The sequence below is a fragment of the Crotalus tigris genome, unplaced genomic scaffold, assembly GCF_016545835.1.
Source record: "Crotalus tigris isolate CLP2741 ecotype Arizona unplaced genomic scaffold, ASM1654583v1 scf7180000017793.814357, whole genome shotgun sequence".
Taxonomy (NCBI): domain Eukaryota; kingdom Metazoa; phylum Chordata; class Lepidosauria; order Squamata; family Viperidae; genus Crotalus; species Crotalus tigris.
In genome coordinates, this window is record NW_024096640.1 from 4,271 (window position 1) to 134,972 (window position 130,702).

The 130,702-nt window shown below is 44.2% G+C and overlaps 5 protein-coding genes across 13 annotated transcripts; 1 reads left to right on the forward strand and 4 right to left on the reverse strand.

Moving 5' to 3' along the window:
• The first annotated feature begins 18,012 nt into the window (after nt 1–18,012).
• On the forward strand, nt 18,013–26,908 carry LOC120307598 (hepatic lectin-like). 2 transcript variants are annotated; one of them, XM_039342483.1, is made up of 8 exons: nt 18,013–18,150; nt 19,209–19,298; nt 19,406–19,564; nt 21,672–21,782; nt 22,889–22,975; nt 24,546–24,712; nt 25,524–25,627; nt 26,726–26,908. In XM_039342483.1, the coding sequence occupies exons 3-8, from the start codon at nt 19,408–19,410 to the stop codon at nt 26,889–26,891; spliced, it is 792 nt and encodes a 263-aa protein (XP_039198417.1). In that variant the 5' UTR covers nt 18,013–18,150; nt 19,209–19,298; nt 19,406–19,407; the 3' UTR covers nt 26,892–26,908. The 2 variants fall into 2 exon arrangements, with proteins under 2 accessions (XP_039198417.1, XP_039198418.1); XM_039342484.1 differs by lacking the exon at nt 19,209–19,298.
• A 515-nt stretch (nt 26,909–27,423) lies between these two features.
• LOC120307599 (C-type lectin domain family 4 member F-like) lies at nt 27,424–37,974 on the reverse strand. Of its 2 annotated transcripts, none has more exons than XM_039342487.1 (7): nt 37,901–37,974; nt 35,967–36,065; nt 35,007–35,105; nt 34,155–34,241; nt 31,132–31,280; nt 29,955–30,064; nt 27,424–27,622 (listed from the first exon to the last, which is right to left on the reverse strand). In XM_039342487.1, exons 1-7 carry the CDS (start codon nt 37,944–37,946, stop codon nt 27,457–27,459), a joined length of 756 nt encoding a protein of 251 aa, XP_039198421.1. In that variant the 5' UTR covers nt 37,947–37,974; the 3' UTR covers nt 27,424–27,456. The 2 variants fall into 2 exon arrangements, with proteins under 2 accessions (XP_039198421.1, XP_039198420.1); XM_039342486.1 differs by having other exon boundaries at nt 31,132–31,283.
• Nucleotides 37,975–43,348: 5,374 nt separating this feature from the next.
• Nucleotides 43,349–57,534, reverse strand: LOC120307600 (C-type lectin domain family 17, member A-like). 5 transcript variants are annotated; one of them, XM_039342488.1, is made up of 8 exons: nt 57,448–57,534; nt 52,791–52,943; nt 51,406–51,510; nt 51,159–51,257; nt 48,113–48,199; nt 45,848–45,999; nt 45,145–45,248; nt 43,349–43,978 (listed from the first exon to the last, which is right to left on the reverse strand). In XM_039342488.1, the coding sequence occupies exons 2-8, from the start codon at nt 52,903–52,905 to the stop codon at nt 43,819–43,821; spliced, it is 822 nt and encodes a 273-aa protein (XP_039198422.1). In that variant the 5' UTR covers nt 52,906–52,943; nt 57,448–57,534; the 3' UTR covers nt 43,349–43,818. The 5 variants fall into 5 exon arrangements, with proteins under 5 accessions (XP_039198422.1, XP_039198424.1, XP_039198425.1 ...); XM_039342490.1 differs by lacking the exon at nt 57,448–57,534 and adding an exon at nt 54,975–55,136; XM_039342491.1 differs by lacking the exon at nt 57,448–57,534 and adding an exon at nt 54,283–54,420.
• Nucleotides 57,535–61,272: 3,738 nt separating this feature from the next.
• Nucleotides 61,273–98,266, reverse strand: LOC120307602. 3 transcript variants are annotated; one of them, XM_039342494.1, is made up of 14 exons: nt 98,230–98,266; nt 95,510–95,569; nt 91,086–91,118; nt 90,333–90,368; nt 88,421–88,462; nt 87,469–87,531; nt 86,775–86,819; nt 77,541–77,603; nt 75,397–75,504; nt 72,808–72,906; nt 71,374–71,460; nt 69,611–69,762; nt 62,579–62,694; nt 61,273–61,650 (listed from the first exon to the last, which is right to left on the reverse strand). In XM_039342494.1, the coding sequence occupies exons 2-14, from the start codon at nt 95,535–95,537 to the stop codon at nt 61,497–61,499; spliced, it is 1,026 nt and encodes a 341-aa protein (XP_039198428.1). In that variant the 5' UTR covers nt 95,538–95,569; nt 98,230–98,266; the 3' UTR covers nt 61,273–61,496. The 3 variants fall into 3 exon arrangements, with proteins under 3 accessions (XP_039198428.1, XP_039198429.1, XP_039198430.1); XM_039342495.1 differs by lacking the exon at nt 98,230–98,266 and adding an exon at nt 96,407–96,503; XM_039342496.1 differs by lacking the exons at nt 61,273–61,650; nt 62,579–62,694 and having other exon boundaries at nt 69,642–69,762; nt 71,340–71,460.
• Nucleotides 98,267–106,317: 8,051 nt separating this feature from the next.
• On the reverse strand, nt 106,318–118,385 carry LOC120307592 (C-type lectin domain family 4 member K-like). Its single transcript, XM_039342478.1, has 8 exons — nt 118,286–118,385; nt 117,666–117,727; nt 115,951–116,067; nt 112,863–112,961; nt 111,749–111,835; nt 110,168–110,319; nt 108,428–108,543; nt 106,318–106,554 (listed from the first exon to the last, which is right to left on the reverse strand). Exons 2-8 carry the CDS (start codon nt 117,694–117,696, stop codon nt 106,398–106,400), a joined length of 759 nt encoding a protein of 252 aa, XP_039198412.1. The 5' UTR covers nt 117,697–117,727; nt 118,286–118,385; the 3' UTR covers nt 106,318–106,397.
• Nucleotides 118,386–130,702: the final 12,317 nt, after the last annotated feature.

A 130,702-nucleotide genomic window follows, 5' to 3' on the forward strand; every position in this document is an offset into this window, starting at 1 on the left:
CTCCACAGCATACCTGCCTAGGCACAGAAAGGCACAAATCTTTAGGTATGTCAAGCTGCCTTTGACTTAGGACTTTGAGGTCCAAGTGATGGTTGATGTCCCAGCAGGTCTAGCAACAGAAACCCGTGACTTGATCTTCTTTAACTGGAAATGCCATAGCTAGATTTGGACCTTTGAAAGAGGTATACTCAGTTCCTCCTTCTTATCAGAAAGACTTCTAAGCCACCAATAACCATCCCTTCCTGATAATTCACGTGGGACATATGACATTGCCAGAAGAGCTCTTAAATGGATTTCCAAATGCAAATTACAGACCTATCAGCCTGACCTCAATACCTGGAAAGATTCTGGAAAAGATAATCAAACAATGAATCAGCGAACACCTAGAGGCAAACAAAATCATTACTAAAAGCCAACATGGGTTTGTCAAAAACAGATCATGCCAGACAAATTTTATTGCATTCTTTGACCAAGTGACAAAATTAGTGGATCAGAGGAATGCTGTGGATATAATTTACTTGGACATCAGTAAGGCATTTGATAAAGTAGATCACAACCTACTACTCGATAAGATAGAAAAATGTGGGTTGGACAGCATCACTGCCAGATGGATTCGTAGCTGGCTGACCGGCCGTACTCAGCGTGTGGTCCTCAATGGAACTGCATCTACATGGAGGGAAGTGTGTAGTGGGGTGCCCCAGGGCTCTGTTCTAGGCCCAGTGCTCTTCAACATCTTCATCAATGATTTGGATGAGGGGATAGATGGGGAACTCATCAAATTTGCGGATGACACCAAGCTGGCTGGAATAGCCAACACTCCAGAAGACAGGCTTAAGATACAGGAGGACCTGGACACTATCTAACAAAATGAAATTCAATGGTGAAAAAAGTAAGGTTCTACATTTAGGCAAGAAAAACCTAATGTACAGGTATAGTTTAGGGGGTACCTTGCTCAATAGTAGTAACTGTGAGAAGGATCTCAGAGTCCTAGTAGACAATCTCTAAAATATGAGCCAGCCGTGTGCTGCAGCTGCCAAAAAAGCCAACACAGTGCTGGGCTGCATTAACAGGGATAGAATCAAAATCACATGAAGTGTTAATACTACTTTACAATGCCTTGGTAAGGCCACACTTGGAATACTGCATCCAGTTTTGGTCACCATGATGTAAAAAAGATGCTGAGTCTCTAGAAAGAGTACAGAGAAGAGCAACAAAGATGATTAGGGACTGGAGGCTAAAACATATAAGGAACAGTTGCTGGAATTGGGTATGTCTAGTTTAATGAAGAGAAGGATGAGGGGAGACATGATAGCAGTGTTCCAATATCTCAGGGGCTGCCACAAAGAAGAGGGAGTCAAGCTATTCCCCAAGGCGCCTGAAGGCAGGACGAGAAGCAACGGATGGAAACTGATCAAGGAGAGAAGCAACTTAGAACTAAGGAGAAACTTTCTGACAGTGGAACAACCTGCCTCCAGAAGCGGTGAATGCTCCAACACTGGAAGAGACTGGACAGCCATTTGTCTGAAATGGTGTAGGGTTCCTGCCTGAGCAGGTGGTTGGACTAGATGACCTCCAAGGTCCCTTCCAACTTTATTATTATTATTGATCATCGCACAGTCAGCCAGATGTTCAGACTGGATTTGGCATTTTGTCTACCTATCGAGTCCTTACCCAGGACCTGGGATAGGCAGATGTGGATGTTTGATGGTATTACAGATATCGTCGCAGGATGGAAGCAGTTCCTAATAAGGCCGCCTTTTGCAATTGACTAATAGCGAATTTGTCAATGCCAATTGTGTTCAAGTGGTGCTCCAGTTGTTTTGGGATTGCACCCAAGGAGCCTATGACTATTGGTACTACCCTTGCTTGCTTTTGCCACAGTCTTTCTATTTCTATTTGTAGGTCTTTGTATTTTGTTATCTTCTCCAGTTCTTTCTCTTCTATTCTGCTGTCTCCAGGCACTGCCACGTCCACTATCCAGACTTTTTTGTCTTTCTTATCGACAATTGTTAAGTCTGGGGTGTTATGTTGCAGGTGCTTGTCTGTTTGAATTCTGAAGTCCCAGAGCAGTTTAATTTTATCATTTTCTATGACTTTCTCTATTTTATGATCCCACCAGTTTTTGCTTACAGGCAAATGATATTTTTTGCAGATCTTCCAATGCACCATTGTTGCTACTTTGTCATGCCGCTGCTTGTAGTCAGTCTGTGCAATCTTCTTGCAACAGCTTACCAAGTGGTCCACTGTTTCTTCAGCTTCTTTGCATAGGCGGCACTTATTGTCTGTTGCTGTCTTCTCAATTTTGACTTTATATGCATTTGTCCTTAAGGCTTGGTCTTGTGCAGCCAGAATTAGTCCCTCGGTCTCTTTCTTCAATTTTCCTGCTCTTAGCCATTGTTATTAGCAGCAGATTATTATTATTATGGATCATCGCACAGTCAGCCAGATGTTCAGACTGGATTTGGCATTTTGTCTACCTATCGAGTCCTTACCCAGGACCTGGGATAGGCAGATCTGGCTGTTTGATGGTATTACAGGTATCGTCGCAGGATGGAAGCAGTTCCTAATAAGGCCGCCTTTTGCAATTGACTAATAGCGAATTTGTCAATGCCAATGGTGTTCAAGTGGTGCTCCAGTTGTTTTGGGATTGCACCTAAGGAGCCTATTACTACTACTATTATTATTATTATTATTATTATTATTATTATTATTATGTAGGAAAGAGTCAGAGTTTGGCCATTAGGAGGCTTTGACACTTGAAAAGATGGAAGTAAAGAAGACAGCCCCACAGCAAAGTGGACAATTCAGTTATGGTGGCAATCAACAGACCTGAAGGACCAGTTTAGTGATAGATGGAGAAAATCTACCTATACAGTCACTATAAGTCGATGACTTGATGGCAGTATGATCAATCAAAATCTGTAGTTTGTCATTAAGGCTGCTATATTGTTTATCTGTATCTGTGGTTCAATTTGCATTTCTTTTATTCCAAAGGTTCTTTTTCAAAAAGGCAACTGGACTTTGTTTTTCCTTGAAGAGGTTTCGCTTCTGATCCAAAACGTTTCTTCAGTTTTCTTCTTCAGAACTGAAGAAGCTTCTTGGATGAGGAGTGAAATGTCTTCAAGGAAAAGCAAAGTCCTTTTGAAAATTCTCATTGAAAACCCGCTTTAGTAAAATAAAAGTGAGGAGTTGGAGCTGAACTTACAGAGGTAGCCAACTGCCACCAAGGCAGTAAAAGAGATGGCTGCAAGCATCAGTAGAAATGGCCAGGACATCTTTGAAGCAATAGGACAATAATCACGACAACCTTTGGTGGAAGCAGCAGGAGAAGGTGGTGGAGATGGTAGCGATGATGATGATGGACGAGGTCCTTCTATCTTTGAGACAGTCTTTTTCTTGGGTGCCATAGCTTCAAGAAGAGAGGAACGTGCTCAGAATACCATACCCAAAAAAAGAAATTCAATCTACTGTCTTTTACTTGTTGGAATATCTGGACTCTTTTAAGTAAGATCCAAGATGTAGCAGGAAGCATATATTTTTATGAGTGGCTGAGCAATAACCAAGAGTCTTTCTTTAGGAGATTTTGGGCTAACATCTTCAGAGAGACGTCTGTCTGTAAAGCTCAGAAGCATCTTAACACTTGGAACTGTTGCGTCAGACTACTTCCTAAAAATTACTTTCTTTCTTTAGCTAACAATAAAATTGTTGAGGGACCACTGGGCAAGAAGGAACTAGCTTAAGCCCTGGAAACAGGAAATTGAAATATTCTGGGTACACCTGAGTGAAGTTTAGGAAGGGACAACCTGCTGGAGACGTAATGGCCATCTATTGTTCTTCCTTCTTGTGGTACCTGGTAAGAGATGCAGACGGCCATCCAAGCACATTCGTTTTGCATCTTTATAGGTGAATCTGGCCCATCAATTCCCCTCGGCGTCCCATCAGGGCCTCCTGCTACCTCCAGGTGCCTGGATCACTTTCCTTGAATTCCCAGCTTGCTGCTTCCAGATGACCTTGCTGATTGGCTGCACTGTGGCTTTAGTTGGAGGTTCACAATCACAAGGACACCTGCTGGGCGATTCTGACATCATGGGAAGGGAGGACATACTTGAGGTCAACTTTGGCTGACACAGAGAATGGACCTCTGCTAATTTTTCAACTCTCATCTCTTGAATGTGGAGATGGAAAGAGACCTGTGTCTGGGCAACGCTGTTGGGTTGCCATTCCAATGGAACTAGGACTTCACCTCTCCAAATCTCTGTCCCTCCCCCTTCGAAAGGACTATGATCATCTAGGATCCAGTTGTCTAGGGATCCATTCCATGTAGTTCCTGTCCACTTAAAAGTATCTCTTATCATCTAGGTCATCCATCCATCCATCCATCCATCCATCATTCATCTATCTATCTATCTATCTATCTATCTATCTATCTATCTATCTATCTATCTATCTATCTATCTATCTAATCATCCATCCATCTATCCACCCATTCATCCATCCATCCACCCACCCACCCACCCACCCACCCACCCACCCATCTATCTATCTATCTATCTATCTATCTATCTAATCATCCATCCATCTATCCACCCATTCATCCATCCACCCATCCATCCATCCATCCATCCATCCATCCATCCATCCATCTATCTATCTATCTATCTATCTAATCATCCATCCATCCATCCATCCATCCATCCATCCATCCATCCATCTATCTATCTATCTATCTATCTATCTAATCATCCATCCATCTATCCACCCATCCATCCACCCACCCACCCACCCACCCACCTATCTATCTATCTATCTAATCATCCATCCATCTATCCACCCATCCACCCACCCACCCACCCACCCACCCACCCATCTATCTATCTATCTATCTATCTATCTATCTATCTATCTATCTATCTATCTATCTATCTATCTATCTATCTATCTATCTAATCATCCATCCATCTATCCACCCATCCATCCACCCACCCACCCACCCACCCACCCACCCACCTACCTATCTATCTATCTATCTATCTATCTATCTATCTATCTATCTATCTAATCATCCATCCATCTATCCACCCATTCATTCATCCATCCACCCAACCAACCAACCACCCACCCACCCATCCATCCATCCATCCATCCATCCATCCATCCATCCATCCATCCATCCATCCTAATCATCTATCATTTTCTTGGACTGAGGAAGTATGGCCACCTGAACTAGGAAAACCAGCAATTGTTTAGAGTGAAGGAGGGAGGGAATCTCACCCTGGGAACTCCTGGATGAGAGTCGCCCCAGGAGCATGGGTGGGGGAACCTGGGGAAGCAGCAGTGCAACCCATAAAGCACAATTGGAAGAGAGCAGGGTGTGCCCGGTTCCTGATGCAATAAGGCAACCAGGAATAGCTCCTCCTCTGGGTGCATGGCTGGGAGCAGGGGGGGAACTATCAAATCTGACATATGGGTCACCCCACATTCGCATCTAACATGGTAAGGAGACTGCACAACTTACGGCAGGACAAGAATTACACTAATATGAAAGAAACGTTGGGATGGAATCATTAAAGAAAGGACGCAAAAGGAGGGACAGAGTGAAATGTGAATGACAAAAGTTAAAATTTATTTTTATTTATTTGAAAGAGTTGAATTGTTAAATTGCCCCATGGCGGGTTGTCCCATGGCAAGCTGGCCGTGGTGAGTTGGCCATGGTGAGCGGTCCCATTCCGCCTTTCATTCTACCGTATCCCCAAGTCCTTTCAAGTGCATCACTGGGACTTTGGAAAAAAACTCAACAACCTGGGCCGGTTTTGTTCACCGTGAGATAAAAAAGACTCTGAGACCCTGGAAAGAGTGCCGAGAAGAGCAACAAAGATGATTGGGAGAGTGAAGGCTGAAACATATGAAGAACGGCTGCAGGAATTGGCGATGTCTAGTTTAATGACAAGAGGGAGTAGGGGGACCTGATAGCAGCCTGCCAATATCTCAGGTGTTGCCCCAAAGAAGAGAAAGTAGCTATTCTCCAAAGCCCCTGAAGGCAGGACAAGAAGCAACGGATGGAAACTCATCAGGGAGAGAAGCAACAGAGAACTAAGGAGAAATTTCCTGACAGTGAAAACAATTAATCAGTGGAACGACCTGCCTCCAGAAGTTGTGAGTCCCTCCATCACTGGAGGTGTTTAAAAAGAGACTGGACAGCCACTTGACCATTGATATAGGGTTTCCTGCTTGAGCAGGGAGTTAGACTAGAAGACCTCCAAGGTCCCTTCCAGCTCTATTCTGATTGATTGATTGATTGATTGATTGATTGATTGATTGAACGGCAAACAAAGGGAGAAGAGGAACCAGATTTTGATGATAGCCACCTCTAATTTGAGATGTTGGTTGCTTCACTTTTGAAAACATCAGATGCTGAATGACTGGGACAGAATTTTGGCATGGATGTCAAGTAAATGAACAGGTTCCTTTCTAAACAAGTCTGATTTGGAAAAAAAAAAGCCCAGTCTGTATAAACCACTAGTTCCAGTTGTCCAGCGCAAATGTCTTATTTGGTGAATCTGATTAGGCAAGAACATGCTTTGTGGGTTAGACTCTGTCCCTGTTTTGCACACCGGGCTCCTGGGGGAGGGAGGCTCGGCCCACTAGCCTCAACCTGCATGTTGGAGAATGCTGTAAAATGCACGCATCCACACAGCACCAGATTTGGGGCGGTGACCCTGGCCATTGGCCTGAGAAAGGCCCCCCTCCCTGCCAGAGCTAATTTGGTTGCCCACCAGCACAGACAGCTTCTTGGGGCAAAGGAGACCACCACACCAAAGAGGGGCTCTGTTGACCTTCTGTTGAGAAACGCCCAGCCAGGCAAAGAAGGGGGGGGTTAAGTGAGGAGCTAGCTTAGAGTCCTCACGCAGTCACAAAAGACTTCAGACTGGTCATCCTGAGGTGTCTGTTTGTTCCCAAGGGAAGGCAGATACTCTGGAGAAATTCCTGTACTATAAGTGGAACACAATGAAGCAGTCAATTGGATCATGCCACGTGTAGATCTGGTTACTTGTGCCTGACCAGTTCTCTTTTGATGGGATGCCTTCACCGTGCCAGCGGAGCCACGAGCAAAGCAGTGGCTTCTTCTCAGAAGAGGTCCAGGGGCCGTTTCTCAGGGCAAGGCCCCCGTGATGTCACAATGCCCCTTCCCCTTCCGGCTGCAGGTGTGCTGGTGGCTGTGGATCTGGCGAGGGGCCCCAGCAGCCAACTAGCAGGCGGTTTGAGCTGTGGAGGATGAGGAAAAGGAGAGCGGCGCTAAAAGTGGCATCAGAGGGCAAGGGGAAAACAGGAGGAGGAACCTTGTAGGAGTTGAAAACAGGCTCAGAAGATGAGCAAGGGAACGCCTTGAGTGGGATCCAGAGTCTCCTAAAGGGGATCCCAAACAAAAGGTTTGTTACGGACGGCCCTCTGTCAGAGATATGGAGGAGTGGACTCCTGGGCTGGGCAGGGGGTTGGACTACATGATCTCCATGGCCCCTCTCCCCACCGCCTTGCCATTCTGAGTCAACCCAGATTCATCTCTGATGTTGACCCCTGGGTGTTGAGGGATTCCCCCTTTTCAGAAAAGTCTGAAGGCGTTTCTTAAACATTCCCAAAGCGTTATCAAGACCCTGAAGACCTCCTTCTTGCAAAGGTTGTGTTTGTGTTTTCTTGGAGGTGTTGCCGCACCAAAATTCACCCCCATCACCCCCCCCCAAGTCCTCCGGCCTGCAGAGGACCAAATGCAGGAGGAGCCTGACTATCCATCCATTACTTCATTTATTTATTAAACAAATGTATACGGCCGTCCAACTCACACATGGGTGATTTCGGGTGAAATGTTCCTCAGACTGGCGGCTGCTTTAGCTCCGGGCGATGATGGCCGCCAGATCTCTTCACCGCCTTCCTCTCCTCTCTGCTTCCTGCCCTGAAGCCATGGGACCCCGGCCGGCCAAAAGCCAAGTTTCGATCATTGCTCCTGGCGGCGAGAAGAAAACCCAGATGAATCCCTTCGGCAACATTTCTTCCACCGTCCTGTGGATTCTGCTCGCCTCCTTGACCACCGTCTGCCTTGTGGTCCTGATGGTGGTCAGCTACCTGTGTAAGTCCTGCTTGACCCGCTGACCTGTCCTTCCGCCTTTTGTTGGCCACAGGCTGGTGGAAGGGGGGCGGGGGCCCCACCCGCCCCCGTCTTGTGCACAATTCATGGGACGTGTGGCCAGAAAATTGGGGGAGGGTGAACAGGGGGCTTTGTTCAATAGGGGGTGGCTTCTCTCAGCCCCATCAGCCCAAGTCTTCAGAGATGTGGAAGACGAGCGTTGACCTGTGACTGACCACTGAGACACCAGCCTCCTTCCAGGTTTGGTCGCTGGGTGAGACCACCTTGGCCTAAATCCCACCCACCCCCAAGACAGAGAGGAAAAGGGGGAAAAATGGCCCGGAGTTCACTCTTCACCCACCGGACGTGCAAAAGGGATCCGATTTAAGCTCCGATCTTGTAGTCGGCTTGATTTCAGTTCCCCTTGTAGCCAGATCCGTCTGCGTATTCCCACGGACTCTGCTGGCCTCCCAGGAAAGGCCCAGAGCGAGTCCCAGATCTCAGGAAAAAGGTATGCGAGAAGCCACTGAAGGCAAGACGCTGTTGGGCACGAGCCAAATCTTTCTTTGGTGGAAGAGAAATGGACAGAGCTGGAATGTCCCCCGAAACAAAGAAAACAGCGGGTGTGTTTTTGTCATTGCACTGACCGAACAGTGTTGACGTACTTGGTGATTCTCCAGGCTTGCCCTGAATAACCTTCCCTTTGTATCCCATTCGACATTTCAACTTCCTTGGAGGCATTTGGGGGCCTCTACGGCTCTCCACAGAGCTATGGGACCCCCCAGAAGTGCATTTTTGCTCATACTCCCCCCTTTTCAGAGAGATTTGTTTTCTCCTGGATGACGAGTGTCCCACAGCTAGAATAACGCCTGCCTTGGCGCGGCCATCAGCTGCTCCCCCATTTCTCTCCCAAACCCTTCCTTTTTCCACCCAAAGCTCTCACCAAAGTCCAAAACTTGGGTCTCTGCACAACCTTCCCTCTAAAACTCCCCCGGCTCTTTCTCGGGGGGGGGGAGAGGATTTCAGGTGTGCCACAGATAGGGCTGTCATGTCGGTGTTTAAACGTAGGGTTACTAGCTAAGAGGTTGAACTGGGGTAGCTGGAACCCTCCTGTCCCTGCTTTGCCCACCCCACAGATGCGGCATTGGTCAGCAAACCCCCCCATCCGCTCGAGGAGTCGATGAAGAGGCTGGGGACCACCATGGCGGTGGGCCTGAGGAGTCCGAAGCTCAAGCACGAAAACCGTAAGTGGTTTATTTCCGATTGGTTGAGCATCAACTCCCCCCCTGAGAACATCAGAGGAGGCTCTTGGAGACCCAAGGAATGACATTTCTGCTGTTCTCTCTCTCTCTCTTTCTCTCTCACTCACTCTTTCTTTCTCTCTCTTCCATGTTCTCTGCCTGTAATTCTTTCTTTCTTTCTTTCTTTCTTTCTTTCTTTCTTTCTTTCTTTCTTTCTTTCTTTTTATCATCTAGCCATCTATTCATCCATCATCTCTCTCTTTCTCTCTCTTCCATATTCTCTGCCTGTTGTCCTTTCTCTTTCTTTCTTTCTTTCTTTCTTTCTTTCTTTCTTTCTTTCTTTCTTCTTTCTTTCTTCTTTCTCTCTCTCTTTCTTCCATGTTCTCTCCCTGTCATCCATCTTTCTTTCTTTCTTTCTTTCTTTCTTTCTTTCTTTCTTTCTTTCTTTTCCTTCCTTCTTTCTTTTTCTTTCTATCATCTAGCTATTTCTACTATCTATCTATCCATCCATCTCTCTCTCTCTTTCTCTCTCTTCCATATTCTCTGCCTGTCATCTTTCTTTCTTTCTTTCTTTCTTTCTTTCTTTCTTTCTTTCTTTCTTTCTTTCTTTCTTTTTCTTCCTTCCTTCCCTCCCTCCCTCCTCTTTCTCTCTCTTTCTTCTTTCTTTCTTTCTTTCTTTCTTTCTTTCTTTCTTTCTTTCTTTCTTTCTTTCTTTCTTTCTTTCTTTCTTTTCTTTTCTTTTCTTTCCTTTCTCCAAATTCCCAGTCTGAGTGGGGAATGGGACACCCTCTAGGCAGTGGGCATCCACTTCTGAGCATTGCCGAGTGTCCATTCAGGCCAAAGGAGGGAGGGGAAGGCCTGGGATGCAAATCTGGGGGCTGCAGGTCTGGAGGGCCCAATTCCTGGGCTCTGTAAGAGGCGGAGGGGCTGTAGAAGCTCCCCTCACCCTGCTTTCCTGAAGTCTGACAGCCCTGGGAAGTTTAGGTCTTCTCTGTAAATGTGCTGGGACCTTTTTGTCAGGGTGTCCGTGTTGTGCACCGTTGTCCTCCAAGAAAAACGTTTCACTGCTACCCTGTTGGTTTTGTCAAAAATGACCTGTTTTTAGAATAGAATAGAGCTGGAAGGGACCTTGGAGGCCTTCTAGTCCAGCCCCCTGCTCGAGCAGGAGAACCTATACCATTTCAGACAAGTGACTATATAGTCTCTTCTTAAAAAACTGATGGAGTGCCCACAATTTCTGGTGGCAAGCTGTTCCACTGGCTGATTGTCCTCCCTGTTAGGGAGTTTTTCCTTGATTCCAGGTTGCTTCTCTCCTCGATGAGTTTCCATCCGTTGCTTCTTCTCCTGCCCTCTGGTGCTTTGGAGAATAGTTTGACCCCCCACTTCTTTGTAGCAGCCCCCCAAATACTGGAACACTGCTATCATGTCTCCCCTTTTTCTTCTTTTCTTTAGACTCGCCAAACCCAAGTCCTGCAGTCGGTTCAAAACAAAAACAATCTCTTAGCTCTACAGGGGTGGTTTGTGACAATTGGGCAGGAGGTTAACGATATTATTCTTGTAAAAAGCCTTCCCTACTTTGGAGATCGCACATTGGGGCTGGAAAGGCGGGATGGAAAGAGCCACGGAAGGCTGTGTGGACAAGGAACAAACTTCTCTTATGGTCCTTTAGCCCAGAAGGTCGCAGAGGAAGCGGTGAGGCTGCCAGACCACATAAAAGACTGCGGGAAGACCTTCAACGAGCAGAAAAGGAAGTACCGTGAGTAGCAATATTTCCCACTTCATAGTGCTTTACATCCTGAGTGGCCCCTCGTGGTGCGTCTTGCCCAGAGAAGCGGTTCCCAGCCAGGCACCCAGCGCAACTCCTAAACGGAGACTCTACATATTCTATGTGACCGTTTGTCCTCCTTTCCTTGCTCTGGTGCCTTAGAATCGGAACCACTCGCTCCGGATCGTCCCCTTTGTCCTCACAAGGACCCTTTCAGAGAGGCTAGCGGTGAAACCATCTGATATACCCGGGTGGTGGGCTTTTGTTCCTCCCCCCCAGTTACTCATTGCCTTGTATTTTTTTTCTCCCCCCCCCCATTTTATGCAGATTCCCTCTTCAGGAAGAGTCGAAAGTCTGCAACGGAGTGGCAGCCTTTTGGGAGTGGCCTCTACTACGTATCCAGGGGGAAAAAGTCCTGGTACGATGCGGAGAACTTCTGCCTGTCCAGAGAGGCCCATCTGACCTCCATCCTAAGCTCTGAAGAGCAGGTGTTACGTTTCTCTTCTGCTGCTTCCGTTCCCTCCGGGGTCCTTCACTCTTCTGCTCTCCTTCCACTCAGATATTGCACGGCACGAAGGTTGCTGTGGGTGCTTCCCTGTTACAGGTGGCAAAGTCATTCCCGATTTTCAGAGAGGTTTTAGCGAGAAGATCCGTCAGGGCAAAAAATTCTGTCCTTTACCGTTTTCTGTGGAGATTCTCCATCCTCCAGGTCCTGGTTGCCCCAAAGATGTGCTTTCCCCCCCAAAAAAGGCAACTGGACTTTCTTGGTTTTTCCTCTGGGGGGAAAAAATCCCCAAGGAAGTCCAGACAAAGCACCTTCTCCATTGTTGTTCTCCCCCCAACAGCAGACTTGGGGATGCCCAAAGCCTGCTTCCGGGGGGGGGGTGCCCTCCAGTCAGGGAGGGCCAAAGATCACCAGGCATCTTCCAGGTTCCCCTGCAATTCCTGCCGGTTCCGTGGGGCATAGTCGAGGGGAACCCTCCTTGGGAAAGTGGGGTGGAGAAGCGCGAAGGAAGGGGGCACTTTTGGGGAGATGCCCTGAAGGAGGAAAGCAAGTTCCCCAAGGCGCTCTTTCACGAGACAACTGGACTTTCTTGTTTTTCTTTCAAGACGTTTCATTTCTCACCAAAGAAGCTTCTTCAGCTCCGAAACGTCTTCAGAGAGAAACATGAGGACCCCTCCCCAAATTTTTCAGACCTTTTTAAAGGTCCCCCAGAACCGTCCTCTTAAAAGGGAGGACCTGGACACTGCATTGCTCCCACAGCTGAGGGCTTCCTTGGACTGGTGGGTTCCCCACTTGCATTTTGTACCTAGACCAAGACTGCTTCTCCATCTCTTCCTTTTGCCTTGTAGAACCATGTGACCTCGCAGCTCACCCAGCCTGCCTGGATTGGCCTGACCGATGGGGGTCAAGGAAAGTGGGAATGGACCGACGGCTCCAGATTAATAGCCCAGTGAGTCTGCCAAGGTTGGGCCCAGAGGGGCTGTGGTCACCTGCCATCAGGAGCCGCAGGACCCTCTTTCTTTGCTCGTAACACCAACGCAGCAGGGATCTTTCCTGCCCTGTGATGGGGCAAGCTAGAAACCCCTCTTTCTGAGCCTCACATAGGCTTCGTGCATAGGTTTCCCTGACCACAGCAACGTCCACGCTTGCTGGCCTTGCTCTATGCTGCTCAGGTAAGGTTTTGACACACGAACAAGGATGTGTAAATATATGAAAGTAAATATGCGTGTCCCAGGATAATGTTGCAGCATCCAATATGAGTCAGTCACATTGCAATGAACAAGGACGTGCATTCAATTTCACAGCTATTACTATTGTTGGCTGAGCAGGGACAAAAATAGTCAGGGAAATGATTGAAACCTGCAAACTGGGCCCCTTATCAGTCAATAGCTGATTTACCACCAGACTCTCAGGTACTTAGGTGCTGAGAGTGCAGTGGCACAAGGAGACAGCAATTAATGACTTAATAGCCAGCCATCAATACCCCGATTAACAATTAAAAGCTACACACAACCAGGAACTATATCAATGAAACGTGTCGAGCGGCCCAGTGCACATATTCTGGAGAGAGAGAAGTTCCCTGAGGATGGGCTCCAGCATGATCCCAAAGCTTGGAAAAATAAACCTTTGGTCCCAGTGACTGACTCAGATTGGATCCTGCAAGGATTGTTCTTCTTCCATTTTCATAATCCCATGTGAAAGTCCTGTAGAATGTTCTAGAAAGTTTTGCCCTGCCCCTCCTCTAACAAACTGTCTTGTCCACACAGGAAGTTGTGGAGAATTTCAAGGACTTGGGAAACCTACCCATTTTGCATTAAAAAAAAATTCAAGGATAATGAAAACCTGAGAGGGAGTCAGCGTGAGGCCACTGTGTCTCCAGAAATGGGATTGCAGAGTGACACTGTCCCTTTCCCAGAGAGGCTATGCTGGGACATACAAGATCCATTCTGTCCGATGACCGTTTCTGGGGACACCTGCAAAGGAGTGTGTGTCAAAGAAATCATGTCGACGAGATAGAGCTTTGCTCTTTTGGGCATGCGTCCATGTGGACATCCTGGAACTCAACTTCCTGAGTCGGGAAAGGGGGAAGAGAGAGAGAAACGTATTGGGAAAGACTGGGGTTTCAGCAGCAGGAGAAAGGGGAGATGTTTCTGAGTGATGGGCACTACCTGCCCGTCATTTACAGTGGCATGGCCACCAGGGATGGCTGTCTCTCCATGTCCTCCTCAGTCTTCTTTGGGTGTAAAATGGGCCTCTTCCCTCCTCTCTCTCTCCAAGGTTCTGGTCTCAGGGCCATCCCGGCCACTCGGAGCGCCCTGGAGACGGAGAGCAAGGCTGCACACTTATTGTCCCATTGTCCAAAGGGCTGAACTGGAACGAGGTTGACTGCAATCAGCTGAATAGATGGGTCTGCAAAGGAACTCTGGGTGCGGAAGAGCCCCAAATTCACCAAACACATTGACCGGAGCCGATGAGATGGACTCAGAAAATCTTCACTGGGGGGGGGGGGTCAAACCCCACCAACTATGCCCGATCAGGAAGAGGCTGTGGATGGACTCTTTCGTCCGAGCATAGTTCCTCCAGCTGAGAGACAGGAGAGAGGCTGGTTTTATGTGGCCTTTCCGTGTCCAGGTGTGGCCTTTTTTCAGAGCAGAGTCAGCCAGACGGCGTTCAGAGGGTCATCATAATTCTGGCCTTGAGGCTAATTCAGGCCCCGAAAAAGCCACAGAGGGAGTGGACGGGGACTCTCCTGGCTCAGCAATCAGCTGTTATCTCTACCGAGAAGATTTCCCGAAGGAACGAGTGGTGATCTGACTCATCTGTCACCCCATTGGTCGCCAGGGTGGATTCCACTGATCAGACTGGCTGGCCGGCTGGACCCTTCCTCCCTCACTGCCCCATGTGTGCCTCTCTCAAAGCTCTGCGTTTGGGGGAAAAAAGGATGACCACCCCAGATTGAAGGGGTGCACCGATCTTTGGTCGGGGGGAGACGATAGCTGCGCTCCCCTTCTTGCTGGGAGCTCCAAAGAAGCAGAAAGCCCAGGGCATCCTGGCAACTTGAGGTGCACCAGTGGCACACTTCGAAAGGCAGAGCCTGCCAAGGTGTTAACATAGACTTCTTACTAGAAGCTGCTAGGAGAGTCCAAAGATTTTGTGTTGCAGAAATTTAACAACAACCACAATAAAAATAAAATAGAAGACAGTGCCAGGAAATACCCGGCTGCAGGTCCTGGAACAAGAAGTTGGAAAAGCAGGCTGGGGGAAGGAAGGGTCCAACCACATCCGTCTCTTTCCCAAGAAAACTTCCTGGATGTGTCCATAAGTCCTCCAGACGTCAAACTCAGCTCTAAGAAAATGACCTCAGTTTTCCCAGCTCTCAGCCCACCCAGAGACCCCATAATGCAGAATAAAGACTGTGCACCTCTAGAGAAGACTGCAAGAGGAATGGTTTCCTTCCTTCCTTCCTTCCTTCCTTCCTTCCTTCCTTCCTTCCTTCCTTCCTTCCTTCCTTCCTTCCTTCCTTCCTTCCTCCTCCCTCCCTTCCTCACTGTAACTCAGCATGAGTTCATGCCCTCCCTCCTTCCCCTCTCTCCCTCTCTCTTTACCTTCCTTCCTTTCCCTCCCTCCCTCCCTCCCTCCCTCCCTCCCTTTCTTCCTTTCTGGCCACCTTTCTCATCAAAGCAATTCTGGGTGGCAAATAAAGTTCAAAACTAAGAATCACTGTATAAAGAAAATATTAAAATGTATCACAAAGAATTTTTAAAAATGGTGTCTGAGAATTTCAAAAACCTCACAAAATAACGTCAGGTCTCCTGGCCTTTCCCAACTCCCTGACCCCAATCCGTGGGGCAACTGCCAGATCTCGGCATTTCCCCGAAGGCTGGCAAGGTGGAGCCTATCCTGATCTTGGTGGCAAGATGGTCCAGAGGGCAGGTGCCCTGGCTGAAAAGGCGTGTTTCCTGGGTCCCACAGAGACCTTCTTTAAATGCCCCTCCTATGGGGTCCAGCCGAGCGGGCAGAGACCACCAGAGGGAGACAAGGCTGTGGGTGTTTGGGCCCCGTACCATAGAGAGCTCTGCAGGTGACACCCAGCACTTTGAATTCTCAGTTGGGCGCAGGAAGTCCCGCCCTCGCCCCCTGCTGGGTGGGGTCTGGTACTTTCTCCTCTTCGGTTGAACCTCCACGTGAAGCCGGATGGGATCATCTCTCATGAAAGGCTGAGATATCGTCAGTGTGCCGATGACACCCAGCTGCCTGTCTCGGTCCCTGGTGGCTTAAGCGAACAGACCCTTGGCCAGGCGGAATGGATCTACAGCTGGAGTCTTCAGATTGTGGAGAATTGCTGGGTTTGCTTCGGGGTTCAGTTCCAGCCTGTCCCTTTCAAGCCCCTTCATGGCTTGGGGCCAGATTATGGGTAGGACCGTCTTTCCCCAGTTACCTCTCCTTGACCCAGCAGAGGTTGTCGTGGGTCGGCTCCGTCGAGAGGTCTACTCCGTAGCACAAGGAAGGAGAAGGGCCTTCTCCGTGGTGGCTCCCTCCCTATCTTCCCAATGGAGATTAGACTAGCCCCCTCCTCGATAGGCTTCCGAATGGCCTAAAACATAAATAAATAAATCGCATTCCCCCAAGATTTTGGGGGGTCTCAGCTGGAGGACGGAGGGGCAGGAGAGGGTCCTGGAGAGGGTCCGTGGGGACCAGGCCGTGTAGGGCTTTCAGGGTCAAGCCCAGTTTTATAAATTGATCCCGGAAGCCAATGGGAAGGCAGTGCACTGGACAATTGTGTTTTGTGTTCACAATTTGTGCCATTGTGCATTGTGCTGAAGTAGTGCAAGGTCGGAAGAGGTGGAGAGGCCCGGCCTAGAGAATTGGCAAAAGTCGGATACGACTGAATGGATAACATCACCACCATCATCATCATCATCACCATCATCCTGTTGAATTCTGAACCAAATGAAGCCCCTGAATGGTCTTCAAGGACAGCCCCACATATAGTGATGACTGCAGAAGTCCAGTGGATAGAAAGAATCTCTCTCTCTCTCTTTGTGTGTGTGTGTGTGTGTGTGTGTGTGTGTGTGTGCGTGCACCTTTGAGTCAGTCTTGACTCCTGGCAACCATGGGGAAGTCCACATGCTTTTCTTGGCCTTTGCCTTGCTTCCTGCTTCCTGGGGTTGAGAGACAGAAAGTGGCCCAAAGTCACCAGCTGCCCTCGTGTCTAAGGCAGAACTAGAACTCTCTGTCTCCCGGTTTCTGGCCTGGTGCCTTGAACCCCTACAGCAAACAGGCTCTTCAGAGTCACCACTTTGTGCTATGTAGCAACTCAGGAGGAAGGTGGGGTAGAGCTGAGCCCCCAGAGCTACTGAGAAGTGACTCGGCCTTCCCTTTGAAGAGAGGCTCTACTCTCACACAACCCAGCGCCAGGCCAGAGGTGTGTGAGCTATGGCAGGGCTTTCCAACCAGTGATATGGGTACTACCTGTGATACATTGGCACCTGGCAGGTGGTACGTGACCATCTAGAAATGTGGTAGTGGGGGGAGGGGAATGAGCTGAACCAGTGGCAACACCGCACAAGCCTGAGCGAGAGACGGCTGGAGCTGCAGGGCTGTCAGGGCTCAGTGGAAGCGCCAGGATCGGCGCTTCTTTGGGACTGTCAGGGCTTAGTGGAAGCATCAGGATCAGCGCCAGGCTCCAGCTGGAGCTCGGCGCTGATCCTGGTGCTTCTGCTGAGCCCTGAAGAAGCACTAATCAGCTGGAAAGCAGCACTGATCCTGGGGCTTCTGCTGAGCCCAGAAGAAGTGCCGATCAGCTGGAACGTTGCAGCCTCTCCAGGGTCACAGTGTCCCAGGGTCATGTGAAGGGACCAAAACCTGCTGCAACCACCCAGCAGACGGGGGGAATAAAAGCCAAACACCCCCCGCCCCACCCCCACTGCCAATCCTCAACAGAAATGCTCACAACAATGAAAACCTCGGACAGAAGGAAGAGCACGGCCGGGTGGGCAGGCAGGTGTCTTGCTCGGCTGTGCCTTAGGGGGCACTTTTTTCAGTGCCATTGTAACTTCGAACAGTCACTAAGTGAACTGTTGTAAGGTGAGGACTACCTGTACTTTATCACTGTTTTCTTGTTTTTGGTCATCAAGTTTTTAACACCCTGGCTAGGTGACTGGTGGTATTCGGATATTGCCGTATCCTAAAAGTGGTACAATGGGTGAAAAGGTTGAAAAGCCCTGAGCTATGGGATGCCAATGGCTGCTTCTCCAGGGCTGCCCCCTCTGCACTGCCATCACAATCCATCCACAGCTGTGCTTGGCTGAGGACCCACAGCAGCCAATCAGCAGGCTGCTTGAGTCACAGGGCAGGGGAGGCCTTCAGCTGGGGACAGAAAGCAAGCAAGCCAGGCCAGAGGAAAGAGGGACCACTCCATCCAGATGACAACGTGTGCAGAAGTAACACAAGAGCCAACGACATCTCTAACTAAGGAGATTCCCAGCAAGGACGTGCAGCTTACTCAAAAGATTCCCTACGGGTAACCAACTTCCCCCATCAGCGGGAGAGCTGACCAGGAAATGTTCTCACTTTGTCAGGAGGCTGATGCATCTGGCTTCCTTCTTCTTTCTCGTTGGGTAAAAAGGTTATTTTGCTCGAAAAGCATGGATGGCTGTATCCATGCTCCTGACACGTTGTCAATTGTTCATAAATCCTTGCTATTCTCTGCAACAATGGAAAACCCTCGTTCCCCAGAGGGCAACTGAAGCACACCCCTGTACTTGAACCTATCCGGTGATTTAGATGGCTTGAGGTGCAGGAAACTATGTCCCATAATCCTCCTATTTATAAATGACTTCACAGACAATCAGCATCTTGAATTGCATCCAGAGGTCCCAAAGTAACTAGCGCAGCTCATGAAGTAGAAATGGACAAACAGAGTATCGATGCCTCTGCCTTTCCCTTAGCACAGTGGTTCTCAACCTGTGGGTCGGGACCCCATTTGGGGTCGAACGACCATTTCACGGGGGTCGCCAAACAACGCAGTCCGCCATTTTTTCCCCCCTTTTCCTTAGCTGTGCTACTCCCTTTTATTCTATTGGCTTTTGAAAGCCAATAGAATAGACTCTCTTGAATAGAGTCTAATTCTATTGGCTTTCAAAAGCCAATAGGAATTGTTCAGGCTGTCTCTGCCCTGCTGAGCCCGCCAAAAGTCCCAGTCTGCAAACGGTGCTGCGCCAGTTGAGTAGTCCTCGACTTACGACCGGTTGAGTAGTCCTCGACTTACAACCGGTTGGGGGTCGCGGCATTAAAAAGGTTGAGAACCACTGCCTTAGCAAGACCCCTCGGATATTATCCGAAGGGCTCAAGAGCAGAATCTAGGGTTGGTAGGCTTCATCAAGCCATCTACCCTTGGGTAGATTTATTCAGATGTTCTCCAGCTCTTGAACTCCGATACCCAACTTTGGTTGTTACATCCTTTCTTTCTTTCCCTCACATGTGACCTTCTGGTAATATTTAGTGGTCCTTGGCCATTGCCAGAATCCACATTCTGGGTTTAGGTGTGTGACCTTCTTGATGTTTTTTGTCATTGTGCAGGCTCTGAGGTCCTCTGCTGTGTAGTGGGTTAGTCTGTATCTGCTGATAGTTGCAGAGCTGGAAGGGCAGGCAGTTGGCTGCTGAACATTGGTGAGTCTTGGTTTTAATGCCCAAATCCCAGAAAAGGGGATCATGGGTGTGGCCTTTGTCCCTTGCTGCCTGATGTGACTGGCATTTCTTTCCCCTTTATCTCCAAGCCATGGCTCCTGAGGAATTCCCAGCCAAACCACCTCCTGATGATGTTATTTACTTGAACCAAAGTCTTCTTACAAAAGTCCCTGCCAAGTACTGGTGGATAATGATTTGTGTCACTGCAGGAGTCCTTACGGTCATCTTGACAACATCAGTCCAAACATGTAAGTTTAGTTCTTCTTGCTAAAGGATCATTTCCTTTCCTGGGAGCTGAAGAAGCTGGGTGACCTTGCTTTCTTTCGTGGACGTGACCTTTGCATGGAATCCAGACCGATGGAGTTGGAAGGAAGATCCTATGCCCTTCCCGTTAAATGGAATGGAATTGATCTTTTCTTAAAAACCTCCAGTGATGGAGAAGCCAAAACTTCTGGAGGCAACTTTCGTTCCACGGATTAATTGTTCTCACTGTCAGGAAATTTCTCCTTAGTTCCAGGTTGGTTCTCTTCTTGATTTATTTCCATCTGTTACTTCTTGCCCTGCGTTCAGGTGCTTTGGAGAGTAGCTTGACTCCCTCTTCTTTGGGGCAGCCCCTCAAATATTGGAGCACTGCTATCATGTCCCCCCTAGTCCTTCTTTTCATTAAACTAGACATTTTGGCAAAGATGGATATCACCGACGGCTAGTTCTTTCCCTTCAGAATATGCTTCGATATCAGGCAGTTGTAGGAGAACTGTGTTAGTCCATGGGAGCAAAACAACAGAATGCATAAGTTTCCTCACCAACACAATTTATGAAAAGGCACAAACCTTCCGAAGGTCATCCTCATTCGATCCGATGACGAAACTCATCTGAGGAAGCAAACTATAGCTCAATACCACTTAGGCCAGTGATGGTGAACCTTTTAGAGACCAAGTGCCCAAAAACCAACCCCCGTCCCCCGCTCTGCCTGCCACCCTGCCTACTCTGCCCCCACCTGCACTGCCTCCATGGCCTGCCACAGATCAGCCAGGCAGCCCTGCAGTGCCATGGCAGCCACGCCCTCCGCTCACACCCCGTAGCATCATCCGCACGCTATGGGGCGCGACGGTGGAGTCTTGTCTCTGCTGCCCAGCTATGTCCTTGGCTGCGCTGCTCCATGCAGGCCGCGCCCAGGGGTGAGTCTCCTCCAGGATCGCTGCTGGTGAGGGGGCTGCAGGGGGAGGCAAGGCTGGGGCGATGGCGCACGTGCCCACAGAGAGGGCTCTGAGTGCCGCCTCTGACACACATGCCATAGGTTTGCCTAAGGCCTGACTTAGGCCTTAGATACCTGAAAATCTCTTAAATATATGAAATGCATTGAGGAAATGTGATGGACACATGAGCTATAGCACAGCTAAATAATATTGTAAGTTGCCTAGTGGCCATATAAATCTTATAAAATGTAAATAAACACACTTTGCATAACAAAATGCACAGAATAGAAATAAATTCTTCAAATACAAGAGGGTCTATTGATGGACTATCTACTGTTATTGGCAAGGTATTAAGCAATAAGTGAATCAAGCAAGCCCAGTTCTGTCACTGCCTGTTTCCAGGATGTGCAGTGCTGTCCACAGGTATCATAAAAGTCAAGACTGTTAGTAGGACAATATTGGAAGAAGGAATCTTTGCCTACTTTGCAGGAATGGTTTCTTAAAGTGTCTTATTTGGCGGAAATGGCAAAGATTTCGGCTTTCTTAAAAGAACAATCACAAGAGAAATTTCTTGCTGTTTGGGATAAATGGATAAAGTTTATACAATTTAAATTGGATATAAAAAATATCACTTAGCTTTTTTATAACTTTTATTTTTATATATATACATATATCTTAGTGTTATATTCTCTTTTTTATATAATTTTTTTAATTTTTTTTTTAACTAAGCCTATATTCTGCTCTGGGAAGCTCCAGGGGGGGGAGGGAGTGGGTGTTTTGGGGGGGGGGTGGGGAAGGGTTGTTTTGTTTTGTTATGGTTAGTTTTTTGTTTATGTTGTTCTTGTATTGTTATTTTTTTGTTTTTCTGTAAAAATTTATAAAAATTTTCAATAAAAAAAAAAAGTCAAGACGGTGACCACAGTGATACAATTAATACTTCACCTGTTTTTCAGGTGTTGTGTTGCAGCTGCCATCTTGAATTTTTGACACCTCTTAGCATGACAGTCATCAAGGGGAATAAATAACTTTCTTAGGCCCTGGGGAACCAGTACTCATTGGATTAACTTTCTTCCAAGAGGTTGGATTGGTGAACGCTGACAGTCCAAGCATCAAGAGGGCATCTTCAAACCTTAACCTCTATATGTCTCCATTACTCTAGACAATGCACTGCTTGCTGAAGACTGGAGTCCTTACGATGGGCCTATGAAAAAACTGAGGACTACTTTGTCAATTGGGGTTAGGGATGAAAAGATCAAGCATATTGAGAATGGTAAGTGAAGAAGGTGATCCTGACTTGTGTCTGACTAGTTTGGGGCCACAATCCTATTTGGAGACCAGGGAAGAAGAAACGAAAGGCCCAGACTGCCAAGTAACATCATGGTTGGAAGAGGTTGGAAGAATGGTGTGGAGTCTGTCTGGCACACAAGGCTACGGGTGCTCCTTCGTTCAAGGGGGTCTTGCCCAACACCAGTTCCAGGCTTAGTAGGTCCTCCATAGTGAGGGTTATGAACCACCTCCTGGCAGTTTCTCCTTGTGGAGTGTTTGCCTCTGCTTCACGGATCCCAGGCCCTGAAGAGTTTGCTGTTCCAACTATTGACCGTGGAAGTGACTCTCCCCTTTCCCCCAAAGTCTCCTTCCGTAAGGCAGGTGGGTTTTTTGACCCCAGCAAGGAGGTCAAGGGATACCCAGTCAGCAACCTGGAATTAGGAGGAGTCCAAGGACCTGTCTAAGGTGGCTTGCGGTTCATGAGGGTTTGTGCTGATTGCCAGAGACAAGAGCAAAGCCAGGTAAGGCTAACAGTTCAAAAGGAAGCAGAATATGATGCTGAGGACAAGGGATGGGCAAGGGGACAACAAGCCCATTCATCGGGACGGTGTGGACTCTGAGGGCTTCGGCAACCTTGGTTGAGCTCTGCAGCCTTGAGCAGCCCCTGTGTGGGGATCCATCTGAGGATTAGGGGCTGTGGAGTCCTCGGTGTTCTCTGAGCCTGGTTGGGTTTTGGGGAGAAATTTCATTACCCAACTAGCTAACATCTCTAGCACTGGAGACAATAGCGAGTTGGGGAATGGAATATCTCCAAAAAACAATAACCAAGCTCAGAGGCCACCCAGGACGCCACTGTTCAGCCTTGAGCTCCAAATATTCTCTTCTCTAGATAATTCTAGGTCTGTTTGGCCAGACCGGGAAGTTTTTTAAAAAAAAATCTCGAAAGGCTGGAAAATAATCCCACCCTCCCGATCATCACTGCCCTTTCCTAGACCTTCGGGGGGGGGGGAAAGGCATTTCCAAAGCTTTTAATCCACCAGGGTTTCTCCACGCAGGTGTCTGTTCTGTGTGTGGGACAGGAAATCAGCTTCTAATTACATCTGGTTTTAGCCCTAAAGGTCTCAAGGTTAGTAGAGAGACTGCCGCAACTGTACAAGGAGTCTGAAGGTGGCTTTGCTGCAGACAAAAAGAAATATCGTAAGTCTTTTTGTTTTGAAAGAGAATGCTATGTTGTGGTTTATCATTCTACCCCAGTGTTTCCCAAACTTGACAATTTTAAGGCATGAGGACTTCAACTCCCAGAATTCCACAGCCAGCGTTGCTGGCTGTGGAATTCTGGGAGTTGAAGTCCACATGCCTTAAAATTGTCAAGTTTGGGAAACACTGTTCTACCCCAATGTAGCACAGAAGGAGACTATAAACACCTGTATGCACATCAATATCTGTGAATTCACCTTTTTAACCTCCCAAATTTAAGGCACTAAAGTTCTGATGCTGAATGTCGTCTCCTCTCCACCTCCTCTCCTCCTCCTCTTCCTTTTTCTCCTCTTTCTCCTCCCTCCTCCTCCTTTATCTCCTTCTCCTCCTCCTCCTCCTCCTCCTCCTCCTCCTCCTCCTCCTCCTCCTCCTCCTCCTCCTCCTCCTCCTTCTCCCGGTGCACAAGACTGCTTTAAAGCAGTATCTCTGAAAACATTTTCCCCTAAATGTTCATCCAGTTTTGGTCACCGCGATGTAAAAAAGATGTTGAGACTCTAGAAAGAGTATAGAGAAGAGCAACAAAGATGATTAGGGGACTGGAGGCTAAAACATATAAGGAACGGCTGCTGGAATTGGGTATATCTAGTTTAATGAAGAGAAGGATGAGGGGGGACAGGATAGCAGTCTTCCAGTATCTCAGGGGCTGCCCCAAAGAAAAGGGAGTCAAGCTCTTCTCCAAAGCGCCTGAAGGCAGGACAAGAAGCAACGGATGGAAACGAACCAAGGAGAGAAGCAACTTAGAACTAAGGAGAAACTTCCTGACAGTGAGAACAATTAACCAGTGGAACCAGCTGCCTCCAGAAGCGGTGAATGCTCCAATACTGGAAGTTTTTAAGAAGAGACTGGACAGCCTTTTGTCCAAAATGAAATAGGGTTTCCTTCTTGAGCAGGGGGTTGGACTAGATCAGGGCTTTTCAACCAGTGATACGAAATGTTGAAAATGTGGTAGCCGGAGAGGGGAATGAGCTGAACTGGTGGCAGCATCGCACAAGCCTGAGCGAGAGACGGCTGGAGCTGCAGGGCTGTCAGGGCTGCGCGGAAGCGCCAGGATCGGCGTTTCTTCAGGACTGTCAGGGCTTAGTGGAAGCATCAGGATCAGCGCTAGGCTCCAGCTGGAGCTTGGTGCTGATCCTGGCGCTTCTACTGAGCCCTGAAGAAGCACCAATCAGCTGGAAAGCAGCACTGATCCTGGCACTTCTGCCGAGCCCAGAAGAAGCGCCGATCAGCTGGAATGTTGCAGCATCTCCAGGGTCGTGTGATTTACATTCAGATGCTTGGCCACTGATTCATATTTATGACGGTCCCAGTATCCCAGGGTCATGTGAAGGGACCAAAACCTGCTGCAACCACCCAGCGGACGGGGGGGAATAAAAACCAAGGGATTGAGCCCCAACTGAATTCTGTTTTTAATGCGTTGAGGCTCTACAGACACAGTTAGATGCAAAAACTGAACTCACTCAATGCAGGTTCTGCTAACATATATTTTCCTCTTTGTGTTAATTCCTCTCAGAAGCTCTGTTTAAAAGAGGATCAAAAACTAATGATAACTGGAGGCTTTTTGGCTGGAATCTCTACTATATTTCAAAAGCAAATGAAAGGAAAACCTGGCATGATGCTGAGTACTTCTGCAAGTCCAGAGACTCCCACCTGACCTCCATCCTGAATGAGGAAGAACAGGTTGGGTGTATTTTTTTTTCTTCATTTCCTCCTCGTATTTGGGTTTTTTTTGACATAGAACTTCATCTTGGCTAAATGTCTGCATCTTTCTGTCCTCCTCTGTCTGTTGTTGTTTTCAATTTCCACACACAAATGTTTGACAACTTTTTTTGCAAATGTGGTTGCATCTGCTCCTTTCTCATGTAATTCGAAGCAGTGGTCTGCAAACTGATCAAGGAGAGATGCAACCTAGAACTAAGGAGAAATTTCCTGACAGCGAGAACAATTGACCATTGGAACAGCTCACCACCAGAAGTTCTGGGTGCTCCAACACTGGAAATTTTTAAGAAGAGACTGGACGGCCATTTGCCTGACATGGAATAGGGGCACCTGCCTAGGCAGGGGGTTGGACTAGAAGACCTCCAAGGTCCCTTCCTGCTCTGTTACTTGTTATCTGAACTGGCCAGGACAGTCTATGCAATGGGGCCACAATTAGAAGATATGGCTCCCTTTCAGAATAAACTCTTTGACTCCCATTCCCCACTCAGAAGCCTGCTACCCATGTTCTTGACGTGCTTTCATTGAACAAGGGTGGGGCATAAAGGTGGAAGCCCCCATGTCCCATCTTCAAAATCGTGATGTGACTTACCTCACCACAGCATGGAGCTGATTTTTCGTCGGGCAGAGTGGAGTCCTTTGGCGAACAACAGTGACCTGTTCATGGTTAATTTTAGGCACTGGGGCTACACAAACCCAACCCTGAATCTCTTGAGTGTGGAATCCCGTCTTGTGAAGCTGCTCCATCTTCCTTTTCATTTTTGTGTCTTTGCAGAAGTACCTCTCTTCCAAGCTGAATGAGTCTGCCTGGATTGGCCTAACAGACGAAAATGTGGAAGGTCATTGGGAGTGGACGGATGGCTCCAGATTAATAAGAAAGTGAGACTCCAGGATACAATCATTTGAAAAGTTGTACTTAAAAGCGGTAGCTTTTCAGAAACTGTGGTTAAATTTAGGCTCCAGGCAGCTCGGATTGGCCTGGGTGCTACAGAGCACGCTTAATGCTTGAAGGGTTGATGCTAAACACGGAGTTTATGCATGCTTCCTGTCGTCCTACGATACACTGGACCCGGACAAGACAACAATATTACGGCTTTGTACAATGGCCTGCTTTCACATAACCTGCTGAGAAAATGGGCTGAACCAAGAACAACCCAACCTTGCCTAATGTTGTGTGAATGCAGTTCATTTGTGCCAATTTTTGGTCCAAGACAGGCTATGCTTCGGAATGGAGTAAAGGTTTTGGCCTCTGCCTTATGGATGTCTCATGCAATCGGTCCTCTTCTCTTTTGCATGCCGGTCCTGCAAATTCTGGCTGAAGAAGCCCACATTGGCCTGATCTAGCATCTCCAGGGATTCTGGCAACCTTTGTGGACTATTTTGCCTGGGAAAGTGAATGACGGTGGCAGCAGTGAGGAGAAGAGGGGCAAGTCCCCCAGACATCCTCCACGCCTCCTTATCCCCACCTCCGCTCAACGTTGTCTTTCCTTTAAACAACTTTGTACTCCTTTGGCTGCATGTAGAAATCCAACTGTCAGTCCTGCCCCAACTTGGTCCCTTGAGTAAGAAAGACCCTCGACTCCATTCGGTGTGAAAGGTTTACTTTACTAAAGACCAAGTGGATTACAGTACAACAAAGTCAGAGCTGAAGTTTGCATGCCAAACTTTCCTGGTTGACTTTCCCCATCCAGATCTTCCATCCTTGCTGGTCTCTTATTGTCCAATTATATTAGAATAAATTGTTTTGGTTACTGTTTCTGCAACGGTGGGCAGGTTGGTGAGCCATTGTGTTCCGTTCTCAGCGCTTTGACCTTGAGATGGTGTCTCTGGAAGGGAGGACGAGTTGTGAGTTTCCTGCTCCCCTCCAGATCAGCTCCCTCCCCCCCCATACTTCATGGCAGGCTGGCAGCTGGTGAATGCGAAGCTCAAGCGTATGAGGCCAGTTCTGACACCAACCTTCCCTGTCTCTCTTCTTAGATACTGGGCCGAGGGCAATCCCAACAGATCTGTCAGAGATGGAGAAGCAGATGAAGACTGTGCTGCCATAAAACCCTCAGGAAGTGATTTGAACTGGATCGATGACGATTGCCAAGAATTTAGAAGATGGGTTTGTAAGGAGAGATTAGTTGCAGGATCCAATTAGCTGGAGAGATTAGTGTCTGGTGACACGTAAAATTCATCAAATTCATGTTGACTGACGCATTAAAGATGGAGGGGAAAATGAGGAGGAAGATGACTTTTTAGAACCAAACCTTATTGGATTTCTAGTCACAAAATAAACATGCACTCCCAACTATAAGGGTCTCCAGTATGGTAACGATAGAGGCAAACCACACAGCTTTCTGCCATTTAAGAAGATACGACAATCAGCAACAGGAAAGGATTTTTTTTTTCCCAAAATGTTTTAAATGTGCACGGTATTCACAAGCAGAAAGAGAAGCTAGTTGTTGAAGAAACATTTTTGGGGGACGAATGACAGCAACTGCAGTCTATTGATCTTTTGCTACCAGAAGTGAGCTATGACCGAAGAATTTGGCAGACGTTATTTTCTTCATCCGCAACTCTCAAAGCTTTTTGAAACAACACTGTTCTGCAGGTAAACGTGGCAGAATTTTCTTTACAGAGCTAAACTATTGATTTTTGCTAGGGTTTTTTTCTCTCTCTCTTTTTTTTTTGTATATTTGCCTAGCGATTGGAAAACACCAATCCTATCCCATTCCCTTTGGACTGGGGTCCAGTTTACAAGCTGGGATCCTTTTTGCATGGCAGTTAAGATTGCTCCAGCAATTCCCAGGTGTAAGACAATCTTTTTTAATTTCAACACACTTGTCCCTTGTGAAGGAGGCGGGGTCTGGCTTATGGGCCATCCAGAAACTGAAAAAAGGAGAAGGAATCCTCATTAAAACCATCATTTCCTTGTCACCTGAAGGGCTTCCAAACTATGCAGTAGCCCAGATCTCTAAAATGACATATAATTTCATTGGAGTCCAATGAACAAAATGAATCAAGAGCCAGCTGGCCTAGTGGCTAAGGCACCAGGCTAGAAAGTAGGAGACTGGGAATTCTAGTCCCACCTTAGGCAAGAAAGCCAACAGGGTGAATTTGGTCCAATCACCAGGCGATCCTGAGTTGTAGCCCAGCCTTAGGTATGGAAGCCAAAAGGGTGAATTTGGGCCAATTGCCAGGCAACAGCAAGTTCTAGTCTTGTCTTAGGCATGAAAGCCAATGGGGTGAATTTGGGCCAATCGCCAGGCGACCGTGAGTTGTGGTCCTGCCTTAGGCATGAAAGCCAACAGGGTGAATTTGGGCCAATCGCCAGGCGACTGTGAGTTGTGGTCCTGCCTTAGGCATGAAAGCCAACAGGGTGAATTTGGTCCAATTGCCAGGCAACCGTGAGTTGTAGTCCTGCCTTAGGCATGAAAGCCAATGGGGTGAATTTGGGCCAATCACCAGGCGACTGTGAGTTGTGGTCCTGCCTTAGGCATGAAAGCCAACAGGGTGAATTTGGGCCAATCGCCAGGCGACTGTGAGTTGTGGTCCTGCCTTAGGCTTGAAAGCCAACAGGGTGAATTTGGGCCAATCGCCAGGCGACCGTGAATTGTAGTCCTGCCTTAGGCATTAAAGCCGACAGGGTGAATTTGGGCCAATCGCCAGGCGACTGTGAGTTGTGGTCCTGCCTTAGGCATGAAAGCCGACAGAGTGAATTTATATTCTCCACCTTGAGCTATTTGTAAAAATAATAAAGGGGGGGGACAAATTGTTTCATTAGGTTAGCTCAGCCAAGAAAAAATATATCTACTTCTAATAATTTAATACATACCTTTTAATATTCCAAGGATTCTCAAACTTTGTGGAATTGCCAGCGCCCACTGAGGTTTATGCAGGAGCAAGGCTCCAATCAAGCCGAGCGAAGATGCTCAAGTTGTTTTTAAAAAGGTGAATCTCAGCTCCTCCGAGATGCTCGTGATCCATCTACCCTTCCAGGGGCATGCCTACCCCTCAACCCACAGCTTGAAAACCTCTGTTCTAAGGAGACTTACACTTCCTGTTCTTTGCCCTGTTCTAGGAACAACTTTGGGAGAGGTCCATTTTGCTTCCCAACAAGCCAGACTTAGGAGGAACTAATCCTTGAGCTTGAGACCCAGCCAGCTTTTGGGCAATTGTTTTTTTCCTTGCTGCATTCAGTTTGGATGCAAGTAGGAGTTCCTCATTTTCATAGTTGAGTCTCGAGAGTGGCTAGTCGTGCCACTAGACCAGGGGTCTTCAAACCTGGCCCTTTTAGGACTTGTGGACTTCAACTCTCAGAATTCCTCAGCCGGGCATGCTGGCTGAGGAATTCTGGGGGTTGAAGTCCACAAGTCCTAAAAGGGCCAAGTTTGAAGACCCTGCACTAGACCCTCCACTCAAAGGAATCCAGTCAGCTTGCATTTGGTGCAGGTATAATCTGGGCCCTCCATGGGGATGAATACATATATGACACATACTTTGCAAATCACCACAGTGCTAGCCTCTTTTTCCATGTCTTTGTCGTTCCTCGTGGAAGTGTTCCCAATAAATCCAAAGCAAGCAGAATCTTTTAAAATAATCTTTTCAATACTGTAGTTTGGGGATGGGGGGGGGGGGCGCTTCCCTCTGTTAAAAAGCAGTCTTTGGCTCCCTCTTGTGGCTAATGTTAAAATAGTACTTAACAAACAAAGGCGAATCAGGGGTTATTTTTAACCATTGGTATCATGTTTTTTGCTGGAAAGTGTAATACTCCCTCAAAATATAATTTATCAACCCACAAAGAGGGGGGGGGGAAATCATTCGGCTTACAAAAAAAAAAAAGATTTACAGCCATAAGTTTTCAGTTAACGTAAAAAGGAATAGGAAAAAAAAGTAAACCCATCTTCTTTAGTTCTTTGTGTATTTATTTGTCACACACACACTCTCCTCCCATGTTCTTTGCTGGGCTCACAAAAATCACAATTCCTTTTCCAATGCTAAAGGCAAACAAGCAATCAAAAGGGAATAAGAAATAGCAGGAGATTTTCTATTACCTATTTCTTTAAAGGAACGCCTGTTTTTTTGTGGGCAAAAAAAAAAAGTCATTGGAAGCCTCTCATCTCAGCTGAATCCACCTGAGAAGCTTGCAGACGATATTATAATCTCTTCTTAATAATTTACACTATAAAGGCAAAAGAAAAAAAATAGTTCCTAGACTCACTGTGGATGATACGGCGTCTTCCCATCGATCCACTGCCAGTTTTTCTCAAGAAATTGCAACCCAACCCAGATTCCTTGATTTAACTTTTTGGACTGAGACTCCAGAAATAACTGCAAAGGATACAAACCGAAACCAACATCAGATGAAAAGTTGATTAAGAAACTGTATACTCTTCTATTAAATTTTAAAAATGGAAGATGAACAAGTGAAAGAGACAACGATAACATGGGCAAAAAAAATTGGGCATAATAATATAATTAGAAAAATGGCAAAATCCTTGGGAAAGAAACTATAAATTGACAATGGCAACTGCCTACAAAGAAAATTTATATAAAATGTTTTATAGATGGCATTTACCACCTGCGAGATTAGCAAAAAAGTTTAAAAACATGTCTAATAACTGTTGGAAACTGTAGGCAAAAACCAGGCATGTACTATCTATCATCTTTGGTGGACGTGCCCTAAAGCAAAAAAAGAAATTGGACAAAAATACATATTTGGTTAGAAAAGATGTTAAGAAAAAGTAGATTTTAAACCAGAACTATTTTTATTAAGTTAGTAGAGGACAGGAAGACCTGGAGAAACATTGTCCATGGGGTCGCGATGGGTCGGACACGACTTCGCAATTAACAACAACAACAATTTTTATTAAGTATAATATCAGAAAAATATGATAAAGAAAATGTATATTTAATGTTGCATGCATTAACAGCAGCAATAATTGTATTTGCTCAGCACTGGAAAAATGAAGAAACTCCATCTGGAGAAGAGATAATCAAGAAAATACTGGACTGTGCCGAAATGGATACACTTACGCTGTAGATGAAAGAAAAAGACGATACAGAATATTTTCAAATATGGGGTGTATTTTATCAGTGGCCGGAAAAACGGGGTCGAGATTAGGAATTTAATATGCATTGCCAAGTGAAACAAATGGACCCAGACAACCCGTTGTTTACCAAGCACCTATGGATTGTAAATATAGAAAACTAATACAATATTATATTAAAAAAAAGAAAATGAAACAGGAAAAGGGGCAGAGATTGTCAGTCTCCCCATTTTCACTGCAAGAATTGGGAGGTTGAAAAGCAATCCCAGCTCTCCCTGCGAGAAAAGGCCTTTAAAGAGCTGGGCTAAGTCTTCCCGATCTTGTGACCAGGTACTCTTGTCCACTTACCTCTACCTGGGGATGGATGACAATAGCCAGCGTTGTGTTTATGGATTCACAGGTCTTTTGGGCTTCATAAAACGTCACTAGGTCAGAAAAGACGTAGTACAGGCTGCCGTTGATCACCGTCCACCCATGATTTATCATTGCAAGGGTGTCTTCTTTGAACCATGCAAGGAGCAGAGAAGAGAAAAAAGACAATTTACGGGGGGATATGTTTGTCAGTAGGATTGTGCATGCATATGACAGGAGTAGATTATTAATCAGAAATTTCTAATGAATCTAAAGGTCTGCAGGAGAAGCCACCCGAAAGTCATAAACTCAGGCAAGTTAACTATGTACAAATCAGAAAAGCAGAAGTAACTGTGAGAGGGACCTCGGAGTCCTAATAGACAATCACCTAAATATGAGCCAGCCGTGTGCTGCAGCTGCCAAATAGGCCAACACAGTGCTAGGCTGCATTAACAGAGGGATAGAATCAACATCACGTGAAGTATTAATACCACTTTTCAATGCCTTGGTAAGGCCACATTTGGAATACTGCATCCAGTTTTGGTCACCACGATGTAAAAAAGATGTTGAGACTCTAGAAAGAGTACAGAGAAGAGCAACAAAGATGATTAGGGGACTGGAGGCTAAAACATATAAGGAACGGTTGCTAGAATTGGGTATGTCTAATTTAACGAAGAGAAGGACAAGGGGGGACATGATAGCAGTATTCCAATATCTCAGGGGCTGCCATAAAGAAGAGGGAATTAAGCTATTTTCCAAAGCACCTGAAGGCAGGACAAGAAGCAACGGGTGGAAACTAATCAAGGAGAGAAGCAACCTAGAACTAAGGAGAAACTTCCTGACAGTGAGAACAATTAACAGTGGAACAACCTGCCTCCAGAAGCGGTGAATGCTCCAACACTGGAAGTTTTTAAGAAGAGACTGGACAGCCATTTGTCTGAAATGGTGTAGGGTTTCCTGCCTGAGCAGGGGGTTGGACTAGATGACCTCCAAGGTCCCTTCCAACTTTACTATTATTATTATTATTATTAAGTTGCTGGCTAACCGAAACCACAAGCAGAGGAAATATAGAAATAACTATAGGAGCCAAGCTTTGTTAACAGAAAATTAGATGGTGATAGATAAGACGTGCACATAGGGGCTTCCTCAAACATAGGGGGGGGGATAGTGGTTTTAGGCAAGGGGCGTTGAGAGCGATAGGGGAGGGGGGAATCTCTTTAAGGTGTGGCTGGACTCCTATGTGTGCTTCAGCTCACCAAGCCTTTGCAAATGCTTCTTCTCAAATAAAACTTGGTGGCTGGAATTCCACGTGAGTATGTTTGTTTTGGGATCTTGAGCCTCTGTTCCAAAGCCATATATTTATTCAGAGTCTGCATCAGGATTGGAATCCAGCTGAGTATCTTAGATTGGATCTTCATGTCCCCAAGAATGAATCTGAATCTATTCCACCCCATTACTTGATGTTAGCAAAGTTGTACTTCCTGCTTGTTTATCTAGAACAGGGGTTCTCAACCTTGGCAACTTTAAGACTTGTGGACTTCAATTCCCAGAATTCCTCAGCCAGCAAAGTCTTAAAGTTGCCAAGGTTGAGAACCCCTGATCTAGAACTTTAGCTGCAGAATGTGAGTTTGGGACAGTAGCATTATTCTGTAGGGCTGTTCTCATGGATGTGTACGAAACACACTTTATCAAAACACCTCCCCACCAGCAATCCACATCCAGATGAGCATAGATTAACTCCAAGATTAACATCAGGTCAACAAATCAAGAAGTAAACAATACCCCAATCAAGGTACTGCCAAACAAGTCAACAGTGAACAGCCCAACCAAAGAACCACCAAGAGCACCGCCACCAACATTGGCAGGGCAAGCCACTGGAATATATAATAAACAGAGAGCAATCCCCACTTCTTCCACCATGATGATGTTACCTAGTTAGGTAATGAAATGTCTGCAAGAAAACAACCAAGCTCAGAGAGTTCCAAGGAGCCCACAATCTTCTTCTTCTTCTTCTTCTTCTTCTTCTTCTTCTTCTTCTTCTTCTTCTTCTTCTTCTTCTTCTTCTTCTTCTTCTTCTTCTTCTTCTTCTGCTTCTTTCTTCTTCTTTCTTCTTCTTCTTCTGCTTCTTTCTTCTTCTTTCTTCTTCTTCTTTCTTCTTCTTCTTCTTCTTCTCCTCCCTCCTCTTCTTCTCCTCTTCCTCCTCCTCCTCCTCCTCCTCGCTCCTCCTCCTCTTCTTCTTCTTCTTCTTCTTCTTCTTCTTCTTCTCTTCTTCTTCTTCTTCTTCTTCTTCTTCTCCTCTCTCCTCCTCCTCCTCCTCCTCCTCTTCTTCCTCTTCTTCTTCTTCTTCTTCTTCTTCTTCTTCTCCTCCTCCTCCTCCTCCTCCTCCCTCCTCCTCCTCCTCCTCCTCCTCCTTTTCCACAAACCACCCTCACTTCTAGCACTGACAATGATACCTAGTTGGGTATGAAATGTCTGCAAGGAAACCATCAAGCTCAGAGAGCACCAAAGAGCCCACAATCTTCTTCTTCTTCCTCCTCCTCCTCCTCCTCCTCCTCCTCCTCCTCCTCCTCCTCCTCCTCCTCCTCCCCCTCCTCCTCTCCACAAACCACCCTCTCTTCTAGCACTGACAATGATACCTAGTTGGATTTGAAATATCTGCAAGAAAACAACCAAATGCAAAGAGCACCAGAGACCCTTCATTTCCACCCTGAGCTACAAATATTCTCCTATATTGGAAACACACTATCATCTGCACAAGGTGTGCTATGTGAGATCCTGAAGTTTGACAGATTTTTTTTCAAAAGCAATTGCACCTCAGCAGTGATGTAATCAGCAGCACAGAACAATTAAGAGCATGCACCTGAGCCACACCGCTTAGTTCTGGACATTTTCAGATGGCCAATTGCCTTGTGATTGCTGTTGTGCACACCTGAGTCTAATTTTCCCATCCAGACGTTGTGACATCTTCAATGTCTACAGTTGTAGGGTGTTCCACCCTCCCCCTACTCTGGGAAACTTACCTATAAGAGTCTGTATTTCAGCCCTTTCTTGATATATCTGGGCTACTTGACATATCATCTTTTCAACTTCATTGAGGATGTCAGAATCTGGGTAGTTAGCAACAGATCAGGTCAGGAACATCACAAACATCTTCAAACGCCCATAAGCCCCCAAATAAAAGAAAAGTGGATTGGAACATTTTAGTCCTTTCTTGTGAGATCGTGTGGAGATTGCTCAGTTAGGGAAGTGGACAATGTACTACTTTCAGGTGCATCACCAGGATTTTGGGGGGAAAGAATAACAACCCTGGACCCAGTTTTGGTCACCACAATGTAAAAAAGATGTTGAGACTCTAGAAAGAGTACAGAGAAGAGCCACAAAGATGATTAGGGGACTGGAGGCTAAAACATATAAGGAATGGTGGCTAGAATTGGGTATGTCTAGTTTAACGAAGAGAAGGACGAGGGGGGACATGATAGCGGTATTCCAATATCTCAGGGGCTGCTCCAAAGAAGAGGGAGTCAAGCTCTTCTCCAAAGCACCTGAAGGCAGGACAAGAAGCAACGGGTGGAAACTAATCAAGGAGAGAAGCAACCTAGAACTAAGGAGAAACTTCCTGACTTTTAGAACAATTAATCAGTGGAACAACCTGCCTCCAGAAGTTGTGGGTGCTCAATCACTGGAGGTTTTCAAGAAAAGATTGGACAGCCACTTGTCTGGAATGGTATAAGGTTTCCTGCCTAAGCAGGGGGCTGGACTAGAAGACCTCCAAGGTCCCTTCCAACTATGTTTTTTTGTGATTCTGGGGATGAATGTTCCAGGTAGGATTGTGGGAAAAGATCAGAGCTCTCTCCCTGCACTTAACTGCGTACCTTTCAGTGTTTCCATAGATTCATTGTGCTGTAGAATAAAATTTCGAATCAACTTCATGGCATCAGTGTTTTGTCTGACATGGACTGAATAAAAATAATCTAAAATAGAAGACAGCAAAAAAACCAAGAATGTATAAATTCTGATGCCACATGTTCATGTGGGGAGAAGCTGGCTCAACATACACTTGCCTGAATGGAAAATGTTGTGTATTCCCACGTGAGGCTGGAATTAAGAATCTTGGGACACCTTCAAAGAACTTACACACTGTAGCTCTATATATATTTTTTCTTTTTTCTTTTTGCTGTTCACAAGTCAGTCTTGATTCCTGGTGATGCACTTTTGGGGGGGCAACTCTGGCATGACAATTCCTTCTTCCTAGAGCTGAGAGGGTGGGACTGATCCAAAGTCACCCAACTCGTGGCAAGTTGGCTGTGGTGAGTCGGCCATGATTAGACCCGCTGGCTGATGTGGTTCCGGCTAATAAAACATTCCAAAGAACTTCCAGGCATTTATTTTCCTAAAAGTCTTTTATTGTTACAAAATGTCGGCACAGGCACAACGGAGGGATGCTAGGATCTAAGTTCTCTTCCTCTGAGCAGTTAAATTGTCAGCATGTTCCCTCCCTAAATTAGCCCTCATATCTCACACTATCCAATTAGTGTGAAGGTCAAATGTTTTCTTCCTCTTTCTTTCCCAGGCTTTACCCCCAACACCCCTTCTGCTCTTTATTAACCCCATATTTACCAGACAATTCTGCATATTGTCAAAAGCGAGAATATACAATATTTGCAGCGTTGACACTGGCATGACCAAAGTGCCACTGATATGAACAAGTGAGCTTTCCTCACACGCGTTACAAGCAAGCACCTCACTGGGAGGTGAAAGGAGAGGGCTGGTGGTGCCTTCCCCTTTGGAGAACGTTCTAGAAAGACATTGCATTTACTAACTAGAGTACGCACGTTTTGTGTATATGGCTGCTGAACTGGAAATCATAACCAAGCACAGAAAACCCAACGTCCATTTAGGCAAGTTGGTAGACCAAACATCAGAGGTTCTTTCTAAGGCGACAAAAAAGAAAACCACCCCGTTAGACGCCGTCCTCAACTTACGACTGGCAATCGAGTCCAAAATTTCTGTTGCTATGTGAGCCATTTGCTAAGGGAGGCTTGCCGCCTTTTACGACCTTTCTTGCCACCGTTGTTAAGTGAATCGCTGCAGTTATTGTTAGGTCGTTAAGCGAATCTGGCTCCCCCGTTTTGCTCGTCAGAAGATCACGTGACCCTCCCCCGGGGGACACTGCGACCGTCATAAATGGGAGTCGGTTGCCAAGCCTCTGGATTTTGATCACGTGATCATGGGGATGCTACAAAGGATGTAACTGTGAAAAATAGTCACAAGTCATTTTTTTTCAGTGCCTTTGTAACTTCGGATGGTCACTAAATGAATTGTTGTAAGTCGAGGACTACCTGTACTATTAAGTTCGATTTCAAAGTCTCTCTTCTGCTGCCCAGTTTTAAATGTTATATTCTCTATCTTAATTTTTTTTCTTAACTGTATATATCAGGGGTAGTTAACCTTGGCTCTTTTATGACTCGTGGACTTCAACTCCCAGAATTCCTGACCAGCTAAGCTGGCTCAGGAATTCTGGGAGTTGAAGTCCACGAGTCATAAAAGAGCCAAGGTTGACTACCCCTGGTATATATGGGAACCATGGAAAATGAAATCCCTCTGCAACCGGTTTTGTCTCCTCGGGTCGTCTTAACTTTTCCATGTTCTTCTTGTAACCACTCTTGGTCAGTTAACCATTTTTTCTTATCTGTTTTTCTCTCCTGTAAAATGCTTCTTGGACTGAGACCCACAGGACCAGCAAAGCAAGAAGGGACAGCAAGGATGCCTTTCATCGTGATATTTGTGCAATGCTTATTTTATTTTAAAAATTAGATGGTCTCTTATCTTATACAAAATCACCTGAGACAGTTCACAGGACTAATGGGTGAAAGTCAAATAAATAAGCCAGATCTTGAAATGCTGCAACATCCTATAACTGTAGGTGGTGAACCTATGGCATGCGTGCCACAGGTGGCACTCAGAGCCTTCTCTGTGGGCACGCGTGCCCTCGCCCCAATCCTAGGCCTTCAGCTGGGTTTTATAAAACCTTTTCGCTTTAGGCCTTCACCGCCGTGTGCAAAAAAAAAAAAAAAAGGTTCAATCAATCAGTCAATTTCAACTTCTCGCGGGAAAAAAAAAGATCTCGCAAAGTTGGAACTGATTGATTGAACTTTTTAGTCCCATCCAGTCTGCCCTTCCCACCGCAGCCATGCCTACCCAATGGGCCATGCCCACCCAATGGGAAACACCCACCCAATGGGCCACGCCCACCCAATGGGAAATGCCCACCCAATGGGCCACGCCCAACCGTCAGCCGACGATACATAAGTGGATTTTGGGTTGCAGTTTGGGCACTCGGTCTCTCAAAGGTTGGCCATCACTGCCCTATAAATTCTGCCGACTTTTGCATTTGCTGGGCTCACTTTCTAGCCCCTAATCTGAGTGATGAGCACTTTTTAAAACACACACACACACACACACACACACACACACACACACACACATACACACACACACACATACTTCTTGCTCGTCTGCTCTCTGGTCCAGGTGTCTGTCTGTCTGTCTGTCTGTCTGTCTGTCTATCTATCTATCTATCTATCTATCTATCTATCTATCTATCTATCTATCTATCTATCTATCTATCTATCTATCTATCCTGTTCGCTCAACAGCCTTGACTATCAATTCCCAACCTTTTCCAAAGCCCTTTCCCCTCCCCCTTCTCCCCTCCCACAACCCCCCCCCCAAATCCTGCCCTACTTCAGGACATGCAGCTCATTTACCTGGTGCACAGGGTTCTGTGGTCATCTTTTCATGGACTTCTTCCATCTTGATTTTCACCACCTTCTTTTGCTTAGCATCTGCTGCAGAAACTTTGATTATTTGAAAACACTGATACTTGACATACACACACACACACACACACACCCTTTTTTGGTGCCTAGTAAATATTATGTTGCTAGGAAGGGGACAGGAAAGAAAATCAGTCTGGAGAATGTGAATAATTCATTGTTTTTGCACTGGCTTGTCCTTTCTGCAACCAGAATTCTACAGATCCAGCAGGCTGTGGCTTTCCCAGTTGCAATGTATGGCTGTGAAAGTTGGACCCTCAGAAAGGCTGAGCGCCAAAGAATGGAGGCCTTTGAACTCTGGTGCTGGAGAAGACTCCTGCGAGTCCCCTGGACTGCAAGGCGTTCAAACCGGTCAGTCCTGGAGGAGATCAACCCCGACTGCTCTTTAGAAAGCCAGATCCTGAAGTTGAAACTCAAGGACTTTGGCCACCTAATGAGAAGGAAGGACTCCCTGGAGAAGGGCCTAATGCTGGGAAAGATGGAGGGCAAGAGAAGAAGGGGACGACAGAGAATGAGGTGGCTGGATGGAGTCCCTGAAGCAGTAGGTGTGAACTTAAATGGACTCCAGAAGATGGTAGAGAACAGGAAGGCCTGGAGGAACGTAGTCCATGGGGTCCCAATGGGTCGGACACGACTTCGCAATTAACAACAACAACAATTAATAATACAGAACAACAGAGTTGGAAGGGACCTTGGGGGTCTTCTAGTCCAACCCCCTGTTCAAGCAGGAAACCCTATAGCATTCCAGACTCTTCTTGAAAACCTCCAGTGATGGAGCGCCCACAATTTCTGGAGGTTCCGCCAATTAATTGTTCTGGGAATTTCTCCTGAGTTCTAGGTTGCTTCTCTCTTTCTGAAGCTTCCGTCTGTTACTCCTTGTCCTGCTCCCAGGTGCTTTGGAGAAAAGGTCAAGCCCCTCTACTATCAGAAAGAGTGGAACGACAAAAGTTGGCCCTTTCAGCCTGGCAATGGGAGTGGTTGGCTTCCTAGAAGATACCACTAAGAGACACATCCTTTAGTTGTCTGTTTATAATTAGCGTGGTTTCGTAAAATGTGACCCCTTCCTTCAGTAACGGCCTTATTTCTCTATCGCCCATCTTAACTTCTCATATTGAATATTTTTTTTCCCCCTGTTAGGTCAGATATAGAATGGAAAATTAAAATTATGCCTTGTTGAGAAATTATTTGATCTGTATCTTGCCAGAAGGGAGTCAAGGTAGAGTAAAGCACATGACCTGTGACCCAGAAGTGCAAATCAAAGAGACCCCTATCCAGGGGTGGGATTCAGCCGGTTCGCACCACTTCGGCAGAACCGGTAGCTAATTTTTTATTGCCCAGGCCCAGAATGGACTTCGGGAAGCGACATCCACAGAGAGAACCGGCTGTTCACATATTTGAATCCCACCACTGTATCTATCTATCTATCTATCTATCTATCTATCTATCTATCTATCTATCTATCTATCTATCCATCCTTCCTTCCTTCCTTCCTTTCTTCCTTTCTTTCTTTCTTTCTTTCTTTCTCTCTCTCTCTCTCTCTCTCTCTCTCTCTCTCTCTCTCTCTCTCTCTCCCTACCTATCTACCTATCTATCTATCTATCTATCTACCTACCTACCTACTACCTACCCATCCATCCATCCATCCATCCATCCATCCATCCATCCATCCGTGGTGGGATTCAGCCGGTTCGCACCACTTCGGCAGAACCGGTAGCTAATTTTTTATTGCCCAGGCCCAGAATGGACTTCAGGAAGCGACATCCACAGAGAGAACCAGCTGTTCACATATTTGAATCCCACCACTGTATCTATCTATCTATCTATCTATCTATCTATCTATCTATCTATCTATCCATCCATCCATCCATCCTTCTTTCTTTCTTTCTTTCTTTCTTTCTTTCTTTCTTTCTTTCTTTCTTTCTTTCTTTCTTTCTTTCTTTCTCTCTCTACCTATCTATCTACCTACCTACCTACTACTTACCCATCCATCCATCCATCCATCCGTGGTGGGATTCAGCCGGTTCACACCACTTTGACAGAACCGGTAGCTAATTTTTTGTTGCCCAAGCCCAGAACGGACTTCTGGAAGTGGCATCCATGCAGACAACCGGTTGTTCACCTATTTGAATCTCACCACTGCCCCTATCAGCTCCCAAAATTCAACCAGACCCTTATAAATTGAATTTGGTTCAATGAGACAATATCTGCTTTGCATGCAGAAGAACCTGAAACAGGATTCGGAAACAACACCCTGTTTTGGGGGGTTCTGAAAAGCCCACAAAGGTAAATATTTGTAGGGTTGAAAGGAAGGGTCCTTGGTGCTGTCTGAGCTTGGTGGTTTTCTTGCAGATGTTTCACTAGGCAAACCAGCTAACATTGTCAGGGCTAGAAGGGAGTGGGGTTTGTGGAGAGGAGGAGGAGGAGGAGGAGGAGGAGGAGGAGGAGGAGGAGGAGGAGGAGGAGGAGGACGACTGTGGGCTTCTTGATGCCCTCTGAGCTTGGTTGTTTTCTTGCAGATGTTTCATTACCCAACATTACCTAACATTGTCAGTGCTAGAAGGGAGTGGGGTTTGTGGAGAGGAGGAGGAGGACTGTGGGGTCCTGGGAGCTCTCTGAACTTGGTGGTTTTCTTGCAGACTGACCCAACTAGGTAACATCATCAGTGCTAGAAGGGAGTGGGGTTTGTGGAGAGGAGGAAGAGGAGGAGGAGGAGGAGGAGGATCAGATTCTAGTCCTGCTGATGTTAGTTAATTTGGGTAATGAAACATCTGCAGGAAACCAACTAAGCTCAGACAGCACCAAGGACCCCTCGATTCTGCAAAGCAGATGCCAGAGAGGTTAGACTACAATGATGTAACTTTGCAGAGTGTAGCCTCATCAGAGCAAGCTTCTTACCTAATCGTGTCCTCTAGCTGTGCCATGGTTTTATGTCCCTGCTGTTCTTCTTGGGACCTCTCCTTCCAACGGTTTCAATTGTCCTTCCTGTTTCCTGCTGAAGGTTCCAGAACTCTTAATAGTTCAGCATCTACTGCTGACCGACTGAAGCTGGTGGGCCGCCAATCAACACAAAAGAAAATCATGAATTCCACACCTCTCTCTCCTTTCTCAGTGGTTTACACAGTGAGGGCCATCTTTATCATGCTACTCAGTCAAGGCCATGAACCCAACACGCAACTCTCCAAATCGTTGATTTCTAAGGGTCCACTGAGCTTGGTCCATCATAGAAAGAACACGTTAAGACCACTCCCAAGATGAAAGTTCCCCTCCCACCGACAAATACAGGCTACATACAGGCTAGATCTATTTTATATGACCCAAGAGACTCAGATGACAAATGACTGGCTGTCACTTAGGTGTCTGGCAACTCCATTCTTGGATACAGATGAAGTCAGGGTAAGAGAGGCACAAGTGTTAAAAGAATATTCACTAAATGCAGACTAACCTTTTAGGCCGCACTGCAACGGTTAACATGAATAAGATCTGAAAAAGCAGAGCTATTGCTATAAATACAGAAAGCAGGTTAGTCAGAGCAGTGGTCTTCCCTATAATAGTAATACTGGTTGAAGAACTGATGCCTTTGAACTGTGGTGCTGGTGTAAATTATTGCATGTACCCAGTGCTTTTTTTGTAAAAAAAAAAAAAGTGCCAGAATTCACACACGTTATACAACCCGCCTTGCCTACCCTACAAGGTTCCATCCAAAAAAGATGCCGGAACTCCATTCTGGGCGTTCTATGACAAAAAAAGCCCTGCGTGTACCATGGACACCATGCCAGAGCAACCAGACACATCATTAGAAGCCAAAATCACAAAGCTATGCCTGATTTACTTTGGCCAGGTCATGCGTGCGAATTCATTGGAGAAGGCAACGATGCTAGGGATGGTTAGTTGCACAAGAAAAAGGGCCAAGCAAAGAGCACACTGATATGATTCCATTAAAATGGATACCAAGATGAACATCCAACCAGCAAAAAAAGAAGCTATGCTTGACAGGGTAGCATTTGCCTACAACAGTGGTCCTCAGCCTGTGGGTCGGGACCCCATTTGGGGTCGAACGACCATTTCACGGGGGTCGCCAAGCAACGCAGTCCGCCATTTTTTTCCCCTTTTCCTTAGCTGTGCTACTCCCTTTTATTCTATTGGCTTTTGAAAGCCAATAGAATAGACTCTCTTGAATAGAGTCTAATTCTATTGGCTTTTAATTGTCCAGGCTGTCTCTGCCCTGCTAAGCCCGCCAAAAGTCCCATTCTGCAAACAGTGCTGCACCGGTTGAGTAGACCTCGACTTACGACCGGTGGAGTAGTCCTCGACTTACGACTGGTTGGGGGTCGCGGCATTAAAAAGGTTGAGAACCACTGGCCTACAAAGTCGCCAAGAGTCAGACATGAGTGAACAATATTAATAAACATTTTAAGTAAATAGATAGCCAGCCTTAGAAGTAAGACGGCACCTAAAAATAGTTTCTGTCTGGATTTGTGGCTGGGCTTCAAGAGGAAGTTGAAATCAGCCAGGCCAGCCAAGCTAGTGATGGCCTCCATCCTATAGTCAAACTATAGCCAAGCCAGTTTCCAGCCTTTCCTGAAGGGACCCATCATGGCTGCCCTCCCTCCCCAAAGACGTCTCAACTCTTCCCGCCAAAACCTGACAGACTCCGCTTTTCTTTTATTGGCTCTCGGGGGTCAGGTGACTCTGGGCAGGCCTCTTGATGGTTAGTTGGCCCTCAGACAGCCTCCCTAAGCAGGTGATAGGCCTTTTGCTCCTTCTTCCCTCCCTTTGTGACCGTCCTCAGGTTGATCCAACTGCCAATCAAACAGCAGTGGCCAATCAAAGGGCTGTTACTAGGCAGGAAGCGAGAAGGAGAGACGACAAAATGACTGCCTGAAACTCTGCTTTAAACAGGCCTCATGAGGAAGTGGCTGAATAAACAGAGCCAAAGCCCAAATTGAAACTAAAAGATAGACAGCTGCAGCCAATCAAAGGGCTGTTGCCGGGCAGGAGGCAAGAAGGAGGGATGACAAGATGGCTGCCTGAAGCTGTGCCACTGTAGGCCTCATGAGGAAATGGCGGAATAAAGAGAGCCAAAGCTCAGGAATTAAACTGAAGATTGAAAGTAAAAGATAGACTGCAGCAGCCAATCAAAGGGTTGTTACTAGGCAGGAGGTGAGAAGGAGGGAAGACAAGATGGCTGTCTGTAGCTCTGCCACCACAGGCCTCCAGGATGAAGCCTTTAAAATGATCCTCTGCCTCCAGCGTCTTCCCATCTCACTCTTGCCCAGTTTAGGAGCTGCCATGCTTTAGCTGGGAGGACCTCCATGCTCTGGGGGGGCCCTGCTAGGAAGGTCTTTCTTCACAGGTGCTCCCAGCATCATTCCTCTCTCACCCACCAGGAACCAGGATGAGGCCTCATGCCAACTGAGGCATTCCAGGAATTGGTCCGCCATTAAATCCGACCGGGCAGAACAAGTGGCTTTTCCCGTTGTGAGGTGGAAGTGGACACACCAATAATAATCATCATGGGCTTGCAAAGTATAACTTGCCAGAGGGTGAAAAAGAAGCAGGATGTCAGAAAGATCAAGCAAGGAAGCAGAAGGCAATATAGAAAATTAATTTATTTCTAGTGGAAAGGAGGGTACGACTGAACCCTTCCACCTCTCGTTTTGGTAGCCCCATAACGTCGATGCGTTGGACAAGAAAGTCTTTTTCTTTAGCTCAAAGGGGCCCCTTGGAGACCTGGCCTTGGACATGGAGGCAGGAAGCTGAACTCTTCCGTCAAGCATTTCAGTAATTCCGTTGGATGTCGAAAGGCTGCTGCACTAATTCGGTTCCAGCTTGCTGAATGGCGCTGTGTTTTATATGTGCCATTTTTTATCTGGCTTCCTCTCACAAATGGCGAAATAATCTATTGAGCAATCAACATTAGTCCAGCAGTTTGGTGCCGTCAAACAGTTGGATAGCACAATGACGCATTTGTCTTTATAGTAATTAGTTACAGTTGCCGCAGACCAGTAGCTGGAAGTCAAACACGGTATATGTCAGTCAGCTAGGCAATTAAGATAAATAGTCATCTGTGGGAGGGTGATGTGGAGGAGAGGGATGTCCCTAGGAAGGTCAAAAAAGTCAAGAAGGTGACCACAAGCATATCATTAAAGGCCTATTCCTTTTTACACGTGTTTGTAATGCCTGTAAAAATGAACAGGCATTGAGTCTGCAATCATGGCTTCTCTCTTGACATCTTTCACCCTCTTAGGGGTGCTTGTGGTAGAAGGGGGCCATGTAACTTTCTTAGCCTAGGTCTGACTCTTTTTTGGGCAATTTAAAGGTGAGCATGGAAAAGAGGAAGGAAATGAAAGGTATGAGAAGGGAGCAAAAGGATTAGACAAAGAACTAGCCCTATTTGGAAAAGTATTAAAGGTGTAAGGAGAGATAGACCTGGAAGCTACTTGGAATAAAATGGAAAATAATAATAACAGAATAACAGAGTTCAAAGGGAACTTGGAGGTTTTCTAATCCAACCTTCTCCTCAAGCGGGAGACCCAATACCATTTCAGACAAATGGCTGTGCAGTTGCTGTAATAAGCAGTTGCACTAATGTGATGGGATAAATAAAAATAGAAGTTTGAAGGAATGATGAAGTGAAAGAGACTGTGGATGAGGGAAACAGGCATATACAAGAATGACTGCAGCCCAAAACGGAGATGATAGAAAGCTGTGCATATACAGAAAAATATAGCTGCAAAGAAAGTAATTGGAGAGAGGAAAGAACTGTTGCAATTTTAAAAAGGCAGGAAAAAAAAGTCAAAATTGAAAGGAAACTTTGGGGAAGTGGCTGAATGGATTGAAATAAATATTAAGGGACTTGGATGGAGATCCTAAAAAAAGAGAAATTACTATTTTAAGGAACAAAACACAGTGTAATAGTGATGGGTCAGCCTGGTTATTTTATTATTTCTTTTCTGTGCTTTGCCTGTTGAATGTATTTAATAATTTCACCCTTTTGTCACATGACAGTTATAACCCAGTGTGTCCTTTCAGATCGTCACACCTGGGGCTGCCGATGGCATATTCCTGGTAAGGATGAATGTGCATAAATAGAGGTTTCAGCAAAAGACAAGCAGGAATTTCTTTCAGGGTTTCTATAGAACAAGGCATAGAGTCCATTACATGGACCAACTTACAAAACTTTTGTTACTGTGCCATCGACGCATTCCCATCTGATATTGAAATTATGCCCAATCCAAAAGTCCTTAGGATGGTTTGCAATTTGTCTTGTTATGAACACCTGCAAACATCAAGAGCACATCACAGTTAGAAATACTTCTTCAGTGATGCTTTTGACATCACTGCCTATTCCGAGATCCTTGGGAAGAACTCAATGCTATATCTGGTCTAAACACTTAGCTCAGCGGTTCTCAACCTATGGGTCGCGACCCCATTTGGGGTCGATCGACCATTTTTCGGGGGTCGCCAAAGGCAGCGATCCGCCATTTTCTCCCCTCCGGGGCGGTGCCGCACATGCGCACCGCGCATGGGCGCCCTGTGCATGGGGGTGGTGCCACGCATGGGGGCAGCGGCCCCATGCGCACGGCGCCACGCATGCGCAGGACGTTTATGTGACGGGGGTCGCCGTCACACAAACGTTGAGAACCACTGACTTAGCTGAATGTGCAACTAACAAAAATAACAACCACAACAATAATAATGGTAAACTTATTTGTCCCAAAGGTGGCTAAGGAAGGACTAGGACTCACTGTTTCCTGGTGATTGGCCCAAAGTCACCTAGCTGGCTTTCGTGGCTAAGGCAGGACTAGAATTCACTACCTCTGGCTTTCCAGCCTGGTGCCTTAACCACCAAACCAAAAATTCCTCCAAAGCACTTACTTCTTCCACAGTACTTTCAATACAAGCCAAGGTGGATTTTTTAGTCTCACAAAATGTTCTTGCTGTGGTCCAGTTTCTCGCAACGGTGCTGAAGAAATAAAGGGCCCCTTCAAAGGGCACCCAGTTTTTTTTTAGCAGAATAGTAATGACGTCTTTCAGCCAGTGAAGGACACGTTCCAGAGAGAATTGCAGGAAGAAAGCAAGAGAGAAAAACACAACATTTAGTAGAAGATAAGCTGAAGGTGCTGCATGTTGAAACTGTATACAGGTAGTTCTCGACTTACGATCCCAACGGAGCCCAACATTTATGTTGCTAAGTGAGACATTTGTTAAGTGAGTTGTGATCCCCTTTTCTTGCCCCACTTGTTGAGTGCATCAATGCAACAGTTAAATTAGTAGCACGGTTTGTTAAGTGACTCTGGTTTCCTTTTTGACTTTGCTCGTCAAAAGGTCACCAAGGGGGATCCCGTGATCCCCCGGGGACACTGCGACTTTCAGAAACACGAACCAGTTGCCAAGAATCTAAATTTTGATCATGTGACCACGGGAATGCTGCAACGGTTGTTAAGTGTGAAAAACGGTCCTAAGTCACCCCTTTCAGTGCTATTGTAACTTCGAATGGTCACTAAACAAATTGTTGTAAGTCAAGGACCGCCTGCCATTGAAATTTCACATCCTAGCTTCATTCATTTCCTTCCTTCCCCTGAAGAGGACTACAGAGATCTACGCTACCGGATCCCGACACAACCTTGACCACGACAAAAGTGGTTGAAAGTAGAGGAGGCGAGAGGACTAGGCTCGCCTCCTGCAGCTGTAGGTAGCTTGGCAGAAGCAGCAGCTCCTGGGAGTGAAATGAAACCCTGTCTGTTTGTTTAACGGAAAGAGGGGGTCTCAATTTATCTTTGGAGTTTTCGGTCAAGTCCTGAGACTCTTCAGGAAGCTTCAGTTGTAGGAAGGACCTGCAGGCAGAAGGTGACCGGTGATATGGCCCTCCTGTGCCCCAGTTTGGAGACCAGCTCCTTCCAGCCTGGAGTGGCTGGATCGGTTTTCCAGACCAGCCTCTTCCGTAGGCAGCGTTAGGTATGCCTTGCTGAATGTCTACGGAGATTCTCAGTCCTCCAGTTATGGGTGTCCCAAAGGTGCTTTTTCAGGAGGCAACTGAACTTCCTTGTTTCTCTTTGAAGACGTTTCGCTTCTCATCCAAGAAGCTTCTTCAGCTCCGACTGGATGGTGGGGAAGGGAAGGATTTATACTCCTGGCGGACAGCTGGTCATTTGCCTTCTTTTGGAGAGTCGTTGAGGCCACTTGGAGCTTTATCTGTGTCCTTGAGGTTACCTGAGTGGTGCAAACGGGTGTGGAGCTTCTTGGAACTGTTGAAAGGACCGTATTGTAGACGGGAGATAGATGATGTCATATCGCTCCCCGTCTGTTGAGAGAGGGCTGTTCAGTTTTGACACTGATGGCCTCTTCAACCTCTCTTTCAAACCAGCGGTCCTCTCTGTCCATAAAAAAGGCTCCACATCCATTTGCACCACTCAGGTGACCCTGAGGACTCAAGTAGACCTCCAAGTGGCCTCAACAACTCTCGAAAAAGAAGGCAAATGACCAGCTGTCTGCAAGGAGTATAAATCCTTCCATTCCCCACCGTCCAGTGAGGACTGAAGAAGCTTCTTGGATGAGAAGCAAAATGTCTTCAAAGAAAAACAAAGAAGTCCAGTTGCCTTCTGAAAAAAGCACCTTTGGGATAAGCCTTGCTGGTGACTCCAGGAACTGACATATCTGGATGGCCCTGCACGGAAAGTTTCTCCTTTTCTCTCTTTGATTTTGCTCCTCACCTTTCTTTTCTGTCAAGACGTTGATAGCTGTTTCGATAATAGTTTGAGATTCTTTTTTCATATTTATTTTCCCTCGTGCTGAACTTGTCTCCAGAAAACAGGAAAGAAACTGGGAAAAACTCGACTCCGGGAAGTCCTGACTTAACTTATTTAATTTTATTGCGGCTATTGAACTATTGTTCTGTTTTATGGATTGATTACCCAACTGCAGCGTCTCTGTAATGGAGAAAAACTGGATTGCAAATTTTAGCGCAAATCAGGAACTAAAAACCATTGCTGCTCAGCTGACTTGAGCTTCAGCAGGGCGATCAGGTGGGCAAGAGAAAGGAATCTCTCTACCTTCGAAAGCTGAGGCAGATTTTCAACAGGTGCAGTCTCAGACTGGCTTCCCCCAACCCCTGAGTGTTTAGCATCGCACCCTCAGACTTACCAATTGCACTTTCCACTTCAATGGTTTTTAAAGTCTCTAGTGTCAATTCTTCTGCTAACCTCTGAGCACCAGCAAATATTTCATATTCTAAAAAGGTTTGCAAAATTCAAGTCAGACAGATCTCAGCTAGCAGAACTTTTCCATAAAACCTTGTTACCCTCTGCAGGAGAGGCACAGAGTCGGGTGGAACATTTAGACATTAAGTTCTAACTTTGCTTAAGGCAGGAATCTAACAAAAATCAGCCTTAATAGCAAAGAGAAGCCCACCGTCCACTAAATCCATGGCTATTTTTTCAGAAGATTTTTTGTAACATTCCTATAAGAGCTGAGCAGGCTAATACCGAGGGTGGGGTCAAATGTGTCATCAGTGTGGAGTTGCTTCACTCAACACATTATGTGACCTGTGGATTTCAACTCTCAGAATACTTGAAGCAGCATGGCTGGCTCAGGAATTCTGGGAGTTGAAGTCCACAAGTCGTAAAGGAGCCATAGTTTGCCAACTCTGCTATAGGAGGTGGCCAGGCTGAGCCTGAGGGTGGGGTCAAATGCATCATCAGTGTGGAGTTGTTTCACTAACACAAGAGACCTAAATTCACACACCCCCCTGAATTCTGTTGACTTTTATCTAGCACCAATTTGCCTTGAGTAGTTCAGATTCTTGTGAATAGGTAGCATGTAATAAACCTGAAGTGCTCTGAACTAAACTCCTGTCCCTGGTTACTTGCATCTAGCATTTTCAGTCATATTTCTATGTTTTCTGTTATTTAGGCAAGGGATTTCTGCCTGTATTACAAAATATACAGAAAAAAATTATGAGAGAATAACAGAGTTGGAAGGGACCTTAGAGATCTTCTAGACCAACCCCCTGCTCAAACAGGGGACCCTATACCAGTGGTGGCGAACCTATGGCACGAGTGCCAGGGGCGGCACTCAGAGCCCTCTCTGTGGGCATATGCGCCGTCGCCCCAGTCCTAGGCCTTCAGCTGGGTTTTATAAAACATTTTCGCTTTAGGCCATGTACAAAAAAAAGAAGGTTCAATCAATCAGTCAATTTCAACTTCTTGCAGGAAAAAAAAAGATCTTGCAAAGTTGCAATTGATTGATTGAACTTTTTAGTCCCACCCAGTCTGCTGTTACCACCGCAGCCAGGCCCACCCAATGGACTACACCCAGCCAATGGGCCACACCCACTCGCCACCCGACAATGCATAAGTGGGTTTTGGGTTGCAGTTTGGGCACTCGGTCTCTAAAAGGTTCGCCATCACTGACCTAGACCATTTCAGACAAACAGTTGTCCAATTTCTTCCTAAAAATTTCCAGTGTTGGAGCACCCACAAGTATTTTATTTTATTATTTTATTTTATATTTTATTGTTTTGTTTTGTTTTGCCAATCTGTAAGATAACCACCAGATGGATCCGTAGCTGGCTGATCGGCTGAACTCAGCATGTGGTCCTCAATGGAACTAAATCTACATGGAAGAAGTGTGTAGTAGGGTGCCCCAGGGCTGTGTTCTGGACCCAGTGCTCTTCAACATCTTCATCAATGATCTGGATGAGGGGATAGATGAGAAACTCATAAAATTTGCAGATGACACCAAGCTGGCAAGAATAGCCAACACTCCAGAAGACAGGCTTAAGATACAGGAGGATCTGGACAGACTTGAACACTGGGCACTATTTAACAAAATGAAATTCAATGGTGAAAAAAGTAAGGTTCTACATTTAGGCAAGAAAACCAAATGTACAGGTATAGTATAGGGGGTACCTTGCTCAATAGCAGTAACTGTGAGAGGGATCTCGGAGTCCTAGTGGACAATCACTTAAAATGAGCCAGCCATGTGCTGCAACTGCTAAAAAAGCCAACACAGTGGTAGGCTGCATTAACAGAGGGATAAATTCAAGATCAGGTAAAGCCTTAATACCACTTGGAATACTGCACCCAGTTTTGGTCGCCACAATGTAAAAAAGATGTTGAGACTCTAGAAAGAGTACAGAGAAGAGCAACAAAGATGATTAGAGGACTGGAGACTAAAACATATAAGGAACAGTTGCTGGGAATGGGTATGTCTAGACCAGTGATGGCGAACATTTTACAAATCAAGTGCCCAAACTGCAACCCCAAACCCACTTATCTATGGTCAGATGCCGGGTGGGCATGGCCCATTGGGTGGGTGTGACCCATTGGGTGGGTGTGGCCAATTGGGTGGGCATGGCCCATTGGGTGGGCGTGACTATGGTGGTAATGCCAGACTGGGTGGAGCTAAAAAGTTCAATCAATCAATTCCAACTTTTTTTTACCCCGAGAAGTTGAAATTGATTGAAACTTTTTTTTTTTTTTTTTGCACACGGCGACAGAGGCGTAAAGCGAAAAGGTTTTATAAAACGCAGCTGAAGGCCTAGGACTGGGGTGACGGCGTGTGTGCCCACAGAGAGGGCTCTGCGTGCCACCTGTGGAAAGCGTGCCATAGGTTCACCACCACAGGTCTAGACTAATGAAGAGAAGGACGAAGGGTGACATCATAGCAGCGTTCCAGTATCTCAGGGGCTGCCCCAAAGAAGAGGGAGTCAAGCTATTCTCCAAAGCCCCTGAAGGCAGGACAAGAAGAAACGGATGGAAACTAACCAAGGAGAGAAACAACCTAAAACTTAGGAGAAACTTCCTGACAGTTAGAACAATTAACCAGTGGAACAACCTGCCTCCAGAAGTTTTGAATGAATAAAAAGCTATCCAATGGAGCATGGAGAGAAACACGGAAGATTTTCCTCTTTATCACAACTTAAGGCAAAAAGACCTTTGATAACATCTAGTAAAGAAAAGTTGTGGACTTATTTCAAGTTTAAATCCCAACATTTTTGGCGTTGTATTTTCCAGTGCTTTTGAGATTCTTCATACCTCCACAACATGTGCCAACACGTCCCCTCGGTTCCATGGCATCTCCATCATTTATTACTTTATCACTTGTCTATCTTGGATATTAATGATGGAGCTAGATACCATTTGCAGGGAAATTATTTGAAGGATACTGATAAGACTACCTTGCTTACCACTTTCATTTTTGAGGGATGGATCCCTGCTTATAACAAAGTCCATGACAACCTTAATTGCTTCATTCATGGATGCTGACCTGTTTAGTTCCCAAAGATCTGTTTTTTGTAAAAAAAAAAAAAAAAGAAGAAGATAAATATAATATTCTAATGCATTATGTTTAAATGTTATAAACACCCTTTTCAGAGTAATTCTGAAGGCTTATTTCTAAGTTGTAACATATTATGTTAGGAGAAATTAACTTACACAAAATGATCATCACAACTGTGACCAAAAGCAGGAGCAGGCACAACAGACTTGCAAGATATAAACCAGAGCTGGTCGGGTCGGGCCAAAATTTAGCAAATATTCCTTGAAGGACACAAGAAAGAAAGAAAGAAAGAAAGAAAGAAAGAAAGAAAGAAAGAAAGAAAGAAAGAAAGAAAGAAAGAAAGAAAGAAAGAAAGAAAGGAAAGAAAAGTCTACTTTAATCATCATCCCAAGAAGAAAGATCTTCGCTGTTTGTCTTGTTCCACTATTTGCAAATGTCCAGCTAAACTCCGCTCTCACCTCACTTTTCATCTACGAGGGGGGGGCTCATAAATAACCATCCCTCCCCATTTCATCCCAGCCCCAGACACTTTGGAGGTAGGTGGGGCTGAGAGAATGGCTGCCCCAGGATCTTGCCGTGAGGTCTCATAGCCAGAGGATGAGGAAGAACTGGGCTGCCGTTTCTCTAAGGACCGGCTAGAAATGGACCGTGAATTCTTCCCTTTGTGGCTCCAGAAATATTAGGTGGCCACTCCATTCCCTTTCCTCTCCAGGCCCCTCCTGGTCACTCTCGGCCTCTTTGCTCTTCGGGTTCGGTTCCCAAAAGGAAAGGAGAAAGACAAAGGCAGAGCGAGGGTTTTCCTTTCGTCTCTGGGGAAGACGGAGGGAGAAGGGAGGGCTCCTACGGGAATTGCCCCCTTCTTCCCACCCCTGGCTGGCATAGGAAACGGAGCACCTACGCCAGGAGGCTGTGATCTGGGCCTAACTGGGGAATTAATGGAAGAAGATGTAGGTTGAGGTTGATGAGATACGTGTGCCCATACTCCGGACGTACAGGGAGCAGAATTCGGCCTTTGTTAAGCCCATTTTAAAGCAAAAGCATAGGATCCAAGTCTCAGGAAAGCTGTGTCTCTGTCAGCACCCGAGGGAGAGGCTGAGCAGACAACCTCGGTGTTCATCAGCCAGTGCAATGACGAAGGGCAGCCAAGGAAGCCCTTTGAGGCCACTTTTGCTTGCTGAAGAGCCAATTCCCCACTGGAGGAAGCACCTCTTCGTAGCACCGTGGTGTGGAGGACACGCCTGGCGTTGTCTGTCGTCCCAGGTTCCACTTCAGTGAACGGAGAGGTGTTTTCTTAGGCATATGAAATGACCACAGCCTGATTCCAGAGCACAGACCGAGGCTGGAACGCTCTTTTAAGAGTATGAAACCAGGAACTGGTAAAGTCCAGCCTTGGCTCACTCTCCCGTTGTGGTTTTCAGAATTGTCTTCAGTGTTTTTGTCCACTCTGTCATGCTTCGTTTCAGCCTCTCCCTGATTCCTGTAATCTCCCCTTTCCTATGTCCTACTCTTTTGTGTAATCACATACATACCACACGCATACCTCTATTTTGCGGCGCTCGTCTGACATTGGATCTGGAGGCCACGTTGGATCTGGAGGCCACGTTGGATCTGGAAGCCACGTTGGATCTGGAAGCCACGTTGGATCTGGAAGCCATGATGGATCTGGAACTCTCTGCTGCTGCTTAATCCGGCCCTTAAATAACAACATTTGTTGAGCAGGAACACAAGACTCAAAGGATCGATTCAGATCAAAGGTGATCTGACTGAACTTCCATTCAGTTGAAGCTCATTCAAAGCATTGAATTAGGCGGTTTTGGAAGACCCTGGAGAAGTTTGAAGGTGACTCAAACGACTTTTATTTATTGACATAGATTTAAATAAGTGCCTGACTTTGGTTGCTCTGCACTGTAAAATGGTAGAACAATAAAGTGAAAGAATAAAGAGAGATGTTCCCAGGAAAAAGAAGAACTACTGTATTTAAAACAAAAGCAAATCCTAACAGGGGCTGACCTAACCCAAGACTTGGCAGAACATTGCCTTCCAATTGGTCATCAGGATGGGCGCCATATGGACCTCTGGGAGGATGCCAGGTGCCATGACAGAGATATGGACACTTCAGGGGTTCCACTAGGTGACACTACGTAAACGAGGGGACCTGAAGTGCACCCACTCTGCCAAATCTTACGAAATAGGCAGAGATTATTGGAGATGGGCAGCCCCCCAAATTGCCAGGCTCCCTGCCCTCAAAAGCTTGATAGGTGATTGACTTGCACCCAGAAACCAACCAGCAACCATTGCAGCCCATGGAGCAGTGGTGCCACTTGCCCTTCTCTGATGGTGCAGCTGCATTTGGGCCAGCTGTGACTTCCAAAAGGTTTTCAAGGGCAGTCCCATATAGAGAGCACTGCAATAATCCCTTCTTGAGGGGACCATGGTGTGAGGGACTGTCCAGGGGCATAGGGTGTGATCCGGGGACAGGCACAATTGGCACTCTGGATAAACCTGTACAAAGACCTTCTTGGCCACAGATGGTGCCTGCTCTTCAAGTAACAGCTGTGAGCCCAGGATGACACACACACACACCCATTGCAAAGTTGTCTTGACTGTGGAAGTGCAGCCCCATCCAAAACCAGAGATGGAGACTCCCAAAGGCCAGGGAGCCCAAAATACCCTCCGTCTTGTTGGGATTGAGCCCAATCGGTTCTTCCCCATCCACACACGCCCAGCCTCCTGATTATGAGACGTGACCTCAGGAGCATCATTTATAAAATTGGGAACCTCCACCTGCAGAGGATATTGCACTGGGAACTGGTGGATGGCTTCCCCCCAGAGATTCCAGGTCGGTGTTGAATAGGAGGGGGAGATTGTCCAGCACCCCACAAGTGAGGGGCTGTAGACCCAAACTCTTCCCTACCGACATCGACCGGAAGCACCACAGGGAAAGGAAGGGAACCACCACAATATGGTGCTCCCCACTCCGAATCCCAAAGCCTGTCCAGAGGTTGACCAGGGTTGCCAGGATCAAAACCCACTGAGCCATCCAGGAGCGCAAAGATGGAGGCAGCACCAATCCTGGCCCTGCCAAAGGTCATCGACAACGCAAACAGCGCCGTTTCGGTACGATGTCCCAGGCTGAAGCCGAATGAGATGGGTCCAGATCACCTCTTCCCTTCACCACCTTCTCAAGAACCCAGCTAGAAAGGAAAGGTGGGAGACTGGATGAAGATTGATGAAAAGGATCGGCGAGCCCAGCAATGGCTTCGTGAGGGGAAGGACTCTCCAAGAAATTAACCCCACTTTCTGGCTTTGCGGATTGTCAGGCGCTATTGCCCAAATTCAAGTGGGGTAGCAGGATCCTCTTTTATCCTTCTCTGTACCCCTGGATCCCCTTGACTGACAAGTCCTGTAATTCTTCTCAGCCTCTTCCTTGTTCTGGTCTTGTTCTGACTGAAATAGGTTTTCCTCATGCTTGCTTGTTAACAGAAAAGGGTTGAGGAAGCAGCACAAAAGACACCATCCCCCCAAGGCAGCTGAACCTGCCAGGGAGGAAAGGCCAACCAGCCATGGGTGGCTCTGTGAGGGGGGCAGACCATCTCTAAACTAGATATATAAAGAAATAAAAACAAAATGAGCAGGAGAAGCAAAGGCTCCATCCATCTCAGAAAGGGATTTTTGCTCTATGGAATTCTTGCTGAATAATTGAGAAGCTTATACTCAGATTTACACTCCATGTAAAATGTGGCTAGATCTGTGTTCAGAGATTCAAACCCTTTTTTCCATTTTTGGTGTTTGCATCTCTGAGGTTCAACATTTTTCCTACTAAGAGTGGCCTTTGAACCTCCATTTTTTTATCTTAGGATCGCTGTGGAGGGACTGCCAGCCTTATAAGCTCCTTCCTTCCGCCCTTCAGGGCCATTGTTAGGGCGACCCAGCTGTCAATCAAGCAGCAGCAGCCAATCAAAGGGCTGTTGCTAGGCTGGAGGCGAGAGGTAAGGAAGACAAGATGGCTGCCTGAAGTTCTGCCACCCAGGCCTCGTGAGGAAGAAGCTGAATAAACAGAGCTGAATAAACAGAGCCGAAACCCAGGAATTGAAGTGAAGACTGGAACTAAAAGATAGACTGCCCTTATGAGGAGAGGCTCTGGAAAGGAGGCAGCAGCTGAAAGAAATGGGGGGAGAGAGGCATCTTTGTCCTTCCCTCAGACAGATATGAGGGAAAAGTTCTCCCTGCCATTTCCCTCAGGTGGAGCAAAGATTTGGGAGAAGAGGAGGAAAAAGGAGCCAGGAAGGCCAGCCAGGAGCAAACAAGGGGGAAAACGTGGAATAAATAGCATGGCTAGATCCCAGGGAAAATAGTTACAGTTTTATTAAGGTTCATTTCCACAGCAGTCTTTCACTTCCTTTCTTTAATTTTTTAGCGTTCCTTTCTTGGCAAAATAGAAGTCTTAACACCCACCCCCCTCCCACTGAGGGAGATACAAAATCCCAAACAATTGTCCAAAGTTTCATGTCTTCGTTGTCTCCTTTGAGCAACATAAATGCAGATATAGGCATGATGAGGTCAAAAAGAGTAAACCAGTAAACAATTTTGTCATAAATAAAAAGTGGAAAAGTATCGTAGAGAAACTTCCAGAAATAGATTGCAGAGCAGACCATGCTGTCAAATGGATAGGTTAAAGCTGAACGATTAGAATAAGGACTTCAGCAATATTTTATTCGGGTGAAGTCCATTGTTTCTGAATCCTCAAGAGGAACAAATCACAGCAAAGTCTGGATATCTCCCCAAATTGACCGGTACTCAGACAATTTAGTTCTCAGTCATATCAGCCCCTCATGTCATCCTGTATTCAAAATCATGATGCAGGAGACATTTTATTTATTTATTCAGCTTGTGTGGCTACCCATTTCACCAAGTGGCTCTGGGCAGCGAACAATCTTAATATAAATTAAAAATAGATTTCCATCATAAGTACATGCATTAAAATAGCACAGCAGCCAAGGAGAATTTTACAGTCCGTGGTTGTTCACACCACCAGTACAAAAGGCCAGCAGGATCAGGGCCATCCTGATCTCTGGAGGAAGGATGCTCCGTAGGACAGATGTTACGGCAGAAAACTAACTATTGCTTGCTGTCATTCCAGAAGAAGAGATCTCTCAGAGGCAAGGGGGTCTAATCCATCCCCCACTTGAAAATACAGCGTGGGCTTTCCTCTGAGGACACTACTCTTTCCTTAAGAGGGAGAACCAACCACGTGAATCCAAGCCCAATCACAAAGCCCAGAGAAACGGGGGCATAAAAGCCCCTCTGGGTTGCAAGACCAATGGGTGCCCCCAGCTGTGAAGATGCTCAGGGAATGGGCTCCCCAAATATTCTGCAGCCACTGAAGTTGGCAAGAGAAAGGGAAGAGCCTCCTCCTCCTCCTCCTCATCCTCATCCTCCTCCTCCTCCTCCTCCATCGTGCAAAATATTCCTTCCACCGCCTCCTTGCCCCGTTCAGAATGGAGCTGCACATCTGTGGCATTCGCTGCACCTTCCCCAGGACGAAAGTCCCTCTCGGCCGCATGGAAATCGCTCTGCCTCAGGCACATCCTGTCTGCGATGCGTAAAATGGGATGAGGTAAGCCAGCAAGGATCCCTTGTAGATTTAGCAGTGTGCAAAGAGAACAAAGAAATGCACAGACACACCAAATCAGGCAGGGTCCCCAAGGTCTCTGCCTGTAGCACATGCTGGCTCTTTGCTCCCTCCTTCCTGTCCTGTTTCATTCTGCCCTTTTGTGCAGCCCTCTGCCACAGCTCCCCTTGAAGCCCCACAAGGAGATGCTCATCTCTGGGCTGCAGGAGCCTCTCAGAAGATTGAAACAGAGAGAGAGGGAGGGAGAGAGGAGGAATCCCGCTGCCCTCTGTGGCCATTTCGAGGTGTACTATTCCACTTTGTCTAAGGGAGGAGGATGTTCAGGCAGCCAAAGGGGAGGGTCCTTTGAGGGAAGGAGGGTCCCCATAAGAGCCCTGTTCCTTCCAAACTGCTTTGCTAAAGGTGAGGGACAAAGGCCCTTATGCCTCTGGGTCCCAAAGGGATTGCCTCCCACCCACCCCGGGTGGGCTCAGTCCAACCCCGACATTCCCCTTCCAGCTGTGAGGCTTTTACTGAGTTATTTCCTGCCCAGCTGGCCAGTGAGAAAAGCCGATGTTCATCTTACAAGAATAATGTCCATGCCTCTCCAAAGGAAGACGGTGGATAATGTGGTGGTGCCTCTGTCGGTTTCTTTCCTCTCAACCTCTCTTCCCTCCTGGCCTTGATCCTTCGGTCAACACCTTCAACCATCATTCTAGAATTCCCATTCAGTTGACGTGGTCCCCCGATTGGCTGACTGGCTCGCTTCATCAGCCTTCCATGTGTGGCATCAGTCCTGGAAAATCTGGGCCTCCGATCTAGGCTTTATCAGAGTTAAAGAGCTGTGGAAAAGGGGAGACATCCCCCACTCTCAGAATAGCAGAATTGGAAGGGACCTTGGAGGTCTTCTAGTCCAACACCCTGCTCAACAACACAACTCAATGACATTCGATAAATACGTCAATTTTCTTTTCAACCCTTTAATCCCTTGTTTCAGGGTGGAGTCAGGGTGGCTGAGTAGAGCTCAGTGTTTACTGGCCAGATGCCCTCCCTGACACCTAATGCACAGCAGATATTTGTGCTCTGATAGAGCATCATCAGCGACTGTCTAGGATTGGACTCTCAACATTCGGAGTGGAAGAAGAGCATCTTCACCTCTAAGTCACCACACTGCTCAAATAGAGCAATTAGTTAATTAAATTTTAACACAGCAGTCTGGACCTCTTTTCTAAGTTTAAGAAAATGGTTTTCCTTTTAGTCAAAAGCATTTTTTTTTAATGTGAAAAAACTAGCCTATCCAGCAACCAAACAATAGAGAGCGTATTCTGGAAATTCTTGAATACACTTGCAAGTCTAAAGCAACATACAAACTCGACTGGGAAAGAGGGTTGTGTAACCCATAAATTGGCCACTTTTAGAATGTTCTCTAGGATCACTGGAGGCTAAAACGTATGAGGAACGGTTGCTGGAATTGGGTATGTCTAGTTTAATGAAGGACGAGGGGGGACAGGATAGCAGTCTTCCAGTATCTCAGGGGCTGCCCCAAAGAAGAGGAGTCAAGCTATTTTCCAAAGCACCTGAAGGCAGGACAAGAAGCAATGGATGGAAACTCATCAAGGAGAGAAGCAATCTGGAACTAAGGAGAAACTTCCTGACAGTTAGAACAATTAAGCAGTGGAACAACCTGCCTCCAGAAGCGGTGAATGCTCCAACACTGGAGGTTTTTAAGAAGAGACTGGACAGCTATTTGTCCGAAACGGTATGGGGTTTCCTGCTTGAGCATGGGTTGGACTAGATGACCTCCAAGGTCCCTTCCAACTTTATTATTATTATTATCACTGTTTCCTATTGCTTAATTCTCAGGCTTGATTAATGTTTTTTTTTTACTGTTTGATTTCTTGCTTTCTCATCCATCACATACTGAATGTGTGTATTATTTCTTTCTGTACTCTATAAAAAGACTGGACCTCTTTCCCCCCCTCCCCAATCAGTATGTGCATTTGGCTCCCTTCCTCCCCATCTTTTCAACTGTAAATTATGCATATTGCAAAGTTTGTTGTTGAAAGGTACCAATGGCGTTTAAGGTGTTATGATGAGACGAGCAGCAAATATGTCAAATAAACAAATAAATAAATGCTTTTCGCTTTGCCTGAATCACTCGGAGATTCGTAGTTTGGGGTGGGCGAAAAAGCCTCCTTGCAAAGTCAAAGTGTTTTCTTTCCCGTACATAGAGAATGTGTTCCTTCAGCTTCGCACCACTGGGGCTGCCTGAGTTTATAGGCAGCAATCCAACGAAGGGGCTCCTGGTTCCACCAGAAGATTGCTAGTATTCTTTGGAAGGTTTTGTTTCGCTTGCTTTCTAGTCTGGAATCTGCTCTCCTATAGCTTAAGTCCCTTCTGCTCTGATTCTACTCTGGAAAGGTGGTGGGCAGGCCAGAAATAACCGTTCTTGTGTGTGCGATATCCTTTGGAAGCATTCCCACCTTCCCCTTGGTTATCTTTCCCCCAAAAGCTGTTTCTTCTTTCCAAGAAAAGTTTGCATTCAGATTGGGGGGGGGGGGGAATTCCCAGAACAGATTCCCTGGGGGTGAAACTCAAACCAGTTTAATTGCTGCCACTCTAGAAATCTTCCTCCATTAAGGCGTGCCTGATTTCCAGACCCAACAGCCTGTTTCCTGAAATAAAGCCAAGCGAGAATGAGAAGGAACAAAGAACGGCTCGGTCTTCCTCAAGCTCTGCAGAGTCCCCACTATGCGTCGCTAATAGGTGGGGGAGGCTCTATCGGCTGCGGATTGAGTTCCAGGGGCTGGTTTTGACTAGGGTTGGGGGCCCCACAGGACCCTCTTTGTTGGCCCTGACCAGTCAGACCAGCTAGCGGCCACGTTCAGCAGGTCTGGGACACCAAAACGAGAAAGTTTAGTGCCCCAGTTGTGACAACATTGTGGAATTGCGTCCCGGAGGAGATTAACTTAGTCTCCTCTTGGTGGACATTTCTGAAATTGTTGGAGACGGAGCTGTGTGGGAGAGACTTCCGCTGGTTTTACGATGTCTCAGTTTTTCGGCTTTCCCGTTTGTCTTTTTGTTTAGTGATGCTTTTCTTGTTCTTGTTGAGCCTCTCATGTGGTTTGGTGTATTCAAACACCATGGATGTTGCGAACCCTTCTTTTGTATTCTATGTCAGCCAAGGACCTTTTGAAGGCAGCAGAGTAGAGATGTGATAAATCAATAAATCCCTTGTGAAGATGGTTACCAGCATCAGATTCCTGGCTATGCAATTAACAAGTAGGCTCGCTTGGTCACTCAGCAGCAGGACAGTGGTGAAGCGGGCACAGCAGCGCCTGGATTTTTTGCCTCGCCTGAGAAAAGCACATCTTCCTTCCCCTGTCCTTACCACTTTCTGCAGAGGGACGATCGAGAGCATCCTGTCATACAGCATCACAATCTGGTTTAGAAGCATCACTGCTTCAGATAGGAAGGCAGTGCAGAGAGTGGTGAGGATGGCTTAAAAGATCATTGGCAGTTCCCTCCCTTCCATCCAGAACATAGCACATACGTGTTGCTTGAGCAGGGCCTTTAAGATGGTCTGGGACACTGCACATCCTCTTTATGGAGGAGGGGGCTTCGTGGTATCCAAACCAGAACGTCCAGATTCAGCCACAGTTTGTTCCAGTGTTAACTTATGAACTCTAAAGCAGTGGTTCTCAACCTGTGGTCGGGACCCCATTTGGGGTCGAACGATCATTTCACGGGGGTCGCCAAACAACGCAATCCGCCATTTTTTCCAATAGAATAGACTCTCTTGAATAGAGTCTAATTCTATTGGCTTTCCAAAGCCAATAGGAATTGTCCAGGCTGTCTCTGCCCTGCTGAGCCCGCCAAAAGTCCCATTCTGCAAACGGGGCTGCACCAGTTGAGTAGTCCTCGACTTACGACCGGTTGGGGGTTGCGGCATTAAAAAGGTTGAGAACCACTGCTCTAAAGCTTCATCTTTCCGTTATGTATTTAAGATGGACAATGATTAACATATATTTATTACTTATATGTAAGGGTGTAGATCTATACATATTTGTATATAGTACGTTTCAGTGTGTGTTATGTATGTGTACACTTTGAGAGCAAGCAATTAAATTTCATTTTTAACGTGTGCCATTGTGCCCACAGTAAAAAATGATAATAAAAGGTTATCTATTTAAATCAAACTTCTATAATGACTTGGATGGCAAATCCTGGGGTGGAGGGTGGGGTGCACATGGGTCCTGGGGGGGGGCCTTTCGATACTCCTGCATGTAGTTCTATTTATTTATTTATTTTAAAGATTTCTATGGCCGCCCACTCACTCTCAGTGACTCTGGGCAGCTTACAAACAATAAAGCTGAGCGAAATAGAACGAACACAGAAAAGACAGTTTTCATTCTTCTTTACTTGCTCTTTAATTTGCTAAATATGACAATGTCTTTAATCTCCGAAAAGGCAGGATGGCAAAGGTGTTTGGAAGCTGATGTCAAAGCCCTGAGTTCTTCCATGTCTCCACACTGGCTGACTGGGGCAACTGTTTTTAAGAGGCAGGTTCGCCGAGTGGCGTTTCTTTCTCACTGGGTTCATCAAGTACAATTTTGTGCAACGTTCAGCAAAGAGCTAGGACATCCATTTGATTATAGGGCCCTGCTTGCAAATGCCTTTGGATGGTTCGCTACAGTCCATTGTGACCCAGCAACTCAGTGGAATGTTACATCCACCTTCTGCTCCTGCACACCATTTATAATTAACCGGTTCTCCATATTTCCAGTATCTGGAAAGAAGAAACAACTGTTGTCAGTCCTCTAGACAAAATGAGTATCATTTATAGACTTTGGAGCAGGAAATAAATGTTGGATCCATTCACCTTCTTCCTTCACCTCAATGAGAGATTCTAAATAGCTCAGATAAGTAGAAATAGTTCTATTGTATATAATATTGTATATAATATTGATGTTTTAATTTGGAGAGAGGAATTGCTCGGGCATTTCCCCTGGACCGTATCCGGAGCGAGGAAGATAGGAAGAAGGGGAGAAGCAAGTAGGAAGGTTGAGGAGAAGGAGGAGAGGGGGAGAGTGAGGAAGAAGAGGGAAAGAGGGAGGGTAGATACGGTTTGGGGGGAAATGGGTGAGCAATACCGTAAGTTGTGTGTATCAATTTATTTTACTCTTTATCTGAAGTACTTTTATGAATGTAATGCATTGCAAAATTGCAAATAAAAATTTTTTTTTACAAAAAAAAATATGAGAGACTCTAACAACTCCAAATGTTGGACTGTGGTTGTTTTGGCAGAGAAATAGAGGTGGAGTTCACAAAATCTTGGCGACACATCTCTCCCTCCGTCCTCTTGGACAGACCTTGGCAAAAGATTATGGATCTCTAGGCAACCGTTTTTTAAAAATGGACCGTGGCACCCTTCTTGGTTGCTTTGGGCATTGAGGCTTGGGGAGAATTCTGGAGTGTTTCTATTCCTCCCTTTGCCGGTGGTTTCAGTTGGGGGAGGGGGTGGGGGAGGAGAAGTCGGGGAGATGGGTACTCATTCATGGGGCACCGTAGAGTTTGGTCCTTTCCCCATTATTATCGCCCTGCAAGAAAACATCGGGGAAGGTCGTCCATCAGTTCAGGGCTCAGTGCCATCCCAATGTGTGATGGAATGTGCATCTTTCAGGCTATAAAAAAACAAACTTGAATTAGACCCTTACTGGTTTGTAAGTAGAGTTCCAGAAGGAAACCACTTCCACTGTGCTCCGAAGTAACTATAACTCAATGCAATGTAGTAAGAACCGGCCTTGTTTAGAAGTGCTTTTTCTATGAATGTCTGAAAGAAAAAAATCCACACGTCAGTTACAGTGAATGAAGGAGAGATTCTCACCTTCCAAATCAGAGCCTCCCTAGAAGCATCAGGGGAGGAATATGTAGAAGCAGCAGCAATGCAATCCCTGCGGTACAATCACAAAGAATGGGACAGATCAGATTCCCGAAAGAATGGAACCTCCAGGAGGAACCAAGCAGGCCTTTGGCTGAACCAGCAGAGCCACGAAAGCCACGATCAAACCTAGTTTATGGGCCATTCCACGTTTGCACGTAACCATGGTGAGAAATGACCAGGGAGCTGCCTGGTTCCACCCTTCCCCAAGTCCTTGTCTCATCTCCTCCTCAGCCCAGAACTTTTTCCTCATCCCTCTCTCTGGCCTTAGTTTGTCCCCATAAAATCAGCAACCACCTGCAGTCCATCCACAATGAACAGAATCTGATGCCCACTCAAGTCATCCCACAGGGGAGGAGGCACTGAGGTTGGTGAGAGCCTATCTGCTCGCCTTCTTTCCTTCTTCTGATCAGCTGCTCACTGCCCCTGCTTGGGGGCTTCCAGGAGGAAGGAGCCCTGCAACACTACCAGCCAGCAGGAAAGGCCAGGTCTCTCAACACTGTCAACACCGTTCCACACCTCCACAATGGCTTTACGGAAGCCTCCTCGGTTGCAGCACAGAGTCTTCTTTCAGACTCAGCACAACTGTGGGCCCAAAAGCTCCATGGCAGCTTGCAGGGAGCAGCCATGTTGAGAGGGCAAGTGGAGCTTGGAAACAGCCTGAAACCCACACTGACAAGGAGCCCCTCTGCAGTTCTGTTCAGCACCCATGCAGAGCTGCTGAGTATTGGCACTGGTGCTTTCCTGTGTCAAGCCGTGGGTCCAAGCCTGCCACCCCCACCCCACCCAAGACCCATCTGAGCCCTCTCCTGCACCCCTGGCCTGGAAGCACGAGGACAGCATTCAAGCCAATATTTCAATTTCCTTCGACTGTTCTCTGGAAGTCCCAGGAAGCATGAGGGATAGGCTAGAAGTTCCTTCTAAGAGCCTTGTTATATTTTGCTCACCTTGATCAAAGGCAGGGCAATTAAAAGCCATGCAACACTTGGGATTCACCAGCAAATGCAAAGTATTTGCCTCTGTCCGTCTACAGAAACAAATTCTTGTTTGCGTGAGTTCTACATGACTTCTGATATAGATTGCTGACAAATGATAGTCATGGAGAGGAACATGGAAAGAAACTTTTGGACTGGCCTCGTTAATCATGGCCATCTTGGACAGATGGGTCGACTGCATGAGGCTGAAAGTGTAGGCTTTGTTCAGGTGGAACTTCTCTGACGTTCCACATTAGTTTCACCTCCATAAAAGTTAGGATAGAGATTGACCCAGTTCTTTAGCCATGCCTCCTGATGATGATGTGATGATAAAGTTATCTATTCAGTCGTGTCCAACTCGTGGTGATTCTGTGGGTCAGCTCTCTCACATCTTCCAATCTTGCCCCACTAGTTTGCTCTTTGCTCTGGCTGGTGCCAGCTTTGATGGTGTCCAGCCATCGTGTTGTTTAGCAGCCTGGGTTCCTTTTCGCGCTAACTCTTCCCAACTGAATTGCTTTCTCCAGTGAATTCCCATGCCTGACATGGCCAAAATAAGCGAGACGCAGTTTTGTTTTTAGTGACATGTCTGGTGTTATTTGCTCCGGTACTTGCTTGTTAGTTACTTTTGCTGTCCAAGCCTTCTTCGGCACTACAGTTCAAATGAATTGGTTTTCTTTCTGCTTGTTTAAGGTCCAACTTTCAAAACCATAGGTAGCCTCAGGGAACACAATGCAGCAGAATAACCTACATTTGATTAGGCTGATGTCCTTCCTTTTCCATATTTGGCTCATGTTCATTATTGTTGTGCAATCCAGGGCAATCCAATGTTTTATTTCTGGGCTGCATTGTGTGCCATTGTGTGCCTGCTTACTCTCCTAATCCCTTCCTGTCCAAGAATGTAAATACAAATATTAGTTTGCTGCTTGATCATTTTCCCAAGGCTAAGGTGAGCATTTTGAAGTGTGCAGGAGTGTGGAAAGAGAATTAAAGATTTGCCTGTGTACCCCACCTACTTGTGTTTGTGCATGTGCATCTGTCTGTCTCTCTGTTTGTATATAGTTATAGATATATATAGAGAAAATATAGATATAGGGAGGGAAGAGGGAGAGAGAGAGAGAAAGAGAGAGAGAAGGATGGATGGATGGATGGAAGGAAGGAAAACATGAAAATAAGGAAAAGTGCAGAAAGAATAAAAAGGAATAGAAAGGAGCTTCCAATATCCTTTGCAGCACACATAATCACACATTATTTCTTCCTATTATCCATCTTTTCCTATTATCCATTAGTCCAAAAGACAAAACTCAGTTGCAATTTAATCTTTAAAATCTGAATTAATATATGTATTTGTGTCTAAAATTCTTTGGCTTTCTTCACATCTGGATGGAATGGCACTTTTCCGGACTGAGCTGAGGTGAAATTTCCTACACTCGCAACTCCTGCTCAAGGACCAGGTGGCAGCCCTGATGGGGGCGGGTCCTTTGCACAGATTCATCCAGAGTACCAACTGCATCCTTTTTGTGGACCAGGATGCTTTACTCAGGGCTGTGAGAGATGGATCACAAGGAAGGCTGAGCACCGAAGAATTGATACTTTCCAGTTGAGGTGCTGGAAAAGACTTTTGGGTGCAAGGCGGTCCCGTGACTGTCCTTTAGATCCTTAAGCAGAAGCTCAAATACTTTGGCCACCTAATGAGAAGAGAAGACTCCTTGGAAAAGACCTGATGTTGGGAAAGATGCAAGGCAAAAGGAGAAGGGGATGGCGGAAGTCCAGATACTTAGACATGGTAATCAGTGCAAAGAACATGAATTTGGCAAACTCTGGTGAGGCAGTGAAGGACAGGGGCAGATCTGGCGTAACTGCTGTCCACGGAGTGGTAAAAGTCGGACACAACCTAGCGACTGGACAACAAGTTTTACTTGGGGTCATGCCTTGATCAACTCTCCTTTAGATTACTACAGTGCACTGCACCTGGGCCTGCCTGTGAAGACCACCCAGAAACTTCAGCTGATCCTGAATGCAGCAGCACACACAGCAATGGATTTGCTGACGTGTGACCTGCCCTGACCTCTATGCTCTTTCTGGGTACAATGAGAGGTTCCGCTCATCACCTCTAAAGCCTTATCTGGCCCAGATGATCTTCTGCACCTCCTTTTCCTAAGAACATCTACTCATCCTATCAGATAAGGGGGGGCATTCTCCTAGCCCCTTTCCCTAAATAATGCCATCTGATGGGAACTAGGATGTAGGGAGTCCCTACCACACAGGACACTCTGCCCACTAAGGTTCAGGAGGCCTCTGCCCATCTGGCTTTCCATAAAGCTATTAACAGAAGAGCCAAATAACAGAGCTGAAGCGGACCTTAGAGGTCTTCTAGTCCAACCCCCAACTCAGACGGGGGACCCTAGATCGTTCCAGACAAATAGCTGTCTTCTTCTTCTTCTTGTGCCCTATCCGTTATCAGATGTTGGCGATCCTGTTGGCGATCCTGCTTTTATCAGCAGCCGCATGAAAAAGGGCTGCTGAGTTTTGTCCAAGCCGGTCCCTTCGATTTTGAAGCCACGATGTTCTTCTTCTGCCTGGACCTCGTTTGCCTTCCGTCTTTCCCTGGAGGATTGAATGGAGCATGCGTGTTTTTCTGGGTGTCGCATCACAGGTCTGAAATATTCTAACTTTCGTTTTTTTAATTGTTTTGATGATTTCCCTGGGCTTTCCCAAGCGGCTTATCACCCCCTCATTTCTGATCTTGTCAGCTTATACGTAACAGCCACCTGTAAATCCACATTTCAAATGCTTCTCGTCTCTTCAGGTGGCCTTCTGTCAGAGACCTCCAAAGAGCAGGACAGAAAAAATATAGCATCTGACAAGCCTGGTTTTCAGTCTTAGGCTTCGGTCGTGACTGCAGAAGACCTTTTTCATTTTGAAGAATGCTGTTCGAGCTTTCTCTGTCCTTGTCTTTACTTCAGTGGTCATGTCCCAGCTTTCATGTAAATAATAGCTGTCTAGTCTCTTCTTAAAAACCTCCAGTGATGGAGCACCCACAACTTCCGTTCCACTGATTGATCGTTCTCACTGTCAGGAGAATCCCCCTTGGTTCCAGGTTGCTTCTCTCCCTGATTAGGTTCCATTCTTTGCTTCTTATTTATTTATTTATTTTATTTATGAGACTTATATACTGCTTTAAGTGCAAGCACTCTCTAAGCGGTGTACACCAGTAAGCAATGTAATATATATATTACATACATACATACATACATACATAATATATATATATTACGTTGCCCCAACAATCTGGGTCCTCATTTTACCTACCTCGGAAGGATGGAAGGCTGAGTCAACCTTGAGCCGGTGAGATTTGTTCTGCCTTCAGGTGCTGAGATGAAATGAAGTGACTGCACTCCAGACATTTTACAGGTTTCTGCTTTTAATGTGTTTAGTTTTTATAGTTTTAATATGGCTCTGGTGCTCTTTTAACTTCTGATTGTAAGCCACCCGCCGTTGGTGACAAGATGGACAGCTACGTAGCAACGGATGTAAATAACGAATATCCATAGAAGCTAATAGATGTTTTAATTTTCAACAATTTAACAAACTGTTCTCGTATTTCTGGTGTCTCAGAAGCTGAAAAGCTGCTGCTTCAGATAATGCTGTTAGCAAATGTTGTAAAAAGTCTGTATATCGTTCGGTTATATCGACAATCTTTATCTCTCAACAAGTCTAAAAAATATTCTTCATTATCTGTCAGTTGGTCCAAAAACAATATCCCTGTTTCCACCCAATTTTTTCCATATCAACCACCAATTCTCCCAATTTTTAAAGTTAGATTTCCTGATAAAGTCAGTTTTGTGTGTTTCCCATAGGTGCTTTTTCAAAAGGCAACTGTAGTCTCTCTGTTCTTCCTTGACTAAGCTTCGCTTCTCGTTCAAGATGCTTCTTCAGTTCCTGAAGAGGTTCCTGAACTGAAGAAGCTTCTTGGATGGGAAGCGAAACATCTTCAAGAAGAAACGAAGAAAGTCCAGTTGAGTTTTCAAAAAGCATCTTTGGGACAGCCATGACCCGGATAACTGAGAATCTCCATAGACATTCAGTTTTGGGTGGGGAAAAAAAATCCACCAAATATTATAAAATATCCCTTCATGTTGTTCACATTGCTAGTAAAGATGTGAACCATTTTCCCACGGTGTTTCTCAGCCTTCGCAACTTTAAGACAAGTGGACTTCAACTCCCCAGCCAGCCACTGTTCTAGACCATTTCTTTGGTGACAAATATCAATGATGCATCATCTTATAAAAAATAAACATACGGTTTAAGGTTAGAGCATAATGTTCATTTCAGTCCTTTCAATCGGGTATTTTCTCTTGGTTCCATTTGTACACTGTAACCAAAAATGTAGCCCATTTTATCATACATTGTTAGAGAATTTTAATTTCTCTAATTGGTGAAAAATAAATCAGAAGCTCTTACAGTTGACTGCATTTAGCTGATTCAAATAACTTTATATTTATATAAAAATATTTACAATACCATTCTTCTTTACAGCAACATAGCTTAATTGAAGACTTCTTACAGAGACAGACCAGATACAAACATGAGACTGGAAATCCAGCTCCTAACTCAATACTCTTTTGCACAGACTCAGTAGCACTTTCCTCACATTGGCTGACTGAGTTACCACATGACTCTTCCTGTTCATGAATATTCCAACATACATCCTTTCACCTTCTTCTTTCGCCTCATATTTCAGCAAAAGATTATGTGTTTTAGCAATAATGTGTTCATCTTTAGTACATAAATTCTATTTCAAACTCAGTTTTAACATATATTCAACACAATAAATTAGATGATATTATTAATCATTTAAATTCTTTACCCGATTTAATTATTGAATGTAAGTACATAAAAATAATGACATATTTTATCCACTCTAAATCTTTCTAATCATCGTACATAAAAAAATCATTGACCAGCATATCCTTCTGTCTTTCCTAGATTTTATTTTACAATCTCCTCGTCAACACTGTAAACAAACTTGGCTGAAGCCATTTTTGGGAGGGGGGGGGACGTGTATCTTTTAGCTTAGTCAAAACAATAAATTGTTCTGTGGGAATCAAGGTCATTGCCACCTACGTTTTGGCGCTGAAACGCTTGTTAGAAAGCTTGCCAAAGTAGTTTGTTGGGGAATGTGATTATGACATATTCCTGGGGTGGGAAGTTCAACTTTGTAACCTTTGAGAGGGAACTTCAGTCTTGGTTTCACTTTTGATCATGCCGATACTATGTAGCCAAATAAATATATTCTTTAAGGAAACCTTTTGCCTTAAAGTTCTGTTTCTACTGGTCTCATCTGTAGGAACCATGACACTCCTTGTGAAAATTCTAGTACATCACGTATTAGATTTATGTTTACTTATCCTATACTAGCCACTTATGTTTCTTTTTCCTTTCTCGTCTATAAAATGCTTTTTGTGCTGAAAGCCATAATGGTATTTTTCAGGCAGAACTTAAATTTGTATTTATTCTATACTGTAAGAATATCTCGCCTAAGATAATGCTTTTTAAAATCTACATTCAGCGTAGCTTTATTGTATCATAGGTATCCATGCCACCCAAACCTCAGATCATGACCTTCTAACTCCAATAGTCTTCTAGTTTTCAGCGAAACCCATTCTTTCATCCAAAGTAAACAGCAAGTAGCAAAAATATTATTTCAGATCTAGTAACCTGTATCCTTTTGGCACCATAAAGCAAAGGAAAACTGGAGTAAGATTGTAAGCACAATTGCGATCATGTAATTTTCATTTAGCAACTATCAATTTTGCGAACCATATTTTACTTACCTCCTCTTCCGCAGTTATTTCTAAAATAAGTTCAGCATTTTGATCTTTACAATAATTTACGAAATCATTCTGGGAAAATGTGTGGTCAGTGAATGAATAAATGTGTCCATCATATGCCATCCAGCCATGATTCAATTTATACTCAATTTTCGCTTTGAGCCAAATCAGGATTATGACATGGAGAGAGAAGGGGGGAAAAAGCACAATTAGCTTAATGAATGGTTAGGATCACGGTATATCCTAGATTGAGCTACATGTTTTTTATTTCTATTTAAAAACTACAGTATATTGTTAATTTCCTTGATTTGTTTTTTTATTGTTGCTTTGCATATTGCTGCTTATCCTGAAGGGGTAATGGCAATCTCTATAGAGTCCTTGGATAGAAGATACATTTCAGAATAATAAACAAACAAAGGCAATCTCTGTCTACGAGCGTATTTACTCATCCATTGGAGAAGTTACTCTGTTGCCTTCTTCCTGTGCCTGTTCATTAATCAATAGAGGATATGTTCAGGACATCCTAAATTTTTCTTCCTTAACTCTTAATTTTAGATATATTTCATCGTTTGCATGATGCATTCTCCTAGGAGAAGGTTGTTTGACCATTAAAGTTAGACAGAGAAGATCAAGAATCACATCCTCAGAGGCATGCTCTGAACCAGGGGTATGCAACCTCGGCTCTTTTATGACTCGTGGACTTCAACTCCCAGAATTCATAAGTCAGCTTGGACACTCTCCTTTTCCCCTCAGCATGGCTGGCTCAGGAATTCTGGGAGTTGAAGTCCATGAGTCATAAAAGAGCCAAGGTTGCCAACCTCTGGCCTAGGTCTAGGCTGCTTTATGACTCGTGGACTTCAACTCCCAGAATTCCTGATCCAGCACGGCTCAGCTTGGAAACTTCTCCCTTTCCCCTCAGCGTGGCTGGCTCAGGAATTCTGGGAGTTGAAGTCCACGAGTCATAAAAGAGCCGAGGTTGCCTATCCCTGCTCTAAACCGTCAGTTTTAGAATTTTTCCCATTGTGGAAAATGGAGGTGGTGATTTGGAACAGACCCATGGAAATTCTTGAGAGATTAGCCATACTAAGCCGGAAAATGGACAAAGTAGTCCTTGCTTACTGACTGCCTCATTTTGGTCATTGTTCAAGCCACAACATCATAAAAGCTGGCTTTCTAACCAATCCTCGTACCTACAATCATCTTGGCATTCGTCCGTCGCATGAGTTGCAATGGGCTTGCCACAAGCAGGATTAATAAAAAAAGCAGAAGTAAAACCCTGAACCGTGGTCCCGAGAAGTTTCCTGAATGACCACAGGAAGTTGTAAGCCCATCCCGGTCCTGTGATTTTTCTGCTCAGTGACGGCTGTGTTTGGTGGTGGGGTTGCTGCTCCCAATTTGGGTTGCTAAACGAGGACTACCTGCAGGTTTTGTTTGCCCAAATCCCCTCCCCCTTTACAGGTGCAGGTGGGGTTGAGGTCTCCACAAGATTTGGATCATAGAGCCACAATTGGAAACCTCCCCGCCTCACATATCTACATCATCAGGGAGTTGGAAGGGACCTTGGAGGTCTTCTAGTCCAACTCCCTGCTCAGGCAGGAGACCCTCTCGTAGACACCACTGCCGTGAGACTGGTGGATGCTGCCTTTGAATGGGTCTTCCACAGACACCCCAGAGACCACCCCACCTCCAACACCTCCCAGTTTTAGGGCAGGCTCTCCTTCCCTTCACATACTGTACTTATCTGTCAAAACCTGTGAGAAACATACTAATCTCAGCTTCAATTTCATTGAGCTTTGTAGCCCATGGCAACAGTTGTGTTGCAAGCTTTTCAGCTTCCAGGATTGTATCAGCATCTGAAACAAGCGAGGCGAGAAAATTTACTTAGATCTGAACAGCTTCCTGCATCTATCCAAAGAGCCCATCTTCAAGCACCACACCACCACAAAAACAGGCATCTAAAGACCTATATCGGATTATACAGCTAGGAAAAGGCCTTCAGTTAAAGGAGAGTATTTGCAGCTGAGGGTTGAAATGAGAGGGATCTTGGTGCTCTCTGAGCTGGGTGGTTTTCTTGCGGACATTTCATTATCCAAACTTGGTTAACATCCTCGGCATGCACATGCCAGCACTGATGAAGAGTTTACTACTCAAAAGATAATGGTTAATTGAACTAAAGTAAGTTGGGGGTCGCGGCATTAAAAGGTTGAGAACCACTGAGATAGAGGAAGGAAGGAAGGAAGGAAGGAAGGAAGGAAGGAAGGAAGGAAGGAAGGAAGGAAGGAAGGAAGGAAGGTGAAACTTGTATCGCAATTGCAAAACTGCAAACTATACAAACATGGTGGCATAGAAAAATAAACAGTGTTATTGTATGAAACATCCTATAAATTCCAACTATTTGATTGACATGTTTCTGCCATCAACATTACACACCCATCACTTACTTTAGTTCAATTAACCATTATCTTTTGAGTAGTAAACTCTTCATCTTTTTAGAAACCCTACTTATAAATATGCAAATATTTGTCCATGGGGCTGCTAACTCCTGAAGGTGGGAATTTCCATGCATGCAAAACCTATTTGCTATTAGGCTTCCAGAGGCTGGCTTCCTTCTTCCCTTTCTTCCAAGGGATTGCTACAGGACTACAATTCCCATAATTGCAGCCTTGATAAATCAAAGAAAGAAAGAAAGAAAGAAAGAAAGAAAGAAAGAAAGAAAGAAAGAAAGAAGGAAGGAAGGAAGGAAGGAAGGAAGGAAGGAAGGAAGGAAGGAAGGAAGGAAGGAAGGAAAAGGCAGGAAGGAAAGAAGGAAAGAAAGAAAAGGCAGGAAAGAGAAAGAAAGAGAAGGAAATAAAGAGAAAGAAGGAAGGAAGGAAATGGAAAGAAGGCAGGAAGGAAGGAAAGAAAAAGAAAGAAAGAAAGAAAGAAAGAAAGAAAGAAAGAAAGAAAGAAGGCAGGAAAGAAAAAGAAAGAAAGAAAGAGAAGGAAGAAAGGAAATAAAGAAAGAAGGCAGGAAGGAAGGAAAGAAAGAAAGAAAAAGAAAGAAAAAAAGAAGGAAGGAAGGAAAGAAAGAAAAGAAAAAAAGAAAGAAAGAAAGAAAGAAAGAAAGAAAGGAAGGAAGGAAGGAAGGAAGGAAGGAAGGAAGATGGATGCCAGGTGGCCTCAGGAACAGGACTGTATATTTAGACTGTAACATTACTTACCAGTAAGTATCTTAAGGTCAGGGTTGTGTGAAACCATGTATTTCCTAATGTTCCTTATTGCCTTTCGAAGAGGCTCATATTTTTCCCTCACTTGCCACACTGAAAGAGAAGTTTATTAATCGTGGATTTTAGTGGTGAGACAATCCTGCGACACACACGCACACCCAAGATAAATATCAGTTCCTCTTAATTTGTACTCAAGGGGCTTGAGTGATTCATTTGGGTGTCCTTGAACTGGGAACAAATATATGGCCTTTTAGTTCTTCAATCTCCTTCTGGTTACCCTGAAAACGATTTTTGAGGGAAGGGAACACTTTTTAATGTCAAACCCTGTTGTTGTTAAATTACTGTTTTATACCAAAGTTGCACTAGTTTTTTTTTTTTTTCCAATGTAGAGTCTCCACCATTATTGTCCTAAAGGTGCTTTTTCAAGAGGCAACTGGACTGTCTTTGTTTTTCCTTGAAAACATTTTGCTTCTCATCCAGGGACAATCATGACCTGGATGACTGGGAAACTCCATAGACCAGGGGTAGGCAACCTCAGCTCTTTTATGACTCGTGGACCAGCTCCCAGAATTCCTGAGCCAGCATGGAGGAACTATGGCCCCTTCAAGACTGGTGGACTTCAACTCCCAGAATTCCTGAGCCAGCCATGCTGAGGGGAAAGGGAGAGGTTTCCATGCTGAGCCATGCTGGCTCAGGAATTCTGGGAGTTGAAGTCCACGAGTCATGAAGGGGCTAAAAACCCTCATGCTGGCTCAGGAATTCCGGGAGTTGAAGTCCACCAGTCGTAAAGCGGCTTAGGCCTAGGCCAGGGGTAGGCAATCTTGGCTCTTTTATGACTTGTGGACTTCAACTCCCAGAATTCCTGAGCCAGCTAAGCTGAGGGGAAAGGGAGAGGTTTCCATGCTGAGCCATGCTGGCTCAGGAATTCTGGGAGTTAAAAGTCCACAACTCATGAAGGGGCCATAGTTCCCCCATGCTGGCTCAGGAATTCTGGGAGTTGAAGTCCACGAGTCATAAAGCGGCCTAGGCCTAGGCCAGGGGTAGGCAACCTTGGCTGTTTTATGACTCCTGGACTTCAACTCCCAGAATTCCTGAGCCAGCATAGCTCAGCTTGGAAACCTCTCCCTTTCCCCTCAGTGTGGCTGGCTCAGGAATTCTGGGAGTTTCAGTCCACGAGTCATAAAAGAGCCAAGGTTGCCTACCCCTACCATCATGGCCCTCTTACAATATCTGGAAATTTATTAGCGATCTTTTAAAAAAATCCTTCCATTGTGATTATGGCACCTGTCACCGTCTGATCAAGATCAGTTTTGATTACAGAGATTTTGTTTTCACTGCTTAATTGGACATCAGAAAATCCGCAGTGCTTCTCATGCGATAAATTTCTTCATGGAAGCATAAAGCCAGGAAAGCAAGAGGAGATCCTTCCATCTGTTTGTCCTGATAACGCACTGGGTGCTACGGGGATTATTTTGTGAGAAAGTGGCTCAGTATGGAAAGGCTAGCAATTTCAGTTTGCCCTAAACATCAAACCTTCGTTTGACAGTTTCTAAAAACTTACTGTCCACATTGGGCAGCAAAAGAAACTACACACAACTAGAGAAACTTTGGTCAAACCATGTTCTGGAAACAATGATCCTGGTTTGTGGCATGGAACAAAGGGATAATAGAATAGCAGAGCTGGAATGGATCTGGGAGGTCTTCTAGTCTGACCCCCCTGCTTGAGCAGGAGAGCCAATACCATTCGGACAAAGGGCTGTCCAGTCTCTTCTGGAAAGCCTCCAGTGTTGGAGCATTCACCACTTCTGGAGGCAGGTTGTTCCACTGGTTAATTGTCCTCACTGTCAGGAAGTTTCTCCTTAGTTCTAGGTTGCTTCTCTCCTTGCTTAGGATCCATCCAGCTCCATTTCCATCCAGGAAAAATGAAGCAGGGGAGTACATTTTTCCAGCTCCTGCCGTTTCATCTAATATTTTGAATAAATTCTTGGAGGTAACAATGCTTTTCCCTCCATAAGGGCAATCTCCCATCCTCTCCTACTCCAGAGAGGCTCCAAGGAACCAGCCTACTCACTGGTTCTTCGGTCTTTGCCTCCATCATCATCTCTGCTCACCACGGAGAAGTCTTTCGAGGCCACGCTTCCACTGGCAGCCCAAAGCACTCTTCATTCTTGTGCCAATTTCGGCCCCTTGGATGGTGAAATGGACTCAGAGCCTAACCCTTTGGCGCATGAGAAGTGGTTGACACCCGTTTTGATGGACCAGACAGATTTCAACCTGTCTGCTTTTGCCCTGGCCAGATCTAGCCCTCCATCCATGTGATTAAAAGAGGGGACAGAGGTTCCCCTGCTACACCGTCAGCTTTTGGTACCTGGGGAATTCCAGAGAGATGGTGGGAACATCACTGGTACCAATTTTGGCCGAGATTCTCTTTTGCTGTTATTTTACATTGCCCACAGGGCATAAAGAGCTCCGTGCCATAAAGACATCCCAGCCATTCTTTCCAAATTGCCAAACGCTGCCTGCTTTTGTTCTGAGTAGACATGATCCCTGTGTGAAACCCGCAGAGTATAATCAGAAACTTACACAAAATGACCATCCACACAGTGGCGATGATGAGGAAGAAGAGAATGATAAGACATATCGTGGCGCAGTCATGTCCTATGAGGAATTGTATTATCACAGTTTTGACACCTGGTTTTGGAGAAAAGAAACACGGGAAGAAAATTATATTCAGTATTACCGCCAAGGACTTCGCTGTTGACGAGGCATCTGGATTCTCTCTGTGAACTTTATCTACAAAACGAAGCCTTTTTCAACTGCTCCAGACCAAAGCACAATGCAGGTTTGTCTCTCTTATTTTCTTGACATGAAGACTTCTCTTTCCCTCCAGCCCTTCCCACCTTTTTTCTCATTTTTCCTTTCTGTTCCTTTCTCTTTCTTCAGTTCATTCCCTTATTTGATAAAGGGAATGTAACACGCAGCCACTCAGTTCCACTTATTTGACAAAGGGAATGTAACATTCCACTTATTTGATAAAGGGAATGTAACATGCAGCCACTTCCAGGTTACTACAAGTCAGTTACGGTGCCTTCCCATCAGCATCCAAGGAAGGGATATTTTATTAATTTATTAAACAAATTTATACAGCTGCCCAGTTCACGCATAGATGGCTCCAGGCAGCTTACAAAATTTAAAATTCATCGTATAATAAAGCCCGTAACCACAACTTCCCCAACCTCCATTACAGCAACAACACAGTCGTCCCATCCGGGGTCCCCAGGCCCATGGGACTTTTGGCGGGCTCAGCAGGGCAGAGACAGCCTGGACAATTCCTATTGGCTTTTGAAAGCCAATAGAATTAGACTCTATTCAAGGGAGTCTATTCTATTGGCTTTCAAAAGCCAATAGAATAAAAGGGAGGAGCACAGCTAAGGAAAAGGGGGGAAAAATGGCGGATTGCGTTGTTTGGCGACCCCCGTGAAATGGTCGTTAGACCCCAAATGGGGTCCCGACCCCCAGGCTGAGAACCACTGCTCTAATACTACCCCACCCCTTCACCACTAGCCCATCCTGTGTGCTATCGCTCTGCCCAAGAGCCCAAAGCAGCCAGCTTAACGTAGCACCACCGCTGGGACCACCTCTGCTCATCCTCGGCAGACCGATGGCTGGCCTTGGGCAACAAACGTTCTTAGGCATGCCTGAAGCCCCCCCCCAGAAAGACAATTAACTGTAGCCAAATTGGCAAGGGGGCTTCTTCCCTTAGGAGAGAGCCTTTCTCTGTCTCTCCTTTGTAGTGGAACACCCTCAGTGTTTGCTCCTTCCGCCGGAAATGGCTTCCCTCAGCTCCCCCCTGCTATTGAGGGCCTCAAAGGTTTTGGTGGGCCGTGTTGGGAGTCCTCCTCTGCGGAGACCCTCCTCCCCCTCTGCTTCCTCCGGTAGCATGCCAGTAGGAGCAGAGGGTCTCCGTTCCTTCTCTACCTGGAGTGGGTCCTGGTCCTCCCTTCCCTTGCACCTCTCCTCTCTCACTCCCTGCCACTGCTTGGCACAAGTCCCCACAACCATCCGGAAGGTTGTGGGGAGGGTGAATCTGCACCAGGGCTAGGAAGACGCTCAGAGGGGCAAATACATCTAATTACAAGTTTTTATCAGTTCAAGCCATTGTCAAGACTGCTAACATCGGATGTTCTTGCTTGCCAACATCGGATGTTCTTGTATAGCACTTCTAGAGTTAAAGCAGATAGTAATAGTCTAGTGCAGTGTTTCTCAACCTTGACAATTTTAAGGCATGTGGACTTCAACTCCCAGAATTCCACAGCCAGCATTGCTGGCTGTGGAATTCTGGGAGTTGAAGTCCACATGCCTTAAAATTGTCAAGGTTGAGAAACACTGCGTCTAGTGGATGGGAAAATATGCTAGTTAATCATAACAATGTCTGAGCACAGTGTGGCCATGGTCAGCTCAGCTGCAACTGGGAGGGGCACTTCCCACTTCACATTAATTGGAGAATGTGATTGATGACTGTAAAATGGAGGGGTGAGTTATGCTTTGTTACGGGTGTTTGTGGGAGGGAAGATTCAGTTTTTGGCTTAAATTTGTTAGTGCCAAAGCTATGCAGAATAATAAAAGATTCTTTTAGAAGAATAAGCCTCAAAATTCGTTGAAAAGCTGCTTCCTTTCGGAACCACGACAGCAATTTCATATAAGAAAGGATTGTAAAATTCACTTACTGGGTGGTGGTGGTGGTGGTGGTGGTGGAGGAGGAGGAGGAGCATGTTTTGATGCTTTGTGACCTAGAAAACAACACAGTATATTTTTACATCCAATTTACGGCTATCATGTTTCATATGCTATCAAGAGATGCAGGTCATTTGTTCCTAATTAAATACAGTAGTCCTTGACTTACAACAGTTCCTTTTGACATGGTTCCCACAGATGAAACGAGGCATTGCTTTCCTTAAAGAATCTTTTATTCGGGAAACAAAGTATCGGCACTACATACCCCAAAACTAAATTCCCCTCCCCTGGATAGAAAGTTACAAAGTACAATTCCCACCCCCAACAAACAGTCATAAAGCACATTCCCCAATTAGCTTGAAGCAGTGGGTTTTCTCCCCAGCCCTCCAGCCCACCAAAACGTTATCAGCTCTGGATTCAATTTGTCCTTGGGTTCCCAGGGCAGAGATATTATTATTAGGACTAATTGAACTCTCATTTATTTATTTATTTATTTATTTATGAGACTTATATACCGCTTTAAGTGCAAGCACTCTCTAAGCGGTGTACACCAGTAAGCAATGTATATATATATTTACATTGCCCCCAACAATCTGGGTCCTCATTTTACCTACCCGGAAGGATGGAAGGCTGAGTCAACCTTGAGCCGGTGAGATTTGAACCGCTGACCTGCTGAACACAGTCAGCTAAAGTGGCCTGCAGTACTGCACCCTAACTGCTGCGCCACCTCGGCTCATCCCAATCCCCCCCCTCCCAGCACCAGCTAATTCTAAAAGCAAGAAAAGGGGAATGGAGAACATGGCTGCATTTTCATCTGTTGTCGAAGCAAGAACATCTGATGTTAGCAGGGTTGACACCTTCAGTAACTGCTCAAAATTATGATGGCATTGGAAAAAAGTGAGTTATGACCATTTTGCACATGAAGCATCCAAATGGGGGCATGAATCAACATTCAGATGCTCGTGTTTATGACAGTGGCCCAGGTCCTGGGGTTGTGTGATCACCTTTTGTGAAGCTACGGACAAGCCAAATCAACGATGAAGCCAGCTTCATGGAACAATCATGTCACTAACTTGACATCTGTGGGCATTCACTAATTAAGTTCCCCAATCATTTTGGGAATTTGTGAGTTTTTAAAACAGTGGTTCTCCACCTGTGGGGAACCCATTTGGGGTCGAATGATCATTTCACGGGGGTTGCCTAACAATGCAGTCCGCCATTTTTCCCCCCTTTTCCTTAGCTGTGCTCCTCCCTTTTATTCTATTGGCTTTTGAAAGCCAATAGAATAGACTCTCTTGAACAGAGTCTAATTCTATTGGCTGTCCAAAGCCAATAGGAATTGCCCAGGCTGTCTCTGCCCTGCTGAGCCTGCCAAAAGTCCCATTCTGCAAACGGTGCTGTACCAGTTGAGTAGTCCTCGACTTACGACCGGTTGGGGGTCGCAGCATTAAGAAGGTTGAGAACCACTGGACTAGATGACCTCCAAGGTCCTTTCCAACTTTACTATTATTATTATTATTATTATCGATCATCGCACAGTCAGCCAGATGTTCAGACTGGATTTGGCATTTTGTCTACCTATCGAGTCCTTACCCAGGACCTGGGATAGGCAGATGTGGATGTTTGATGGTATTACAGATATCGTCGCAGGATGGAAGTAGTTCCTAATAAGGCCGCCTTTTGCAATTGACTAATAGCGAATTTGTCAATGCCGATGGAGTTCAAGTGGTGCTCCAGTTGTTTTAGGATTGCACCCAAGGAGCCTATGACTGTTGGTACTACCCTTGTTTGCTTTTGCCACAGTCTTTCTATTTCTATTATTATTATTATTATCAATCATCGCACAGTCAGCCAGATGTTCAGACTGGATTTGGCATTTTGTCTACCTATCGAGTCCTTACCCAGGACCTGGGATAGGCAGAAGTAGATGTTTGATGGTATTACAGGTATCGTCGCAGGATGGAAGCAGTTCCTAATAAGGCCGCCTTTTGTAATTGACTAATAGCGAATTTGTCAATGCCAATGGTGTTCAAGTGGTGCTCCAGTTGTTTTGGAATTGCACCTAAGGAGCCTATTACTATTGGTACTACCCTTGCTTGCTTTTGCCACAGTCTTTCTATTTCTATTTGTAGGTCTTTGTATTTTGTTATCTTCTCCAGTTCTTTCTCGTCTATTCTGCTGTCTCCAGGCATTGCCACGTCCACTATCCAGACTTTTTTGTCTTTTTTATCGACAATTGTTAAGTCCGGGGTGTTATGTTGCAGGTGCTTGTCTGTTTGAATTCTGAAGTCCCAGAGCAGTTTAATTTTATCATTTTCTATGACTTTCTTTATTTTATGATCCCACCAGTTTTTGCTTACAGGCAAATGATATTTTTTGCAGATCTTCCAATGCACCATTGTTGCTACTTTGTCATGCCGCTGCTTGTAGTCAGTCTGTGCAATCTTCTGGCAACAGCTTACCAGGTGGTCCACTGTTTCTTCAGCTTCTTTGCATAGGCGGCACTTACTGTCTGTTGCTGTCTTCTCAATTTTGACTTTGTATGCATTTGTCCTTAAAGCTTGGTCTTGTGCAGCCAGAATTAATCCCTCGGTCTCTTTCTTCAATTTTCCTGCTCTTAGCCATTGCCAGGTTTTATTATTATCTGCTTTCCCAGCTATTTTTTTAATGTATTGGCCATGTAGTGCTTTGTCTTCCCATGCCTCTATTCTGTTCTTCATTTGGTCTTTCTTGTAGGCCAGTTTGGTCTCTCCAGTAGTTAGTAAGCCTTCCTGATATACTAATTTCAGTGCATCTTCATCATTGTTCTTCAGATATTCTTCCAAAGCCATTTTTTCTTCTTCAACCATCTGATGTACTTGTAGCATTCCACGCCCACCTATTTGCCTTGGTAGATAAAGTCTATCAATGTCACTGCGTGGATGAAGGGCATGATTCATTGTCATTATTTTTCTGGTCTGCCTATCCATTGCTTTTAGTTCTGCTTGAGTCCAGTCCACTATTCCAGCTGTGTACCTAATTACTGGAATTGCCCAGGTGTTGATTGCCTTTATGGTATTTGCTCCATTGAGTTTGGACTTTAAGATCTTCTTCACTCTCTTGATGTATTCACCTCTAATCTTTTTCTTGACTTCAGTGTGCTTGATGTTGTCAGCTTGAAGGATACCCAAGTATTTGTAGTATCTTCCTCATCCAGACTCTTAATGTTATTTTCGTGGGGCATCTTGATTCCTTCAGTTTTCATTATTTTTCCTTGTTTGATAGTAAGTGTGGCACATTTGTCCAAGCCAAACTCCATTACAATATCTTGGCTATATATACGGACAGTGTTGAGCAGCGATTCTATTTCAGATGATGTTTTTCCATACAGCTTCAGATCATCCATGTAAAGGAGGTGGGATAGTCTGGCAGATGTTTTTGATGTTTGATAACCATGTCCTGAGTTATTCAGTATTGTTGACAGAGGAAACAGTGCAATAACAAATAGTAATGGTGATAATGAATCTCCTTGAAATATTCCTCTCTTGATATTAACCTCTCCCAGCCTCTCACCATTGATCTGCAACTGTGTCTTCCATTGTGCCATCGATTTTGCACAAATTTTCTGATGTTTCTACTTACTCCTGTTATTTCTAGGCACTTGATTATCCAATCATGTGGCAGAGAGTCAAATGCCTTTTTGTAGTCAATCCATGCCACATTCAGGTTGGTCTTCCTTCTCTTGCAGTTTTCCAAGATCATTTTGTCTATTAGGAGTTGATCTTTTGTTCCTCTGCTATTGGGGCGGTTTCCTTTCTGCTCAGGTGGAAAGAGATTGTTTTCAACTAGATGCTGTTGTACTGCATCAGCTACCATACCAGTTAGTAATTTGAAAGTTGTTGGTAAGCAGGTAATTGGCCTGTAGTTACCTGGTGTTGCCCCTTTTGCTGGATTTTTCATTATTAGGTAGGTTTTCCCAGTTGTTAGCCACTTTTCAATTTCTCCTCCTTGTAGTATATTGTTGAACTGTTTGGCAATGAGTGGGTGTATAACAGTTAGATGTTTCAACCAAAACCCATGCAGTTCATCTTCACCTGGTGCTGACCAATTTTTGATTTTCTTTGCTCTTTTTTCTACCATTTTTGTTGTTATTACTAGTTCTTTCATTTCAACTTCTGTTTTATTTGCATCCACCTCTTTTAACCAAGCCGCATCCTTGTTGTATTTCTTTGGGTTATCCCATATCTGCTTCCAGAACTGCACTGTTTCTTCCTTGTCAGGTACTGACTGATTCCTTGCAGTTTCTCCATTGATGGATTGGTAGAAACGTTTCTGATTGGATTGAAATTGGAGGTTCTGCCTATAGTTTGCAATTCGAGCTTCATATCTACTGATTTTCCTGGCTATAGCTGTTATTTGTTGCTTTATTATTTCCAGTGCTTCCTTGATCTTCCTTGTTTCTAAGTGGTATTTCTTGATTAGGTATTCTTTGGTCTTCTTGTTCTTCAGCTTCTTTTCTTTCATCTGTTCTAGCTTGCTTGCATGTGATCTTAACTTGCTGATCTTATTTTCTAGTCTAACCTTCCATTTTTGTGGTGCACTGTTTGTTTGTTTTTCTTTTTTTGTTGATTTTACATCCCAGGTATTCTGTTATAACTGCAGCTGTGCTGTACATTAGTTGGTTTGTTTCTTGCAGTGAATTGGTGCTTATACTTGCTATTGCAGTATTTGCATCTTTTAATGCTTGTGCTAGCTGTTTCTTTGGAACAAGCTTCAATGCAGGTAGCCTTATTCTGTTGTTTTTGTGCTGTTCTAGATGCTCAGTTATTCTTTGTTTCAATTCTTTTATTTCTTTAGTTAGAGGGTTTTGTTCTTCCTGAGGAAGAGGTGCCTGGTTTCCAAATGAGAACAGTTGTATATCTCTGCTGGATTCCTTCACTGCCAACTCCCCCTGGTTTGCCTCTACATTCTGAATTACTTCTTGTAAGGCTTTGATTTCTTTGCCCTGGGTAAACCTTTGCAGTTCGTCCAATTCTGTTTCTGTAAATACTTTATTTCGTGTTATAAATCGGCGTTGATCTGCTAGTCTCTGTTCTGTTATTTCTGATTCTGGATGTTGTTCTTTCCAGAATTGGTGCATTCGTTTTAGATATCCTCGTCTTGTTGGACTTGATCTGTAGTAACAGATCATTATTTCTTTGTTTTCCATCACTGTGTATCTGCGACGGGTAAACACCTTTTCTTCCAGTAGTTCTGCAGCTGCTGGCCCTGGTTGCTCAGCCAACAGTCCTGAGTCCTGTAACCCATTTTTCACCAGATATCCAGGAACTCCAATATCTAGTGCGGACCTTGTTAACCCGGGCGACGTCCGAGCCGGTATGGCATTCTGAAATTTACGTCTCACCATATTATTATTATTATTATTATTATCAATCATCGCACAGTCAGCCAGATGTTCAGACTGGATTTGGCATTTTGTCTACCTATCGAGTCCTTACCCAGGACCTGGGATAGGCAGAAGTAGATGTTTGATGGTATTATAGGTATCGTCGCAGGATGGAAGCAGTTCCTAATAAGGCCGCCTTTTGCAATTGACTAATAGCAAATTTGTCAATGCCAATGGTGTTCAAGTGGTGCTCCAGTTGTTTTGGGATTGCACCCAAGGAGCCTATGACTATTGGTACTACCCTTGCTTGCTTTTGCCACAGTCTTTCTATTTCTATTTGTAGGTCTTTGTATTTTGTTATCTTCTCCAGTTCTTTCTCTCTATTCTGCTGTCTCCAGGCACTGCCACGTCCACTATCCAGACTTTTTTGTCTTTCTTATCGACAATTGTTAAGTCTGGGGTGTTATGTTGCAGGTGCTTGTCTGTTTGAATTCTGAAGTCCCAGAGCAGTTTAATTTTATCATTTTCTATGACTTTCTCTATTTTATGATCCCACCAGTTTTTGCTTACAGGCAAATGATATTTTTTGCAGATCTTCCAATGCACCATTGTTGCTACTTTGTCATGTCGCTGCTTGTAATCAGTCTGTGCAATCTTCTTGCAACAGCTTACCAAGTGGTCCACTGTTTCTTCAGCTTCTTTGCATAGGCGGCACTTACTGTCTGTTGCTGTCTTCTCAATTTTGACTTTGTATGCATTTGTCCTTAAGGCTTGGTCTTGTGCAGCCAGAATTAGTCCCTCGGTTTCTTTCTTCAATTTTCCTGCTCTTAGCCATTGCCAGGTTTTATTATTATCTGCTTTCCCAGCTATTTTTTTAATGTATTGGCCATGTAGTGCTTTGTCTTCCCATGCCTCTATTTTGTTCTTCATTTGGTCTTTCTTGTAGGCCAGTTTGGTCTCTCCAGTAGTTAGTAAGCCTTCCTGATATACTAATTTCAGTGCATCTTCATCATTGTTCTTCAGATATTCTTCCAAAGCCATTTTTTCTTCTTCAACCATCTGATGTACTTGTAGCATTCCACGCCCACCTATTTGCCTTGGTAGATAAAGTCTATCAATGTCACTGCGTGGATGAAGGGCGTGATTCATTGTCATTATTTTTCTGGTCTGCCTATCCATTGCTTTTAGTTCTGCTTGAGTCCAGTCCACTATTCCAGCTGTGTACCTAATGACTGGGATTGCCCAGGTGTTGATTGCCTTTATGGTATTTCCTCCATTGAGTTTGGATTTTAAGATCTTCTTCACTCTCTTGATGTATTCACCTCTAATCTTTTTCTTGACTTCAGTGTGCTTGATGTTGTCAGCTTGAAGGATACCCAAGTATTTGTAGTACTCTTCCTCATCCAGACTCTTAATGTTATTTTCGTGGGGCATCTTGATTCCTTCAGTTTTCACTATTTTTCCTTGTTTGATAGTAAGTGTGGCACATTTGTCCAAGCCAAACTCCATTACAATATCTTGGCTATATATACGGACAGTGTTGAGCAGCGATTCTATTTCAGATGATGTTTTTCCATACAGCTTCAGATCATCCATGTAAAGGAGGTGGGATAGTCTGGCAGATGTTTTTGATGTTTGATAGCCATGTCCTGAGTTATTCAGTATTGTTGACAGAGGAAACAGTGCAATAACAAATAGTAATGGTGATAATGAATCTCCTTGAAATATTCCTCTCTTGATATTAACCTCTCCCAGCTTCTCACCATTGATCTGCAACTGTGTCTTCCATTGTGCCATCGATCTTTGCACAAATTTTCTGATGTTTCTACTGACTCCTGTTATTTCTAGGCACTTGATTATCCAATCATGTGGCAGAGAGTCAAATGCCTTTTTGTAGTCAATCCATGCCACATTCAGGTTGGTCTTCCTTCTCTTGCAGTTTTCCAAGATCATTTTGTCTATTAGGAGTTGATCTTTTGTTCCTCTGCTATTGGGGCGGTTTCCTTTCTGCTCAGGTGGAAAGAGATTGTTTTCAACTAGATGCTGTTGTACTGCATCAGCTACCACACCAGTTAGTAATTTGAAAGTTGTTGGTAAGCAGGTAATTGGCCTGTAGTTACCTGGTGTTGCCCCTTTTGCTGGATTTTTCATTATTAGGTAGGTTTTCCCAGTTGTTAGCCACTTTTCAATTTCTCCTCCTTGTAATATATTGTTGAACTGCTTGGCAATGAGTGGGTGTATAACAGTTAGATGTTTCAACCAAAACCCATGCAGTTCATCTTCACCTGGTGCTGACCAATTTTTGATTTTCTTTGCTCTTTTTTCTACCATTTTTGTTGTTATTACTAGTTCTTTCATTTCAACTTCTGTTTTATTTGCATCCACCTCTTTTAACCAAGCTGCATCCTTGTTGTATTTCTTTGGGTTATCCCATATCTGCTTCCAGAACTGCACTGTTTCTTCCTTGTCAGGTACTGACTGATTCCTTGCAGTTTCTCCATTGATGGATTGGTAGAAACGTTTCTGATTGGATTGAAATTGGAGGTTCTGCCTATAGTTTGCAATTCGAGCTTCATATCTACTGATTTTCCTGGCTATAGCTGTTATTTGTTGCTTTATTATTTCCAGTGCTTCCTTGATCTTCCTTGTTTCTAAGTGGTATTTCTTGATTAGGTATTCTTTGGTCTTCTTGTTCTTCAGCTTCTTTTCTTTCATCTGTTCTAGCTTGCTTGCATGTGATCTTAACTTGCTGATCTTATTTTCTAGTCTAACCTTCCATTTTTGTGGTGCACTGTTTGTTTGTTTTTCTTTTTTGTTGATTTTACATCCCAGGTATTCTGTTATAACTGCAGCTGTGCTGTACATTAGTTGGTTTGTTTCTTGCAGTGAATTGGTGCTTATACTTGCTATTGCAGTATTTGCATCTTTTAATGCTTGTGCTAGCTGTTTCTTTGGAACAAGCTTCAATGCAGGTAGCCTTATTCTGTTGTTTTTGTGCTGTTCTAGATGCTCAGTTATTCTTTGTTTCAATTCTTTTATTTCTTTAGTTAGAGGGTTTTGTTCTTCCTGAGGAAGAGGTGCCTGGTTTCCAAATGAGAACAGTTGTATATCTCTACTGGATTCTTTCACTGCCAACTCCCCCTGGTTTGCCTCTACATTCTGAATTACTTCTTGTAAGGCTTTGATTTCTTTGCCCTGGGTAAACCTTTGCAGTTCGTCCAATTCTGTTTCTGTAAATACTTTATTTCGTGTTATAAATCGGCGTTGATCTGCTAGTCTCTGTTCTGTTATTTCTGATTCTGGATGTTGTTCTTTCCAGAACTGGTGCATTCGTTTTAGATATCCTCTTCTTGTTGGACTTGATCTGTAGTAACAGATCATTATTTCTTTGTTTTCCATCACTGTGTATCTGCGACGGGTAAACACCTTTTCTTCCAGTAGTTCTGCAGCTGCTGGCCCTGGTTGCTCAGCCAACAGTCCTGAGTCCTGTAACCCATTTTTCACCAGATATCCAGGAACTCCAATATCTAGTGCGGACCTTGTTAACCCGGGCGACGTCCGAGCCGGTATGGCATTCTGAAATTTGCGTCTCACCATATTTTTTATGGGAGAGACACTCTTTGTCTGACTCCTCTGATGAGACCTGTCCAGTATGGTTGAACCTCTGGCATAGCTCTCATCTTCCTCAGAGTACACAAGCCCCACAACCACGTCAAGGTAGTGCCTCACTGGGGGATTATTATTATTATTATTATTATTATTATTATTATTATTATTATTATTATTACTATCCCCCCAAATGTTAACGTAATATTAGTAGCACTCTGCCCAAAGAGCTGTCTGGTTACAAAAATGTACATACTTTTTGGTGGTTTTTCTGATTTTGGTGTTTCTGAAGCATCATGAGCTAGAAAACAACCGAGAACATTGGGTTTAATTTAGTATTCCAATTTCAAGACTGCCCACCCTGGACCAACTGTGGATAGCCTGGTTAGGACTGGGTTTGAGCCTGTTTCCCCCCCAGCCTCCAGTCCTGTATCAGGACTTTAAGAATGTCCCTTGTCCCAGGCTTCAGATGCAGAACTGGGTATGATCAGCAAACGTGTCCAAGGTAAGTACAAGGCCATATCACAGGTACCTCATCAGAACCTGTCCAGACATTCTGAGCTGATCTAAGCAACTTTATCTGCCAGATATCAGGAATATTTCTCACAGCAGCCTGGCAGATAGTCCTGTGACTTGTGTTTCCCCAGGGTCACCTTAAACAGGGCCTTAAACAGGTGGCTGCTGGGAGAAGCGATAAGGACAGAGAAACAATGCTGTTTTGCCCCACCATGATTGCCAGGATGTAAACTCTTAATATGGGTTATTAAAAGAGCCAGTCTGCTCTAGTGGTGAAGACCTCAGACCAGAAGCTGCCTTGGATTGTTTGTAAAAATAATAAAGGCAGAATATAAATAAACAAATCAGTATTCCGGCTTAAACCATGGGATCCGAAACAGTTGAAGTAATAGCCTTCTGGCTAAAATGGGCAGCTATTATAAATTTTTACGTACCTTTTCGGGGTTTTTCTTTGTCTTTGTCTTTGTGTTTCACTTTCTCTTCATCAGGAACTGGAACTAAAGCAGGAGAGAATGCTTTGTTTAATTTAGGGTTCAAGGCTGCTCGCTTGGGAACAACTCTCCCTGGCTTACAGGGAGAAGAGACATACGTCAGAGCAAAGAAAAGAGGAGAGAGTTGACTGGAAGGACAATCCATAATGGATGTTTATGGAGAATCTCAGTCATCCAGGTCAGGTTGGACGTCCAAGTTGTAAGTTGTAAGGACTTTAGTAGTCCAGTTGCAAGGTAAACAAGGCACCAGTGACAACCTGAGTGGTCTCCTGGTCCTGGAACAGATGCATCTGGCACATCTGTAGATCCCACCTATTCTGGGGTGGAAAGAGCAGAAACTCCAAATCCAGGAGGACCAACGTTTTTCACACCACACCTTGCAAACTCATTAAAGACCAAAGATGGACTTTCTCTAGAGTTGGAGGGGGAGGGGCAAAGAAACCCTTTTGATATTGTCATGATGTAGAGCTGAACATTGATGTGATTGTTATTTCTTATGTTGCTTTCCTACAGGAATTCTCATCTTTCTCTAAAACAGTGTTTCTCAACCTTGACAATTTTAAGGCATGTGGACTTCAACTCCCAGAATTCCACAGCCAGCAATGCTGGCTGTGGAATTCTGGGAGTTGAAGTCCACATGCCTTAAAATTGTCAAGGTTGAGAACCACTGCTCTAAAAGATCCCTAATGTTTATCCCATTCACCGAGAACTGCTTCCCAGCAGCTCCCTTCCGACACTCAGTGCTCTTACACTGTATGCTCTACCAATAAAACCATTTTATTTATTACTTAATAAATGTATATGTCGCCCATATCGTGGCTTGAGGTAACTCTCAGTGGCTATTAATAACAGCCTTCTGCAGATAATATTAGGTGCTCTGCCAGAGCTTACATACTTGGTGGTCGATGTTTCTTTGCTTCAGCATGTTTCTTTGCGCCTATGGAAATGAGAGAATTTTTTTTTTACGTTAAGTTTAAAGCCTTCATTATTAATATCTTAAAAAGACTGTGCAGACTATTGGTCCCCAAGAAAGGGCAACTGGCATAGAACAGTGGTGGCGAACCTATGGCACGGGTGCCACAGGTGACATGCAGAGCCCTCTCTATGGGCATGCGCGCCGTCACCCCAGTCCTAGACCTTCAGCTGGGTTTTATAAAACCTTTTCACTTTAGGCCTCCGCCGCCATATGCAAAAAAAAAAAAAAAAGTTTCAATCAATCAGTCAATTTCAAGTTCTCACGGGAAAAAAAATCTTCCAAAGTTGAAATTGATTAATTGAACTTTTTAGTCCCACCCAGTCTGCCGTTACCACTGCAGCTACGCCCAGCCAATGGGCCACGCCCAGCCAATGGGCCACGCCCAGCCAATGGGCCACACCCACCCGGCACTTGACAATGCATAAGTGGGTTTTGGGTTGCAGTTTGGGCACTCAGTCTCTAAAACAGTGGTTCTCAACTTGTGGGTCGGGACCCCATTTGGGGTCGAATGACCATTTCATGGGGGTCGCCAAACAAGGCTGTCTGCCATTTTTCCCCCTTTTCTTTGGCCACACCCCTGGCACCCGGTGATGTATAATTGGTTGGGGGTCACCACAACATGGGGAACTGTATTATGGGGTCGCGGCATTAGAAAGGTTGAGAACCACTGCTCTAAAAGGTTCGCCATCACTGGCATAGAAGCTGATGCGTGACTGCCAAGGGATGAATCCCATCCAGGTTTGGATTATTTTCATCTTGCAGAGATTTTAGAGGAGGATTGCTTTCCAGCGAAATTCCACTCAGTACTCTTCGTGCAATTTATCCCTTTCAGAATAAACAGAATTATACAAAATACAGAAAGGGAGCCAAAATAAGCCAGTGCGCTTAGAAACATTAGGAGAAACGACAAAAGAAAATATAAATATGCAGGTAGTCCTTGACGTACGACTACAGTTGAGTCCAAAATTTCTGTTCCTAAGCGAGACTCTCGTTAAGGGAATTTTGCCCCATTTTACTGCCATTCTTGTCACAGTTGTGAAGTTAGCAACCCAGTTGTTGCAGCTTCCTCAAATGGATACGTGTTTGGGAATAGCCATGTCTGTGAACATTAAATTGCAGATGGAGGCATTTCTTATTTCTGGGAGAAGAACATTCTATTACAGACCCAGCCTTTGGACCCCATGCAGCCCTTTGACTGTCCCTGGCCTACCCACCTGAGGTCAATTGGAAATTAGGAATCAAATACAAATAAGTACGCCGTGCGTGCAATAGAACTGCATTGCTTTAACTTTGAAGGCAACTGCCACTTTCCAATTTACATGTGTGTGTGTATGTGCGTGTGTGTGTGTGTGCCTACTCACCTTCACAGCCTTACTGATTCAGCCTGCCACAACAGTGCCAGTTTCTCAAATTTATTGTTCACCCCTGTTCTATAAAAAGAGGGCTCCCCATTGAAAAGAAGGTCCATCACAGGTGAAGGTCAAGGTGTTTCCCTGTCCAGACTTTCCATCTCTGAGGGGGCAGCTCATCTCCGTTTCTTAGCCTGGGGAGCCAGCGTTGTCCTCAGACCCTTTCCATGGTCATGTGGCCAGCAGGACTATATGCCGAAGCGCACAGATCCCTGTTGCTTTCCCACCTATAGTGCTACCTATTTATCTACTCACGTTCGCCTGCTAGGAGAGCTCACCCCGTCTTGAACCCAGGCTGTTAACTTCCCAGCTGACAAGCTCAGCCTGTTTAGCCACTCTGCCACTGTGCCCCCCATCACAACTAAACTAGTATTCATAGTATTCTGCGTAAGATAGAAGGTGAGCTGCAAATGCTTACACACCTGGTTCATGGTGCTTCTTTTCATCTTTTTTGGAGCCTGTGAGAAGACAAAATGCTTGCTTACATCCAGTTTAAGTATTTACAGGCAAAGAATGGATCTGACCTGATGTTGGAGCTGAAATGAGGACTCGTTTCAAGAGGGCTTTCTATCTATGGAGATTCTCAGCCATCCAGGTCCCAAAGATGCCTTTTCATGAGGCAACTGGACTTTGTTTTTCCTTTGAAGGCGCTTCGCTTCTCAACCAAGCAGCAGCTTATTGGATGAGAAGCAAAAAGTCTTCAAAGGAGAAACAAGAAAGTCCAGTTGCCCCGTGAAAAAGCATCTCTGTGGGCTTTCTATCCTTGATTCAAAATATTCCTACATGAGCACAGAATGCAAAATGGTTGGGTTGTTGTAAGTGTTTGGATTATCTGAATTTAATCACATGAGATAAGCCTGAAGGGAGGGGAAAAACAAGAAAGTGAAAGAGGAAAACAAAATTAGATCCAATCTAAAATGGTAAGAAAGACGAATAATATATGTTCTTCAGGTGCTCCATCATTTCAGATACTTAACAGCTGCCCCAAATCCTGTTTGAAATAGCAGCGTTTTAAAAGCTTTCTTAAACTGCAAGGAGAATGCATATTTTCTTTCTGTTGGAAGAGCACGCCACAAGAAGAGAGCACCAGATTAAACCATAAGGTCCCAATTAGTTAAAGGAGTAATATGGAATTGCACATCAAAATAAATGCTTGGCTGTAAAAGCATACGTACCTTCTGCTTTCTCCCCACCATGTTTCTTTCCATCTGGAAAATGAAAGAATGCATTTTTACATCCGGCCTAAAGCCATTATTTCCAATGTGTTACTAAGACTTTGAGAGGAAAAAGGTACGTGCATGGTTAGAAAAAATGTTGGGAGAACAGGTTGATTTTAAACCTGAACTTTTCTTATTAAGTATAATGCCAGAAAAGATTAATAAACAAAGCTTATATTTGATTTTACACGTCACAACAGCAACAAGACTATTTTTTGCGCAATATTGGAAAAATGAAAGATTACCACCGGAGGAAGAATTAATCAGAAAAATATTGGAATGTGCAGAGATGGACAGATTAACTATGGGACTGAAAGATAAAGAAGAAACAGAATATTACCAAACTTGGGGTTTATTTTATCAATGGTTAGAGGAAAGAATGAAGGATTAGGAACTGACTATGTATTAGCGTTTTTAAACCCAGACAGCCCGTTGGTTGAAAAATTAATATATGTATGTAAGAGAAAATTAATAAAATCTTTATTAAAAAAAAGACTTTGGATAATTGAAACAGCCATTCTCTACTTGCACTGAGGACAAGGTGATGCTACTAAGTGATGGATGCAGTCTTTTGAATTGCTGGTCTAACTAATGTTGGATTCCTGCTGAGATGTAAGTTGTACGTCTGCCGTTTAGTAAATAAGATACTATTGCAGCCTCTCCACAATGTTCTCTGCAGGCTGCCTTGGGCTGGGAGATTTGATTTGGAATAAGAGGTATCAAAGATATCTAGCTAAAGCCATCACCTTTAGAGCTGATACCAGCACCTGCTGCATTTGGAAGTAGTTGCAGCTTCTAGATAGTTTTCAAGGGCAAGCCCATTTACAGCCCATTACAGTAATCAAAACATGAGATGACAAGGGCATGACTGACTGCTATTAGCAATTCTTGCTCCACAAAGGGCTACAACAGATACAGCAGCCAATGCTGGACAAAGTCTAGGGCCTGTTCTAGCAGGGGCTCATTCTCAGATTGCCATGGTCAGCTCTGGACAGTATGTTCCTCCAGTGCTGTTTGTGGCTCTGGCCCATCATCTTTTTGAAAAAAATGCATTACTAGTCTTACACCAGTCCACATGTAACATTCCCCAGTAACATTAAGCACCACATCCTTTGACCAGACTGGCAGAAACACAGGCAAAGCCCTGTTTACATCAAATATTCCCACACGAATTTATGCAAGCTAAAATCCCCAATCAAGCAACAAAATTGCAAAGCTAACGTTCTCCAAGCTGCAGCCCACCAGAGTGCCTTGTGATGGGAACTTAAGTCAGTTTGGAAAGTAATTAATTTATAGAGGAAGGGAGATTTCCTCTGTTGCAAAGATAAGACTCTTTGTGGTGAATTAAATCTTCATTTGAGATTATAAAAACTAAAAAAAGAGATTTTGATTTAAATATTTAAGAATTATGTTGGAAAAAGTTTAAAAAAAGATGTAAGAAAGTTTTAAACTGGAACAGGGGCAAGTCTTTTTCTCTTATTTTGCCATTTTTATTTTTCTTATTTTTACCTTTGATGGTTGTCTTTTGGCATAATTTTGCACTAAGCCAATTAAAGACACTAGCTGTGGTGGGAATATTTGTTATTTTTTCCTTAAAAAGTATGTGAAATTGGCTGAATTTGCATAAGGCAAAGAATTAGAGTATGATGTTTACTTGCCATGGAGACTGTTGTTGGTGAAATAAGAGGGAGTCAAGCTATTCTCCAAAGTGCCTGAAGGCAGGACAAGAAGCAATGGATTGAAACTAATCAAGGAGAGAAGCAACCTAGAACTAAGGAGAAACTTCCTGACAATGAGAACAATTAACCAGTGGAACAACCTGCCTCCAGAAGTGGTGAATGCTCCAACACTGGAAGTTTTAAAGAAGAGACTGGACAGCCATTTGTCCGAAATGGTATAGGGTTTCCTGCCTAAGCAGGGGGTTGGACTAGATGACCTCCAAGGTCCCTTCCAACTTTATTAATAATAATAATAATAATAAGGAAAAGAGAGAGAGCATAGATTGCATTTTTTATTTTGCCTGGCTGAAATGTTATTTTTGGATTAGAATGGCTCCTGCCAAAATGGCAAAAGAAGGCTGAAGGAGGAGCAGACTGCAGAAAAAATAATTACACAATACATGCTTCAGAAATATTTTGAACAGATGGGAAATGAATTTGGCCAAATGGAGAATAAAATGGATTGTTTGGGGGGGGGGGAAGAATGGATGCAAAATATGTAAAGATAGGAGCGGAGACAAGATAAGATGTTAAAAAGGTTGAAAGTTCTATAAAAAAAAATATTTGGAGAGATAGAAGAAATTAATGACAGAATGGAAATTTTAGAAAGTAAGAACAGAGGTTCACAGCAAAGAGTTGGAAACAGAATTGGATAATTTGGCTTTACTGTAATGGAGAGAGAAAGAATTCTCCTTGACATTTAGAGCTGTTCTTGAGGCTTTAGAGGAAAACCTTTTATGGCAAATGTTTTGGATATGGAGGAGGAACATATGGAGGCAAAAAATGATAAGATTTATTGAAAAATATCCTGATTTGCCAGAATTAGGAATATCCCCAGGGATATTTTGGTGCATTTTTTTTTAAGATAAAAGAATCCCTGTCAGCATTTTAACACAAAATTGAAACTGGATAATATTGACATAATTGTTCTGAAAGAGATTCGTACTAGAATTCTGTGTCAGAGAAAAGAATAACATTTATTTGTTTGTTTGTTTATTAAACTTGCATGCTATTAAATGGGCTTTAAGTTAAAATACTTGGGCAAAACTGTAAAAAATATGAATGGTATGATGTTTGAAAATGAAGAAATGGAATGAAGTTAGAAAAGATATGTCAAAATGGGGCAAAGTACAAATGTTGGGTACCCTACATATTTGGGTAGGATTTCTCTGATTAAATATTTTTTTGTTTCAGGCAATACCTTTTTTGACAATTAAACAATGGCAGAAATATATATAAATGTAAATGTTATAGTGGGGAAGGAATCATGAATTAAATAAGAGGTTCTACAAGATGCAAAAGAAAAAAGGGGAAGTGGATCTGTATGATTTGAAATGATATTTTGCTGCCTGTTTGGTTTTGATGAAAGAGTGAGAGAAATAAAAGACTATTGGACTTAGAAGAGCATCATCTGAGTTTTGGGTGGCATAGATACACATGATATAATAAAGCTAAGATGAATGTAGATTTTAAAAACCATTATGTTAGGGGAGATATTTTTAAGAGTATCTGATAAATTCATCTTTAGGTTCTTCCAGCACAAGAAGCATTTTATAGACAAGAAATAAGTAAGCATAAAAGGTTAACCTACCATAATGTACTAGAATTTTCTCAAAGGGATTGTAAACTAAAATCGAGAGAAAATTTGATAACAGAATCTGCCCATGGTTTTCTTATGTACAATCAGAAAGTTTGAAGTGGATAAAAGATGGTATAGTTTTGAACAAAGGAAGTCTGAATTTGCAATAGAATTATGGGGGGACATGATAGCAGTGTTCCAATATCTTTGGGCTGCCACAAAGAAGAGGGAGTCAAGCTATTCTCCAAGGCGCCTGAAGGCAGGACAAGAAGCAGCGGATGGAAACTGATCAAGGAGAGAAGCAACCTAGAATTAAGGAGAAATTTCCTGACAGTTAGAACAATTAACCAATGGAACAACCTGCCTCCAGAAGCTGTGAATGCTCCAACACTGGAAGTTTTTAAGAAGAGACTGGACAGCCATTTGTCCGAAATGGTGTAGGGTTTCCTGTCTGAGCAGGGGGTTGGACTCGATGACCTCCAAAGTCCCTTCCAACTTTATTATTATTATTACTATTAACAGGTTATTAAAAATGTACAAACATTGGCTAAATAGGAAGCAAAAAAAAAAGAACAAGTGAAAGAATGCATGATCAAATGGGCTAAAAAATTGGCTACAATATAAAATGGGAAATATGCGGTTGCAACTGACATTGTGTGGAAAGATCTGGCAGTAATTCACAATGGAGGAATGGTTGGTGAAAAACATAGACCTTGTTGAGATGAATGTTTTTGATCAGAGAAAAGAGACAACATCTACCTTTCTGGCTGACTAGAAACACCTGATTGCATTAAATGGGGGGGGGGAAATGCACATGCTTTAAATAATTGGATAATAGAAAAAGGTTAGCTTTTTTTGCAACCATACAATGAGAGATAATTTTGTAATTATATTTTCTACAAAGGCAATCAGAAACATTGTTCTATTTCTTTCTTCTTTCTTTTTTTCTTTCTCTTTTTTGTTAGTTTGAGTAATTTTTTTTTTGTTCTGTTTTAAACTTTTACTAAAATTTATGAAATAAATGAGCTGTAGCCCACCAACCCACATATTCTTTAGCAGAGAAAAAGAAGGCAGAAACAACTTACGATGTGCAGGTGGCTTTTTGTGAGCCATTTGATCTCTTTCAGTGCATTTAACAGTTCATCCTGAATGGGGAAGAAGAGGATGGAGCAGACGGTGGAAAAGGAATGTTACAAGACAGAGATCCCAACGCCACCCCAAATTTTTGGATTAAAGGAAGGAGGAAACTAGGAGGACTTCAGAAATAAACATTTAATGAAACATTTTGGACCCCATGACTGTAGTTTGGATCCTGGTTCTATCCTGATTGGTTATACTGATATCCCACTTTTGTGTTAGAGTTTCACATTGTGTGTGTGCTGTATAATACACACACACACACACACACACACACACACAAACACATATATACATATCGCAGTACGTAGGTCTCTGGTTGTTCGGGTTTTCTCCCACGTAAAATTGGAAGTGTCTTGGCGACGTTTCGACAAAGTCCCATTCGTCATCTTCAGGCTGGTGTTTTCAGCTTCGTGCTTCGAGGAGCAATGTGTGGTCTTAGCTCCTCGAAGCACGAAGCTGAAAACACCAGCCTGAAGATGACAAATGGGACTTCGTCAAAACGTCGCCAAGACACTTCCAATTTTACGTGGGAGAAAACCCGAACAACCAGAGACCTACATACAAACACCCACGAAAACCTCAGAAAACAAATATCGCAGTACATATACATATACATCACCATCATTTTAGCCATTATCTAACCACTGCAGGATGAAGGCCTCTTCTGCATATTTCCAACCCATACAGTCCTGAGCTTTCTTTAGCCAGTTGGGCCTGCAATACATGCTGATGTCATATACATATACATACATGCTGATGTCATACACATATACACACATACATGCACGTACACATACACATATGCACACATCGACTCCAATTTAATTCCCACATAGAGTTACCTGCCACAGGAGCAAACAACTGTGTGTGCGTATATGTGGTCGAATCTCTGGCTAGGCTGGACCAAGGAGTTAAGAGGAGCCCAAATGTGGAGTCCGGGCACAGCAGAAAGCACCAAAGTCTTGACCTCGCCTGCAGCTCTTGAAGACTGATCTGACCATTCCCAAGGAAATGCCATCAGTCTGGTGAGGTTCTTGTAATGTAGTTGTCTAGCAATGAGCTACAGTTGAGACTGTTCGCAAGTGGCTTGTTTGCACCTCACAATACACACAAAGAGCTGCTTTCAATCAGCAAGTGGTCTGGGCTCTGATCCGTAAGGATCACTCCTTCCGTTAACCTACAGTAGGGATGCTATGACCTCTCTTGATGCTTGTCTTGTCTTGCATCTATCCTTATTCTTCCTGAGGTCTCCACTCTCTTTTCCCCATATTCTCTCTCTCTGGGCTTCAATTGATAAGGTCAAGGGGCAGAGGGGGAAAATCAGGCAGAGGACAATTGGCCCGAGAGGCCCTCTCTCCACCGGCCTCTCTCATCTGGGCTTCCTGACCTTCTCCTGACATTGACAGAAATCTTTGCAGTGATTCTCCTGGATCCAGCATTCTCAGCTTCTCCATACATTTAGATCCTCTATACCAGGGGTAGGCAACCTTGGCTCTTTTATGACTTGTGGACTTCAACTCCCAGAATTCATAGCTGAATTCATAGCTGACTCAGGACATCTGGGAGTTGAAGTCCACGAGCCATGAAAGAGCCAAGGTTGCCCATCCCTGCTCTATACCACGCTACTCAAAATGTTACTCTTCTTTTAGCTTGATCACAACCGCACATTCCTCACTCTGCTTCCACCCACGTACACAACCTTTCCTGACTGACTACCCAAGGCCCTGTTAAAAATGTCGCAAGGAAGAGCACAGGCCAGCATAGAGCAACTTCACAAGAACAAGGCCCTGTATCCAAGGGAGTGGGCAGAGGGCAGGGGAGACACATAATTGAAGAAATTAACACAATAATTTGTTGTAAGAGCCGAGGTGGCGCAGCAGTTAGAGTGCAGTACTGCAGGCCACTTTAGCTGACTGTGTTCAGCAGGTCAGCGGTTCAAATCTCACCGGCTCAAGGTTGACTCAGCCTTCCATCCTTCCGGGGTAGGTGAAATGAGGACCCAGATTGTTGGGGGCAATGTAAATATATATATATATATATACATTGCTTACTGGTGTACACCGCTTAGAGAGTGCTTGCACTTAAAGCGGTATATAAGTCTCATAAATAAATAAAGTCTCTCATAAATAAATAACAGGGTTGGAAGGGACGTTGGAGGTCTTCTAGTTCAACCTCCTGCCCCAGCGGGAGACTTTGCACTTTTCTGGAGAAATGGTTGCCCAATCTCTTCTTGAAAACCTCCAGTGACTGAGCACCCACAACCTCTGGAGGCAAGTCATCCACTGGTTAATTGTTCTCACTGTCAGCAGCCCTTCTTTGGGGAAGCCCCTTAAGGACTATCCCAGTGGCCAGTGCAACCCAAATGGTTCTCCCAGGGGTCTGTAGCTTCTGACCCGTTGAAGAAAATGTGCTGTTCAGGTGTCGGGATACTTGCACCTTCCAATGCCCCAACTGCCTGGGCCCAATAGAAACATTTATCTCTCTTTCTCCTTGAATCCAGGCCCAATCCTCCTCCCCAGTCACATAGGGCTCAGAGGCAGGATGCTAAGGGTCTCTAGTCAACCTGCAGACTCCGGAGCCACTGCTGGGCTTGAGCAGGTGAGCAGAAACACCTTACCACTAGAGCCCCAATCAATTTTTCCTCTTCCCCTCTATTTCTACCTACAGCTGGAGCTTTGTTCCGCAGCTTCAGACAGTTTGTTTTCTTTATGATGTAGACTATTCAGCTTCTGCCGCTCTCTGATTGGCTGGCTGCTGTGCCCAATCAGCATTCAGCGCTTAGCCCTCAGTTTCCTCCTCCTGGCTCTCTCTTTGATAAGGTTTACTTCCTGTTCTGCCTTCAGGTGCTTTGGATAATCAGTTGATTCCCCCTCTTTTTTGTGGCAGCCTCTCAGATATTGGAAGACTAATTGACATTTTGAGAATATGTCATGACAGCATATCATAGGATGATGGTGATCAATCAATAATCAATCTGAATAGACCTGGAAGGGACCATGGAGGTCATCTTCTAGTTCAACCCCCTGCTCAATCAGGAGGCCCTGTTAGACACAAAAATAGTCACAAATTGAAATCCACTCTGAGTTACAAATAGAAAAGAAGTTTATTAGACTTCACAACAAAGTCTAAAAAAATAAGGGTTTGCAAAGCGTGGTGAATTCAGGAAGGCAATGCAATGTAGCCAAGCACTGAACCACACCCCAAATTCCAAAATCACATATTATTATACATCCTATCGCAATCCCCATTCCTTCCCCCATGGCCCCATTGACTTAGGCTTTGGAGGTTACAATCTATCAGAAGCGCCTAAACAGAATACATTATCTCCACCCCTGTTTGCTTACATTATACTAATAAGATCCCTCCCCTACTATCCTGTTTACTCAGACCATATATGTACATGCTTATCAATTCTAGAAGAGAGAGATGTCCCCCATCTTCTACACCTGTTAGATCCAGTAGGGCAGTGGTTCTCAACCTGTGGGTCAGGACCCCATTTGGGGTCAAATGACCATTTCACGGGGGTCGCCAAACAATGCAGTCCGCCATTTTTTTTCCCCTTTTCCTTAGCTGTGCTACTCCCTTTTATTCTATTGGCTTTTGAAAGCCAATAGAATAGACTCTCTTGAACAGAGTCTAATTCTATTGGCTTTCAAAAGCCAATAGGAATTGTCCAGGCTGTCTCTGCCCTGCTGAGCCCGCCAAACGGTGCTGCACCAGTTGAGTAGTCCTTTACTTATGACCGGTTGAGTAGTCCTCGACTTACGACCGGTTGGGGGTCGCGGCATTAAAAAGGTTGAGAACCAGTGCAGTAGGGGTACCAGGTACCAAAAGGTACTTAAAAACAATTCCTAGATGGTGACTCACACTGGGCCCCACGGTAACTCCTGTTCTCCCCCCTTCCTCCACCTAAGGCTTGTATGTTCCCTATATACTCAAAGCATCTACTCAGGCAATTGATTATACAATGCTAATTACAAAATATAAAATATGATTACATGATAATACTAAAAACATATATATTTTTATTTTTAAATTTCCTCCACAGCCCTATAGCATCCCAGACATGTTGCTGTCCAGTCTCTTTCTAAAAACCTCCAGTTGCTTCCAGCTGGAGGCAAAGCTATTCCACTGGCTAATTGTCCTCACTGTCAGGAATTTTCTCCTTAATTCCAGCTTGCTTCTCTCCTTGATTAGTTTCCATCCATTGCTTCTTGTCCTGCCCTCAGGCGCTTTGGAGAATAGCTTGACCCCCTCGTCTTCTTTGGGGCAACCCCTGAGATATTGGAACACTGCTATGATGTCACCCCTGATCACCTCCTTCTTTTTGTCAAACTAGGCATACCCAACTCCCACAGCCATTCTTGTCTTCTTGATCACCCAGCCATAAAGAAAGCATCTTAGGCATATCCCTTTCACTATTAACAACACAGGTTGTTCTCCAGTTATGTATTTCCCACATTATTTTGTCATCCTAGAGGAGGAGGCTTTCTTGTTCCAGCAATGTGAGCAAACCCCAAATGAGTCCAGCTTTGGGGGCAGATTCAGAAGACATATCACTTCAAGGAGACCTCCCTCAAAGCAGTCTGCATCTCTTCCTCTGCTCAGCCTGAAAAGTAAATCCAAAAGGAGGGAGATGGATTTAGCAATCGGTATACTTAACAGTTTGGTCAATTGGAAGACAAGCTTAAGATACAGAAGGACCTGGACAGACTTGAACACTGGGCACTATCTAACTAAATGAAATTCAGGGGTGAAAAAAGCAAGGTTCTACATTTAGGCAAGAAAAACCAAATGTACAGGTATAGTATAGGGGGTACCTTGCTCAATAGTAGTAACTGTGAGAGGGACCTCAGAGTCCTAGTGGACAATCACCTAAATAGGAGCCAGCTGTGTACTGCAGCTGCCAAAAAGGCCAACACAGTGCTAGGCAGCATTAACAGAGGGAGAGAATCAAGGTCATGTGAAGTCTTAATACCACTTTACAAGGCCTTGGTAAGGCCACACTTGGAATACGGCATCCAGTTTTGGTCAGCGTGATATAAAAAAGATGTTGAGACTCTAGAAAGAGTACAGAGAAGAGCAACAAAGATGAATAGGGGACTGGAAGCCAAAACATATAAGGAACAGTTGCTGGAATAGGGTATGTCTAGTTTAACGACGAGAAGGACGGGGGGGGGGGAGGAGGACAGCATTGCAGTGTTCCAATATCTCAGGGGCTGCCACAAAGAAGAGGAAGTCAAGCTAGAACAATCTGCCTCCAGAAGTGGTGAATGCTCCAACACTGGACGTTTTTAAGAAGAGACTGGACAGCCATTCATCCGAAAAGGTATAGGGTTTCCTGCCTGAGCAGGGGGTTGGACTAGATGACTTCCAAGGTCCTTTCCAACTTTATTATTATTATTATTATTATTATTATTATTATTATTATTATTATTATTATTATTATTATTATTATTATTATTATCGATCATCGCACAGTCAGCCAGATGGTCAGACTGGATTTGGCATTTTGTCTACCTATCGAGTCCTTACCCAGGACCTGGGATAGGCAGATGTGGATGTTTGATGGTATTACAGATATCGTTGCAGGATGGAAGCAGTTCCTAATAAGGCTCCCTTTTGCAATTGACTAATAGCGAATTTGTCAATGCCAATTGTGTTCACGTGGTGCTCCAGTTGTTTTGGGATTGCACCCAAGGAGCCTATGACTATTGGTACTACCCTTGCTTGCTTTTGCCACAGTCTTTCTATTTGTAGGTCTTTGTATTTTGTTATCTTCTCCAGTTCTTTCTCTTCTATTCTGCTATCTCCAGGTGCTGCCACGTCCACTATCCAGACGTTTTTGTCTTTCTTATCGACAATTGTTAAGTCTGGGGTGTTATGTTGCAGGTGCTTGTCTGTTTGAATTCTGAAGTCCCAGAGCAGTTTAAAATTATTATTATTATTATTATTATTATTATTATTATTATTATTATTATTATTGTCATTGTTGTTGTTCTGTGATTTTCCACGCCAAAGGAGAAGATGCTGGATGCAAAGCAAAGTTAGTTCCAGATCTGTGTGAAGCCCAGATGTGTGTGGTTTAATCCACTGCATGCCTGTTTCAGAAAGTAGTTATCATGCTTCAAGGCCACAAGGCTTATATACAGAGCTCTGAGTATCCTACTCTGGTGTCCGTTCTCGTGGAGGGGGAGAGAAGAGGCTTGGTGTATTGCAGCATGGAGGAATTTACAAGAGAGACAGACGGACCAGGATCGGCTGGAAGTGAAAGAGGACTCTTATCTCAGTGTGGCTGCCCTTTATAACAGCAACTTGTAGCCTGCCAGTGTTTTGCAAGCTGCAACAATTTAACAGCAGTTTAAGGGAAACTGATTTAAGACAAAGGGTTGGAAAGCTCACTTTCATCTTTCTTGATCCTGGTGAGAAAGCATGGCTGTTTTCCAAATAAATCTCAGGAATTATGAAAACCACAATAACAGAAATGGTAGAGGGTCTCCTGCTTGAGCAGGGGGTTGGACTAGAAGATCTCCAAGCTCCCTTCCAGCTCTGCTATTCTGTTCTTTAAACAGCCATATCATAATACTGATGAAATTATCTAGCCCTCTTCTCAAACATCTGCAAGAAGGAAACCAACCTCAGAGAATGCCCAAAGCCCAACAAGTACCAGTTAATATATTTTATTCCCTTTAGTTGAGACCCAAACACAAGGTTGCCTGCAGCTAGCCAGGTTTTACTCAAAGATGTCAACATGTGAATCCTGCATCATGAGGCAAGTTTTGTCCCTAAGACACTGATGTGAGGAGTGGCAATGAAGGTAAAACGGGCTGAGTTCGTTGTGAAATGTGGAGAGAAAGATCTGGGCACAAATAGGGGAGCAGCTAGGCAAAGAAAAAATAATAAAGAAATGGATCTATGCACAAAGAAGCAGTGGAGAAACACACACACACAAGTTGAACTATAGCCAAGCCAGTTTCCAGCCTTTCCTGAGAGGACCCATCATGGCCGCCCTCCCTCCCCAAAGACACCTCAACTCTTCCCGCCAAAACCTGACAGGCCCCGCTTCTTATTGGCCCTCGGGGGTCAGGTGACTCTGGACGGGCCTCTTGATGGTTAGTTGGCACTCAGACTGTCATCTGTCATGGAAGGACCGCCTCCCTGAGCATATAATAGGCCTTTTGCTCCTTCTTCCCTCCCTTTGTGGTGGCCCCCAGATTGATCCAACTGCCAATCGAACAGCAGCGGCCAATCAAAGAACTGTTGCTAGGCAGGAGGCGAGGAGGGAAGACAAGATGGCTGCCTGAAGTTCTGCCACCACAGGACTCATGAGGAAGAAGCTGAATAAACAGAGCTGAAGCTCAGGAATCGAAGTGAAGACTGGAACTAAAAGATAGACTGCCCTGATGAGGAGAGGCTCTGGAAAGGAGGCAGCAGCTGAAAGAAATGGGGGGAGAGAGGCATCTTTGTCCTTCCCTCAGACAGGTGTGAGGGAGAAGTTCTCTCTGCCATTTCCCTCAGGTGGAGCAAAGATTTGGGAGAAGAGGAGGAAAAAGGAGCCAGGAAGGCCAGCCAGGAGCAAACAAGGGGGAAAACGTGGAATAAAAGCAAAGACTTGGACAGAGCAGAAATAGAAATCAGGAATTTAAATAAAAGAAAAGAAGATCCAACTCTGGGGAAATGGCACAGTAGAAATAATTAGGGACTAAGACCGCAAAAATAGAGAAGCCAGCAAATAAACAAATTAATGGAGATATAGAATAGAAAAAATAGAATGAAGTTGGATTTTTAAAATATAGCGTGGCTAGATCCCATGGAAAATAGTTACAGTTTTATTAAGATTCATTTTCACAGCAGTCTTTAACTTCCTTTGTTTAATTTTTTAGTGTTCCTTTCTTGGCAAAATAAAAACACCCACTCCCCTCCCACTGAGGGGAGATACAAAATCCCAAACAATTGTCCAAAGTTTCATGTCTTTGTTGTCTCCTTTGAGCAACATAAATGCAGATATAGGCATGATGAAAACCAGTCAACAATTTTGTCATAAATAAAAAGTGGAAAAGTATCGTAGAGAAACTTCCAGAAACTGATTGCAGAGCAGACCATGCTGTCAAATGGATAGGTTAAAGCTGAAAGATTAGAATAAGGACATCAGCAATATTTTATTATTGTTTCTGAATCCTCAAGAGGAACAAATCACAGCAAAGTCTGGATATCTCCCCAAATTGACCGGTACTCGGACAATTTAGTTCTCAGTCATATCAGCCCCTCATGTCATCCTATATTCAAAATCATATGATGCAGGAGACATTTTATTTATTTATTCAGCTTGTGTGGCTACCCATTTCACCAAGTGGCTCTGGGCAGCGAACAATCTTAATATAAATTAAAAATAGATTTCCATCATAAAAATAGCACAGCAGCCAAGGAGTGTTTTACAGTCCATGGTTGTTCACACCACCAGTACAAAAGGCCAGCAGGATCAGGCCATCCTGATCTCTGGAGGAAGAATGCTCCATAGGACAGATGTTACGGCAGAAAACTTAACTATTGCTTGCTGTCATTCCAGAAGAAGAGATCTCTCAGAGGCAAGGGGGTCTAATCCATCCCCCACTTGAAAATACAGCATGGGCTTTCCTCTGAGGACACTACTCTTTCCTTAAGAGGGAGAACCAACCACATGAATCCAAGCCCAATCACAAAGCCCAGAGAAACGGGGGCATAAAACCCCTCTGGGTTGCAAGACCAATGGGTGCCCCCAGCTGCGAAGATGCTCAGGGAATGGGCTCCCCAAATATTCTGCAGCCACTGAAGTTGGCAAGAGAAAGGGAAGAGCCTCCTCCTCCTCTTCCTCTTCCTCCTCCTCTTCCTCCTCCTCCTCCTCCTCCTCCATCATGCAAAATATTCCTTCCACCACCTCCTTGCCCCGTTCAGAATGCAGCTGCACATCTGTGGCATTTGCTGCACCTTCCCCAGGAAGAATGTCCCTCTCGGCTGCATGGAAATCGCTCTGCCTCAGGCACATCCTGTCTGTGATGCGCAAAATGGGATGAGGTAAGCCAGCAAGTATCCATTATATTGATTGGGGTGTTATTTACTTCTTGATGGTTGGTCTGATAATGTTAATCTTGGAATTAATCTATGCTCACCCGGGTGCTGATTGCTGATGAGGAAGTGTTTTGGTCTTTTGGTTCCCTTTTTGGCTGGCTGATTGTGTCTTTTGTGCACAATATGAAGGTATTGTTTGTGTGTCTATTGATGGCCAATTTGTCAGAGTGCCAGGCTTCTAGAAATTCCCCACTGAGTTGGGACTTGACTTGACCTAGGATGGTCACCATTTCTCAGCTGAAACTATGGCGAAGTCTGTCCATATGCTATGAAATCGAAGAGTTTTCATCGTGTCTTCTGCCATGCCCAGTGAATAGTTGTCAGTTTTCTTATTTGGGGGTTCAAATCGTCCAGTTCAGCTTGTGTCCACTTAATATTTCCAGCAGTCTATTGTACCACAGGGTTGGCCCAGTTATTGATGGCGTTTTCACTGTTCGGTTTTGTCTTCTCAAGTCTTCAGATGAATTCTTCGCTAGTCAGATTTTTAACTTGATGTTATCCAAAAGTGTAAAATTCCTAGATACTTGTAGGCTTCATCCTGAGGGCTCCTGGTGGTTTTTTTTGGCATTTCCCTTCCATTACCGGTCCTGAGCTCAGGCGGCTTTATTGCTGCTGAAGCACATTGCTCTAGGCCAAACTCCATGGCTACATGTGCGCCACAAACATCTTTGGTGTTTGTCAGTGATGGGATTTTGAGTTCTGAGTTTTCCATAAAGCTTCAGGTCATCCATGTAAAGCAAAGAGGACAGGAAGACCTGGAGGAACGTTGTCCATGGGGTCGCGATGGGTCGGACACGACTTCGCAATTAACAACAACAACAACAATTCATTTTTTTTTTTTACTGCTGCTCGATAGCCAAGATTTGTTTTTTCTTCAGCATCACAAAGTTGTTGGCCCATTCTGTTGTGAGGAACGACAATTCTTAGATGAATAGAAGTGTGTCTTCTAAGACAATGATTAAGACACAGAGGGAGGAGCCACCACAGGGAAGGCCCTTCTTCTTGGTCCCACCAGATGGACCCCCTTAGCAGAGAGGACCCATAACATTCTCTGCCTCCCTGCTCTGGTGGGTCGGGTGGACGTAACTGGGAACAGACAGTCTTTCCAATAACCTGGTCCCAGGCCACGCAGGGTTTTAAAGACAACAACCAGCATCCTGAATTGGACCCAGAAGCAAATCAGAAACCAGTACAGTCCCTGCAAGAGGAGTGACACACGCGCAAATCTAGACTTGCTAAAAACCACGTGGGCCAGCGTATTTTAGACCAACAGCAGCTTCTGGATGCCTTTTAAGGGCAGCCCCATGTAGAGGGCCTTGCAGTAGTCAGGACGGAGGGTGTCTGTGCTGTGGGTGACTGTGAGCAGGGCTTGTTGGTCCAGGAATGGGTGTGACTGATGCAAAACCTGTAGTTGCTTACAGGGTTAAGGCTTCTATATGCTACAGAGGGAGTCTTTCCAGTGAACCCTGAATAATAAAAGCTGCAATGAGCCTTGATTATCTGCTCTGGGTTTTCATTCTGGACCACTAATTCAGCAAACCTCCACTTACCACATCTCAATAAACTGTTTCAGACACTGTAAGATAAGTTTTGTCGAGAGGATAAGGACGAGTAGGAAGCCGGCAGAGAAAAAGAAGTTGGCAAAATATGGTTCCCACCATGCATTTATTAGTGCCAATGCCGCTGGGTTTGGAGATCTCATACTCAGATTCCACCATCTTGAATTAGCTAGTAGAACCAGATGTCATTTGGTCTCATCTTACAACAAAAGTATCTTTTCTCTGCACAAGGAGCATCATGCCAACAGTTCTTAATTGAGCAGGGAGGTACGGTAACAATGCAGTTTTCTTTATCTCCACCATCTGGTTGCCCTCCACTCCAGTACCTGAGGAAAAAAAAACACAATACTTATCAGTCTCTATCTAGATCTAGATATGTAGATCTAGAGCAATGGTTCTCAACCTGTGGGTCGGGACCCCATTTGGGGTCGAACGACCATTTCACGGGTATCGCCAAACAACGCAGTCCGCCATTTTTCCCCCCTTTTCCTTAGCTGTGCTACTCCCTTTTATTCTATTGGCTTTTGAAAGCCAATAGAATAGACTCTCTTGAGTACAGTCTAATTCTATTGGCTTTCAAAAGCCAACAGGAATTGTCCAGGCTGTCTCTGCCCTGCTGAGCCCGCCAAAAGTCCCATTCTGCAAACGGTGCTGCACCAGTTGAGTAGTCCTCGACTTACAACCGGTTGGGGGTCGCGGCATTAAAAAGGTTGAGAACCACTGATCTAGAGATATAAAGGTAGAGATCTAGGTCTACATCTAGATTTAGTCTGGATCTAGATCTTTGTCCTGCTGCCAAATCACAATCACAATGGGTTATTGTTAGATTAGCATTTTCTGTCGATATGAAATACACAACTTGTTATTGGCAAATTTACAGCAGGGCATTGGGATGGGGGGGAGAGAGTGGATGTTGGGACCTCAGCATGAGGTCCACGGGGACTTCTAGTGGTCAAGGGTCAGGGGAGATTAGGGGTTATATTTCATCTTGACACATCTGCGGCAGAAGAAGTCCTAATGAAGGAGAATCTTTGTAGCTCGGGGTTGAAATGTCCTTGGTGCTCTCTTCTCTTGGTGGTTTTCTTGCCGATGTTTCATTGCCCAACTAGCTAACATCATCAGGGCTAGTGCCGGCACTGATATTACCTCGTTTGGGTAACAAAACGTCTGCAAGAAAACAGCCAAGAGGTGAGAGCACCAAGGACCCCTCAGAAGAAGATCTGTTCCCAGAAAGCAAGTGGCCTGTTGCAGCCTCTGGAAACAATTTCAGGATGAGGGCCACAGTATCACTGGATCTATCAGGGCAGGGATCTATCAGCATTCGGTTACTGGTGGATTCATTTACCAGATCAGCCTTGCAAAGGCTTCCCAACAGCTCGGGAAACAGCCCAGTTCTTTTGGGACAATGCTTGTAGATGCAAAGGGTTGGCCAATCATGTCCTTTTGGCTAGACTTTTGAGGGTTAGGACCATGGATGATTGATTCGTGGTGCTGTCAGCAGATTCCCAGAATTTCTAGGGGATCTGACTCCCCTTCTTTCAGCCCCATAATTATTTCCTTATCTCCAGCAAAAGCCCTTCTGCTATAGTGGTGAAGGTGCTGGCCTAGAAACCGGGAGATGGTAAGTTCTACTCTAATCTTATGCACAGAACCCAATTGGGTGACTTTGCGCCAGTCACTCTCTTCCAGTGCAGCCCACCTCACAGGGCTGTTGTGGGGAAAATGGGAGGAAGAAGCAGTATTAGGTATGTCTTCCGCCTTGAGTTATTTATAAAAGTAAAAAAAGGAGGGATAAAAATCAAATAAATAAACTTGGATTCTATTCCTGAACCACCATGATTCTGAAATGCCTCTTGGGTGCTTCTGACACTGTTGATTGATGTGGCTTGTCAGACTTCCTACCTTTGTGTGACCATCTGTGACTGAACACTTGAGACTGTATTTTGCCCTTGCTGAAGGCACTGAAAATCATGGTTAGCAGCTCTACTGGTGCGTAAATTCCTGTTGCTTGGTTTGGGGTACATAAGTTCCTGTTGCTTGGTTTAGGGTGTCCCTCAATCTGAGCTCCACTTTACTATCATGATGGGTAAATTCAACAACTGGTCTGCCAGGACTGAGCCAGGTTTTGGGGGGAAGGTGGCAGGCATGAAGTCCTTATGCACAACTTGTCACATAATTGTAATCCGTTTGAAAACTTACAAAGTTCCTGCAACTAATCCATTTAGCCACAACAGCCCACCACGAACACTGGCGTTCTTATAGAGTCCAACCCAATAGTCGCGGTTCTTTTTAAGTGCCATATTATCTATAAAGCCCTTGAGGAAAGAAAATTAGATTAGATAGATGGATGGATAGATAGATAGATAGATGGATAGATAGATAGATGGATGGGTGGGTGGGTGGAGGGAGGGAGGGAGGGAGATAGACAGGGGAGGGTGAGAGGGAAGGAAATGGGGGAAGGGAGGGAGAGAGACACACAGAGAGATGATATAAACTTTATTGGAAATTAAGGTTTAAGGGAGGAACATATGTGGCCCATGATTTCTCCCCCCCCCCCCATCCCACTAAGGACTGACTGAGCTGCTTCCCTTCCCAACTATCAGTCTTTGTGAACCTTCAGGGGCTTTGAGCATCTATGGATATAAAGCAGTGATTCTCAACCTGTGGGTCGGGACCCCATTTGGGGTCGAACGACCATTTCACGGGGGTCGCCAAACAAGGCTGTCCGCCATTTTTTTCCCCTTTTCTTTGGCCACGCCCCTGGCACCCGGTGATGTATAAGTGGTTGGGGGTCACCACAACATGGGGAACTGTATTATGGGGTCGCGGCATTAGAAAGGTTGAGAACCACTGATATAAAGCAACTGTACACAGGGGCTTTATGACAATTCATCATAGTTAATATTTTAATTTTTTAAAAAATAATTAAATTGAACTGTTGAATTGTCCTGTAGCAATGTTTCCCATGGCAAGTTGGCCATGGCGAGTTATCCTGTGGCAAATTGGCTGTGGTGAGTTGGCTGTGGCAAATTGTCCCATTCCAGTACAGGGGACGGTCCTTGGGTGGACCCTGGCTCACAACTCCAAGGATTAGTATATGAGGAAGGGGTTTCAGTCAGGTTCCTTCTCCCTTCCCGTCCCTATCCTTTCCTTCCCTTTTTTGTTTTGCTCACCATCTTTCCTTCCCTTCCCTTTCCTCCTCCCCTTCCCCTTCCCTCCCTCCCTTTCTCTCCCATTCCCTTTCTCACTCTTTATCTTTCTCCTTCCTTCCTTCCTTCCTTCCTTCCTTCCTTCCTTCCTTCCTTCCTTCCTTCCTTCCTTCCTTCCTTCCTTCCTCCCTCCCTCCCTCCCTCCCTCCTTCCTCTCCCTTTTTCTCCCTTTCTTTCTCTTCCCTCTCTCTCTGTCTTCTTCTCTCCCTTTCTCTTTCTTTCTCCTCCTTCCCTTCCTCTCCCTTTCTCCTTCCTCCCTCCCTCCCTCCCCCCTTCCTATATTTTCTTTTGTTCTGCAGAATATGCAGCGCAGCTCCCCTTTTCCTGTGCACCCCAGGAGGCAGGTGTGGGCTCTTCTCATCTATCCTTCCAAAAGAAAATTCCCTCTAAGCCCCTTTCAGCTTCCCAGCAAATCCCCTGCATTCTTCCCTCTTGGGTCCTAACCAGGCCTGATCACGGATGCCCCCCCCCCCGCCCACGCTCTCTCTTGCCCTTATCACTCCACCGGCCAACACAGAGAAGCGGCTCCAGAAACCTTCAGCATCCGTTCCTCCCTTCTGCGTCTCTTACTCTCACTTGCTCTCCTTCTGTTGTCTTGGGGATCCAGGCAGCTTCCCGGCTGCACCCATTTTCAGCCACCAGCAACTGATTTTCAGTTTGGAAAAATAATTGGGGCTTTTTCATGAAATACCTATTTTAGAAAAATAGTGACATATATGATTGTACTCACTTGTTCTTCACCATATCTACAAGAAACCAAATCTGCAGTATGCCTTGTTAGACAGTCTTGACGAGCCTCCTTCCAAGTTTTCCTTTCATTAGAAAAGTAGTAGAGATTTTTTTCGAACGCATGCCAGGCTGGAACCATTTCAATAAGAATTTCTTTGAATCCATAGAGAAAACAAAAGTATTACCTTAGTTAGCGCAAAAAATTCATGAGCATATTCTAATCTTTAAAATTGATTCACCATTCAAAGTTAATTGTATACTTAGGTTGAAGTACAGTGTTCTTCCTAAAATTTCAGGAAGTATTTCAAAACAGTTCTCTGTATTTTTTTTTAATTCATTAAATTTATTTGCTGCCCATTGCGTGGCTCCAAGTGGCTCCAAGTCATTAGATGTTTCATTGTCCTTCAATGAGGCACTGTTCCGCTATTTTTAAAAATTATTTTAAATAATAAGAACAACTTATTATTGTTATTCTTGAATATCATCGGCACTGACAAAATGCCCATCGGTCAATTGTAAAATGCAGCTTGTCTTGGAACAGCTTACATCTTGCACCGATCCCACCAAACAACCAGATCTGCATATCCCAACTCTTTGGGAAGGACTCAGTAGGAGGATAAAAACGCCAAATCTAGTGTGAACATCTGGCCGACTGTGCAATAAACCAATACTTATAATATGTTTTTCTCCTCCTGGACAATCCTTCAGGATTATTAAATATTTGCGAATGCTGCCTCTATTTATTCCATTTTTCAACAAAATGTTTAAATTTAGGGGCTACTATTGTGGAAAAGTCAGATATTTAGGACTTCTCTCATAAAGCTTTGACTGTCACATGATAATGGGGTCTTTATCCACTTCACTAATGTCTCGGAATAAAAATTAAACCAAGTATAGATAGTCCTGGACTTACAACAGTTTGCTTAGTGACCGTTCAAAGTTGCAACAGTACTGAAAAAAGAGACTTATGATGATCATTGTTCACACTAATGATTGTTGCAGCATCCTCATGCTCATGTGATTCACATCTGGATGCTTGACAACCGGTTCATATTTATGACAGTTGTAGTGCCTCAGGATCATGTGATCCCTTTTGCAACCTTCTGACCAGCAAAGTCAATGGGGAAGCCAAATTCACTTCACAATCCTATTACTACCTTAACAATTGCCACGTTTCACTTAACAACTGTGGCAAGAAACATCATAAAATAGGGCAAGGCTCACTTACCAAATTTCTCACTCAGCAAGATAAATGTTGGGCTCAATTGTGGTCATAAATCGAAGACTATCTGTATATACTATTGCAGGCTCAATAGAAGGGTTACTATTTGGCACCCTTGAATGCTACTGCCTTGTTAATTATATTCCAGAGTTTTGTCTATATCAATGCAAAAGGAACTTTGAGTATAGAGACCAAATTTACTAGCTATTTGGAACCAACAGATATCATAAGCTTTGATTAGATGTTTGAAATTAAAGATTATAGAGCATTTTGAGATTCCAGAAATGCTTCAGGAAAGGGAATTTCAGATTGCTTATTCAACAGTGTTAGGCTTCAAGATTGCAGACTTGATTAACTTACTAAGTTCTTGTTCTAGCTCTTCGTTCTTTAGGGTCCAATTCAACAGCTTCAATGTAAAGTGATGAACTGCAGCAAGGACCTCCAAATCTAAGAGATGTGAAGTAAAAATCTACAATAAGTATCAAAACATATAAGGAACAATTGCTGGAATTGGGTATGTCTAGTTTAACGAAGAGAAGGACAAGGGGGGACATGATAGCGGTATTCCAATATCTCAGGGGCTGCCCCAAAGAAGAGGGAGTCAAGTTTTTTTCCAAAGCACCTGAAGGCAGGACAAGAAGCAACGGGTGGAAACTGATCAAGGAGAGAAGCAACCTAGAACTAAGGAGAAACTTCCTGACAGTGAGAACAATTAACCAGTGGAACAACCTGCCTCCAGAAGCGGTGAATGCTCCAACATTGGAAGTTTTTAAGAAGAGACTGGACAGCCATTTGTCTGAAATGGTGTAGGGTTACCTGCCTGAGCAGGGGGTTGGACTTGATGACCTTTAAGGTCCATTACAATTTTTATTATTATTATTATTAATAATAATAATAAATCATATCCCAATTCTTTTAGATTCTGAGAGATTGTGAGAGAATATGGTGAAATCCTGGAAGATTTTGAATGAACAACAATCAACCTACATGAGATTTATGAAGTCCTTATCCATAATTATGTATAAAAGTTTAGACATTTGAGGATGTTCTGTTCAACAGGCAGATTGGGGTGGGAGCTGACCTCAGAAAACGTTGAATTTATTATGTTGCCAGCTCATACAGCGGGGGGGGGGGTGGCTGCTTCCATGCATTCCTGCATCCTCTCTTGAGCCAGGGCCACGTGCAACAGGAGGTTGCCTTGCTAGGAAGCCTGTCAACTGGACATCTCAACTTGCCCAGAATATCCTAAGCAGGCTTGAAGTAAAGTGGCCCTGGTTTGCTCTTTTGGCAGACTAGCAAATGTGTGTCCAAACCTGAGTGCTGTTGCTGACCCCACTAACAGGGAAACCTGCCTGTGGCACAGGTGCTATTAAGACTGGTAACCGAGTTGCACCTTCTCCAGCCTGCTCTTAAAAGCTGTCCCGTTTTATTGCAGCCAAGCAGCTGTTTCTGAACCTGCTGGCTCCTTGCTTACCAGTTTTGTCTAATAAACTTGGATCGTAATCCACAGCAAATTGCCGAATTGAAGCCACTGCTTTTTTAAGCCCCTCACCCTTATTCACTTCAACTTTGTCTATAAAAGAGAAAGGAGAAAAAGTAGAGTGTTAATTTCCTCTCCCAATGGTCATAATTGAATATACTATTATTTTGATTATTATTATCTGCGACAACCTGGTAGTCAAAACCTCACGGGCTGCCCTGCAAAATAGGGTGGCCCCCAACAGGTGCACCACCTTCCCTCGGTTGGGCTTTTTCCAGAGATATAAACAACAACAAAAAACCTCTTGAAGAGAATAATTCTGTGGACTTGCCCCATCATGGCCCATTGTCGGTTTGATTGTGTACTATAGAGAGTCCTCAACTTACAACCACAATTGAGCCCAAAATTTCTGTTGATAAGTGAGACATCGGTTACGTGAGTTTTGCCTCATTTTACGACCTTTGCCACATTTCTTAAGTGAATCACTGCAGTTGTGAAGTTAGCCATTTGGGTGTTAAGTGAATCAGGCTTCTCCTTTGACTTTGCTTGTCACAGGGTAATCACATGACCCGGGGACACAGCAACCGTCATAAATATGAGTCAGTTGCCAAGTATTTTGATCACGTGACCATGGGGCTTCTGCAATGGTCATAAGCGTGAAAGCCTGCTGTTGTAACTTCAAACAGTCACTAAGTGAACTGTTGTAAGTGGAGGACTTCGTGCATTTTATCTAATACATTTGTATCCGACATTCAGGGTGGTTTACAGCTCTTGAAAAGTCAAATGATGAAACATAAGAATAAAGGTAGTACAATTAAAACCCAGTCCCAAAGGTGCTTCCTCCAAAAGACTTTCGGGGTGTTTCTTTGAAGACATTTATCGTTAACATCATTAACATTTTCAGCTATCAAAAGAGGGTCCCCGGCATCGCAGATCCTTGATGTTCCTTCCCCCAGTTTGAAAACCACATCCATCTTCTTTCCATCCAGTGTCCCTTCAGACGTATTCAGTAGATAGGTTGAAGAAGAAAGGAGATTGCCACCGGTTGGAAGCAGCCTGAACATTCACTCCCAATGTCCTGTGGCTTCCTGGCCGTGTGCTGGTTTTGCATGGGGACCATGGGATCTTCCGGAAGATATTCTTATGTCTCCATGCACAGGCTGACATGATGAACAGCCGCAAAGGCCTTGGCTTCCTCAGCGATCCAGCACGGATCAGAAAAGGGTCTCCTGTTCCTTGGACTTTTCTAAAGGCACCTGAAATATCTTCTTTCCCAGGAAAGGCTCTGATCGGTGCTGGATGTCATAAGCATGGAAAATTAGAGATGCTTTCAAAAGCCAATAGAATAAAAGGGAGGAGCACAGCTAAGGAAAAGGGGAAAAAAATGGCGGACTGCGTTGTTTGGCGACCCCCGTGAAATGGTCGTTCGACCCCAAATGGGGTCCCGACCCACAGGTGGAGAACCACTGCTCTAATCGGTGCTGGATGTCATAAGCATGATGGTAGCATGGAAAATTAGAGATGCTGTACGATGGCTGCATGATCAGCTGCGTTTCCTCTCTTTGGGGTCGGTATGTATGTTGACCTCTCCCAGTCTGATGACCGCTGCCTCGTTTTCGGGATTGGCCAGCATCATTTACAAATTCTTGTTCTGTTGCCTGCAATATTTCTGTAGGAATTCCCTCTGACTTAACTTCCTTCTTGTACGAGAGATGCTTGTAAGGCGGGAACAGCTTCTTCAGCATCTTGGATGTTGACCTCTCCAATCCATAGACTCTCCGTGTATTCCTTCCTTCTTGGTTTGATCTCTGTGGCATCAGTTGTTATTATTATTTATCTATTTATTTCATCAATTAATCTATTTATTTGCCACCCACCTCACCACAGTCGCAACAAATCAGCTATGATTTGGAGTTTGAAACATCCTCCTAGGTTGAAGTAACTTTGGAAGACTTTCTTTTTCTATGTTTGTTTCCATCTTCAGTGTCTTTACAAATGTCATTAGAATATTGCTTTTTGTCTCCTATAACTGAAATCCCTTGCTAAGTTCCTTCTGGATATTTTTATGTTTCTTGGCTTTGGCTTCTCTTCTTGGCAATTCCCACCATTTGGGTTTACATTCAGTTTGCTTTCGTTTGTTTCCTGATCTTTGTCAGTCTCTTTTCACATTCAGCTTAACTTGATACCTACACCTGAGCATTCTATGGAGATTCTCAGTCATCCAGGTCATCGTTGTCCCAAAGGTGCTTTTCCCCAAAAGGTAACTGGACTTTCTTGGTGTTTTTTTTTTTTTTTTTTTGAAAATGTTTTGCTTCTCGTTCTCTTTTTCAGAACTGAAGAAGCTCCTTGCTCTTCTGGTGGCCTCAACCATCATTTCTTTATGCTGTTGTCGGGTCTCTTTGATGTTGTCTTTCCATCTTCTTTGGGGTTTCCGCTGTGTTCTTTGATCTTCTCCTCTTTTTGTATATGTCTCATACAGTACGCAATCCCACGACATCCTCTCCAAGTGAGCAAACCACTTTATTTGCTGTTTTCTATGTAGTTTAAGATTGGTTCTATGCCAACTGTTTCCCTTATGATATTATTAGTCACCTGAGTTAGGATGCCTTTCAAAAGAGAAATTGTGTCATTCTAGTTGGTACAAGCATCAGAGGATTTGGGATGTTGATTTCAAGGAAGTTGAAAAGAATTTACTAAAATATCACCAAAGCTATTTTCCCTAAGCTGGCAAAGCAGAGCCAATGAAGGTTTCCCGATTGTGAAAGAGAGAGACTGAATTGTTCCCTGGCCTAATTTGTTGAAATCTGTGGGTGGTAACAATAAAGGAGAATATTTGTAGCTCAGGGTTGAAATGAGGGGTCCTTGGTGCTCTCTGGGTTGTTTCCTTGGAGACATTTCATGACCTAACTAGGGAACTTCATCAGTGCTAGTAAGGAGTTGGGTCTGCTCTCAATTTATACTCAAGCCACTAGAATACAGAGTCTTTTGCATGTGGGGAGAGAAATCAGTGCTCCTGTTGAAACAAATTCCAGAGGACCTTCAAATAAAGCCTTTATTGATCTCTTGTGAGAAGACAACTTACACAGATAGCTCATCAGCACAGCAAGAAGGAAGAAGAGGACCACCAGTATTTTAGTTCTTTGTTTGCCTTGATCTGAATCCAGGTAGTCACCGAATCGCTCGAAAACATTCTTTGGTGCTAGAAGAAGACAAATGGGTAGCTTAATCAATTGTGAGGCTGACCATTCCTTCTCCCTGAACCCTGCTCTTTCCTAGAAGGTCCTCTCATGCATTCCAGGCAAAGGACCCCTCCCTTTGCCTATTGGCCCAAGAATGGTTTTATATCCTTTAACAGAGATGGAAATGTTGAGCAACTTTCTAAGCCTGTGCGGTGAGAACTCTACTTTTGCCACAGTTCATATCGGCAGCCTTGGAAGGGAAGACATCACATTTGGAATTTTTTTTTTAACTTAAGTCAGATTAAAGGGAGGGAGGAGCTGCTCTACATGGCTTCAGAAGGTCAAAAGAAGGGGCTCCTGGAAAGAGGTCTCCACCAATGTCAATAGATACATTGACATCAATCCAATTTACCAACTGCTGAGAATGAAGGAACTACTTCAACCGCAATCCCAAAGGCACAGCAAAAATCACCCCACAGCAAAAATCACAATCCCCTACAAGAATCCAGACCACATCCCGACAACAAGAGCCAGCCAAACAAACAACCAGAAAGCAGACCATGACTCAGAGGCAATGAAATGAACAAACACCATTTGTACCACACAAACGATACTTAAACACCAAGGACAATGGCCCTGCAACAACAACCAGCCAATCAAACAGCCTGAAACCAGACCATGACTAAGAAACATCTGGACAAACAACACCCACATTAATTTAAAGGAAAGTGCTCCGACAGAGCACAATTCAAAGCAGAAGAGCCCCTCCCCCTGAATGGAGACAAAACGTTTGCAGCCAAATTGTCAAGTCAGAGATCAAACCTACAGCCCAGGTCTCCTTTTGACTAGACTCCTCTATATTTTCCTTTCACCTGTCTCTAACAGCACCCATTGCAGCTCCTCCATTCTATCTGTAAACACCCCCTCCACCTTCCTAGATCTTTCCCTTTCTCTTTTTGTTCCACTTATTTGCGTGTAGCAGATCTCTGTAATATATGCAATTCCAGGAGGAGCCTGTGTTGCCAGTCCAGGACAAGAAAATGAATATATAGCAAGGAAAAAGTGAAAATGCATGCAGGGTGATGTACAAAACATTTTAAAGTGGGAAGGAGAGGAGGAGGAGGAGGAGGAGGAGGAAGAAGAAGAAGAAGAAGAAGAAGAAGAAGAAGAAGAAGAAGAAGAAGAAGAAAAAGAAAGAAAGAAAGAAAGAAAGAAAGAAAGAAAGAAAGAAAGAAAGAAAGAAAGAAAGAAAGAAAGAAAGAAAGAATCTTCAGCTTGCAATGCAGGTAGAGTTGCTTTTCAGAAATAAGCATCCGGTAATATCCGGTAATATGACTCAGAAGCTCTGGATAGCACAGAAGGTAGCAGATGGAACATCACCATTAATCAACACCAGACAAAGCCAACAACCTTCATCATCAGCACCCAGAAGACACTATCCAAAGGACCGCCAAATTCTTGCACTTAGATCCCTGAAAAAATCTTTTTATGGGATTGAGTAGTTTGGGAGTACACATCCTCTAGACTTAACTTCGATGGAGATGTTATGGAAAAGGAGGCAGCATCTGCAACGCTTTGTAGAAAGAGGTGGGAAATAAGAAGAGCTTAAGCAACATACGTGGAGGTTTAGGAGGTGCTTTGGGTGCCATTTTATCTTCTTAGTCCAAATGATCATTCATCCTGTATTGGAGTTTATAGAATATGACACAGGTTATTTATTTATTTATTTAAAAAAACTATGTTCAGAAATATAATATACTTCTTCCTCTGGAGTTAATCTTTTATTAAAAACCCAGAATCCAGACCTCTGAAGAATCCAGACCTCTGCATGGACCATCCAAACTTTGACAGCTAGGTCCTCAGTCTGCAAAGTATCTTAACTGGCCTTGGAGTGATTCTTGGGCTAGTTCACTCTGGCTGATTTCTGACTGTAGAGCCTTTCCTACAAAATCGTAAATTTCCCTCCCGTTATCTAGGATGTGAAAAAGAGAATGACTGCTAGGACCGACATCTTTCTTCTCCTTGTGCAGGATCCTTAGACCACTACAGGGAAATTGAGCCCTGAAACCTTTGTAGAAATCAGCGGAAGGATTCTCAAACGATGTGAGGGTTAGTAAACTACATCTGAAGCCTTTCCACAATTTGTCTGCGATATCCCCACCCATCTTGCGAGTTCCTACATGACATCTGCACACACCAAGAGGCCCAATCAATAAGGCAACTTTTAGATGTGCTTACTAGTTCAGAATAAAGGAAGGAGATGACACCGAGGACATCCTTGTTGCCAGCAAAAGATTGAAATCAGACTGCCACTTGTCCAGTGCAATGACCAAGTGGAGCTTTGTGAGTCAGAGCAAGACCTCTGACCTCAGTTATTGTATCATATTACATCACAATGGCTTAGTCAATCAATCATGTCAGCCCAGCAGCCACATGTGAAGATGAGTGCTCCAGGAATGCTGCTCACCCCACCTCATTCGTACCTTCCCGGATGAGCTCAGAATTTCTCTCAGCCAAATTGGCAGCTGTTTTTCTGATGATGTCAAACGTTCCAAAATCCCTATTCCAGTTCCCTCCTTGGCCTTCTTTGAGTTGATGATGTTGCTGTCTAGCTGCAATGACGGCAATTGCTCTTGGATTCTTTGTTACGTGGGGAATCCAGTTGTCATAGTTCTGATAGACGAGACCAAACAAATCAGAACTCCGAGGCTAGAGATTTCCTCAAAGGACTTGTTTATTGATTACATAGTATCAGCACAGTCAAAAGTGAAACCAAGTTTGCAATCCCCTTCCAAAGAGAAACACTACTACAAAGTTAAACCTCCCACCCCGTGGCTATGCAATCAGCTACTTTTCCCAGTAGAACAGCTTGGCGGGATTTCTAACCAAATGCTCATATGCCCCACCTAATTGACAGAAATGAACCTGGCTCCCGTGGTATAGTGAATTGTTTAAACTAGCAAAAATCCTCGGAACCCCCTTCCATTCTTGTGGCAACCTAGAATGAGCAAGATGGCTGCCGCCAGGTTCGTTGTAGAGTTGACACCAGCAGTAGGTAGAAGCGGTTCTACAAATTTCTCTAGAAGTGCCACAGCTGGTGTACACCGCTTAGAGAGTGCTTGTACTTAAAGCGGTATATAAGTCTCATAAATAAATAAATAAATAAATAAATAAATAAAGGACAGCGATGGGGGATGGCTGTAATCTATGAACCAGCCCTATGGAACCATGAATGAATTTTCCTTGAAGGATGAGCTTCTGAGAGAGTTGCCCACATGTTGGCTTTGACCACACCAATCTACCGGTGCTTGGATATACCAGCAGTAGTATTTTATGCATCTACTTCTGCTTTTCTCCTTGACAGTTTCCTATCAAGAGTTCTGAATTGAACTCTAACAAAAGCAAATTCTGCTGTTTGAAGTGGTTAATGATTTTGATCATCATGGAATTCTTCATCAAAATCTGTGTTATTTTTTAAAAAAGATATACAGTATATATGAACCTGAAAGAGAAGCCTGATCTGCTGAGATAAGACGTTCATAGCATTGCTTAATTTGCCAGGGGCGGAGTTGTATAATTGGATGTCATACTTCACACCACAACAACAGATAACCTCAACCAACAACCTCATGTAGATGTTGAATAGGAATCAACATAGCAGTTGCTGGGGGTGGGATCGCTCCTCTCCAAACACCACTGACTGTTATCAGGATTAGAACAGGCTACCTGATGAGGTGACAATTTTATCCATGCAATCTTTTCCGACTGTTGACGTTTCTCTGGACCAGGCCTCTCCACGTCTTCTGATCTTGCACTACTTCTCTGAACTGCTCTGTGCTCTGGCTGGTGTCAGCTTTGAGGGCCTCCACCACCGTGTTCTTTGGCAGCCTGGTTTCCTTTTACTGGTAACTCTCCCAAAGATAATTGCTTTCTCCAGTGAATTCCCATTCATGGCACAGCCAGAGTAAGTGAGATGCCGTTTTGTGACTTTTGGGCTACCTGACACTACAGCATATGCCCAGCTGCAAGCAAGAGGTTGGGTGTATTGCAAAGTGCATCAGAAAAAAAGACCCATGTTTTGTCTTCTTAGTTGCTCATAGCTGCTCCGAATTTCAAGGGGGTTCACTTAACTCACCTAAATTATGCTGCAGCTCCGGAACCCCAGAAGCAAATACCAGCAAGGATATTGTTCCAGACTCCAGGAAGAGAGCAGAAGAGAAAAGAAATGTGAATCTAGGAAGAACTCCAAAGAGCAACTTTAATAGACTGTGAGGCAGTGGGCCACATAGCAGTTTAATTTTGGTGTTTAGGCTCCTGCAAGTTTTGAATTTGGTTTGTTTTATTGTATTCTTATTCTTTCTTTACTTTCTGTCTTCCAGAAAAGCACTATCTCAGGAAAAACTGGTGCTTATGCTGGAGAATGTGGTCTGTTTGCAATTGCCCAGGTGTAGGATGCAACAGGCAGTGGACTGGCTGCCTGTCAAAAGCTCTTGAATAGAATAGAATAGAATAGAATAGAATAGAATAGAATAGAATAGAATAGAATAGAATAGAATAGAATAGAATAGAATAGAATAGAAGCTGGAAGGGACCTTGGAGGTCTTCTAGTCCAGCCCCCTACTCAAGCAGGAGAACCTGTACCATCTCAGAGAGGTGACTGTCAAGCCTCTTTTTAAAAAATCTCCAGTGTTGAAGCCCCCACAACGTCTGGGGGCAAGCTATTCCACTGGTTAATTGTCTTCACTGTTAGGAAGTTTCTCCTTAATTCCAGGTTGTTTCTCTCTTTGATCAGTTTCCATCTGTTGTTTCTTGTCCTTCCCTCTGGTGCTTTGGAGAATAACGTGACCCCCTCTTCTTTGTGGCAGCCCCTCAAATACTGGAATAGTGCTATTGTTGTGTCCTGAGCCTGCAAATGCAGGCTCGGGACATTGCAAGGGTCCGGGCTTTGCAGAAGCTGCCCGGGACCAGACTGAATGGCGCCGGCTTGCGTGCATGTGCAAGGCGGGAAAAGTGCCTGTGTTCTGTTGCCACTGTGTCCGGGGATCTGGGCTTAAAAAAAGGAGGCCTGTGTGCCTTTGCTCGTTGTTGGAGTTTTTACTGGAAGCACAATAAAGAGTTGTTTGCCATCACTTCGAGGACTTAACACTGGCGACGAAGGTGGGATCCTTCACAAGATAATCAGAAAGACACTGTAAAGACTCACCCAAAGAAGTCCTGAAGAGGGAAAATGGCATTAAAGTCAGCATCCATCCTGCCAGTACAGCATCGCTGGAGGGTGAGTTTGGCTGAAAGACCCTTTCCCTGGAAGAAGCGAGTAGTGAAGTGCAAGCTACAATGGCGAAGATCGGCCGTTTATCAGAGTTCGACATCTCACACACGGAAAGATGGGAATCATACGTTGCGAGGATGGAGACCTATTTCAGAGTCAACCAAATTCAAGAAGATAGTTTGAAGGCTGCTACCTTGTTGTGTGCCTGTGGACAGGAAGCTTTTGAGATTGCAGAAAATTTAGTGGCCCCTGCCTCTCTGGAAGCTGTAACATACACCGATTTAAAGAAGCTTCTGAAGGAGCATTTCCAGCCCAAGCTGTCCGTCATTGCCTGGAGGCACACGTTTGAACAAAGGGATAAGAAGGCAGGGGAATCCGCTAAGGACTTTATTGCGGCCTTGAGACGAGCAGCCAGAATGTGTGAGTTTAAAGATTTGGAAGAAAGGCTGCGTGATCGTTTTGTATGTGGGTTAAGGAACAGAGACTTACAGCAAAAGATCTTCACTAAGGAAGATGTCTCTTTCCAAGATGCTCTGCGAGAGGTTACAGCAGAGGAAGCAGTAGGTGGGGCAGTTAAGAATATGTGGCCCACCAGAAGCTCTCCAGAGACTGTTGCAATCCACCAGGAGAACGTGCGAGAAGAGTTGGAAGAAGTTCCTGAAGATGAGGTGGACAAGCTTTACCAGGCAGCTGGAAGGAGACAGAAGGAACGTACAGAAAAGGCTTCAACAGCCCTTCAATGCTTTGGGTGCAGAGGACGTGACAAATGAGCAGACTGCCGGTTCCATTCCGCCATTTGCAGGGCATGCGGCAGGCAAGGCCACATCGCATCCGTCTGTTTGGGTTGTCAGAAGGTACAACCTAGAGAAGAATTGCATCTGAAAGGTACCAGGGTCCCCAGACAAAATAGGGTGGGTTTCTGTGCAACACGCAGAAGTGTTCTAAGGACAGGCACACATAAACCCCTAAAGAAGAAGCTGTCACTTAAAGTAAGGTTGCATGGGGTTCCTTTATCCATGGAATTGGACACTGGGTCCGCTCTCTCCATAATTTCCCTCAACACATTCAGGAAGATTTGTAGCAGCAGTGGCCTTCGAGTTAAACTCAGGCCATCACAGACTTTCAGAATTCTAAGGTGTGTGTTAAGGGGGAGGCCACCCTTAAGGTTATTAGTTACTAATGTATTTTGTTTTATTTATGATTTTGGATGTCTTAGTTGTCAACACAAGGAGAGGAACTTATGGGTGGAGGCAACCTCAGGCACTCCCATTCCATGCTTGACTGTAAGGAAGTTGACACTCTTCCCAAAAAAGAAGAAGACTGGAGGTGTCAGGATTGTTCCAAGCTAGGGGGGAGGGGTGTTGTGTCCTGAGAATGCAAATGCAGGCTCGGGACATTGCAAGGGTCCGGGCTTTGCAGAAGCTGCCTGGGACCAGACTGACTGGCGCCGGCTTGCGCGCATGTGCAAGGCGGGAAAAGTGCCTGTGTTCTGTTGCCATTGTGTCCGGGGATCTGGGGGTAAAAAAAGGAGGCCTGCGTGCCTTTGCTCGTTGTTGGAGTTTTTACTGGAAGCATAATAAAGAATTGTTCTGTAGAAATGTGTCGTCCTTCTTCGCCATCGCATCGAGGACTTAACAGCTATCATGTCTCCCCTATTTCTTCTTTTCTTTAGACTAGTCATACCCAAGTCCTCCAACTGTTCTTTCCATAATTCCACCTGAGCCACCTTTATTCTTTATGGGTACCAAGGGAATGAATTAGGATTCTGTGTTCAAAAGAGGCTTTGTAGGGGTGGCTGGCCAACTTCTGGAGGTACCAGACTATTTCTCAGCTGCCCCCAGTGCATTCATTTTCTCTGTTGAGTCCACCCGCTACAAACACCAGTGGACCAACCAAGCATTTTACAGGCTGGAAACCAAGGGCAATCTTTCTTTGGCATCTCCCGTGTTCTTTTTCTCATCGTTCTCTTGGCCTGTAGGTCTACATCCACCTTTCTTGCCACAGTGGTTAAGTAAATAGTTGTTAAATTAGTAACACGGTTGTTAAATGAATCTGACTTCCCCATTGATTTTGCTTATCACAAAAAGTGATCACATACCTTGAGACACTGCAACCATCATAAATATGAGTCAGTTGCCAAGTGCCTGAATTTTGGTCATGTGATCATGGGATGATGCAACGGCCGAAAGTTTCAAAAATGGTCATAAATGGTCACTTTTTTCAGTGCCATTGTAACTTTGAAAGGACACTAGGCACGGAGGCAGAAGAAGCCTCTCTGGGTTGCAAGACCAATGGGTGCCCCCAGCTGTGAAGATGCTCAGGGAATGGGCTCCCCAAATATTCTGCAGCCACTGAGGTTATCAAGAGAAAGGAAAGAGCTTCCTCCTCCTCCTCCTCCTCCTCCTCCTCCTCCTCCTCCTCCTCCTCCTCCTCCTCCTCCTCCTCCTCCATCGTGCAAAATATTCCTTCCACCGCCTCCTTGCCCCGTTCAGAATGCAGCTGCACATCTGTGGCATTTGCTGCACCTTTCCCAGGAAGAATGTCCCTCTCGGCCGCATGGAAATCTCTCTGCCTCCTGCACATCCTGTCTGTGATGCGCAAAATGGGATGAGGTAAGCCAGCAAGGATCCATTGTATTGATTGGGGTATTGTTTACTTCTTGATGGTTGGTCTGATAATGTTAAATTTGGAGTTAATCTATGCTCACCTGGATGCTGATTGCTGATGAGGAAGTGTTTTGGTCTTTCCGTTCCCTTTTTGGCTTGCTGATTGTCTCTTTTGCACAAGTTGACGTTATTGTCTGTGTGTCTGTTGGTGGCCAATTTGTCAGAGTGCCAGGCTTCTAGAAGTTCCCCACTGATTTGGGACTTGACTTGACCTAGGATGGTCACCATTTCTCAGCTGAAACTATGGTGAAGTCTGTCCATATGCTATGAAATCGAAGAGTTTTCATCGTGTCTTCTGCCATGCCCAGTGAATAGTTGTCAGTTTTCTTATTTGGGGGTTCAAATTGTCCAGTTCAGCTTGTGTCCACTTAATATTTCCAGTAGTCTATTGTACCACAGGGTTGGCCCAGTTATTGATGGTGTTTTCACTGTTCGGTTTTGTCCATGCATGATTTTATCTGTTATGTGCTGCTGGCTACTTTCCTTCGTGACCAGAGGCAAGCTCGCCTGACCAATAACCAGCCAGGCCACAGTGAAGGCCATTTGTTTCATTTATTGCAATAAGCAGGGAGAGAAGGTATCAAAGCTTGGTTCTCTCCAAAGTTCCAACCCAAAATATTCCCTTCTGTTTACTACCCTGTCTTGGCTGCCATATCTCTTCTCCTTCCCCATTGGCTGAGGTACTGTGAGGTTACCCTCCTCCTGACCACCTCCTACATATTTCCTGCTACATACTAAATCTTACATCACATGTACATTAAAATTAGGAGATACCTTATGCAAGGTGTGTCAAATAATCACCACCAGCTAATTCTACATGCTCAGTTGTCTGTTTTTATGGAATCTTTTTTTTTTTTTTTATTAAAAGTTTTATAAATTTTACAAAAAAAACAAAAACAATACAAAACAAAAAACAACATATACAAAAAAGAAAAATTAAACAATACATATATAAAAAAAAAACCCCCATCCCACACCCCCCCCAAAAACCCTCCCTTCCCCCCCCTGAGCTTCCCAGAGCAGAATATAGGCTTAAAAAATAAAGATAAAAATTAAAATAAAAACTTTATATTTATATATATAAAAAAGATATCTATAATATATATGAAAATAAAACTTATGAAAAAGCTATATGATATTTTTGTATACCCAATCTAAATTGTATAAATTTTATCCATTTATCCCAAATAGCAAAAAACTTCTCTTGCGTTTGTTGCTTTAAGAAAGCCGAAATCTTTGCCATTTCCGCCAAATAAGCTACTTTAAAAAACCATTCCTGCAATGTAGGCAAAGATTCCTTCTTCCAATATTGTCCAACTAACAGCCTCGCGGCTGTAATCAAATTTAACATCAATACAACCTCCTTTGTATCACAATCTGTAACAATACCTAACAAAAATAATTGCGGAGTGAATTTTACCCTCCTTCTAAAAATTCTCTGGATATTCCACCATATTTTGATCCAAAATGCTTTTATCTCTCTGCATGACCACCAAATATGATAATAAGAAGCCTCCTTATAACCACATCTCCAGCATTTGGGTTGTACGTCAGGGTACATATAAGACATTTTTTGTGGATCAAGGTGCCATCTATAAAACATTTTATAAAAATTCTCCCTTAAATTTTGTGCTTGAGTAAATTTGACATTTCTCACCCAAATAGTTTCCCAGGTGTCCAATAAGACTGGCTCACCAAAGTTCTGCGCCCATCTAATCATACAATCTTTAATTAGTTCCGTTTCTGAGTCCAATTCAACTAAAACCCCATAAATTCTCTTAATGTGGGTTTGTCTTTGATCCTTCAGTTGCTTAATAAGATTTTCATCTTCTCTAAGAAAACCCACCTTACAATCCATCTTCCATCTATCTAGTAATTGCCTATATTGGAACCAAGAATAAATAAAATTTTCTTGTGCTAATTCTTCCCGTGATTTTAATTGCCAGTTTTGTCCATCCCATTTAAGTAACTGTCTATAAGACACCATATCCATTTTAACCCCTCTTTTTATTCCTTCTATCGCATGCCAAGGTATAGCCCATAATGGTACTTTAAAATCACTTTTATAATATTTTCTCCAAATCCTAAATAAAGAAATTCTTAAAATATGAGATTTAAAAGCCCAATCTATTTTTTTATTAAATATTAAATAGGCATGCCACCCATAAAGTAAATCCCATCCCTCTAAATAAAGTATCTCAGAGTTTGTCAAATTTACCCAATCACTAATTAATGTTAAAGCCACCGCATCATAATATAATTTCAAATTTGGTACCTTGAGTCCACCCCTCTCACGAAAATCTTGCATAATTTTGAACTTAACCCTTGGTTTTTTCCCTGCCCAAATAAATTTATTGAGACCCTTCTGCCATTCATTTAAATTAATCTCATTTTTCAAAATTGGTAACATTTGAAACAAAAAAAGAAACTTAGGTAGAATATTCATTTTTATCACTGCAATTCTTCCCATAAGGGATAATTGCAGCTTTTCCCAGTTCTTCAAGTCCTTCTGTACCCTGACCCACAACCTTTCATAATTATTTTTAAATAATTTTGCATTAGAAACAGACAGCATCACCCCCAAATATTTTACCTTATTAACAATCTCAAAGCCCGTCAAGTTAACCAAAATCTGCTTCTCCTGACTCGACATATTTTTAGGTAAAATTTTAGTCTTATTTACATTAATCTTAAAACCCGAGACCAAACCATAATGGTGAATCAACTGTAATAAGTTTACTACAGAATAGTCAGGTTGCGACAAAGTAACAACCAAGTCATCCGCAAAAGCTCTCAACTTATATTCTTTTTTATTAACATATATTCCTCTAATTTCCTGGGACTCTCGAATTTTGATCAATAATATTTCTAATGTTAAAACAAACAACAATGGCGATAAAGGACACCCCTGTCTAGTACCTTTCTCTATTGTAAAAACCTCCGACAAACCTCCATTAACAATAAGTTGTGCCGTTTGTTTTTGATATATTACCGTAAGAGCTTGTATTATCTTTTCACCAAAATTCATTTCTTCCATTACTCTTAACATAAAATGCCAATTCAATTGATCAAATGCTTTTTCAGCATCTAAAAATATGAGCCCTGCAGAGACTTGGTTGTTCTTGTCTAAATATTCTAGTAAGTTAATAATTTGTCTGACATTGTTTTTCATATACCTTCCTGTTATAAACCCTGATTGATCTTTATGCACAAGATGATGCACCACCCTCATGAGCCTATTTACCAAAATTTTTACAAATATCTTATAATCCACGTTTAAAAGAGATATAGGCCTATAATTTTTTGGTAAAGTAAGATCTTGGTCCTCCTTCGGAATCAATGATATAAAAGCACTACGCCATGAAGGAGGAATCTCTAAACCCTGTAAAATACCGTTAAAAAGATCATTTAATGGTTGGATCATCTCCTCCATTAAGGCTTTATAGTAAACAGCTGTTAACCCATCCGTACCCGGTGCTTTCCCTAATTTCAATTGTTGAATTGCTGAGGCAATTTCCTCCTTGGTAATTAAACCATTAATTTCATATTTCTGATCCTCAGTCAGTTTAGGAAAACTTGCCTCAGCTAAATATTTATTTATATCTAACAATTGTACATTAGTAGATTTATATAGGTTTTGATAATAATCCAAAAAAGATTTTTTAATTAATTCCTTCTGAGAAACTAGTTTACCCTTATAATTTATTTTCTCTATTATTCTCTGTCTCTGTTTCTTTCTTAATTGATAAGCCAACCATCTCCCCGGCTTATTAGCATTACAAAAAGTGTTTTGTTTCATAAATAATAAGTTGGTTGCAGCTTGATCTGCTATCAACATATTAAATTGTGACCTTAATAACTTTACAGATTCTTTAGTACTTTCATCAGAAGGATTTAGAATCAAAGCCCTTTCTTTTAGTTTAATTTCATCTTCAAGTTCTCTACGTTTCTGAATCTGATTTCGCTTATAAAAATTATTCATTTTTATCAAAACACCGCGCATAAATGCTTTACCTGCATCCCATACCATTGACATTGAAGTCCCCTTGTACATATTCAAAGCAAAATAGTCCTTTAAACACTCCTTTAGTTTTTGAACATTCTTCTCTTGTCTAAACAAATTTTCATTAACTCTCCAGGATCTTCTTTCCTCTTTCTCTTGAATCAGCTCCATCCAAACTGGACTATGATCCGTCAGTAATCTAGGAAAGATCTTTACATTCTTTACTTTATTATACAAATCCGTGGTAATTAAGAAAAAGTCAATTCTTGAAAAAGATTGGTGTCTGTCAGAAAAAAAAGTAAAGTCTCTCTCCTCTTGATTACGTTCCCGCCAATAGTCCCTTAATTCCCAGTCTTCTTTCATATCAAAAAAGGCTTTAGGTAGCCTTGCTTGTTTAAGAAAAGGAGAGGAACCTTTCTTATCCCTTTGTGTATCTAAGACACCATTCCAATCACCCATTAATACCACTGATCTATAATCAAGCAAAGTTATTTTTTGGTGTAACTGTTTATAAAATTGTTCCTGTTGTTGATTTGGAGCATAAAGTCCAACTATAAGTACTTTCTTACCATAAATACCAAGTTCAATCATCACATATCTCCCCTGGGGATCTGATTCTACCAGACAAGCTGGCAGGTTTTGTTTAACATATATAACAACTCCCCCTTTCTTCCCAGGTGCAGGAGATATAAAATGAGATCCCAAACGAGCATTAACTAAATATTTCTGATCTTTAAGTAAAATATGAGTTTCCTGTAAACAAATAACATCATTGGTATGTTGCTTCAAATAGTAAAAGATTTTTTTCCGTTTCTGAGGAGAATTCAACCCATTAACATTCCAGGTCAAAAACTTTGCCATCTCCCTTGGCACGCAGCCTGGAGAAGACACCATCAAACTCTGACAGAGCTGCATGTGTTGCATAACTCTTGGGTCTTGCTCCTCCCACCGGCGGTGATGCACTTCCAGGAGAATTCTCTTTAAGCTCTTTTTTACGTTGCTCCTTCTCTTTACGCTTATAGGCTGCACGAGTCATCCTCTGCTCTTTAGCCTCTGTTTGGCGTTGCTTTGCCACTTCAATCATCCCTGCGGAAACCAAATCTAGTGCCTCAGATTGCTGCTCAGCTTCCTTACCACTCAAAGATTTCCGACCAGATGAAGTTGAGCCTGCACTCAGGACCGAAGTATAAAAATCTCTAGCTTTGTCAACTGTATTCAATCTATAACGTGTCCCAGCATGGCTCAAAACGATACCCATCGGAATTTCCCATCTGAACGGCATCGATCTAGCTTTAAGCTCATTGGTTAAAAAAGCAAAGTCTTTCCTACTTCTTAAAATTTTGGATGGGATTTCCTTTAGAATGATGACATCTTGGGCGGCAATCTGAAATCTTTTGTTGTAAAAAGCTTGTATAATCTCATTCCGCAGGGACTTCTTTGTAAAGTAAATCACCACATCTCTGGGCAAATTCTTCTGCTTAGCAATCCAGGAGTTGAGTCTATAAATTTTTTCCACTTCTCTCTGTAATTCTCCTTTATCCATATCCAAAGCCAGCGCCAAATCATTAAGAACCACCTCCATCAAATCTTGATTCATATCTTCCTTTAGGCCTCTAATCCTCAGGGCATACTCCATCTGTCTGTATTGAAACATCAAAATATCTTCTTGTGAGGAGTCCACCTTCCTTTCCACGTCTTGAATTTTGTCATCCAAAGAGTCAACTTTGTCTTCCACTTCCTCCAGCCTTGCATCGAGCTTAACCACCACAGTAGCCAAACCTGAGACAGCTGCCAGTATATCTTGTCGTAATTCATTATTATTTTCTTGCAATTTGGACTTTATCCCCGTTATCTCTTCTTTGAGATCAGATTTGATTTCTGATTTAATCTGTGAAACAAATTGAGTCATCTCCTCTCTCATTTGAACTACAATCTCTCCCATTATGCCTCTAACCTCTTGTGCTGAAAGTCCAGGTAGAGGAGGGGAGGGTGGTGGCTGAGCCGGTGGTGCATGTTTAGATTGTTGTGGCTGTGCAGTGGAAGTTATAGGAGAAGAAATAACCTTGGGTATTGAGGAAGGTTGCTGCCTCTTTGAAGCCATTTTAAAAAGCACAATTGTCACTTCCCTTTCCCCTCCAGCCAAAAAGGGAGGAGGAGAAAAAAAAAGAAAAAAAGAGTTTTTTTAAAAAGAGATAAACTATAATCATTAAAGTCCAGAGTAAATCCAAAGAATAAGTGGTAAAAGAACAAACAGTTCAAAAGAAAAAATTCTAAGCCAGAAGCAAAAGCAAAAGCAAAAAACAGTCCTTAAAAAGGGAAAGTAAAACAAAAGAAAAAGAGAAAAAAAAAAAACTCCGACACTTTCAAAACGCCATCTTAAATCCTTTCACTAGTATAACAAAGAAAAGGAGGAAAAATAGTAAAAATCAAAAGATAAAAAAATAAACACCTAAAATATAACAAAAAATCCTTAAACTGCTCCGTCCGTTTAAAAATTACTCACCAAAATGCTGTAAACACGGAGATAGAAGCGGCGGTTTCTTTTGCTTCCTAAGAAGCAAAAACAGCTGGGAGGCGGAGATCAGCAAGAGCTCCGAGGGAACACTCCTTTCACCCCCTCTAGAAATAAATCCAGAGGGGGTTCAGGGGTTCTACCTCTACTCTTGCGTTCTCTATCCCTTCCCTTTGCCCGGGAAGGGATTTCCGAGCCGCGGGCC

Excerpts from the sequence above, each read along its gene's own strand:
- LOC120307602 (XM_039342494.1), bottom strand. The coding sequence starts at position 95,537 with ATGGCTCACAAAAAGCCACCTGCACATC. Across the intron at positions 88,463-90,332 it reads AAAGAAGCACCATGAACCAG|GCGCAAAGAAACATGCTGAA; the intron begins GTGTGTAAGCAT and ends TCATTTCCATAG. Across the intron at positions 87,532-88,420 it reads AAAGAAACATCGACCACCAA|TTCCAGTTCCTGATGAAGAG; the intron begins GTATGTAAGCTC and ends CTCCTGCTTTAG.
- LOC120307598 (XM_039342483.1), top strand. The coding sequence starts at position 19,408 with ATGGCTCCTGAGGAATTCCCAGCCAAACCACCTCCTGATGATGTTATT. Across the intron at positions 19,565-21,671 it reads GACAACATCAGTCCAAACAT|ACAATGCACTGCTTGCTGAA; the intron begins GTAAGTTTAGTT and ends CCATTACTCTAG. Across the intron at positions 25,628-26,725 it reads GGCTCCAGATTAATAAGAAA|ATACTGGGCCGAGGGCAATC; the intron begins GTGAGACTCCAG and ends CTCTCTTCTTAG.
- LOC120307592 (XM_039342478.1), bottom strand. The coding sequence starts at position 117,696 with ATGGCACCCAAAGCACCTCCTAAACCTCCAC. Across the intron at positions 110,320-111,748 it reads AGAGCTAGAACAAGAACTTA|AAATTCTTATTGAAATGGTT; the intron begins GTAAGTTAATCA and ends ATGGATTCAAAG. Across the intron at positions 108,544-110,167 it reads GTAGATATGGTGAAGAACAA|GGCTTTATAGATAATATGGC; the intron begins GTGAGTACAATC and ends TCTTTCCTCAAG.
- LOC120307600 (XM_039342488.1), bottom strand. The coding sequence starts at position 52,905 with ATGGCTTCCAGATCCAACGTGGCTTCCAGATCCAACGTGGCTTCCAGA. Across the intron at positions 51,511-52,790 it reads ACGAGCGCCGCAAAATAGAG|GAATATTTGCTAAATTTTGG; the intron begins GTATGCGTGTGG and ends GTGTCCTTCAAG. Across the intron at positions 45,249-45,847 it reads TTGAAAGTACTGTGGAAGAA|GTGTTCATAACAAGACAAAT; the intron begins GTAAGTGCTTTG and ends TGATGTTTGCAG.
- LOC120307599 (XM_039342486.1), bottom strand. The coding sequence starts at position 37,946 with ATGGAAGAAGTCCATGAAAAGATGACCACAGAACCCTGTGCACCAG. Across the intron at positions 35,106-35,966 it reads AGCAGCCATATACACAAAAC|ATTATTTTTATTCAGTCCAT; the intron begins GTGCGTACTCTA and ends CTTCTATTTTAG. Across the intron at positions 31,284-34,154 it reads TGAAATACAGACTCTTATAG|AAGACACCCTTGCAATGATA; the intron begins GTAAGTTTCCCA and ends CATGGTTCAAAG.